The 144179-nt window shown below is 43.7% G+C and overlaps 1 long non-coding RNA gene across 1 annotated transcript; it reads right to left on the minus strand.

The window, feature by feature from the left end:
• Positions 1-20186: 20186 nt before the first annotated feature.
• LOC146805406 (uncharacterized) lies at positions 20187-89107 on the minus strand. Its single transcript, XR_014967457.1, has 3 exons — positions 88981-89107; positions 29843-29902; positions 20187-20975 (listed from the first exon to the last, which is right to left on the minus strand). It is a non-coding gene; the product is annotated as an uncharacterized LOC146805406 (long non-coding RNA).
• Between the last annotated feature and the right edge of the window lie 55072 nt (positions 89108-144179).

A 144179-nucleotide genomic window follows, 5' to 3' on the forward strand; every position in this document is an offset into this window, starting at 1 on the left:
ACTACGCACCAACACCAGCTCCGCTGTAACGAGGCGTCGTAGCACAACTGGGGGGCATTCGGCCGCCCGGTTGGGACCCCGATGATGAAGCATGACACCAACCAGGTTGGTGTGTGATGGGGTCTTTTAATAACACCTAATGGGCCCAAGCTCATGCTACAAACAGTGGCTCCTGATGAACTCCATAGAGCTATGACATAATGACTAGAGCGTATTGCAGTGAAGGCTGTTTTAGAATATTGAGTTCGCAGTTACACACAGATGAATAAAGAAGTGTAATACCAAGCTCCATATGTGGCATAGTCATTGGAGGGTACCCTGGCTGGGAAGACTCTACAATTGTGAGGCAAAAGAGATAATAGTTTACAAAGCTTTAGAAACTTTACCACTAATACACGTTATATGCTCTTTTTTTACTGCTTTGACAATATATTTAGTGTGTTCCATTCTAGTTACTGTATCTGAGTCTCTACCCCACATCATGCCTAAGTCTAATAGGGTCATTTATACCCTCGCAGGTGGTCCGCTGGCCTAGAAGGACAGTGGAGTTGGTGGCTTCTTCTTCCATAGTGGAGGACCACCCATCATATTTAGTGATCTCTATCTGCATGTTGGAGGTCTGTAAATCTTCAGCACAACCGTCACAGAGGTCGTTAGTTTGAAGGCTCAAGAGTTTGCTGACTGTACACCAAATCAAGAGTTTGTTCCTGAAATGCAAAAAGCAATGGTCATGACATGCAGAGAGTTTTCTCAATTTTCTCTCGGTCGTTGTTGGAATACCTTGCCTGGGACCGTCATGACTCACAGTCATATAGAAGTTGAGTACAGGAAAATCTAATAGTTGTCACCGCACTCTAAACTGGCAGCATGATTGTCAATCTGAATTGATTTGAGTCCAGCAATGAAAGGGCCATTCATCAGTGGAATCATGCCCATGCTTTCCAATAGAGTTTAGGAACTTCAAGTTTGGCAGGAAAGATGCACTACTGATTTGGGGCAGTTCTCCTGCTCTGCTAAACTCTAAATTAGGTCCTAATTGTTTGCCCCCAGTGCTCCCTGAGAGGTGATGCACAAAAATTAGAATCTTTTATCTTATTAATTAGTTTTCGTGTCATTTAATAGAAGATAATGATTCATTTAAAATACAAAAGCAATGACAGCAAGGAGAATACATTCAGCACTTCGCCATCAAAAGAAACCCACACGCTAATGCACCATCCCTTCCGAACTAAGCTATTCAAAAGATGGGACTAATTGCTAATCTACTCCAGAATTCCCCATGGATATGATCTCCAGCGACATGGAATACTGAAATGTCAATTTGAGGGACCATACATTTCTATTTGCTTCCAGGGGCAAACCCTGCCCAGATACATAGGTACCTCTAGAAGCATTCGTCTGTCCATAATATTAAGCCACTCCCCATCTACCAGTACGACTGTACTCCTCTAATTCTTGGAGATGTTGCTTTTAGTCAGTAGCAAAGACGTATTGCCTCTGATTACCATCAAAGCCTCAGCAAGAGCAAGGAGTGCATCCTGCACACCTGCACAATACATATGGTAAGCCCTTAAGAACTTCCATAAAGAAGCCCTGGATCACTTCACACCCACCCCAGAGCATACAAAAAACTGCTCCTTCTTTGCGTGTGCAGTCTAGTAAGTGCCCTGGTTTTATCTACCTGAGTTATTCACATTTGGTAATAGTAATTACATTGGATCAGACGCTGTTCGGCCAATTTGACCAACGTTCGCTGTACCATTTGGTGTCTCTTTGCTCATCTTCTGTAAACTACTGTAGAATCTATGGTCATGTGGACAAAGAGGTCTTGTTGCTTAAGCATTAGGGTATTCTTGGCCTTGGATACACTGTTATTAAGTAACCTGTACCATTTGAGGTTTGCCCTTAGAGTGCTCAATTTAGATATGCTTTAGGGTCACTGTGAATTCAATCAATGCATCGAAGAGCATGAATACTTGCAAATTTTAACTCAATCTCAGTACTAATCTCATCAAACAAATGATGTATTCACCTCCCCAGCCAACACTTCACCAAGTTTTGAGATTTCAGTCAGTTCTCATCATCCAAAACCAAATACAGCCCCTGCCCAATGTACCATTTAATCTCCAAAAGGGTGTCTAACTCTGCAATTTCCCTTCCAAACTTTCATCATTAGGTCATTGCTCCTACTAAAAATCATCACTCCAGTGGTAGGGGGAATGCCTGCTGGGATCCACTCAATTTACAGAACATTCATTCTTATTCCCAATAAAGAGCTGTGTCATCTTGCTGCTCAAACAGGCAGTCATTCACAAATATGAGGGTGCAGCCCAGAATTACAATTGAATATTACTCATCCTCTGTCTCCCCATATAGTAGCGTTTGTCAAAAGCAACCTTAAGTACCCCGTAAGAACACTGAAAAGTGTGCATTATTTCTATCATCCAGTGCCAAATCAGCGGCCCAAACATCTCTTCGTCCTCAGGGAACTATAACTTACCCTCCTTGTCATTCACTGCTAATTATTCCATATATTTCCTCACTCATGCCATCTTCTAGGACATCACTGATAATATCACTGCAACATTTGCAATGAAATTATTGAGGAGAAAACTGTGCATGACGGGGGCGCTAGTTACACAATTACTGCACAAGATATAGTTTCTTTAGATAACTATAACTGGTGAATTTCAGGGGTTTTATACATTTTAAATGTTAGGTTGTCCCTGAAATTTCACTTAACCATGACAATACTTAAACCTTTGGTTTTTCCTTGTTTTTTTTTTTTTATATTTTTATTTTGCCCAAGGGGTACAGTACAATAATAAACATGCAATTATTACTCGAGGATCACATTTTCCATCAAAATACAATATAAATTCATAATATCCTATACATTTTAAAAGCCAATAGAGCGGCAAATCATTTTTGTAATTAATGTCACAAGGGCCTCTTTTTTGAGTTATCAATCAACATTAATAAGATCCTAATTATTTTTAAAGGATAGCCCTATAAGACAGTGATTCAGCCTTATACAGGAGCATCCAGCGGTCCTATTTAAAATTTACACATCAGTATGAAATTAATATAAGTCAGCATCAGCTATCGTTCACAGCTTCCTTCCATCTATAAATAGGTTCCCATATGCGCCTCCCAAGTTTTTTCCCTCTCTTGCCCTTTCTTTCATAAATCCCTTTTTCCAAATTATATATGGCTAACAATTTAGCTAGCCATTGCTGAAAGGATGGGGCTGATTGATCCAGCCAGGCAGAGGCGATAATAATACGTAAGGCAACCATAACAAGGAACAGAAAATAATCAAATGAATTTTGCCTTCCACTCAATTTAATACCCAAGAGTATTAGAGCTGGATCTAGAATTACTTGTATATTCAGAGTTTGATCCATAAAATTCTTTATTGCTTTAATTAAATTTACCAGCAGGGGGCAGGTCAAGAACATATGAATTAGATCAGCTTCGGGGGCACCTGATTCCCTCCTGTCCACCCCACTGCACTATCCTGGTACAAAAAATAAATTGTTTTGAAATGCTGGGCCTGCAGTCCCGCTGAGCGTAAGATACTTTGACCCATTTCTAAAGACTCAGAAAAGCAATTCCTAGTTTTTTTTTTAAATGTAAAGTAATATTGTATGACCATACCTAAAGCCAACTCCTGATGCACATGTGCTTAAGTTGTGTATTGTCGGGGCTGGTTGCAAGTCATGTGGCCAACTCCCCTCAAACAGCCAACTCCACACTGCCTTCACCCATGAATGGCTCAGGGTTGCCTGCAAGGCTTGGCCTACATCCAGGTCCTGCATCCAAACCATCGTCATTCCCCCACTCCAAGCCACTTCATGCCACAGGGACTCCCATTTTAACTGGAGGGCATGGGCGTAACAAAAGCCCCCGCAGCCCCCGCAGTGCGGGGGCTCCCCGAGCACTAGGGGCCCCCGCAGCGCACTGAGGGCTCCTGGGGGTGGCAATCACAGATTGTCCACCCCGGGGAGCTTTGGGCGTTAGTACGGCCCAGGGGCGCGGGGGCAATTCCGATTGGCTGAGGCGGTAAGCGCGAGTCTGGAGAGTCTAGAACTCTCTGTGGCGCGCTTACCGCTTCGTGAGGCGAGGTAGGGGAAATCGTTTTTGGCCCTCCCTCCCTCAATATGATTCTCACAACAAATTTGCATGTATATATATAGATAATTTAAAAAAAAATAGATAAATAAATTTAAACAAAAAAAAATATATATATATATATATATATATATATATATATATATTACCTACTGGCGGTCGCCAGTAGGTAGTTATAGTTAGGACCACGTTTCCATAGGAAATCCGCAACATTCTATTTTGAATAACTTTGGCGCCGGTCGACGAATCCTCGCGAATTTTTCAAAATAGGTGGGGCGCTACGCTCCGCTCCTTCCCTGAAAGTTTCGGGGGGATTCGTCAAGCGGGGGCTGAGATAAAAGGGGGGTCCCAAAACGCGTTTTTCCCATGCATTTTTCCATAGGACCTTTAGACAGGGCTACAGCCCGAACGGCTGAACAGAATTACTAGAAATTTGGCAGAGAGGTAGTCCTCAGGTCAAGGATGTGCCTTTTGTAGGTTAGGTGTAAATCTGTTCAGTAGATTCTGAGAAAATAGCCTTTAAATCAATATATATATCTGAGCCAGCTTACGGTGCGCTTACGGTACGCTTACCGTACGCGTACGGTGGCGTGCGCGAGCACGATTCTGATTGGCTCTTAGATCTTAGTAAACATTCGAATCGGCCGAAACCAGGAAGCGGCGGCCGCCATTTCGTGTGTTTCACTCAGAAAAAAAAGAGTGATAACAAGAAAAGGGGGCAAGGAGGAGAGTTACAGACCCCCTAACATTTGTAAGGGGGTCAAAGAAGGACAGAAAAGTACAAAGAAAACATTTAATGATTTTAAAAAAAATCGCGGGGTACGCGTACGGTAAGCGTACGGTAAAAAAAAAGAAAGGAAATGCAGATTTAAGTGTTTAGATATTAGGGGCTCTAAAAAGAGCTGTTGTGTTTATGAAGTGATTTTTAAGTGGTACCTACAAGTAAGTACCGATGCAGAGTCTAAGGTTCAAGAGGAAGACTCTGTTCCCTTCATCATTGAAGTGCACACCATCTCCTCTATAAATGTCTTGCATGTCGTAACGCAAGTTGTTGTGGTAAATGGAACCCATACCATAGTCACGGAGGAAAGCAGAAACAGATTTGTTGACGTGCTTTCTTGCTTTGTCAATCTGTGGACAGAAATGATTGGACCAGTTCCATTTTTGCCTTTGGCATATGTTAGAAAACACAAAGGCAGTTTTAGGGAAAAGTGAAAACAGTTGTGCAAAGGTGTCCTTCATAAGCATTTCCAGACCTACCCCAGTCAAAGTGCCTAGGTCATTGCCACCACAGTGCACTATTATGAGGTCAGGGTGTTGGTTTTGCATGAAGGATTTCACCAATGGCATCAATTGGTGCCACTTTAACCCTCTCTGACCAATCCATTTAATGTCTACATTTGGCAAAGCAAGGTCTCTCACCATACCTGTTTTCTCTGCAAACTTTTCACTCCAGAAGACATAGCTGTGTCCTACAATCCACACTGTGAACATCTTCAAAGGAGATCTGGATGCACTCAGGAGGTGTATTTCAGTAGAATGGTAAAAAGAAATGAAAGAAAGTTTGGAAATGGAGGCATACATATTTTTTTTTAAAAAAAGAACTGATTGGCTGTTTCATACCATTCTACACTAAAAACTAGGCTGTATGTGTAAATTTATAGAAGCATGTTTTGTATTGGTACAGAAAAATGTGTTACCAAAGAACAGTACTATGGATTTGCTGTTAGGTTAGAAAAGTCAAGCACTCTTGCTCTGTGGAATTGAAACATTGTTTGGCGAACTTCTGACCTAACTCCACACAGCAGTGTTCCATGAGCTGTTGCTATGGTAGCAGGCAGAAGTAAAGTTGGGGGAAGGGTACTAGGCAGAAGTCAAGTTGGGGGAAGGGTACTTTTGGAAAAGGGTTGGTTTTCAACCAATAGAAATGTGTGATTACATTTGAAAAAAAGGGGGAAGCACTGAGATTTGAAATTAACATGTATATATGTGGAAAAAGAGAGGGAAAGTTTGCCATTATCTGGTTCTGCTGAGAGGAGAGAGGTGTAAAGAACAGAGATCCTGGCTCTGATAATCTGCTGTTTGAGTGCCACATTTCTTTCACAACTAACTAATTTTAAAGGTGAGTTTAGAGTTTGAGAGGGGATGTATATGGTAAATTAAGAAATGAATAATAGAAATGCAATTCTTTTTGTTGAAGTTGTGTTTATTATTTTCTGTTTTGGGAGAAATTTAAATGTGAGGAACATGTAAAATAATATGGACTATGTTTTCACGATAAATTAAGGTGTACTGGTATAAAAAAAGAATAGTTTAAGGGTTTGAGGTTGGACTCAGTAATGCAAATACATTCAGCATCACTAAGGCTGGTTGCCCTTGCTGGAGTGTAGGCAGTCATCCAGGTTACAAATGGTGCTGGTCTGAAAAAGCAGTTTGGACATGTGCTTTTTAAAAAATCTGAAAAGTGGATTCATAATGTGTCAGTCTGTAAAAGTGATTATCACTTGCCAAAAAAAAGAGCAGTAAGTGTGCTTTCAAATTGGCAAAGAAATTTCGTTTTGTGACTAATGTTGAAATTGATTTTTAAGCAACGTTTGCCTTTTGATTTAGCAAATTCCTATCTAATCTTCCTGAAACCTAAATTTTAGAGAGATTTGGCAACATCTGGACAAAACAATTTTACCATTTTATTGGATTACCATTTGGAATTTACAAATAAAAAGATTTAACAAATTATCATTTGGCCTAATGGAAAGGTAACCAATTGTAATGTGGAATTTTTCCATTTTTTAAGGAAACTTTGGAAAACCAAAAATTTAGAAAAAATCGGTAACATCTGCACAATTTAAATTTTGGAATGTTATTGGATTGCCATTGGAAATTTTTTCAAAAAATATTTTTAAAATTACTATTTGGCCATACGGAAAGGTAAACAATTCTATTGTGAACTTATTTAATTATTAATAAATCTTTCGGTAACCAAAATGTTACAGAGAATCGGTGAGATCTGTACAATTTAAACTTTAGATTTTTATGGGATTACCATTGGAAATTTAACCAAAAAAGAATTTTAAAATTACTATTTGGCCTAAAGGAAATGGAACCAGATGTATTGTAGAGTTATTTGAGATATATTATTGTGATTATACTTCTGAAACAAAAATATCAGACGGTATTTTAAAGAAATAAGTATTGATATTAGATGATATTTTTTAAGAATATTATGCATTTCTATAAAGTTATGTTTATGCAAAAAGAGATTGTGGGCTTTTTTAAAACAATCTTTGAGATTGTTAATTTTTTTTTTGCCCGCTGTTAAATGATGAATGCAATTGCTTTCACAATTTATAGTGAAATGCAATATATTCTGAAAACAGCAAAAAAAAGGCAAAAATATTTTTTGAAAAATATGTAAATATGTGTACTGTATTATAAAATGTTTTTTTAAATATTAATACTTTTTTCTTTTTTTTCAGATTGAGATAGAAAATTTTCGAAAACTAGAACCATTTTTAAAGCAATTAAAAAAAAAATTAAATGAATAAATATTTTTTTAGTGGGTATGGTAAGTCAATAATATCATGGTCCCTTTTTTCCACTTCTCTACAATCACATTTTCAGTTTTTAATTGTAGTCTCTCAAGGACCTTGTAATGTGATAATTAATTTTTAGTGGTTTTTTAAAAAAAAAAAAAAAAAATTACGCGTACGGTAAAAAATAAAAAAAGTTTTTAAAAACATATATAAAAAAAAGATGAAAGGTAAGGTTGACTCTTAAAAGAGCCGTTGTGTTCATGCAGGGACAGAGGAAAGAAAGATTGGGAATATTAGATGGTACGACAAGTGTGCTGATCTATTTTATTGTTCACTAGGGAAATACTGGTCTCCCTATAACTAATTAGATCATGACAAGTGGCGCACCGTACTTCAACCCTCGCAAACCGAGGGTTAATTTCCAGAGGACCAGAAAAAGGAGATGCTCCCCCCACAGATGAAGGGCTCACCTGACCTGCAGAAGAAGGACTCAGCACTGCAGATGATGGTCCAGGCTGAGCTGCTGTGGATGTGCTTGGTTGATTTACTGAAGGGTTACCTTCAGTAAGTCGAGCATGTGTCCTTCTGTGTACATCCTTAAGGTGTCTCATCATGGTGTGATTCCCAAAGGAATACTTCCTGTCGGGATTCCCTCTTGAAAGTACACGCTTACACAGCTTACAAGTCACTAAGGGTGCATTTACCTTTTGCTGGCCTTCTGGAAAAGAAAAATACTCCCATATGTAAGAGGTCTTTTGTTTCCTCGCTCTCTGCCTCAAGGTAGTGCTGCTAGCCTCACTCTCAGAAGAGCTCTGCTGTTCTGCCATCGTATCACAAAGACAACCCAGCTCCTTCTCCTAAGGGATCACAAGCAGAAATGAGGGGAATGGGTGTGGTGTAGGAGAGTTCTAGAACTGAAAGTAGTTTCAACCAATCAAAAGTTGTGTTTCATGATCACATGACCCACCGTACGCTTACGCTGCGCTTATGGTGCGCTTACGGCAAAAAGTACGCATGCGCGTAAAAAAGACACGCGCTCGCGCGCATGCGCAAAACAGGCACGCCCCTTCACTTCCGCGTAACGTGCGCGTGCAGCGTACGCGTTACGCGCTATGCGCGCGTGACGTGCATCTACGCAAATTGCGTAAATGAACGCAAACAGCGTAGAAATCTAACGTAATTACAGCAAGACGTGCGCTTACCGTACGCGCACGGTAAAAAAAAAAAAAAAAAAAAAATGTATTGCTAATAAATTTTACCTGTTTATTTTAAAAAAATTGTAAAATAAAAACATATTGTAGATTTTTTAAAATTTAACCATAGTCTTTAAAAAAGGATAGACAATTACAATAAAAATATGTAAAAAAAAAAGAAGAAAAAAAAAAAAATTAGCATTTAAAAAACCTTGCAAATTCACTGAAAAAAACATGGGTTTCACTCATGTTATAGTTAGGAATTAGCATTTAAAAAACCTTGCAAATTCACTGAAAAAACCATGGGTTTTACACACGTTATAGTTAGGAATTAGCATTTAAAAAACCTTAGAAATTCAATGAAAAAACCAAAGGTTTCACACATGGTATAGTTAGCTGGACATTTCACTCGTAAAAAACCATTGAAATTCCCCCGTTATAGTTAGTTCAGCTAACTATAACTCGCGCGCCCGCAATGCACTACTGATGACGTCACATATTACATCACTCATGACATGGTCAGTGACATCACTCATGACATCACTGATGACATCTCAAATGACATCACTGATGACATTATCCTTGTGACAGAGTGGTAGACCTCCTCTCACCCTAATATAACCTTTGATACACACATTTAAAAATAGAGACTGAAATTTTCAAAAAAATGGACATACCAATAACAGTTACAACAACCTATTCAGTAATTCTAAGATCCACATACACATCCACTCATCCACCAACAATCCTATACAGTCACTCATACATGTACTCACACATCATATGTACTCATACACCTAAACATCCTGTAACACAATGCCACTCATTCATAGAGTTACTCACACATAGTCACTCATGCTAATAAAGAATCAAACATCCATTTACTTGCATATACAGTTATACACACACCACCACACTTACTTTTACAGAAACTTACACATACTTAGTCTTTTAAACAATCACTTATAGAAACACATACTTATTCATACAGGAAGTCTACCAATCTCTCACTCTCACATATACTCACTTATAAACACCAATACTCACATATACTAGTTTAAAACATATGTAGTTACTCATAAAGACACTATTGAGACAGTCATTCACTCACTAACACACCCATACACACACTCATCCACCCATACGGTCCTGCACACATGCTGTCTTCAACACATACAAACAGTGAGTCACTCATTCATGCACCTATGCACTACGTAATAACCCCCACCGAACCATGAAGACACTCAGACACTCATACTGATACTCAAAAAACCAACTAATAACCTATATAGACACTCATGTAGCTACTCACCAACCCATGCAGCACTTATATACAAAGTGAGAGACTGATACAGGTATTTACACATTTAAACATTACTCACTTAGCCATGTATTCATAAAGATACACTTAATCAGTCAGTAATACAATCAATTTTTCAAAAACAAATCATCAATTTAGACACTTATATACTCATTTATTCTTCCATCGACCTTGAGATATACATATATTAAACATATTTAATTTTCAGAAAAACACACATTCACTGGATGATGTCATCAGTGATGTCATTTGAGATGTCATCAGTGATGTCATGAGTGATGTCACTGACCATGTCATGAGTGATGTAATATGTGACGTCATCAGTAGTGCATTGCGGGCGCGCGAGTTATAGTTAGCTGAACTAACTATAACGGGGGAATTTCAATGGTTTTTTACGAGTGAAATGTCCAGCTAACTATAACATGTGTGAAACCTTTGGTTTTTTCATTGAATATATATATATATATATGTTTACTGGGTGGTTGTCGCTTGGACAGGTGGCAGAGTTGGAGGAGATCAAGACATGCAGGAAGGGTTGGGGGCATTAGGAATAGCTTCGGACAGGGGGAAGCAAGGGAGCGAGGTTGGAGGCAAGAGGTAGGCAGGATATGTAGATAGGGGTTTGGGTAGGAGGTTTAGGCCGAACAATGTGGGGAATAGTTGCTTTGGGGTATTTTGTTTAGGGGCGGGGGGTGTTAGGCGGGGATATGTTGTTTGAAATATGATCTATATATGACCTGTATTTTAAGATATGTGTAGGATTGCCTGCCTGTCCAATAAAGCGGCCTTTTACCCCAAATTTGGGCTTTGGACGTGCTTATTGCCCAAAGTACACTCACTGTAAGGGTCCGTCTCTGGGACCTAGCTTTAAAGTTATGCTCATCGCTGTTGTTCACTCATTAATTATATGGTGCACGCTGCGCGTGCGCCCCAGCGCTGTCTTCAGCCTCAGGGTGGGGTCTAGGGTGGGGCAGAGCTGCGCTGGTGTGATTGAATTGTCATGCGCAGTTACTATAAACTACACGTGCCTGGGCCGATGGGTTCGCGTGGCTCATTGGAACCAAAGCAAAATGAATTGCCAGCTGCGGTCTTCTGCCTCCTGCGCTGGCGGGGCCTGCCACCGAAGCTGCTGGTCCCTCCATCTACTTTGCAGGGGGGCCCCCTCAAGTTTTGTTACACCACTTCTGAAGGGGGCAACCCCCCATACTTTTTGCCCTGGGGACCCCACAATCCACAACTATCTATTTGTTATATTTAGATTCCTTCTTCAATGCTCCAGTCTAACACCTTGCATTGGGCTTTTGAGGGAGTCGATACTTCTCCTGGGTTGAACATTTTCCCTTGAACATTTTCCCTTTTTGAACGTAGTGAGTGATTTATTTGCAGTCAAAAAGATTTTTCAGTGCCCTGTTACTTTTAATATAACTTCAAATGACCTCCACTTTGTTAGTGCTCCCTTTCATATATTAGGATGCATTTCAGACATTTGAGATTTGAGGGCAATCCTCACTTGCAATTTGTGCCAATAATTTTGGCCTAGTTGAGTAAACATCTAATGAATCTTACCTCTTTCCTTTTCAGAATGCAACTTTCTGAGAATACATATTTGGATTTTCTTAACAACCTGTGAAGGAAATGAATAGAACATGCTACACACACTTCTTTTCAAATTTACATTGAGCAGCAGGCTATCCTAAAGAGATTCCTCAAGCAGAAGAGGGCATCCAAAATACTCACATTTCTAGTAGCCACTCTAGGTGATTGAGTATCCCATCCAAGAAACTCTAAATAAGGTCCTCAGAGATCACTGGAAAAGGACAACTACAACTTTGTTTAGCACTAAATGTACTTTTTTGGTAATATGTGTAAAATATATCAGTTCAGGATAGTGAGGGAGTGTTTTATAATGTCAAGAAAAGTAGGGTAAAAGTGTGCAGAATTACCATGTAGACCTAATGAAAATAAATGTGTTTAAATGAAAAAATTGTAGTAGGCAACCATACTTATTCTCTATGCCTGAAAAGCTGAAATAACCTTGCTTAACCAGAAGCTGATATGACTAAAGAATGCTGAAATAACCTAAACTGTATATTTTTCTGACCTTCCCATAGACATGTTTTTCATAATGAAGCACAATTGAATACATCTTTTTAGCTAACACTGCAAATGTTTCTAGGTACACAAGAATCACTGTTAACAAATGAATAGGGATTTGTCATTTAGGGACTCATTGCAATGTCGGGCACCCGACAATCGGTCAGCGATTCAGACCTCAGTATTAGGATGCGACTGCCCAATGGGCGGTCAGAAACATCCATTTTATAATGGCAGCTTGTACGGTGGGTGGAAAAGTCCCGCCGCACAAGCACACTTTGCAAAATGAATGTTTTTAAACATCAGCCACACAGTGCAGGGATGTTTAGGGGGCCACCATGGGTGCCACCATGAGTGCCACCATGGTACCCCCCTAGGCCCCATAGTGGAGGATCAGGGGGTAGGGGGCTCTGCTAGGGGCCCCCCAAAATCATTTTCCGACAGCCTTTATATGTTGGGAAGGCTGACATGGAAAGGCTGTCGGAAAATAACATCATAATCCCGAAGGCGGAGATGAGGCTAGTTCCGCTGTCATTTAGGGATCATGAGCATTTCTGATGCTCTGGCGGACTCAAGGAGCCCATTGGAACAGCAGCGGATGGTCCCTAAGCCCGATGCCTCTGCCTGGCACATCATAATGCCGCGGGCGGACCGCAGGGGCAGATGTCGGGCAGACTGCAACCAACGGTCAGCCGGTTGCGGTACCCCGACATCATAATCAGCCCCAATGGGAGGTAATTAAGAAGTTAACATATGTAGATTCAGCATTTAAACTTGATCTTTATCTTTGTAACTGACTTGTATTTTCTTTTCAATTAACGGTTGTTGTCCAAAATGTTTTTTTTGTTAGACAGATGTTTCAACTTCTACATAGACTACTGTTAGCTAATAAAGAAATTTGCAATTTAGAAGGTTAGAAATGTAGTTTCACAGGTTGAAAAGTCCTCTTGAATGGGAGAATGATTCATAGAAATGTTTAGAAACAATAAAACATAGTTTCCAACTTTGAAATTGCTGTCTGGAGAATATTGCAGTCTTGATGAGAAGACGAGGTGTGATCCTGCTCCCATGAGAGCTGATTGGCGACACGGAAAAATGAACATGTTGCAAAAGACTGTGATGTCTATAATAGTGCATGTTCATAGAGCAGTGACTCTAATAAAGATTAATTACTAAAAGATTTGATTAATAAAACCTTGTAACTTGTACGAAACTCTCATTATTGACAAAAAATATAGATTATCAAATTGTGTTATAATTTATATGATACACAGCTCCTGGTCAATCTCAGCCAACGTTGAAGATTCATTGGCCTATTGAGAAGTAGAGATCCAGCTGGGATTTCTCCAATATATTTAAAAGAGATCCCCGCTCCATTAATAGGTATTTGCATACATTTTCAAAGTAGCTTTGGGAATCTATTTTGGTCTCAGTTAAAGTTATTTTTACTACTTTGGCCTTTTTTCCGAGATACCGGATGAGAAAACACTACAGCAAACCTTTCTTCACACTCACATTTTCACTTGTGTTAAACTAAAATTCAATGTGCTAACTTTGGTCAACCAATCTCAGGGCAATTGTCCTAAATCCAGATTCCTTGTCATGACTCTTTCTAGATTGCACACAATTAAATACAGACAATCATTTGTCAATGCCTTTTAAAAACATCTTTAGTTGCTGTTGTGTCAATTATTTTTCCAAATTCATTTTTTCCAATGCAAAAGACTTGCCTTAATTCTTCACCTTCTCAGCATCTCGAGTACATTACTCCTTTAGTTAATTTCTTTCGGTTTTATGGTCCATGAGGCACAGTTTATCAGACATTTCTCTTTATTATGTCTTTCTCGTGTACCTGAAAGGCAGCGAGAAAGAAAAGAACTAACAAATGTGACTTCAAAGTTTTATGATCTAAGTAAAAATAACGTGTCTGAAAAAAGAAGCAGAAGAACTTAGATTAACTACAGTCAAATAAGTTTCAAAGGAATTAACAAACGGATGACTGCATGTACATGTTTTGCATCCAGGAATACAGAATGAGTCGCTGACAAGTAATTTGTTGACTGGTTCCCCTTCAAACACTTTCGGTGATATATATGTTGGGATCTTTCACTTGTATGTTCAGATGAGTGTAGAAATAGTACTTAGGCGGGATGTTAGCAACAAATGGCGATATTTATTGCTAACCGAGTATAGCGCGATATTTTTTATCGCTGCTGATCGCCGGAATTTATCGCCACATTAGCGGCGCCGCTAACAGGCGATAGCTTCCCTTTCCGGCAGAAATGGACGGTGATAGATTTAGCGTGACGGCGATAAAAAGCCTGACGCTAACGTAAAAAAAGTGCCGATGTGCCAATTAGCGACGGAATCTGATCGCTAATTGGCACAGGCCTGCATTTCTCACGTTAGGCGTGAAAATGCACTACAAAAGGCCCTCCAAGCAGGAAAAAAAGAATTTATAAAATAGCAGAGGAGCCAGGGATGAAGCTAGGAGCAGTGCAGAGGCCACCAACAACCCTACAAATACCCAGGAGGACCAGCCAGAGCCCCATGTGAAGGCCAAGAGGAAGAGGAACCCCAAGTTTAGCCCACAGGAAAACCAGGTCCTGATTGCGGAGGTGACTGAACACCAACAAGTACTGTTTGTCACCTTCACAGTGACATTGTCAAGAAAAAAAGAAATTTGGCTGGACATTGTAGCCAAGGTGAATGCCGTCAGAGACAGGAGGAGGACAGTGGACGACTGCAAGAAGCGCTGGCATGATACAAAGCACAAGACCAAGGAGAAACTAGCAGGCAACCTGAAAGCAGCAATGCAGACTGGAGATGGGAGTCCAGCTCCACAGGAGGAGCTGGATAAGTTGGAGGAGCAGGTTTCCCGAGTCATCGGGTAGGAGGCGGTGGTTGGAGTTGCGGGCCAGGAAACTGATGACCGAGACTAGACAGAACAACAACAGGGTGAGTAAGAGCCAGGGACTTGAGGGGACGGGGGCGGATGGGTCCAATGGCACCCATGCACAATTAAATATCTTGCAGTGCATACACATAATTACTATGGATCATGTCCTGTATACCCTTGTACATGGTGGCACAGACACATATCACCCTACTCAAAGAATACATTGCAAGACACATTTCTCGGGCACACATACTTTGAAATGTGCACAGAAAACAAAGCACAATATAGTCCAAGATCACACTCAGACCACAAAATAAATACCACAGGAAATGGCAAAGTGGCACATTAACTTGAGATGCGGCAGGGTGGCAAAATGGCCCCCTAGCCTCATCACCATGTATATACAAATTGCCTGCACAAGTACTCATCTCTCTCTGACGCAAAATTGATGATGCACCGTGAATTTGACTGATCATGTGCACAAGTAGGCATGCCACCACTAATGTCAGCACACCTGCAACAATGTGCACGTGTGTCTAAGTTGTGTGCAGGAATGTACATGTGCAAATAGGTGGACTTTACTGCACATACACAACCTTGCACACAACTCAGACACACGTGCACAGTGTTGCAGGTGTGCTGACATTGGTGGTGGCATGCCTACTCGTGCACATGATCAGTCACCTGCACAGTGCATCATCATTTTGGCGAGAGATGTGTCCTTGTGCAGACAATTGGTATATGTGTGCTGATGCGGCAAGGGGGAAATCGTGACATCCTCATGCATCTCCAGCCAATGTGCACACTTGCCTGTTCATGAGATGCAGTCCTGTGTACACCAAGTGGGGAAGCATCTAGTGAGTTTGCATACCAGACACACATGCAATGTCACAACAAAGTGACCATGTAGGCCGCTGGATAAAAGATGCACATCCAAAAACGCACACAAACAGAAGACTAGACTCAAAGTGTGATGGAATACAATTTGCAGGGGGGTATGCCTACAACAGAACAGTACGTGGACAATGCAGATTGGAAATGTGTCACACAATTATGTACTGCATGCCTTGTATGTGTGACATACTCACAGAACCTAAATGTGCCTGTAAAGCAGTATGACAACCAAAGTATGACAACAAGCAAGGATAGCAAAGTTGCAACAGTTAAAGAGAAAGTCAGAAATGTCACCCTCAACCCGTAGGTCAAATTGCACTCCTCCACCCCCAAGTCTACACATCTGCCATAAAGAAAACAGCATTCCACATCAGTCCTGATGTGAGTTGCCCATCACCCCATCATGTGCAATTAAACTTAACTGCTTGTTAAGTCAACGGTGTCAGTGAACTATTTTGCAGTCAGGTAGTTATAACCCACAAGCTAAGCCAGCCATTGATAACCAGAACCAGGACAGCATCTATCATCCACGTCAGCAGCTTCGTGGCACATACACAAAGACACATCACCCTGCCATTTGCATCTCTTCTGAGGGTGGCAGTAACAAGGCCTGAGCACCATGAATAGGCATCATGAAATGCACATATATCAAGTCACAGACCACTTACACACCACACGTGGGTTCAACCTTGAGGGTAATGGGTGTTGACACTGTCAGTTTAGACAGCAGCAACAATAGAAACTCACTATGCACCGTACTCACAACGGGTAAGCCAACAGGAGGGCAGTAATCAATGCATGCAAGATAAAAAATGATGGACGACATTCACACAAGAACAATGACAATAAACAAAGCTACCTGGATGCACATGTGAACTACATAGTGCAGCACACGTTGAAATACCAAGTAGGCTCTCATTGCTAATGTGAACAAAGGGGGCCCTCCTCACACATAATTCATCTTGCACAAAACAACATGCACATGTGCCTTACCCAGCAAAGCTGCGTGTCCATGAGCCACACTGACAAGGCAAGTGACAGTGCATGATGAATAGCATGCCTGCATGCCCAACATCTTAACATGTTGCCGGCCACCTCCCTGAGGTGACTGAGTGTGGACCACATCATTAAAGTAACAGGTCACACTCTGACACATCTTTGTGTACATACAACCCCTGTCGTAAACAAGACATTTGATGACAAACAATGCACAAGTCTCCCAACTCTGACCAAGAGCCATATTCCACCCAGCTTGCGACATCTCAGCATTGTAAATGCACAGAAGTGAAAAGCTCACTGCCTAAAATGTATAATGGGCAGTAAAACTAAAGCTGCAGGTGCCACAATCACACAATGCAGTGCACACACACACAAATCTTAACTCATCATCATTGTCTAATATGTGGAAGAAACTGCATCACTCACACAAATGAACATAGAACACAACATGTGCCATTTGTGGGTACAAATACAACAAGCATTTTTGTCAAAGCTGTAAACTGTGAGATGACGATGTACAACAACAACATCACATTGGTTTTGTCCTCAAAATAATCACTAGCCCGCAACAAATAAGCATCTCCCAATAAACAGTCAGAATGTACACTGTCCTGCAGTCTGCTTGTAAACTCATACAATGCATGGTCATACATGAAACACACTGTTAATATTTATCTCCCCTATCAGATTGCAGAGGGAGAGACACCACCTCCTGGACAGCAGACTGGCCCAACCTTCACAGATGACAAGGACGATTACATCACCATTAATCAGGATGAACTGCAAATTCTGCTCAATTCACTCAGCAGCCCACCTCCAGTATAAGGGCAACCCAGCAGCATTGTGGCAACCCCACCCCTTGCACAACCAGCAGAAAGCACCTCCCACCACATCTGGCTCCCAGGACCTCGAGAACCCAAATCTGGCCTTCCAACGCCGTGTGCCAGAGGTCCAGCGGGAGATGGCTGATCAGGTGCGGGTGGGGTTTGAGATGCTGGCGGCCAAACTTGATGCAATACGTGGGTGTCTGAATCCCATCCGGGACCACATACAGAAGCTCACAGACACCCACCACCACCCACATGTGAGGCACATGACACATCAGAAGACGAAGATGAGGATGATAGCGCATTATTGCTAAGGAGAAAGCGGTAGCATACATTGACGCCAAAAGGGCTTTTTCTTCTTGATTCTGGGCTTAGGATCATGCCACGGAAGATCATCTTCCACTGTCTTCCACTGTCCCCCAAAACTCACCTTGGACATCCACATAGACTGCCAAATCATATTTTCCTTACCGATGACACTGCAATCAGTCTGCGGATTGAACTGTGCCTCTTCCCTTGGACCTGTTACCAACAAAGTACTCTGTCTGGCCTTCTAATGGGCATCCATGCAATATGTGGTTGTATGGCCAAGCACTGGTCCAGTCTTCATTCTGTTAATGTACATTAAAATCTTGATCTCAGACTGTTGTGTGTTGTCTATGACCAATCAAGTATAGAAGTCTGTAAAAAGTGTATGGACGATGAATCCACCAGAAGGTACCCCAAGGGAAATACGAGCAATGTACATGTTTTACCTGACACAGATATGCAGTGAGATGCCCGTGTATGTGTCAACTATCTGTGCCCTCATTGCAAAAGAAATGCAATCTAGCTATTTCACAACCTATACCCACGCCCAATACGGAATTTGGCATGTGTGCTAAAATGTCAAAGTTTGCTGCAGGCCACAAGTAGTGTTCCCCTTAACAATTGCAAACAATTTTCTCTTGGCATATCTACTCACACTCCACGTGGTGGACAAAGCCTGTTGTGATGGTGCACATTGCATGTCACATCCCAAGATGGTGCACACCATATTCACATTGATGAAGACACGTAAGGGCACATGTCTACCATACACATATGGAACCACAATGTCTGTGTCAGTGAAGTTGAGTTACCAATAGGGACTCACACCAAAGTGCAAGACATCAGTCAGCCCCTTCCTGTGGACAAACAATGCACAACAAATTGTTAACTCTCTCATGCTGTGATCACTGTGAGCGTATTGGGCAATGTGTCTAGGGATGTGTGGTGCACTGCACTTAGCATATAGTCAGATGCAAGGCCAACATTTCAAGGGGGGCATCACTATGAGACAATGCCAGGGGAACAGCTTGGACAAGTGGCTATGACACTGTCACTACAGGGAGCAATGCAACATTTACCCCCTTGTGTGCAGCAGAACAGTGTGCATGCAACAAAACGTTACCTGTGACAAAATCAATTTCTGACAAATTAAATAAGTCACGAAAGGCATTGATGAGAAGGGCAGTCAGTATACCTAACTGTACAACTCATAAATGCCATTTGTGAATAACATAAATTGTAAAGTCATTACTTACTCTCAGATTAATTATCTGAATCAGGATGACTGTTGTGCCATGTGCCGTACACAATGGACACTCAAATTTACTAAATCATACATGTGCCTGAGTTTGAGAGTCCATGCACAGGAACATATACATCAGTGGAAGCTGACACACTGGCAATACACAGAAAGTGTGCAAAGGTCTGTGCAATGTAGATGGACTCAGAGCCACAAGCATCTGATACGCAGGTGTGTGATGGAATCTGTGTTACCCTGCGCATACATCCATTTCAGTGATGGATAACATTAGCAAAATATCTCAATGCCATGTCCCTAGGTTCTGTTGTAAATGTTCAACAATGTGCTGTACAACTATGTGAGTCACACTTAAGATGAATAACGTGACATACAACAGTCCCTAGACTAGGCCATAAATACTACTTGCCACCCTGCCATCCTTGCAAGTTCACTGTGCTCACATCTAAGGTTTCCTGACACAATACATCATGCTAAGTCACATGTCATGACCAGACTTACACATTCCATGGATTGTACAGTGATGATATGAGTTACATACAAGCCAATATGCCACACTCCCCAACATCATCCCTGACAGAAGTGCAAGCAGAAATACAAATTTTTCCACTTTTATTTGAACAGTAAAACTAATTAACGACCCTAAACTAACACTGAGCACTAGAACTACAACTACAATCTAAACTAACTAGAACAATCTTACATACCTAAACTATCTACCCTAACTAATCCTAAACACACAACAACATATCTTAGACATCAACCCCCCTCCCACCCTTAGGCACACCACGAGACAGGACAAAGACATTTAAGCTATACATAAACTAACTACACATGTAACCTACACAAATATATATATTTTTTTGCATTTCATTTTTCAAAAAATACATCAACCCCCCACCCAATGGAAAAGGAAACTTATCCCCAAATACGGCATAATAGTAAAATGTCTAAAATCTACCTTAAAAGCTAACACTAACTATAACCTACGCTAAAACTACACTACCTAACAATTAAAAGAACTAACCTAACACTACTTAATAACAGATCTTAAAACATTGGGGGAAGGGAGAAGAGGGGGATGGGGTTCACCATCTCTAGGCATCATGGCAGTCCTAAGTAGTTTTTAAGGTCCGTTAAATGTCTGTTCATATTAGCCATTTCCCGCCTCATCTCTGCCAGGAACACATTGTTGTCATGAATCACCCTCCTGTCCCTAACTGTAAATGGCACCACCTGATCGCCCGGTGCAGGTGGGACTGTCCCTTGGTGGGGTGTGGCCGTAAGGGGATGTGACACCTGTTCAGGCTGGGACCCACCATTGACACCAGAGGGGCCTATGATGGGCTGTGTGCCAGTTGTCAAAATCTCGGGCACCGCCTTCCATGTTCCTTTCTTCAGTTCCTCCTGGTGCCTCTTGGCCATGTTGCAGTAACCCTTAGCCACCTTCTTTACGTGCTTGAAGCGGTCCTTCCTCACCTGGAAGGCATGTTGTTCCGCTGGCGTCATGTCGTCTGTAAAATATCAACAATGGAAATTTTCAGTCCTATAGACTATGTCAATGGTCTGCAATAACAGCTGTAATACAAGATCACTCAAACATGGGAGCCTACATTCCAGCGTAACTATGTGAAGTCAGAGAGTGACCTGGAAGACAAAATGTTGAAGCATGGCTCAGTGACTACATGCTAGGGAGACTGACATGACAGTGCATGGCATGGTACATGTACTGTCACAACCAAATGGGACTGACAGTGTCAAACGATGGTGCCATGACATACCCGGATTGAGGGTGACATGTACAAGCAATCAGAGGAGGGAGGCATTATCCCTCCATGTGTAGCACCACCCTCATCCTCTCCTGTGACACAGTGCTGTATGATATGTGCAATGCCCATGTGCAGGCCTGTGTGTCCCCCAGCAACTGTGTGCAGTTCATGAAGTTAGCGCCAACACAGGCACTCTTGCATAGGTGTCTGTGTGCTGGGGGCCTGGTAAATGTTTTGGAAGTTTACCCAACCTGCTCTGGAGCTATCCTGGGACAGCCCTACTCACACTTTCAACTATGCTGCATCATGCAGCACACATGTAAACCCGTTGTATGGATGAACGCAGAGTTATACATGATGCGCTGTCCCGCTCTCTCACACTACTACAGAATATCTGAAGTGCTGCCGCAGAGAGGGGGAAACATTGTTTCCTCCAAATTCTCAATCACTCATGCATGTCTTGTATCCGCTAAGTTCACTCCGTAGTGAATCAATAGAAGCATGCCTTTACAACGCTAAAAGTCACAATGCATTTCCCATTGTAACAGCACCCTTCAGTCTTGATGCTCATAGTGTGTTTAGGGGTAATGCTTTCTCACATATAGCGTTTGAGAGACGGAAAACGGAGCAGCGCGGAACCTGAAAGGTGTTTTTTTCATTTCCTGACCGGAGGGTTGGATCCGAAGCTCCGCGCTGGCAGAGAGGCAGAGAGGCGTCGACCATTTCCGAGTAGATTTTAGCAGCGGGGAAAGTGTCTAATAATTGACTTTGATTTCACCGGAGTTTGGCTCGTGCAGGTCAGACAAAGCCACAGAGCCACGGAGACAAAACGTATCAAAAATGGAGAAGAAATAATTACATCGCGTTATTCCAGCATATAGTAATAACAATTTGCTACAAACTATCCTTGCGTCAGGCAGAGCTTACGAATGTTGCTAAACTTCTTTGAGTTCAATCGGCGGTCTCCGCTGTGGCGTGCTACACTTTGTTTGTGCTGGGCACAGAGCAGCGTTTTTCCCGGCAGAGGTGGCTCACGGAAGAAAAAGAGGACGCCACTTCCACTTTCTATTGCCACACGCAGCAACAGAAAAACCGGCCCTGGGTCTGATTTGAACAACGTGGAGCAAGAGAACGAGGAGACCGAGATGGCAGAGGCAACACCACTGATCCCTGGTAAAACCATCACCAAACAGGGTAAGAACTCTAATAAGGGGGCTGCTGTTAAATCTAATGAAATACCCGGCATAAAAAGCTCTGTGTTACAAACTTTACCAGATCTATTTGAAAAGCATGCTGCAAAAAAGAAAATAACTGATAATGATAATCAAAGCACTGATATAACCGCAGCACAGTCTGCTAATCAATCATCTACAAGCGGTGATAATCAGAATAACTCTAATAATCCTTCTACTCTGATACCCATTCTGATACCGACCGACTCTTCGAGGAAGGGTATTATGGGATTTGCAGTTCCAGCTCCGGGTGGAGCTATCACCAATAGAGCATGCTCTCTTCCATCGCTGGTATTACTATCAAATGAAGCACCAAGCGAATCACGAAGTGTAAAAGAAACTACTGGGCATCAACATAATCAAGAGCTCCCCGAAAATTTTTTTTCACTATCAGAACTCTCATCCGATGAAGCGACGGGTCTTAATAAAGACTGGGCAGACTTTAGTGGTGAGAGCCTATCTTCTGAGGGTGAGATCAGTATGAGTCCTGATAATACTAATGCGGCAACCATTATAAAAAAGAATCGGAGGAAGAAGAGATCTTCTCGCATAATGAGCCAAGAGGCTGCTTCTAATTCACCAAACAATACGAATCCCCTATCTTCTAATTTAATATCCACCGCTTCTGTTGCCAATGATATTCCGGGGTCTAGCCATAATGCTATACCTGATCCTAGTCTACAGCAAGAGAACAACGAAGAGATTACACTGAAAACAATATTTGATACCATGATGTGTCATAGAGCAGAGAGCAAGGCCGAGAATCAACGCACGCAAATGACATGTGCCAAAGTCAAAAACGCAGTACGACGTGCAATCAAATTATGCTCAGAGACTGCTGATAGGGTCACTGAAGTAGAGGCCAGGATATCTGTACTAGAAGAAGAATGTATGGCTCAAAGACAAGAAGTGGGAGATTTCAAAGTACAAAAGGATGACCTATCTGACAAACTAGCTAGTTTGGAAAATCAGGCCCGTAGAAGCAACTTGCGTTTTTTGGGGATCCCTGAAAATAAAGAAGGAGGGGACCCGAGGAAGTTTATCATTAATTTACTAAACAATGCTTTTCCTGAAATTACTGATTGGGATTGGGCTCGGGAAATACAACAAGCACATAGATTCCCTTTCACAACAAGGAAACCACGACAAGGTCAAGAAAACTATCCTAGGGCCATTCTGGTGTCATTCAATAATTTCCTTGCCCGCGAAGTGATATTTGTAAACGCCAGACCAGATAAGAAAGCGGATGGTCTAGGTTGTCAGTTCTTTGTGCGACCAGACTACTGCCAAGCTACTGTGGCTCAACGATGGCAACTGAAGCAACTAATTCCTGATTTTCAGAAGAAAGAAGTAGCAGTATTTCTTCAAGGTCCTGCAAAACTAAAGACTATATACAAGGGCCAAACAAAATACTTTATTTCTATAATCAAAGCTAAGGCGTACTTGGAATCTCTTTGAATAAACAAGAAGATCTTCGATGTATAGTATGATAAATCTAGAACTTGAGCGTAATAATTATACTGTTTAATAATTATTTGAATGCAGGACCATTATGTTTCTCTATCTCTATACTCTCCTTTCTTCTTTTCTGAACTTTCTCCTTCTCTCGCTTTTCTTCTTCTTTTTTTTCTTTTCTTTTTTTTCTCTAGTAAGGACGCCACGGGTTAGGGACACGGCATCCATACGCTCCAGGAACTGAAAGTTCCTGTGCCTCATATAGTGGGGAGGGTGGGGGGAGGGGTTCTGGGAACAAGGGTGGGGGTGGGCAAGGGCAAGGGTTGGTGGTGGGGGTGTAAGGCAGAGGTGTTCAACACAGGGATGAATATAAGGCATTTAAATGATAACATTGAAGAGCAAATACTTGTGATGATGGTCGATAATTTTTTTCTATCACTTTTGATATGTATAAAAAGGTGAAAATATGTACTATTAATATCAATGGTCTTAATGATTTAAAGAAGATTGCTATGTTCCGAACAATGCTCCAAGTGCTGAATATTGATCTGCTATGTATACAGGAAACTCACATTTCATGGGATAAACGTTTTCTTCTGAATAATTTGGGATTGGAAGTTTTGATTACATCTAAGCAAATGGGTATCAAAAGAGGCGTTGCAATTTGTATGCGAAAGGGAATAGGGAAATGTTTAAAAACACTCTCTGATAAATGGGGCAGATGGGGACTGGCTGAGCTAAAAATTGGAAGCTGCAAATTTACCTTATGTTGTATTTATGGTCCCAATCTGGACGATGCCGAATTGTTTAACACTATGAATACAGAGCTATCCACTTGGACACAACCGATTATAGTCTGTGGAGACTTAAATATACATATGTCAGCCGACTGGAATATTAAATCAGAGAAGAGATATACGGGTCGAAAGGTTAAAACTTATAAAGCACTTAGAGACCTGGTACTAAGTAATGGGTTAACTGATGTCTGGAATAAATTTCATTATAATGACCCCGGATATACTTTTTTTTCTACTCCTTATCAAAAATTTGTCCGTTTAGACTACTTTTTTGTATCCTCAGTTTTTTTGGAGAAAATTCGTATTGAGATATTACCACAAGTCATTTCAGATCATAATCCTATAATTGCTGAGATGCAATTTTCTACTGATTGCCAAAACTCCACTAGATCCTGGTCATTTCAAAGAAATTTATTATTAAACGAAGAATACCTTCAATTTATGGTTAATATTACTAAAGATTACTTTCTAATAAACAACGATACTGCCTCTCCACAAGTAGTCTGGGACTCTTTCAAATCTATTGTACGGGGCGAGACAATCAGTTTTGCAAATTATAAGAGGAAAAAAAACCAAACAGATCTCAGGGATAGGTTAAACAAGATAAGGCAGGTCGAGCTGGAATTATCTACCGCATGTAAAAACAATGCTAATATAGAGGATGTACAAACACGACTAACCATTGAACGCTCAGGTCTTCGTACACATATTGCTGAAGAAGTAGCTGCAAAATTTAAACAATATAAAACGGAACGTTACGAATTTAGCGAACGTACGGGAAAAATTCTAGCACAGCGCTTACGACAAAAATCTTCTTTTAACGAAATACAATGTGTTAAAGATACAAATGGGGTCCTTCACGAAAGTAGGGAAGGAATATTAGAGGCATTTCAGGGCTTCTACAAGATGCTGTATAACGACTTTAACAATGAAACTGACAAGACTCTTAATCCCACAGATTATTTACAAAACATTAACCAACTTTCTTTGTGCACAGATGATATAGATTTATTTTCTAGGTCAATAAGCTGGGAAGAGATTGAAAGGGCTATTACGAGTCTTGCAGCTGGTAAAGCTATGGGGCCCGATCAGATTCCTCTTGAATTTTATCGGACATTTAGACTCTTGCTGAAACCAGAGTTGCTTAAAATTTTTAATGTAGCATTTCAAGACAAAGCTCCTGACTCCTGGTCCACAGCTACTATAGTTGTTTTTGTCAAAAAGAACAAGGATCCAAAGGAATTAGGCTCGTATCGTCCCATCTCCCTGATTACAGCTGATAGTAAGATTTATTCTAAAATTCTTGCAAATAGACTAAACGATGTTATGCCGGGTTTGGTTTCTAATATTCAACACGGGTTTATTAAACACAGGGACACTACAGATCACGTTAAACGTGTTATTGCACTGTTGGATTGGGCTCAAGCAAAGGAATCCCCAGTCGGAGTTATCCTACTCGATGCTGAAAAAGCGTTTGATAGAGTAGACTGGGGGTTCCTTTGGTCTGTACTAAAATGGAAGGGTTTTCCACCACAATTTATTAAAGCTATACAGTCACTTTATTCTAATGCAAAGGGTGTAATAAGATTAGGCACGGATATCTCTAGTCCATTTTCAATTACCAGGGGGACCAGGCAAGGGTGCCCCTGCTCTCCACTTTTATTTGCACTTTATCTAGAACCTTATTTGAATAGATTAATTATAGAACCCGGTATTCCACCTGTCCGACTCCATGAGATAGACCACAAAGTCTTAGCATACGCAGACGATGTGGCCATTGTAACCTCTGATTCTTCTTCCGCCTTACCTAAAATAATAGAAATTGCTAGTGAATTTGGTAAATTCTCTGGATACAAACTAAATATCTCAAAAACCCAAATTGTACATTCTAAAACTGGTACACCCACTGATATTCTACTAAATGATACTGCTACATACCTTGGTGTAACTATATCATCTAAAATAGATGACATTGTTGGACTAAATCTGGATCCTTTACTCATATCCACTAACAGAACCTTAGAAAGGATAAATAATCTACATTTATCTTTATTTGGACGGACCAATGTCATTAAGATGTTGATTTTTCCAAAATTTCTTTATTTTTTTCGCACCATTCCCCTATTTTTCTCTATGTCCCTTTTTAATAAAATAGATACGATGCTGTCCAGATTTTTATGGGGGTATCGCCGCTCAAGAAGATCTCTAAAATGGTGCACCTTACCGCAAGGGCGTGGTGGGTTGGGATTTCCGAATTTTAGAATGTACTATTGGGCTATAACTCTTAAAACAATTAAGGTTTTATTATTTTATGATCATGTCAGCGAAACCTTTATGTCACCATCCATTTTTGAAATGCTTATGGGTGCTCATGTGCGCCAATGTTTATTGATATTTACGGAGCCGAGTTATTACAAAAAAACAAAATTTAAGGTTCTTCTCTCTGCTTTTTTGGTTTGGAGACAAATTAATAAAGCTTTACGGATAATCTCAAAATATAATTTTTATACACCCATCTGTTGCAATATTTCATTATCTGGTATTTCTCAAGATATCTCCACGAATCGATTCCGTCTGGGACAGATTCATTCAATTGGGCAACTGTACCAAAATGGGGCTCTAATGTCCTTTTCCAAACTTCAAGATATATTGGGTCTCTCCAGAAACGAATTTTTTAAATACTTACAAATTCGTAGTTTTCTGGAAAAAAAAAACCTCTTATATAGTGACGCAATGGAGACCAATGTTGTTATGGAGAGCGGCAGGAGGGATAGTCGCATCGGTACAATCTATCAACTAATGGTCAACAGGCTGCATGATGATCTCGACCAACAAGCCCAGAAATGGGAAAGGAAACTGTGTATAGAAGGGATAGATCTGGCAAGGGCGTTTGAGATTAGTAATAAAACATTAATCAACAGTTCTCTTAAAAGTCAACATTACATGGCATCTCTAGATCTTTACTATACACCGGCAAAACTGGCCAAATGGAAAGCTACGAAAGGTATCAATTGTAGTCGTTGCGGAACTTTAGCAGCAGACTCATGTCATATGTTTTTTAGCTGTTCTGAACTAACTGTATATATAAATAGGATAGAAAAGTTTTTGACTAATTTGCTTAACACTAATATCAAGTTATGTCCATCTGTGATTATTTTTGGCTTATATGTTCCATCTGAGAGCTTATCTGCTGATCAAGAACATTTTCTTTTTATTGGAATGTCCATTTACCGTTTTTGTATTACCTCAAGATGGTTAGATGCTGATCCACCATCATTCGAGCAATGGTTGGGAAAGTTGTTAAATGTTTATAGAATGGATAAAGCAGTGTACAAATTGAAAGGACACAGAAAGAAGATATTTGCTAGGAAACTATGGTCTCCTATTGATAACTGGATTTAATCTAATAACGACCACATCTGTAAAAAGAGATATCTTATGTTTTCTATGTCTCACCGGTTTATTTTCTCTTCTTTTTCATTTATTTCTTACTTGGTTTTGTTAATAATGTATCAGCAATTATGCGAATGATTGTCATTGTTTAAAATGTTTTTCTCATCCTTGTATTTTGTATGCCTCTGCCACTGAAAATAAAAAAAAAAATAAAAAAAACAAAATATAGCGTTTGATAGCCCTGCATTGTAACATAAAAGGCACAGTAATGGAGGCAGAGCCAAACCATGTGTGGGAAATGCATGCAAAGTAATGACAACACTTGGGACAGAGGAGTTACCACACCTGGTCCTGAGTCAATCAAGGAATGTCCTCAAAGAGACAGCTTGTCGACACCATTACAGGGGACAAACTTGCCAAGGAGATTCATCAGGCCACCTTTGCTGTGTGTTTGGGGAACGTGCCATTGATATGCTTGGCTCAAAGTTAGACACTGCCACTTCGTTGAAGATGGCATGCAGCATACCTACAAATTCACAGTGCCAAACTGTGTCTGCGCACTTACAGACTGAAAAGCAATGCCTCCTTGTGCATCATCGGGCACACTTGCATATTCATCTCATGCAAGGATGTAGATGCATTCCATGTCATCTGATAGTCATCTGCAACCCCACTTACATGTCTCCTTTCCTATCAGTGTCCTGTGCAATCCACAGGCATGTGCTGTGGTGACAGTACCCATAGATCTAGGGGCATATTGACAAGGAAGTGGCGGAGATAGGCGTTAGCCTCCTTGGCTTAACGCCTCTTGCCGACAATTTGGAAACGCAAGTCTGCACCATATTACCAATGATGTGGTCCAGACTTGGTTCCCTCCGATGATGGCGGCAAGTCTCACAACTTAGCGGCTAGGCAGGCACACATGCACCAGAGTGCAAGGGTGTGTATGTGCAGGGGATGTTTTTTTCTGTACAGGAAGGTGCCCCTTCATGGCCATAACTAATCCTAGTTTACCATGTTGTAACTTTCATGTGTGCTGAGTTGTGCAGCACACAGGAAAGATACATTTTTGATTATTGTAGAGTTTTTCTGTATGCACAGGAAGGGCCACCATCCTGTACACATACAAACCATGTCATTTTGCTTACTCAATCTGTGCTGCACAAGGCAGCTCACATGTACAAAGAAAAAATGATGAGAAAGAAAGATTCATCCTAATTTAGCCAGAATATGAACAGGATCTCACTGTTGTTAAATTGTGCGCTGCCATCTATCAATGCCGCACTTGAACATAGGTGGCAGTGTCAAATATAGTGAGTGTTGCTGTGGAACGGCAACCGCAACACCCACTGCACTCCACTTGCACGCTAAACACAGTGTGAAAGTGTGCCTCATTACAAATGAAGCGTTATTACACATGAAGTGGATTAACGCTGGCTCGCTCATGATGCTAGACCCCTATTGACAACACCACTTCAATGAAAGTGAAGTTGTGTTGGCAATAGGGTCTCGATGATATGCACCATATTTACTAAGTTTATCACAGACTGGGGATGGGCAAGGTTACAACAGTGAAACCAGTGCATTGCTGATACTTCACTTACTTCAACAATACATCATCACAATGTAGGCAAGGGACATGTGATACGCACCCATACTGCATACTACAACGTTGATATTTTGACCCAGAAATCCATGACACTGCACTATATCAATATATTATGTCCAAACTCACTAGTGGTGTGTGGGTCCTTGAAGCTGTCGATGTCCCCCTGTGTGATTGGTGGCCGACCATCTGTGAGACAAGAAAAAATATATGTGTTGGTATCAGACGTTAAATCATGTGTCATATTCCTCATACCAATCATCACCATAACAGAAAATGCTACGTAACTGTAGAGTTGCGTTTCATGTTGGATACATGATTGTGTCCACTTTGACTGCCATTCACAAAAGAACAGTGAATGCTGAGTCAGGACAAACCAGACTGTAATGCTAGCTAACATGCACATGCTAGTAGTGTGAGACATCCACAAGGCACCATTACTACAAGCATCATGATGTTATACATCCTCTTTGTACAATTGCATTGCTGCCGTTCGCACAAAGCAGTTTCACAGAGCTTGTTTGTGTATAAAAATCTGGACATGTCCAATTTCCTTTGACCATTTGTTCCTAGTAAATACATTGTCACACATCAACTATGTTCACAGGGCAGTGTAGGTAACGTAACACAATTCATGAGGAAAGCATTTTAATACTACCTTTTGGCAAGCACACTGCTCACATGAACAGTTCCTTGGACAGTGCATGTACAGTCACCCCTGCCGTACACAAACAATATTCTGCATGCACACACTTTTTGTGCAGGTTTGCCAGCTATGGCACAACCGTGCTAAGTGTTGCTCCTGCGCAGTGGTTAACACATACTTGCACCCTATGCTTGTCAATATGATGCAGCGTTGAGTCTCGGATGTGCCAATGTTATGTGTGAGTGCATTACATCTCCCACCTCACTCAGCAACCTTTTTTCACTGTGACACCAGTGTCACACACGTCATTTATTTTAGTTTAAGCAATCACAATTAAATGTAGAGTTTGTACTTGCCACCCTGTATGCCAGTCATGACTCCCATGTAGTCCAAGAGGTCAGCTTCACAGGCCAGCAGATCCTGCCAGCGGTGCTTCCACTGGTGCACGGTGCGGTCCACTCCAAAGAACCGGAGCATCTGCACCCGCACACGCTTCCACTTCATCTTCTGCACACTGACATTGTATCCTTGAAGGATACGACCTCCCCTCTCCAACATCAATTTAAGGCAGAATTTTATCAGCCAGAGGAAGCCCCCCAATGCCCCCTCGGACATCCTGCCCTCCCTGCCCACACCCGGCATCTCCCTGCACACCTGAGAGCCCAGAGCAAAAAATTATAACCCTCTAATATATCCCCAAAAACTACTAAGAAAGTTAACTACCTCAGACAAACACCCGACAAATTTGAGTACAAGAGACAAAAAAAGACACAAAATAAGTACACATCACTTAACAGACACTATCAACAGTACACAGGACACAGCAACACTCTCAAAATCTCAACACTGCAGCACACACCACCAAACACCTCCAACACTCTCCACAATCGCTAGCAATGTGCTCATAAGAGAAAGTGAAAGTGCAAAACACTACTCCAGTAGACAGGAAGCAGGCAGACATCACTTCCTGTCTCAATGCAGCCTGTTTTTGAGAAAGCGGTCAAATCTGCACGCTAATAGGCTCATGAGTAATATTTAGCATTGTACAATGTGTTGAGCGATGTATTTTTCCATCGGGTGAGTAAAAAAAACATTGCGTTATCGTTATAGTGGCAAGAACTTCACGCTTACAGCAAATTCATACACAGATGTACAGTCTTAGAGCTAAATTCTTTTCAGACACATAAAACAACATGAAGTGCTTGATTAGCACACAAATGACTCCCTAAATATGATTTTTCACAACACATGACACCCTAAATTGCAACTTTCACCCCAGCTGGCACCATAATTGCATATTTCACAACAATAAATTCAATCAATCATGGGAATTGTAAGTGTGCTACTCACCCGTGGGGGTCACGAGGTGCTGGGGTGGTGGTGCACAGATCTGTTGGCCAAAGAGTAAGCTCTTCTGGGGCTTCATGAACGTGTTCATGGAGGGAGCGTGTCTGATGTCTGTCGGTAGCTTGGGCCAGGTCTTGGCTGCAATGTTACAGATGGATTTTCCGCATCCTCAGGCTCTGTGGATATGAGGGTTTTTGGCCAGTGATAGTTTTGTAAATTGTGGTTTTCTTTTGGGTATGTGTAAGTTGATTATGTAATTGAGGTATTTGTGTCCATTGTTGTGTAGGCATTTGTAGACATGAGATGAGGATGTTGGAGCTGAACGAGTCTGGCGGCGGTGTTCTGTATTGTCTGTAGTTTGCAGAGTATGGACTTGTAGTGCATTCACATAGTACAGTCTGCTGGTGATGGGTGCATGGGTGACTGTCTACCTTGACTCAGGGGGGATCCATTTGAAGGACTTCCAGAGGATGTGGAGTGTGTTGAAGCAGCTGTAGGTGACGGCGCTAACCTGCTGGTTCATGTTGAGTGATGAGTCTAGTATGATGCTGATGTTTTTTTGCGTGGTCTGTGGAAAGAGGTGGTCTTCTGAGGGCCGTGAGCAAACAGGTGTTGTCCCATGCTGAAGGGATAGTTACAAGGACGAGGTCTTCTGTCTTCTCAGGGTTGAGCTTCAAGCAGCTGTTGGTCATCCAGACTGCGCCATGTTGCATTACTTTCAGGAAGTTGATAGTGGCGGTGGAGTGGTCTTTGGTGAGTTAGAGGATGAACTGGGTGTTGTCAGCGTGGGATAGGATGTTGAGGCCGTGTTGTTGGGCGATGTCTGCGAGGGAGATACATGTATATTTTGAAGAGGCTCTGGCTCAGTGATGAGCCCTGTGTTACTCTACAGGTGAGAGTCGTGGGATCAGAGATGAAGTCTGGCAGTCTGCTCCTTTGCCTTCTTACGGTGGGGAATGATTGGATCCAGTCCAAGGCTGTACCTTGGATGCCTGCGTCATGTAGTTTGGTGACCAGTGTGCGGTAGGAGACGTGTTTGAAGGCTGCTGAAAGGTTGAGTAGTATGAGGTCTGCATAGTGTCCTTGGTCCAGGAGTGTGTTGATGTTGTCTGTGGCATCAAGTAGGGCGGTCTCAGTGCTGTGCTTGTTTCTGAATCCTGATTGTGATGGGTTGAGGATGGCGTTCTCTTTGATGAATCTTGTCTGTTCCCTGTTGACTGTTTTCTTGGTGACTTTGGCTGCAAAGGTGAGGAGTGAGATGGTCCGATAGCTCTTGAGGCTGGTGGGGTCAACTGTGTGCTTCTTGAGCAGGGCCATTACTTCTGCACGCTTCCATTTGTCTGTGCAGGTGGATGTTTTGAAGGTGGTGTTGATGTTGCATAGTGGTTTGTGTGCATTGGCAGATGCAGCTCTGTGGTAGTTGTGAGGGGTCCAGGGGTCTGTGTGGGCTGCAGAGTGGATGCCTTTCATGGTGTAGGTGGCGTCTTCATCCGTGCCTGGTGTCCATTTAGAGATGGTGGTCTGGTTGGTATCTTCGGGCTGCAGGTGGTCCGGCTGCCGCGTCCAGCGTGTGGTCCCGCAAATTGTCTTAGAGGTTTATGAAATTGAGGTCGAAGTGGGTTCAAAGGTGATTGAAGATGACACCCTAAAAAACATCTTTGACCACAATTCACGCCCATTTTTCATCTTTGACCACATTTCATGGTCATTTATCATCTTTGAACCCGTTTCATGCCCATTTTTCATCTTTGACCACATTTCACGCCCATTTTTCAACTTTGACCCCATTTCACTCCCTAAATTGCATAAATTAATGCTTTCATTACCACACCGACACACTCTATTGACTTTTTGCCCCAAATCGACAATTAGGATTTGTGCACAGAGGACAACCTATGACTTACACAACAGGACACACCAAATATTAGAGTTTGTTAGCACAATTTACACAATTAAAAGTGTACTTTGGCACATTTGACACACTGAAGAGCATCTCTTTACTGAGGAGACCTTCCCACCATTAACTGAATATTGTGATGTTCTTTGCAATCATTGTGCTACGTACTCTTTTCATAGTGATGTACTTATGCAGGACAGTAAAATGCAGACAGGGTATGTGTGTAGTGTATTTTTATTGACACAAACCGTGATTGGGGTCATTTTGCAGTGATATACATCTAATGGGGACTGTCACAATGTGACGTGCTCAGTTGAAGAAATTGTTTATTATTCGGTTCCTTCGGGCAGTTCCTGTTGCATTAACTGTGGTGTGTGCCACCTGCCTCATCTTCATCTTTATCCTGGTCATCGTCCGGTGCATCAGGCACTTTGATCCATGGAGCATTGGTGCGCACACATATATTGTGCAATACACAACATACGAGGAGGATTTTGTTCACCATTTCAGGGCTGTACAGCAGTCTGCCACCTGTGATGTCCAGGCTACGAAAACGTGACTTTAGCATGCCAAAAGTGCACTCCACAATGGACCGGATGAATCTGTGGGCCGCATTATACTGCCTCTGTGCCTGGGTGTTGGGGTTTCGGAGGGGTGTCATCATCCACGGGCATAGTGCATATCCTTGATCACCTGTAACATGTGATGGAGAGATGTGTTCATTATTGGTTATGCAGGCTGTGTTGTTAGTGTGGATGGTTTTGTGTTGTGTGATTTGTGCTATGTTGGACTTCATGTTAACTGTAGGAGAGTAGGATCTGCTTCACATGTTTACGCCCACTTTTTGCTGGTGTTTCACTGTTTTTTGACTTTAGTCTGGCTGGGATCCTGCTACTCGGGGGCCCAGCCTAGCTGCTTCCTCTCTAAAATGATTCCATGTACTTTAGGTACATTACAGATTGGATCTGAGGTGCCCTTGTAAGCCCCTAGTATATGGTATACTTTGTACCCAGGGCATAGGTACCCCAGAGGCCTACCAGGGGCTGAAGCATGTTTTATGCCACCCCTGGAATGCCACCTAAAATGACACCACAGGTCTGCTACTGCAGCCTGGGTATGGTGGTGCATGCACCCTTTACTTTGATATAGGTTACCTATATCACTATATATATACACACATATAAACCTGTAAGTCACTCCTATGGCAGGCCTTATCAGTCCTGAAGGCAGAGTGCTTGGTTCTTATGTGAGATGGTTCCCCTGCATGAGCAGAGCCCCTCTTCAGCATTCGGAGACCCTCCTCTGATGCTGTTTGTAGTACAGCCTGATCATATACTCTTAAATGCATTATAACCAAACGGTAAATACTACATTTGGACTGGCTGCACGGAAACATGTCATGTTTGGTGTCAAACACCTTTGAATCAAACCCCCACACCAGTAACTGGTGTGGGAGTATGACCCCACCCTTCTAGAGGGAGAGACATGACAGCACTGGTATACCCGGTAGAAACTTAATAAAGCCCTGGCATCACAAAATGGATGCTGCAGCCACAGATACGGGTTTGGCCTCCTGCTGCTGACCGAAACTCCGGCAGGGGAGGCCTGGAAAATAGCTTTCCTGTCACAGGGAGGTGTAACCACCTCCCAGACAGGCTTATGTGTATTGGGGCTTGGTGGGAGCACTCTCTGAGGGCTTTGAAGTCCTGCACTGGGGGCACATTTGGTGTCCCTGTGCATAGTCCAGCTCAAACCGGTTCAGGGGCTTCTAGCCCCTGCTCTGGTGTGAAACTGGACAAAGGAAATGGGTGTGGCCACCCCTCTTGCCAAACTCTCCCATAGGTGGGTCCACAGAGTATGTCCAACCCCTACCTTAGTATAAGTATGGGACCCCTGTCCTTAGGACTTTGGATTACCCTAGATGAAACTCTGAAGCTGAATCTTGGACCTTTGACGCTCTGCTCAAGATCAGAGGACTGAAGAAATCTCCCTTAGGGTCAAGGAGTGACTCCCCTGCTTGGCAGGCACCAACGAAGCAATTTGCCGGTCTGCATCATTGAAGCTCCTGCCAGACTCCGAAGTATTTGCAGGCCAGGAAGAGAATTTCCAGACATCTCAGAGACCGACCTGAGTTTCCAGCAAAGCTGAGACCCGCAGCCCTCATGAGTAGCGTGGAACCGGAACTCCTACTCACCGTGCACTTTTGCAAGTGCATTGACTTTTCAACGTCTCTTGAAGTCGTGCTTGGGCTGACTTGTAGCCCCCTCCTCAAGCACTAAATCTACTGAAGATTGTTGGCCTGGTCATTCCGAGTGACCCATGGGCTGTCGTTTTGTGTTTCGTCTTGAGGTCCCTTTGCAATCCCTGGTCCATTGACTGGTGGGTTCCTGAGGGGGTACCTTTGTATTTGCTTGGGCTTCCCTGGTTGCTCCAGATGTGCCCTGACTCCCAACCAAGTGGTGAGTCCCTCAGACATTGCTGGTCTGCACCGAAGCATCTTTCTTGTTTCTGTGTGGGTTGCTGTTGCCAAGGCTTGTTGTGTCCAATCCGGGCACCGATGCTGCAGCACTCGACATCCTTTGTGGGACTGCTTGAATCTAGCTCCTGGTTGTCCTCGAAACCTCCTGGTCCTCGTGGTTGAAGAGTCAAGCTTCACCTCCTTCACCTGAAATCACCCGACATCATGAGAATCTGCTCATCGCCTTCCTGGTCACTGGCAAGTGACCCAGACTCTGTCCCCTCTGCTTTCAGGTTCTTCTCATCTTCGATCCAGGCTTGGATCTCTTCGGACACTTCGCATCTTCACTGCACTGCAACAGCACTTCTTCGCCAGCTCTCATTGAAATCGACGACGCGACACGACACGACACCAAAAGACACCTATGCACCCGGCTTCCCTGGGTGAGGTAACATGAGTACTCCGGTGCTCCCGGGGGTGCTAGCCCTAGAACTTCCTAAGTCCAAAAGGGTTTGGTCCTGACTCATTTCTAAGTGTCCCTAATCTTTAAAAATCTAACCGCGACTTTCCCCATAGAAGCTAACGGGAGCTCGCGGCTGTGTTCACACACTGCACACGGCCCCTGTGGGTACCCTGTGTCACTACCTTGGGTGGTTCCTTGGGATCCCAGCGATTCTACAATCAATCAATCAATAAATCATGGCATTTGTAAAGTGTAATACATACCTGCGAGGGTCTCAAGGTGCTATGGGGGGCGGGGGGAGGGGGGAAGCTGCTACTGTTCGAAGAGCCAGGTCTTGAGCAGTCTTCTGAAGGTCAGAAGGTCTTCAGTCTGCCGCAGGTGGATGGGGAGGGTGTTCCATGTCTTGGCGGGGAGGTGGGAAAATAATCTGCCGCCAGTGGTCAATCTTCGGATGCCGGGGACGGTGGCGAGGGTGTGGTCTGCGGAGCGGAGCTGGCGGGTGGGGGTGTAGAGGCTGAGTCGGCTGTTGCGGTACGTTGGTCCGGTGTTGTGGAGTGCCTTGTGTGTGTGGGTGAAGAGTTTGAAGGTTATCCTCTTGTTGACAGGGAGCTAGTGTAGGTCTCTCAGGGGGGGTGTGATGTGGCTGTGGCGAGGAATGTCGAGGATCAGGCGTGCGGAGGCGTTCTAGTTGCGTTGAAGCCGTTTCAGGAGTTTGGCCGGGGCTCCTGCGTAGAGTGCATTTCCATAGTCCAGTCTACTGCTGACGAGGGCCTGGGTGACCGTCCTTCTTGTTTTGGTGGGGATCCACATGAAGATCCTGCAAAGCATGTGGAGGGTGTTGAAGCAGGAGGAGGAGACAGCGTAGACCTGCTTTGTCATGGAGAGGGTAGAGTCGAGGATCACCCCTAGGTTGCGTGCATGGTCAGTGGGTGTTGGGGGTGTTCCTAGTGCAGTCGGCCACCAGGAGTCGTCCTAGGCCGAGGGGGTGGATCCGAGGATGAGGACCTCCGTCTTGTCCGAGTTCAGCTTCAGTCAGCTGTTCCTCATGCAGTCGGCGACGGCCTTCATTCCTTCGTGGAGGTTGGTTTTGGCAGTGTGGGGGTCCTTGGTGAGGGAGAGGATTAGCTGGGTGTCGTCGGCGTAGGAGATGATGTTGAGGTCGCACCGTCGGACGATGTGGGCAAGTGGTGCCATATAGACGTTGATGATCTCGGTGGCTTCGGAGCGGAAGGGGGGAGGCAGACGCTCTGTGTTCTGCCGGAGTGGAAGGAGGAGGTCCAGTCCCGGGCTTTCTCTTGGATTCCGGAATCATAGAGGCGTGTTCGTAGTGTGCAGATGCAGACCGTGTCGAAAGCCGCTGACAGGTCCAGGAGGATGAGGGCCGCGGTTTCTCTGTTGTCTAGCAGGGTCCTGATGTCATCGGTGGCGGTGGTGAGGGCAGTTTTGGTGCTGTGGTTGCTGCAGAACCCGGACTTGGACGGGTCCAGGATGCTGTTCTCCTCGAGGAAGCTGGTCAGTTGTTTGTTGACAGCCTTTTTGATGATCTGCGCCGAGAACGGGAGCAGGGAGATGGGTCAGAAGTTCTTGAGGTCCTTTGGGTCCGCCTTGGGTTTCTTCTGTAAGGCGTTGATCCATGCGTGCTTCCAGCTCTCCGGGAAGGTTACTGTCTCGAAGGAGATGTTGATGGTTTTCCGGAGATGGGGTGCGATTGAACAGGCTCTAGGCCTTGTGTCTAGTTAACTTGTGGTTCTTATACCACTATTTGAGTATATGGTTTGGCTCGCCCCTAGGGCCTGACGTGTATTTGTGCTATTTTACTGTGATTATTGAAGTGTAACTTATGTGTTTTGACCTCTAGTCTCATAAAGAGACTAGGAGGGTGTGTTTAGTAATAAATACATATCTTTTATATATATATATACCTGGTGTGGATATCTTTCATTTAGTGTCTCAAGAGATTATAGACTGGTAAAACAAGCTGCTTTACATTCCTTCAAGACTTAGCCTGAAGGCTACTCTCCATAGCTACCACTAGTATAACTTTCAATAAAGGTTGTGTTTAACCTGTAACCAATAAGAGGTTGTTTGGACTGATACGAGGTGCACACTATAACTAGTGGACAGCTTATATCAGGCCAACTTCTCATATTGGTGTGCAGCGTGTGGGATTCCAGCTTGCTATTGTTTTACCAGATAATCTCAATTGAGTAACTAACTGAAAACCACTAAAGGTACCCTAGGTACATATAATACAAGCTTTAGAATACAGTAAGTTCTACCGAACTTAGAGTTGTGTGTTAAGGGATAGCACACCCTTTCTACAACTCAAGAGAGTTTAGTAGGCCACACTAAAGTAGGAAGTGCAATACACCACACCACACTAGTAATGTCTTCAAGGCCAGGAACCAGTAGGTCCTTGCCAGAAGCCAATGGGCTTCAAGATTCCCAGTATGATAGACTCCCATTCATGGAATTGAGGGCATTGTGTACAACTAGGAAACTCAAGACAGGCAAAAGTCCAACCACCCATCATCTCATAGAGGTACTCAGGCTGGATGACCTTAGCAGATATTTAGGATCTGAAGGGCTAGGCAGAGTGGGTGGGACAGCACCTGAGGAAAGGCCTAGGGGTGTAACTCCCCATGACCCGACCTCTGAGGCTTGCCAGGCAGATAACAATGATCTGGACGTAGAAAATCCAATTCTCCTAGACAGTGATGGAGAGGACCATAATGGACCCCTCTTTCTCCCTCCTGGGAGAGTTGGTGGTGGGCCAAGACGGTCAAGATCTCCCTCAGTGGAGTCTAACAATTCTAACTCATCTATAGGAACCTCAATCTCCTCTCATAGGAGGGAAACCTCTCTGGAGAGAAGGGAGAGACTGCTTAAGTATGAGGAAGCTCAGCTTGAAATCAGAAGGAAGCAGGTAGCCCTAGATAAGGAGGCCCTAGAGCTCTACAGAGCTGGAAAGCTAGAAAGAAGTTGGGACTAGAGTCCCATGGTGGTAGCAACATCCCTAGAGATAGGGAAAGGTCTCTTGTCCATAGAAACCTGAATAAGATTGTCCCTCCTTTCCAGAGTGGGGATGACATCCACAAATGGATAACTGCTTTGGAAAGGGCCAGAAAAGTATAAAGGGTTCTCCAGGAGCAGTGGGCAGCAATCTTATGGCTCTCCTTTGCATACAAAGGTAGAGATAAACTCCTCACTGTTAGAGAAGGAGTCAGATGATTACAACAGTCTGAAGAGTGCCTTAATTGATGGGTTTGGCCTAACCACTGAGCAATACAGTTTAAAGTTCAGGGATACCCAAAAGGCACAGACTAAGGACTGGGTAGACTTTGTAGATTGTGCTACTAAGGCTCTGGAAGGTTGGTTACTTGGCAGTAAAGTGCATGACTATCAAGGATTGTACAATTTGATTATGAGGGAGCAGATCCTTAATAATTGTCAGAATCAGCTGTTGCACCAGTACCTGGTAGACTCAGATCTGACCTCTCCCCAAGAATTGGGAAAGAAGGCAGACAAGTGGTTCAGAACCCGGGTGAGGCAGAAGGTACAGAACCAAAGTAGTGAACCCAAGAAGCAAGATCCTAAACACTCTGACAATGGTGGGGAGAAGGGTAAATACCAGAAGTCTTCACTAGGCCCCCAAAAATCTTCTTCAGGTGGGTATTCACAGTCTAACAAGGGAAAAGGCCAAAAGAAACCTTGGTGCAAAATCTGTAAACAGAAAACTCACTGGACCAGTGACTGCACCAAGTCCAAATAATCTACTCCAGCCACCATTGCCCCTAAGGCAACTGTTCCCCCTAGTACAGCTACACGAGGTGGTGTCAATGTCCAGAATCAGGGTGTAGTAGGGTTGACCCTGGGTTCTGAGATGGACTCTGGCCTAGTCAGAGTTCCAACTCGGGCTGTGTTAGTCTGTGATGGGGGCATGGATATGTCCCCCTTTGTGAGCCCCAGTAATCTGGGCATTTACAGACAACAGCCTTTAATAAATGGAGTAGAGGCTTGGGCATTCAGGGACACAGGAGAAAGTGTCACAATGGTGACACAAGATCTTGTGGATCCTGGGCAGATCATACTTGGTGAAATGTACCAAGTGACCAATGCTAGCAATGTCAGAACCGATCATTCTCTGTCAGTTGTTCACTTCTCCTGGAGAGGGGTAACTGGCCTTAAGAAGGTTGTGGTAAGTGCAGACCTACCAGTACAGTGCTTGCTTGGCAATGATCAAGAGACTTCAGCATGGGCTGAAGTGGAGCTCAGGACACATGCAGAAATGTTAGGGATCCCTACTCATGTCTTTGCTGTGACTAGGTCACAGGACAAAATGTCTAAAGCTGGTCGGGCCCTGGATTCTGGAATAATGGACCAGGTGCCTCCCAAGAGGAGGAGCAGTAGGGTTAAGGCAGTGCCTTCCCACCTGACTCAGAATGCTGATCAGTCTCCTCAGGGAGATGATCCTGAGTCTGAAGAAGGAACTTTCCCAATGGAGCTTGAACCTGACCAGGTTTAGTTCTTGGGGACAGGGGGCCCTTCCAGGTCTGATCTGAGACAGGAGCAGAAAACCTGCCCCTCTCTTGAACCCCTCAGAAAGCAAGCTGCTGATGAGGCTGCTGGGAATGCTAGTGTCACCCATAACGTTTATTGAGATGATGGACTCCTTTATTCAGAGTGTAGAGACCCCAAGCCTGGTGCATCCAGGAGGTTGGTTATACCTCTGAAGTTTAGGGGCTTCCTATTGACACTAGCCCATGATATTCCCCTAGCAGGACACCTGGGCCGGAACAAGACTTGGGACAGAATTGTCCCTCACTTTCACTGGCCCCACATGTCTGAAGACACTAAGGAGTTTTGTCGCTCCTGTGTAACCTGCCAAGCCAATGGCAAGGCTGGTGGAACCATAAAGGCCCCCCTGATACCTCTACCTGTGGTGGGGGTTTCCTTTGAGAGGGTGGGGATTAACATTGTTGGTCCCATGGATCCTCAGACAGCATCGGGCACAGATTTATACATACTGGCGGGGGTGGATCATGCCACCAGGTACCCAGAAGCAATTCCCCTAAGGACCACTACAGCACCTGTGGTGGTAAGAGATCTCTTGGGTGTGTTCTCAAGAGTAGGCTTTCCTAAGGAAGTAGTATCTGACAGGGAGCAAACTTCACGTCTAGTTACTTGACTGCTATGTGGAAGGAGTGTGGAGTGAACTACAAGTTCACCACACCCTATCACCCACAATGCAATGGGTTAGTTGAAAGGTTCAACAAAACCTTTAAGGGCATGATTAAAGGACTCCCAAAAAAGCTTAGATGAAGATGGGACATACTCTTGCCCTGCCTTTTATTTGCATAGAGGAAGGTGCCTCAAAAGGGGGTTGGGTACAGCCCTTTTGAACTTTTGTTTGGTCACCCTGTCAGGGGTCCATTGTGTCTGGTTAAGGAAGGATGGGAGTTACCTCTCAAGTTCCCCAAACAGGACATAGTGGACTATGCACGTGGTCTCCGCTCCAGGATGGCTGAGTATATGAAAAAGGCAACCAAAAACCTTGAGGCTAGCCAGGAATTACAAAAAGCCTGGCATGACCAAAAGGCTGTACTGATTGTCTACCAGCCAAGACTGAAAGTGTGGGTGTTGGAGCCTGTGGCCCCACCGAAGCCCTCCAGGACGATTGGAGTGGCCCCCATACAATTGTTGAACAGAAAGGGGAGGTTACCTACTTGGTAGACCTTGGAACCCCTAGGAGTCCCCACAGGGTACTTCATGTCAACAGACTTAAACCATATGTTGACAGGGCAGTCATGGGCTTGCTCGTGGCTACTGATGAAGGACAGGAGGAAGAGAGTGACCCACTCCCTGACCTGCTTTCTCAGGACCCTGATGATGGGTCAGTTGATGGTGTAGCCTTGGCAGGCAGCCTCACTGCCCAGCAGCAAACTAACTGCAGAAAACTTCTCAGCCAGTTCAGACATATTTTTTCTCTGACTCCAAGTCAGACCACCTGGTGCACTCATGAAGTGGACACTGGGGACAGTCTGCCTGTGAAGAATAAGATCTGCAGGCAACCTGACCATGTCAGGGACTGTATAAGGACAGAAGTCCAAAAGATGTTGGATTTGGGAGTTATTGAACCCTCAGTTAGCCTTGAGAGAGATGAGGTTTTGCGTAGACTAAAGGGGTCTCAATGCAGTCAATAGGACTGATTCCCATACCATCCCCAGGGCAGATGAGCTAATAGATACTTTGGCCTCAGCCAAGTTTCTAAGCACATTTGACCTGACAGCTGGCTACAGGCAGATCAGACTAGCTGATGAAGCAAAGCCAAAGACAGCATTTTCTACCCCTAGTGGGCACTGTGGTAATGCCCTTTGGTTTGAAGAATGCACCTGCCACTTTCCAAAGGTTGGTGAATCAAGTCTTTACAGGCCTGGAAGACTATAGTGCAACATATTTAGATGATATTGCTGTCTTTAGCTCCACCTGGGAGGATCACCTGGTCCACCTGAGGAATGTTTTGGAGGCCCTGCAAAAAGCAGTCCTAACTATCAAGGCTACTAATTGGCAGATAGGGCAGAGTCAGGTTGTGTACCTGGGTCACCCTGTAGGTGGAGGCCAGGTTCAACCATCGCAGAGCAAAATCCAGACCATAATGGACTGGATTGCCCCAACTACCCAGACTCAGGCGAGAGCCTTCTTAGGCCTGACTGGGTACTATAGAAGATTTGTCAAGGGGTATGGATCAATAGTGACACCCCTGAATGACTAAACTTCTAAGAACATGCCCAAAAAGGTTCAGTGGACAGCTAGCTGTCAAAAGGCATTTGATGACCTGAAGCATGACATGTGCACTGCTCCCATTCTGCAAAGTCCGGACTACTTCAAAAAGTTCATTGTCCAAACAGATGCATCTGATTAGGGGGTAGGGGCTGTACTGTCACAGTTGAATGATGAAGGTCAGGATCAACCAGCAGCTTTTATAAGCAGAAGGTTGACCCCAGAAAGAAACGTTGGTCACCATTGAGAGGGAGGCCTTTGCTGTGGTTTGGGCTCTGAAGAAGTTGAGGCCATCCTTATTTGGTACTCACTTCATTGTTCATACAGACCATAAGCCCCTCTTACGGCTAAAACAGATGAAGGATGAAAATCCCAAAATGCTTAGGTGGTCCATTTCCCTACAGGGGATGGACTGTGCAGTGGAACATAGACCTGGGAGTAACTATGCCAATGCAGATGGACTCTCCAGATATTTCAACTTAGAACATGAAGACTCAAATGGTCAAGGTTAGTTGAATGTCCCTGCGTTTGGGGGGGGGGGGTTGTGTAGGGGAGAAGGATATGCTTCACATGTTTACCCCCACTTTTTGCTGGTGTTTCACTGTTTTTCGACTTTAGTCTGACTGGGACCCTGCTATTCAGGGCCCCAGCTTAGCTGCTTCCTCTCTAAAATGATTCCATGTACTTTAGGTACATTACAGATTGGATCTGAGGTGCCCTTGTAAGCCCCTAGTATATGGTATACTATGTACCCAGGGCATAGGTACACCAGAGGCCTACCAGGGGCTGAAGCATGTATTATGACACCCCTGGAAAGCCATCCAAAATGACACCACAGGTCTGCTACTGCAGCCTGGGTAAGGTGGTGCATGCACCCCTTACTGTGATATAGGTTACCTATATCACTATATATATACACACATATAAACGTATAAGTCACTCCTATGGCAGGCCTTATCAATCCTGAAGGCAGAGTGCTTGGTTCTTATGTGAGAAGGTGCCCCTGCATGAGCAGAGCCCCTCTGCAGCGTTCGGAGACCCTTCTCTGATGCTGGTTGTAGTACAGCCTGACCATATACTTTTAAGTGCATTATAACCAAACGGTAAATGCTAACTTTGGACTGGCTGCACGGAAACATGTTGTGCTTGGTGTCACACACCTTGGAATCATACCCCCACACCAGTAACTGGTGTGGGAGTATGATCCCACCCTTCTAGACGGAGAAACATGACAGCACTGGTATAACCGGTAGAAACCTAATAGAGCCCTGGCATCACAAAATGGATGATACAGACACAGACACAGGTCTGGCCTCCTGCTGTTGACCGAAACTCCGGCAGGGGAGGCCTGGACAATAGGTTTCCTGTCACAGGGAGGTGTAACCACCTCCCAGACAGGCTTATGTGTATTGGGTCTGGGTGGAAGCACTCTCTGAGTGCTTTGAAGTCCTGCACTGGGGGCACATTTGGTGTCCCTGAGCATAGTCCAGCTCAAACCGGCTCAAAGGCTTCCAGCCCCTGCTCTGGCGCAAAACTGGACAAAGGAAATCGGTGTAGCCACCCCTCTTTCCAAACCTTCCTATAGGTGGGTCCACAGAGTATGTCCAACCCCCTACCTTAGTATAAGTATGGGACCCCTGTTCTTAGGACTTTGGATTACCCTGGACGAAACTCTGAAGCTGAATCCTGGACCTTCGGCGCTCTGCTCAAAAACAGAGGACTGAAGAAATCTCCCTTGGGGTCAAGGAGTGACTCCCCTGCTTGGCAGGCACCAAGGAAGCAATTTGCCGGTCTGCATCATCAAAGCTCCGGCCAGACTCTGAAGTATTTGCAGCCCAGGGAGAGGATTTCAAGACATCTCAGAGGCCGTCCCGCGTCCCCAGCAATGTCGAGACCCGCAGCCCTCGTGAGCAGTGTGGAACCGGAACTCCTGGTCACCGTGCACTTTTGCAAGTGCATTGACTTCTCGACATTTCTTGAAGTCGCGCTTGGGCTATCATGTAGCCCCCACCTCAAGCACTGAATCCAACAAAGATTGTTGACCTGGTCATTCCGAGTGACCCATGGGCTGCCATTTTGTTTTTCATCTTGAGGTCCCTTTGTGATCCCTGGTCTGTTGACTGGTGGGTCCCCGAGGGGGTAACTTTGTATTTCCTTGGGCTTCCCTGATTGCTCCAGATGTGCCCTGACTCCCAACCAAGTGGTGAGTCCCTCAGACCTTGCTGGTCTGCACTGAAACATCATTCTCCTTTCTGCATGGGATGCTGTTGCCAAGGCTTGTTGTATCCAATCCGGGCACTGATGCTGCAGCACTCGACATCCTTTGTGGGACAGCTCAAAACCAGCTCCTGGTTGTCCTCGATGCCTCCTGGTCCTTGTGGCTGAAGAGTCAAGCTTCACCTCCTTCACCTGAAATCACCGGACATCGGTGGACATCTGCTCATCGCCTTCCTGCTCACTGGCAAGTGACCCAGACTCTGTCCTCTCTGCGTGTAGGTTCTTCTCATCTTCGATCCAGGCTTGGATCTCTTTGGACACTTCGCATCTTCACAGCAGCAGCACTTCTTCGCCAGCTCCCATTAAAATCGACAACGCGACCCGACACCAAAAGACACCTATGCACATGGCTTCCCTGGGTGAGGTAACACGAGTACTCCGGTGCTCCAATGGGTGCTAGCCCTAGAACTTCCTAAGTCCAAAAGGGTTTGGTCCTGACTCATTTCTAAATGTCCCTAATCTTTAAAAATCTAACCGCAACTTTACCCATACAAGCTAACGGGAGCTCGCGGCTGTGTTCACACACTGCACACGGCCCCCGTGGGTACCCTGTATCACTACCTTGGGTGGTTCCTTGGGGTCCCAGCCATCATTCTACAGCCTCTAGGCCTTGTGTCTAGTTAAGTCGTGGTTCTTATACCACTATTTTAGTATATGGTTTGGCTCGCCCCTAGGGCCTGACGTGTATTTGTGCTATTTTACTGTAGAGTGGAGCATCAAAGACTAACCCAAGCTATAAAATTAAAATCTATGGAAAACATTAAGGTTGCTAGAGTTAATTACAAGAAAACTCATCTTAAAGCCAAACAAGAGTCAGATGAAAAACGATGGGAGGAACTCCTGTCGGCAAGCAGAGAGAAAAGGATTGAGAACTTTTGGCAGTTAGTGAAGTGGGGTAGTGTGGAGTACACTGTTAATTATGTAGCGCCAGATCAGTGGATTTCCCATTATCAAGCCCAATTCACTGCATCTACTAATAATAATACTCAAAGGCCATTTTTAAGGTCCGACAAAATTATAACTTTCGGCCCAGAAGAAGTTGGTAGGGCTCTGGATGCGATACCCAACGGACGAGCGCCAGGCCTGGATTGTATTCCGGCCGACCTGTTTAGGCACGACAGAGAAAACTGGCTAAAATACATTCATATAATTGCGAATGCAATTGCGCGTGAGGCTCCAATCCCAGAATCCTGGCGCAGTGCGGAAATCATACCAATCTACAAAAAGAGGGACCGCACTAGCCCGAGCAATTATAGGCCAATTAGCCTAATAGATTCACTGCAGAAAATTATGGCTAGGCTTGTGCTGAGTAGGACCCAATCCTGGATTAGTGAAAAAGATGTTTTATCCCCACTCCAGGCTGGTTTCCGCCAAAAAGTGAGCACCATAGAATAAGTTTTCAGGTTCACGATGATTTACTGGCGCTGGGTAATGAACGCGGAAGGTACCCTCTACGCGGCCTTCATCGACCTCAAATCCGCATTTGATTTGGTGCCACGCAACAAACTTTGGGGGGTACTAAACGATCTTTGGTTGCCAGCCGAACTTCTCGCACTAATTGTTAGGCTCCACGAGTCCAATTTTGCGCAGGTACGATGGGGGTCGCAGGGCAAGGTCACTGATAGGTTTGAAGTATCAAAAGGGGTCCGGCAAGGGTGTGTTTTGGCCCCTACACTTTTTTCTTTGTTCATTGATAGGGTTGTACAATATTTTTCGACACACCCAACCGATGCCCCCTCCCTTGCAGGTGAAAATATTCCGCTACTTATGTTTGCAGATGACACTCTCATCCTATCCAAGACGCAGACAGGGTTGCAGAGTGCATTGAATAGATTTGAGACTAACCCTGGGCGTAGTTCGCGAAGTAGCACTTCGCGAAGCTACGCAAAGTGCAGTTCGCACTACGCGAGCTACGCGTAGCACTTCGCGAACTGCGTAGTACCTTGTTCGCACTGTGCCAGATGTCGTTTTCAATGATTGCACAGTGCGGACAAGCAACCGGCACTGTGCAATCATTGAAAATGGCATCTTGCACAGTGCGAGCTGTAGTTTTCTGCTGCTCGAGTAGATTTTTACTGGAGCTGCAGCTTCTCAACGCGAACTGGTAGTTTCTCATCGCGAGCGGTCGCGAGCATATGCGACCACTCGCAATGAGAAACCTGACCTCCTCGCGTTGAGAATCTCACCGGGAGGTTTATTTTCCATGCTCGCGATCGCCAACTTGATGTTGCTGATCGCGAACAAGGAAAAAGTCTGGCCGGGATGTCATTTTGCTTGCTCGCGGTCGCCAACTTGACGTTGAGGACCGCGAGCAAGCAAAAAATGACCGCAGCACTACGCAACACTACGCTACGCGTGTTCGCACTGTGCTACGTGCAATCCGCGTAGTGCGAAGTAGCGCGAACTTCGTAAAACTACGCGAGCGTAGCGTAGTGCTTTGCCCAGGCTTATTTGAGACCTTCTGCAGAGACTATGAGTTGGTTGTCAATGTGGACAAAACAAAATACATGATTTTTCACAAACCTAAAACGGTCCAAGGAAAAGTACTCATGAATAAGGTTCAGTTGGAAAAATCTGATGTGTATACATATTTGGGAGTGACTCTGGGCAAAAATCTAAATTGGAAACCACAGATAGACCTGATGACTTTAAAGCATGTCCAATTAGCAGGTGCCCTATTAAAAGAACACAGATTGTCCAAAACAAAACCAGTAAGCCCTGCTCTAACAGTCTATAATGCCAAGGTCAGGGCTTCTATCCTTTATGGAGCGGAGCTCTGGGGTTTTGAAAACGTTTCCTCATTAACTGTGGCCCAGAACACGTTCATGAGAACCCTAACAGGCCTCCCCCAATCCACTCCCCTTAAACCCCTCTATCTTGATTTAGGCTGCAGAACTCTTGAGGATTTGGCACGATTTAGGCCCGTAGCTTACTGGAGAAGGATGTGGACCACCCCTGAGTTGATCCCTTATGCTGATGCATTGAAAGATGTAAAACAGGCTGATACATCGAGTAGTTTTCTATGGTTACAAAAAATAAAGATTACTTTGGTGGAGATGGGGTATAGACATTTGTGGGAGAACCCAGAAAGTAACTCATTTCCATCTAAAAATGTTCTCAAGGAAGCATACTGGGCCATGGTGAAACTGAAGTCCATGTCACGTACTTCCCTTTTTGGTGTTTTTATGGAACATAAACATGACACTAGGTTTGAATTTTATTGGGACCTAATACTAAAGCCCCTAGACAGAAAATTGTACCATCAACTAAGGGTCGGCACACTCCCGACAAAATCTTTTATGCAAAACTGGCACAGTCCACATACTATTAGATGTGAATCCTGCAATATGCAGGACGAAACTCTTGTTCACATCTTGTTTGTGTGTCCAGCTTACAAGCACCCCAGGAAAAAATGGCTTAGGCCTATTTGTGTTAGCATGGGCACAAGATCATGCTCTGATGCATATCGCATACTGAAAACTAACACACATGAATCCATCGTAGTGAGTACAGCCAAATGTTTGAGTTGGATGTGGGGGATTCGAGCAAAGTGCTTGAAGCAGGAAGGAACACTGAGGGACCTTGTATGTGTTGGATGAACGGTTATGCATATTTTATTGTAGTCCACCGGATTTATTATTCTGCATCATATGTAACTAGCCATCAAAGTGAACAGCATATGGACAATGTAGTACTTTAACCTGGAATTTACGAAATCGCTCAATCCTGAGATGTGGAACTGATTGCTGCTATAGAATAGTTTTATTGTTCTTAGAAAAATAATTTACAACTAGAATTTTAAGGTATTTTTATGACTTTTACGATATTAGTCTTTATATAAATGATACATATTTGCACAATTTTTTTTAAAGTGTTGTATTGTAATTATATGTGTCTTTTATGATTTTAAGAATCGAAATAAAGACTTGAATTGAATTGAATTGCTATTTTACTGTGATTATTGAAGTGTAACTTATGTGTTTTGACCTCTAGTCTCATAAAGAGACTAGGAGGGTGTTTTAGTAATAAATACATATATTATATATATATATATACCTGGTGTGGATATCTTTCATTTAGTGACTCAAGAGATTATAGACTGGTAAAACAAGCTGCTTTACATTCCTTCAAGACTTAGCCTGAAGGCTTCTCTCCATAGCTACCACTAGGATAGCTTTCAATAAAGGTTGTCTTTAACCTATAATCAATAAGGGGTTGTTTGAACTGATACAAGGTGCCCACTATAACTAGTGGACAGCATATATCAGGCCAACTTCTCACATCAACCATGTGTCACTTCTGACAGGTTACCGGCTTCAATACTAATAGTGTTGCCTCACAGCTGATCCTCCATCCCCCGAGCCATTTTGATTGTGTGCGCTGCGTGGTTGTATTACTGGCACACCTACTATGCTACAATGTTAAGGCCATCTGCGCATAACTGCAGACATCACACACACTAACAGGCACCCTGGCTCTCCTAGCGTCTAGCCATTGCACTCATCCTCCGTCCTCAACCTCAATAGCATGATAACTTTCAAATGGATATGGGGCACACCAGACATGGATCACGTTCATTTCTGATGCTGCCGTTGGCGCAAGACCTGCCCGATCGCACACCACAAGCTGTTTCATGTCCAGAGCTGCCACAAAGCAACACTAAGCAGCCCCCTCGCCAGCAGGGACCACTGAGGGCAAGAACGCTTCACCCACACCATCAACATCATCTGATGCCACGCCATCCACTCCATGGACTACATATGCATTCCTGAGTGGAGGCTCCAAATCACATACCACGACTACACACAATCCATTACAATATGTGAGATGTTTGCTGACATCAGTCTGTCCAAAATCTTCACCACAATGACCCACAAGGCAGGGCACACCTTTGACACCTGTGTAAACTTCGACTAGTTCGTCAAGCCCACTAAACCTACATGTAGTGACCACAAATGCGTACACTCCCTCATCGGTCAACCCCAAGCCACCCTAGACCACATGCAGACCCACACAAAGTTAGTGTAGCTCAGTCAACGAGGTGATGCTACACACCACCATCAACAGCAACACCCACAACACTGCGGTGGTCACCAATGTCGCTAGATCAGATTTTACTGACATATATCTCCAACTGCGCATACACACTTGCATCACTGCAACTGCAACATACAGTGTGCAAGAAATGCCACCTCGGTCACACACAAACTCAAAGATGACAGATGCATCTGCTGACACATGGAGAAGAACTGGTACAAGATTGAGGATACCATTAAACATCACCACCTAGAAGGACAGAAAGCTCATATTCTCCATCAACAATGCACCCACACACCAAACCTGGCTTCCAGGAGAGATTGCTGTCAGTTGCAACATGAATAACCACCAGCTGGGGGGTGCTATACACAGAGGAGACATGAGTCCTCATCCTCATAATGAAAGCATCAGCATGTGGTATCACCTGGTGGGCCGACAGCTTCAGCATCCCCCCCCTTGCCTAGGTACATAGGCACCGTATGTGACTCCTCCCTCTCCATGAACTAATCAGTCTACCCAGTGGCCTGCAGCTGCTTCAACTGCCTCTGCATCTTCCATGCAACCTTCAAATGGATCCCCCCATTGTCAGGTAAGACAGTCACCCACACAGTCATCGGCATCATGCTGGACTACGGAAACTCACTATATGCCCACATGGGCAGGTCTGTACTCAGCTTAGTCCCGACTGTCCAGCACAACCCCGACATACTGTGCCTAGTGTACATACTTTCATTATGGATCAAGTCCCTCCATCACACATACTTTGTTCCCACCTCTCCCCTCATTTGCAAATGAGTGGCGGAGGGGCTGAGCCTTTGGGGATGGTTAGTCTACATAGCTAGCCACTGTTCCCACAGTTCCTTGTGTTGTTGTGTCTGGTAAGTGGGCAAGTTGATTAACGTGTTGTATGAGAAATTATGACATGTACATTCTAACAATTGGGAGTTGCATGTATGTGCAGTTGAGGCGTGTGTTGTGTTAAGTTGGTACTTACCAACAAGCACTGCATTTCCGTATGTGCCATCCTTGAAGCGCTGGTTGATGAGGGACTGCCGGAAGATGTAGGAATCATGCACACTCCCAGGAAACTTGGCTATGACATTGGTGAACAGTCCCCAGTGGTCCACTATTGCCTGCACATTCATAGAATGCGTGTGCTTTCTGTTGCGGTATATGTGTGCACTGTCCGCAAGGGGCAGAAATAGGACATGTGTGCAGTCAATTGCCCCAAGACCTGCAGGAATCCGGCTATGGCATGGAAGCCTTGCTTGGTCGCAATCTGTTCCTGCACAGTGTTGGGGAAGTGAAGGTGCTGGGGTATCAGGCTGAGTATGCCATCCAAGACAGTAGGGAGGAAGATAGATTGAAAAGGCTGCCGGTGATACTCCGCCGACTCTGGCCGTTGTTGGTTGAAAGGTCCCAGAGGCCAACATGAGCAGCACAGCCAGCAGCTTTGTCTGCGGAGGAATGTTCGTTCTCCGCTGTGTTGGTGCCATCAGCCTGTGGGCTATCAGGTTCAGGATGTGTTGGATGGATGTCCATTTGAGCCTGTAGTGGGCAATGGCATCCTCTGGCGTTAGGTCTGTGAGGCTGAGATGTCTGCGCATGGCCCGCAGTCTTCTTCGGCACTGCCTCGTGGTGGTCCTGGGGGAGGTGGCAGTTGCGGTGGTGGTTGTTGCCTTCGTGGTGCTCCAAGCCGAATGAATAGTACCTCCATGGCGTCAGTGGCTCTTCATATGGGTCTCTGGGCTACTCTCCCTTATATGCCTCCCTTTTTCACAATTTTTAGACTAGCTTTCTTCTGGTCTTAAGTTCAAGCTGCCAAAGGGACTTAGCGTGACTTTTTTTATCGCTTCGCGGGTCCGGGCCATCATTGCTAATAGCGCAATGTGGTGTTAGCGACTTTTGTCGTGAAATTTTGAGAAGGAACGCCTACTTTGCATATCATTAGCGTAAATTATCGCTGGCATACGCGGCGATAGGAAAATCGGCCGCGATCGCCAGAAAGCTGTCGCTAACGCTTGCTAGTGACAGCTTGATGATAGGCCGATAAATTAATGTTGCGTTAGCGGCACAAAAGTGCCACTAAAACGGCGAAATATTGATTGATAATATGCCACCCAATTTATTTTGAAAATCGTACAAAATGTTCTTCTGATTGGGTGTGCATCTCATTTTGTATATGATTTTCTTAACTCTGACACAGCCCTGGGCAAAACTAACTAAACCGAAATTGTTCAAAGTTTTCTATACATGTGTATCACTTTGTTAATTCACTGACATCCCAATGTGTTTAACTTTTGTAACTACAACACATGCTGGTTCCATTTGCATCGTAATCTAGTGGTAAATCTGTACATTTTCTTGGTAAATCTGGCCCTTTGTAACTGCATAGCAGGGTGAAGTACGCCTAACTTTTCAGATAACTAATAGTTTTGTGTGAAATGCATTTTTTAAACATTTATGCCGCTAGAAGCATACCACCTAAAGGGTGATGGGTGTACTGTGACAATTTGTCTATGTAATTCGTAAAACAGTATTTCAAGCTAACAACAAGCATTTCTCACTTACACATACACAAAACTAGACCGTTTTAATTTACAGTCAAAGCAGCTTCTATTACGGTCCTCAAAGTGCGAAGCAAATTCACACCTCCGTGTCTGGCATCTCTCCTCAGCCCAAGTACGGTGCGACAATGTACTCCTGCTGGGCGGATAGGCTCAAACAACCAACATACGTTACGGATTCAATAAATGCTAAGAAAAAAAGGCTGCTAGTAAGGGGTTTTTATTCTCAGGCGCCCAGTGTCCTGAAAATAACCTGGCAGGTACATTTCATATCTTGCTATTTCCATATGTAGGCGGTCCAGAGACGTTCTTTGCACATTAAATTGATTTCGAAACGTGTGTGCAAATGCCTCACTGTCAGCTCTTCTCCAAAAAGATGTGCTCCTAGGGGGAAATGAGAAGGGATGAGAAATAGCTAGGAATAATAATGAAAAATGAAACTGGAAGCATTCGTGTACACCCGGGGGGCTGAGAGGAAATGATGTGAAATTTCTCGGGGCAACGGCTGATAAATTCAGCTGAGCTACTTCGGTCGCCAGCATCAAATTGTCCCACTGATTCAGTGACGGAGGGGCAGGGGCTTAGGTGAAATGCGAGTGCCTCTCGGTGCATTAGGCAGATTCGGAGTAAATTGCCTTTGACGCAGCTGCTTTGTGTTGGCGCAGGCCTGTTTCAAAGCCAGGCCGCCATATCTCATCAAAGGCCGAGCAGATGCACCCAGAGCGATTCCGACTTGTGCTACGCGTTACCAGCAGTCAACAAAGCCACACAGAGGCGGCCAGATGTGCAGGTATTAATTATTCACACAGCATGTCTAAAAGCTGTGCGCCTGTTCTTCACGTCTGGCACCGTAAAAAGCAACACGGTGCTAGGTCTAATATATGTGACAAAAGAAAGTGGCTTTAAAAAAAAAAAAATTGTGATTAATCTGGCAATGGACGCCCTTACTTGTAACTAATAATAAAGCAGCATTATTGTCGAGCCGGTGTGCTTTTACAGTTTTGAGACTATCTTTTCTGCAGAGCTGCCGACTTTGGAGCTGGGGAACCAGGTTCGAGCCTCAGCGTCGTCTCATCTTCTGGGAAAGTTACTTAGGGGCTTATTTATGAACTCTCGTGCCAGTTTTGCGCCGCCGTTGCGTCACTTTTCGTGAACATGCGACGGCGTAAAACATGCGCCACGTTGCAACATATATACAAGGTGATGGATCAAGGGAGATGCGTCACCTTGTAAAGCCCTGCGCTACATTAAACCTGCGTCGGGTATAATGTATGCAGGGTGGGCATTCCATCGCAACAAAACCCCATAGAAGTGTCGCAGTGAAATCTATGAGATATCACTACGACACTTCTATGCCGCCAATGCGTCAAAACCTTATGCCTGCCTCATGGCAGGCATAAGGGTGACGCAGGCTCTTTCACATGGGGCTCTTTCACATGAAAGGAACATTGCTGTTGTTGCGTCAGGCTTCCGACACAACTCCAGCGTTGCGCCACTTTTTGTGCCGATAGATACATCAGTAATACTGATGTACCTGTCATTCCTTGCGACATGTTGCGTCATACTGTAAATATGATGCATCATTGGTGTCGCAAGGAGGGCGCACTGAGAATCGTATCATCGCTGCTTTCACGGCATGATGCACCACTTCTCATAAATGAGGCCCTTAAGCTCCCCGTGCCTACCAAAAAATGAATGTGTCCTTGTGTAACGTAACTGGTGCTTATTAAAGCACTCCAATACCTTCGGGTCGAGTTCGCGCTATGTAAATCTGCAAAAAATGGGAATGCCGCCAAAATTCTTACTCGCCTACTGCAGAGCATGGACAATGCTGGAATGCTTTAGACATATGGCGGCACTTACACCACAGGCTATCGCTGCATCTGCTTTCAACTGGAGGCAAATAAATCCCATGAGGAAATAACTCCTCTGCGTCTCGTGGAAGCCTCTGCTTCCAGGAGCATCTAATAAAGGAGGCCTGAAGGCCTTCCTGAATCTGGGGAGGTTTGCTTTAATAATGGCACCTCTGGGAGATGTTTTTCTTTAACTGTAGGCCCTGTTGTAGAGGAACTGAATTAAACAAGTTTCAGTTGGCCCTTGGATTTATTTGCAACTGTTCAATTTGAATTACAATTCTACTGATCATAAGACCTCAATCCACCAAAATATGCGTGAGTCCAAACTCAGCAGATTTATGCCTATGACTTATGTTGGTTTATTCAAAACCATGAAAGAATACGCAGGAACATCTTTTAAAATACACATTCACACACGTACTCCTAGTCCCCTATGACACTCCTTGAGATTCTTATATGGCATACGTTCCACAAAAATATGTCAGAGGTAACAGTTCAAAGGCAAATGTATTTCTTGGAACTTTTTCTCCATATTAGGGAATCATGTTTCTTCATGAAGAAAACACTCCCCTTAGAAGCCAATACATTATTGGACATGTCTTTTCAATTCAGAATCTGGAAAGTGACTTACTCCTACCTTTAGAGGACCGTTTTTTCATATCCATTTCTTGGGCAGCAGCTGACCTGCGAATCGTTTAGCATGCACTTGAAAATATGGGTTATGGGAAGACCCCCACTGTCAAGACCTGTAAGCACCTGAGGAATCCTGCCCCTGGTTGTCAACTGCATTCTTCATGTGCTGCAGTGTTGGTTGTCAAGTTTCTTCCATCTGGCAAGGCAACCATTTGCAAAAGGAAGCAGCGTGGTCACAAATACAGCCATACCCCTTATTCTGAGGTCAAATGTTGGCCTGTTGTCCAAACCATCAAGAAAAAGCCATCTTGGGTGGGTCCTGTCTCTAAAGGGAGGTTCGCCCGTTCCCAACTTCCAAAGGGAGCCCGCTCCCATTCCCAAAATTGAGCAGCTGCAATTTCAGACAAATCCTGTCTATGTAGAGAGGGGCCCTCTGTTCCCAACTGCCAGTTATTGAGACACCCAGCCAGTGGTGGGATCTCTGTTTTGATGCTCCAGCGCTTTCTGGATTTTCATACATCTTCTACAGAGCAAATCTTTCAAGAAGAGACCGTACAAAGCTTTGTTTCACTCACACGAGGAGAGTGGTAATTTCATCTTTTAGTTTGGTATAGTGGACACATTAAGTTCAACTGGGGGGGCAGGCCATGCCCTATGATCTGACAATTTTGCACAATTTGAAGTTATGTTTTTTTGGGGATATCATTAGGATTTTGGACCCAAGTAACTTTTGTCAGAAATTTGTGTTAGAGACAATATTGAACTGCCTGAAGTTAAAACCTTATTTGAGATATCCTCTGGAATTTGAACCTGGACCACCCTTGTCAGCAATTAGTATTTACACTATCTTCAGTAGCTGGCCTAGGATAAACAATAACTGTATAACCAGCTGTGCTTCAGTGAAGGAAGTGGTTAGTTCTGAGCTGTGGTTGCAGCTTTATTATGACATCTGAATTTACCAGAGATAAATACATAGTGTTATTACAGAGTGCTCTCAGGTGGAACAAACGTTTGTTTATAGTATTGAAATATTTTTTTAAAATACATATTTTAACATTGAGGCACTAACTCTGTCCTTCCTCAACAGTCTCAGCTCAGAACGCTTTCTTCCTATTCCACCTCTTTTCCCCAAACCTTGCTCTAAGAACACAAGACATTCAATCTCATTGGTAGGCCTAGAAGTCTCAGAATCTGAGGAATTAGATTTTTCTTACCCTCATGCCAAGTACTATTCACATCTTCTCTGCCAAGTCAGGCACTAACCACGTGTCAACATTTTCAGGTTCTACATACTGGAGTTCCCTTCCTAACCATCTCCCCCTTCATCTTGTCATGGTTTGCCACTGTTCTTGATCATTGGCTCCTGCATCAAGATAAGGGTGGTGTAGGCTACCATTCTGTTCCAGTATAAGTATCCCAGTTGACTGACAGGTCATAGGAGTTCACCTCATTTTTATTGTTCAATGACATTTTATTGATTAGCAAGTTTAGTTGACTCAGACATTATTCCTGTTCACCTCATTTTGAATGACTAGCCTTTACTTCACACTTCCCTATGAACACTGACAGACTTTCCTTTCCTTTCCAAATTTAGAGATATCTGCTGGCCCAGTGGACATCTCTTGCCTTTACAGGAACAACCAGCACAGATGTTCCTGTAAATACATTGAAAATTTGGTGGACAGCTCTGTCAACATGACAGAGCTTTATGTCAAACTTTCAATTTGTTTCTTTTTTCAAAAAGAAAATTCAAAAGCGGAATTTTCTTTTTCTAAATAAATTTAAAAAAGCAATGACCTCCTACCTATAGGAGATATCTCTCTGAGCGTGGGGGGCATATAGCAGTTTTTACTGCCCATTGCCGCTAGATTTAGCCTGACTGACAATGAAAACTGGCCACGTGTTTGCCCACTATAAATAGTGTGAGCACATGGCCAAATCTCCAACGTCCCGAGTAGTGTCCACCATCTACATACTAAATTTGTCAGGAGGAACTTCATGATAATATGTCATTGATAGATTTGAGTGTCATCCTGGAGGAGTAATTAGAATTTATCAGCACATCAATAATTTTTATTTAATTTATATAACCACCCCTTTTAATGTTACATTTCTTTTTAATCATCTTTATTATATGGCAATTTATTTTTGATCTTAATATCTGTTTTGCCCCTTCACACCTTTCCTCGTGCTTTCCCTTCTGTGATGCAATGCGACAGTTTATTTTTCAAGGTTATATTTGTTTCTATTTTGTTGATTGCGAATATGTTCTGTGTACAGTGTGGAATTTGAAAATGTCATGGTTTATTTTCATTATACTCATTATTCCATTGTGCTATTACAACGTTGTATTGAAAGTAGGAAATCTGTTTTCCCTGGCCTTCAATGCAGGATCACCCCATTCACTTTGCCTTTTTCTCTCCATTTGTTTTGCTGAATTCGACTTTGTTGGCTTTAGGACTCTGTAGACTTTACCACTGCTAACAAATGCTAAAGTGGTTGTGCTCTAGTCTTTAAACATGGTAATGTTGGCTTACACCTGACTGACATGTTTAATTTGCTCATAAGTCCCGTGTAGAATGGTATACCATATACTTAAGGCTGGTAAAATAAATGCTACTAGTGGGCCTGCAGCACTTAAGTAGCCCCTAAAACATGTCCCAGGCCTGCTATTGCAGCTGAATGCAGTTTTAAACTGCCAGTTTGACTTGGCACTATAACCCACTTGCTAAGACTTAAACACACCTTTCAATCAATCAATCATATAATTTGTAAAGCGCACTACATACCCGGTAGGGTTTCAAGGCGCTGGGAGGGTGGGGGGTGGTGGTGCTGTTACTGGTCGAAGAGCCAGGTCTTGAGTTGTCTCCTGAAAGGCAGCAGGTCTTCGGTTTGTCGCAGGTCGAGGGGGAGGGTGTTCCAGGTCTTGGCGGCGTGATGGGAGAAGGATCTGCCTCTGGAAGTAGTTCTCCGGATGCGTGGGACCATGGCCAGGGCGTGGTCAGCGGAGCGGAGTTTCCTGTTGGGTACGTAGAAGGAGAGTCGACTGTTGTGATAGGCTGTGCCGGTTTTGTGGAGTGCCTTGTGTATGCGTGGATCAGGAGCTTGAAGGAGATTCTTTTGTCGACGGGGAGCCAGTGCAGGTTCCTCAGGTGGGCGGTGATGAGGTCGTGGCGCGGGACGTCGAGGGTCAGGCGTGCGGAGGCATTCTGGATTCTCTGTAGTCTGCTGATGAGCTTGGATGGGGCTCCGGCGTAGAGGGCGTTTCCGTAGTCAAGTCTGCTGCTGACTAGGGCCTGGGTGACTGTTTTCCTCGTGTTAGTCGGGATCCATCTGTAGATCTTGCGGAGCATGCGGAGGGTGTTGAAACAGGTGGAGGAGACTGCGTTGACTTGTTTGGTCATGGAGAGTTTCGAGTCGAGGATGACTCCCAGGTTGTGTGTGTGGTCGGTGGGGGTCCGGGGGGACCCCAGTGATGTGGGCCACCTAGAGTCATCCCATGCGGAGGGGTTGGATCCAAAGATGAGGATTTCCGTCTTGTCTGTGTTCAGTTTGAGGCGGCTGTCCTCCATCCAGTCGGCGACGGCCTTCATTCCCTGGTGGAGGTTGGATTTGGCGGGAAGGGGTCCTTTGTGAGGGAGAGGATCAGCTGAGTGTTGTCGGCATAGGAGATTATGTTGAGGTCGTGCTGTTGGGCGATGCGTGCTAGTGGTGCCAGGTAGACGTTGAATAGTGTCGGACTGAGGGAGGATTCTTGAGGGACGCCACAGATGATCTCCGAGGCCTCGGATCGGAACGGGGGGAGGCGGACTCTCTGAGTTCTGCCAGAGAGGAAGGAGGTGGTCCAGTCCAGGGCCTTGTTTCGGATCCCTGCGTCATGGAGGCGCGTGCGTAGTGTGCGGTGGCAGACGGTGTCAAAGGCGGCGGAGAGGTCCAGGAGGATGAGGGCCACCGTCTCGCCATTGTCTAGCAGGATCCTGATGTCGTCTGTGGCGGTGATGAGGGCGGTATCGATGCTGTGGTTGCTGCGGAATCCTGATTGGGACGGGTCTAGGATGTTGTAGTCTTTGAGGTGCCGGGTGAGCTGGGTGTTTACTATCTTCTCGATGACCTTTGCTGGGAATGGAAGCAAGGAGATGGGCCGGAAGTTCTTGAGGTCGCTCGGGTCCGCCTTGGGTTTCTTCAGTAGGGCGTATATCTCTGCATGCTTCCAGTTCTCAGGGAATGTGGCGGTCTCGAAGGAGAGGTTGATGATTTTGTGCAGGTGGGGTGCGATGGACTTGCTGGCTTTGTTGAAGATGTGGTGCGGGAGGGGGTCGGATGGGGAACTGGAGTGGATTGTTCCCATGGTCTTGATTGTGTCCTCAATGCTCACATCTACCCAGGTTGTCAGGGTGTCGTGGGCGGTGGGGTGCGGTGGGTTCGGTGCGGTGTGGTTGGCAAGGGTCGTCCGGGGTCTGAAGCTGTCATGGATGTCGGTGATTTTCCGGTGGAAGAAGGTGGCGAGGGAGTCGCACAGGGCTTGCGATGGTGGGATGTCGTTGGCGTTGGAGCTGGGGTTGGAGAGTTCCTTCACGATGGTGAAGAGCTCCTTGCTGCTGTGTGCGTTGTTGTCAAGTCGGTCTGTGAAGGAGGTTCTTTTGGTGGTCCTGATGAGGTGGTGGTAGTTGCGGATGGCGTCTTTGTAGGCAGTGCGGCTTTTATTACATATGCCACCCCTAAGGTAGGGCATAGGTAGCACATAGGTCAGGGTGCATTGTAATTAAATGGTTGGACATGTATGTTTACATTTGATATGTGTTGGTAGTAAAAAACTCCTGAATTCATTTTTCACTTTGTGAGGCCTACCTCTCCCTTAGGAAGACATTGGGTTGTCAAATTACATTTAGTAAGTGCTAACATTTGATTAGGTATAGATAAGACTTTCACATCTGGTGAATATGAAATTGTAATAAAAAATCCTGTTTAATGGTAAAGTCGAATTTTGAATTACAATTTTGAAAATGCCACTTTTCTAAAGTTTTTTTTGTATATAAGAAAGTATCTAGTTGCTTCAATCCATTCAAACAATTAAACAAATGACGAGCCAATGTCTATAATCCACAAGCTTGTGTGATTTATTCCACTTTTTTTTTTACTTTTTAGAAAATTTTTAGATGCATTTTTTTTAGATTTGGGGGTCTCTGGTTGGCATAGGTAGGTACCTGTGACAAATAGGGACCCTTGCGTCTAGTCAGGGTAAGGGGCTAAACTCTTAAAATAACCCCTGCTCACCCCCTTGGTAGCTTGGCACGAGCAGGCAGGCTTATCTCAGAGGCAGTGTGTAAAGCATTTGTGAACACATACAGTAATACAGTGACAACACTACAAATGGACACCACAGAGGTTGTATTATAAAAATAAGTATTTTTATATAGACTTAACACAAGACCAGATGACAAAAATCCACAATACTGTACTCAAAAATAGTCTCTTAAATGTTATAAAATAGCTCAGTTCTCTCAAGTTGTAAATGCAACACTTTACTCTCAATGTACCTTAGATGCGTAGCACAAAGAAAACAAAAGGGTTGCAGGGAAGGTGATGCATCGGTTCCTTACACGCAGGGGAGTGGATGCGTCGGTTCCTTACTGCTGCGCAGGGGAGTTGATGCTCGCTTTCTTACTGTGTGGGGAGTTGATGCGTCGGTTTCTTAATGCTCTCCGGTACGATGCGACACACTGTTACCTCGATGCGATACTCTTCTCCGGTGTGATGCTACAAAATGGCGTCTTGGTTGCGATGCGACAACGTTGGTGTGATGCGACACGCCTGACGGCGACTCGGTGGTCTTTGCAGCCGCGACAGACCCTGCGACGCGCTTTTCCGGTGATGCAACGATGTTGACAGCGGCAGCGGCAGCTCGCTTCCTCTGCGATGCGATGACAGTGGCTGCGCCTGCGATGTGCTTCTCGTTGTTGCGTCGCGCTTTCAGCTCCCAGAGACACGCAGTCTCTCAGAAAACCCAGCACAACAGCAGGCATTTCAGTTCCCAGCAAGGGAATTCAGGGGGGAGCTGGTTGGTGAAGTCTTGTATCCCTGAGACTTCAGGCAGGAGGCAAGCTCTAGTTCAAGCCCTTGGAGATTCCCTCTTCAAGTTGATAGAAAGCACACTCAGTCCTTTTCTCCTCTCTTTGGCAATGAAGCAACCACTGCAGGCCAACCCCCAAACACACAGCTCAGGGGTAGTCTCCTCCTTCAGCTTCCTGGTTCTTCTCCTCAGCAAAGGTTTGTCTTGATTTCCAGAAGTGATCTAAAGTTCTTGGGTCTGGGTCCCAATATCTATACTCCTTTTCCCTTTGTTCTCTGAAGGCAGAGAGGCTTTTGCCTTGTCCAAACCAGTTCTGGTCAGTCCTGGAGCACTTTGTTGACATGTCTCCTTCTTTCCTTTCACAGTGCAGGGCAGGGACATCAGACACACCACAGGAGGTGGAGCCAGCATTGTGGAGGGAAGGCCCAGCCCTATTCAGGTCCCAGGTGCAACTCCTCCCTCCCATCTAGATGCAGATCTCTCTATTCACCACTGGGCTGACCCACCCTGTCTCCTGGAATCACCCAGCCCTGTCACTTAAACTCCAGTCAAGGAATACACAACCTAGCAGAGGCAGGTATGGATGGTTAGACAAGAAAATGCCTACTTTCTAAAAGTGGCATTTTTAAACACAGAAGGAAAAAACAACTTCACTAAAAGATGTATGTTATCATTCTGAGTTCAGGCATACTAAACTCGAATTTCTACCTGTTCCCTGAGTCAGTTAGGATTATAAAATGTAATAACCAAACTGCCCATTCTGGCCTATGGAGAACAGGTAGCTTTGCAAGAGTGAAAAACGAAAATGGCTGTAATTCACTATTAGGACATGCCACACACACCAGGGCATGTCCTACCGTTTACCTACAATGCACCCTGCCCTTGGGCCTACCATAGGGGTGACTAATATGTATAAAAGGGAAGGTTTAGGGACTGGCAAGTGGGTGAACTTGCCCAGTCAGCATGGAAGTACCAGACTGCACACAAGCTCTGCAATGGCAGACCTGAGACACACTTTACAAGCTGCTCCGGTGGGTGGCACAATCAGTGCTGCAAGCCCACCAGAAGCATTGGTTACAAGCCCTGGGCACACGCAGTGCACTTTACTAGGGTCTGACAAGTAAACCAATCAAGCCAATCATGGAGTCACTAATCCATATATCAATTTACCATAGGAAGCACTTGCACTGTGGCACTGAACAGCAGTGGCACAGTGCCCAAAGTATCTATAACCAGCAAAAACACATGAGGCAACAGCAAAAAATGGAAGGGAGACCCACGCCAATGGTGCCAGGTCTAACACATTTCTATCATGTCATCATCAAGGACAACTCAAAATTCCAACAGTTTTTTAAACATTAAGATTTCACAAATACACATTAGACATAAAAAATGGTGCATAAATACGTAAAAAATGTACGCACGTTTTAAGAAAAAACATAGAGCACCAGTCCTTAACTGACAAATAACGATAACAGTTAGGCAGAAAATGACTAAAGTGTACAGACACCAAATGTGTGATATCTCCTGCCTGTGTGTGCAGCTCTGGGGCCATTTTTGATGTTTAATGTGTATTTATGAAATGTTAATGTCTAAAAAACTCTTTGATTTCGAGTTGTCCTTTATGATGACATGATAAAAATGCATCTAACATTTTTCTAAAAAGTAAAAAAGAAAAGTGGAATAAATCACACAAGCTTGTGGATTATAGACATCAGCTCGTCATTTGTTTAATTGTTTGAATGGATTAATGCAACTAGAAATTTTCTTGTATGCAACGTATTAGTGGTCACATCTAGTTTGCATATGGACCCAAGCCTTCAATAAGTTTTCAACCGTTGCCATTTGGTACCTGCAGCCTGCCCTAGCTCACTAGGCTATGTGTACTTGGCAGTTGGACTTTGTGAATTCCCCCCAGTCACACAATAGAGGGATTAGGAGTGTTTGATTGGGCCATCTGCTTAAAGGATGGGGGGTGGCAGAGCTGGGCACTGCCCTACTTGCAACCGAATAGGCTGTGCTCTGCCTTCATACAAGTGGCTTGTCACTATTGCATTGTCCCTGCAACCAGCTTGAAGCCACAGCAGGGAAGACAGGGAATTTTAAACACCTCAAAGAGTAACCTCTAGACACGTCTCCTGCTTCAAAATAGGGTCCTCAGGCCCACTGTTCAGTTTACTTTCTGGACCAGTGGAAGACTTTCTGAGGACTGCCTGCTGCTGTGGCCTGGTGTGTACTCTAAAAGACTGCTTTGCTGCACCGTTGAAGTAAGCTTTGACGCCTCAAGCCTACCGTGAACCCTCAGAGGCCCGCGCTGCTGTGCGAGCCCTGCTACATCACTTAAACCCAGGAATACCAGAGTGACTCTAAGGGCTGGTTTGCTGTCCTGCTGTTCAGAGCCTCAGGGACATACCAGGCTCCCACCATCTTGAACCCACACCTGGACCCAGCCTGAGTTAGTTATAACCCTGCAAGTGATACCCCTGCAGTCCTGGACCCTTGGTTGTGGTGCGATAGGTTGCCAGCTAGCCAAAATCCAAGAACTTGGGATTAGAACATTTTTGGCTAAAAACTGCTCTGAGAACCGAGAGGAGACTGGGGATCAACCTGCTCATTGATCTGACAAAGGTACATTATCAGTCGGCCTGACTTCATGGCTGCTCCCTTTACATTCTTCTACAGAGCAGCCACAAATCCTGTTCAGCGATCCTCCTCCAAAGAGGTATTCAGCCTCCTGGAACTCTTGTTGGCTACAGACGCTGGAGATTTTGAGTTAAAAAAAAGAGAGTAAGTTCAAACATAGAAATCTTCACTGCAACGTTGTCCATTGGCTCCTCGACGCCCCTCATCGCTCCTCGACACTCCTGCCTCAGACACTGCCTACAGCCTTATCCCACTGAACTTTACCTTCTCATAAAATTTTCTTCAAAATGTCTTTTAAGACCGAAGGTAAGCACCAACCGGGCCAAATCCACTTCTTGTATCCAATACGCACTCCATCGTGGTTGGCCATATTTTCCAAACATTCGCAAAGATATAAATTGTAGTGGTGCGTGGTAAACTCCACTCCGCCACTTCAGTTTGCAGAGTTTTGTTTACGCCTCATTCTTCTAGGAGCGCGAAGATCAGCAAAAACTCTCCAACCAGCGCGTGACAGAATTTATCACCACCCCGTCTATTCTCACCCCTCTGCTCACAGAGCAGTCTAGTATCCGCTCAGTACCGCTGCAGTGTCAGCCCCCGTGTTTCTGTTTCCCACCCGCAGTGCAAAATGAGGAGCCACAGGAAACGCTGGAAGTCTGTCCTGCTCCTGTTTGACAGCAAATGGGGAACACAGAGTTGAATTCCCACAGCACCTGGGTCTGCAACCTCGGCTGGCTGTGGATCTCACTTGGAAAGAGAGAGTAGTGGGCAAGGGTGGAGGGCTGACAGGAACCGGAGTCAGGTCCCAGTGGACAGTTAACACTGGAAGAGTCTGGGAGGAGAAAGGAACCAGCACTTGAGGAACATGCTGCTGCTGCAAGAAAGCCGGACAGGTCCCCAGACTACATCTGGTACTGGGTGTGCTGCCTCTGCACAGCCTGCTGTCTGACACCCTAGGTGAGTCCATCCATGGTCTGGTGACAGTGGGCCATGGGAGTGAAGTATATTTATTGTAGCTGGAGCAAAGTGTGGATAGAGCATGAAGTGCTGCAAAGTGCTAATGGGCATACTGTGTTAGTGGTATCCGGATAACATGAGCCGTAGCACAAAAAAAGCCAGACTTAATAAATTGCCAAGGATAAAACACTTCAAAGTTCTGCTGGGGCCTTGAAGCGGTCAGTGAGGAGGGCTTTCACCCATAGGCCGGGACCCCTTTACTAAGGGACGGCAGGAGAAGTGAAGTTTTCAGTAGTAGGCCAGGACCCTTGGGCAGCAGGAGCTTGTTGACTGACATGACAAGCAAGTGAACTTGCAACCGTCTGCCTGTGTCGGTCCATGAACATTTTTGATGGCTCTATGCCTGGATTGCAGCCTACAGCAGGGTACCAGCAGCTGAGTCATGTGGTGTCAGAGGGGACATGGAGGTGTTGTGGGCAGAGTACAGAGGAAGGGATTTAAAGCTTCATGCTCACAGCCAGTGGGGGCCACCAATCGTGAGAGAACTGGGCATGCTTCCCAGGTGCTCCCAAAGCAGAACCAAGAACAACTGGCAAGCCAGATTGTTTTATACTGCTGCATCCTCAAGTTAGATGAGTGCACTGACTTATTGATGCTGCTGAGGGCAAGCAAGATAGTATTAGCCGAGATCGATATCCCCATACTGCGGCTCCAGCGCTCAGCTAGTCTAGTGCAATCGTCTTCCTTATAGGTGCAGAGACTTTTATATCCTATACTAATCAATGATTTTTCATTTATTTCATACAAGCATTTCCATTTATCAGAATCCGAAACATTTGTCAGCTTCATACTGCGTATGAAGTAGTCTCGGATCTGGTATCATTTAAATCGCATGCTTGCTGATAAATTGTATTCAGTCTTTCAAATATGATAAACCCATTATATATATAATCATATAGATCCCCTAGGTATTTGATCCCAGAACTAGCCCATCATTTTCCCTCTGCATCATGAAAAATCTCTGGTAGACCCGGATTACCCTACAAGGGGAGTTTGACATGATAGAACAGTGTGTTGCATTTAGACAGTATAGCACACCAAATATTTACACTATCATGTGCGGTCTTAAATTTGACCCGCTTGTAACAGTTCGGGTCATTAGTTCTGAATAGAACCATATTATAATCTTCACCTAACATAAATCTATAGAAAAAAGTATTGCTCGTGGGATTTATTAAACTACGGAGACGGCCCAGAAAAGCTCCCAGAAGTATAATTTAAAATCTGGGAAATCCAGCCCCCCCCCTAGTTGAATGGAAGCTTTAATAAGTCAATAGCTCTACGCGCCTTCTTATAGCCCCAGATAAAACCACTCCAAACTCCATCTAGGCACTTGAAAAAGGAAGTATTCCATTATAGAGGGATGGACTGAAACAGATATAGGAATTTGGGCAAGATTTTCATTTTGATTATATTTATTCGTCCACTGATACCTATAGGCACCTTGTGCCATTTTTTGAGTGATTTAGCTGTTTCTTTCAAAAGTACCTCGTAGTTTAATGCAACTATCTTATCCATTTTAGCCAATATTCTAATCCCTAAATAGGTAGCAACACTGCAAACTCCTTGAACTGGGGCTGGGGATTTATAATTGAGCAAGACTTGAGTTTTATTAGTGTTAAGTCTATAACCCGATATTGCACTGAATTTCTTTGCCTCCTCGACTATCCCCTTCAGTGCTTCCTCAACATCAGTCGAGTAAACTGCAATATTGTCTGCATACGCCGTGACTTTGAGGCTTTTCAACCCAGATATAAAGGGCTTAATCCGAGGTTGATTTTGCAAGGCCAAAATAAATGGCTCTATTGACAGCGCAAACAATAACGGAGATAGAGGGCACCCCTGATGGGTGCCACGAGAAATTGAAAAGGTAGGGGATTATAATCCCGCATATATTAATTTAGCGCTAGGGTGATGATAGAAGGATTTGACCCATTGCAGAAACTTGCCTTTAATACCAAATGCAATTAATGTGGCCCAGAGAAAGTCCCACCCCACTCGGTCGAAAGCTTCTTTGGCATCCAATAAGATCATACCATGTGGGGTCGCCTTTGTCTTTGCAACATCAAATGCTGTTATGGCCATATTCACATGAGCCGTAGTGTCCCTCCCTGAGATAAATCCATGTTGTTGAGGAGACACCAGACCAGGCATTATCGGAGCAAGACGAGTCGCCAAAATTTTAGCAAAAATGTTTGCGTCGGTATTTATAAGTGATATTGGTCTATATGACCCGCATTCCTCTGGTGTTTTTTTTTTTTTTTAAAGAAAACAATCTGTGTGACATTCCACGAGTCAGGAACATTTCCTCCTGCTCCGATAGATCTAATCAGCTGGATGAGAAGTGGAAGTAGTTCATCCATGCAGAGTTTATATAGTTTCAGGGAAGTAGAATCTTCCCATGATGCTTTACCCGAAGGCATGGCAGCTATCGCTAGTTTGAATTCTTCATTCGTAATATCAGCTGTCAATGAATCAGATATTTCATCACCCATATTTTTCATTGGATTGATCTGCAGGTACCTATTTATGTCAGCCAATTCCGATCGATTCTCCGGAGTACACAATTTTTTATAATAATCAGCGAATTGCCTTAGTATCTGGTTTGGGTGCTCATAAACCACATTATTAGGCCCTTTAATCAGCTTTATAAGGGTCTTGGCCTTATCATCTGCCACCTTGAATGCCAAGAGCTTCCCTATTTTTTCGCCGTTTTCATATTGAGATACCCAATATTTTTTTAGTTTAGCTACGCTTTTTTCCCTAAATGTCTTTTTCAGTGCGGATTTTAAGTCAATTAAAATATATCCTAAATCTTCTGCATTTGGGACACCCCTTAACAATGCCTCGCCTGTTGATTCTCAGCCGTAAGAATATTTGTGATAGTCTCTTCTGTTTCTTTCTTACGCTCACCATTCTGTCTCCAAATGTATTGCTGGGAGAATCCTCTAATACTAGCCTTACATGAGTCCCATACTACAGTGGGTGCAGCAGAGTCATTATTAATTTCTAGGAATTCTTTCAGGTGTCTCTTAATCTGAACTACTAAGTTTTCATCTAGAAGTAGATATCTAGGGAACGAGAAGGACCTAGGTCTCCTTCTCTTCCCTGACATTTTGAATGACAAAAGAATGGAATTATGGTCAGGAGTGACCCTTGGGCATATCTCCATTATACTTGATTCTAAGACTTTATCTGACACCCAAGCCATGTCTATCCGGGAGCATAGTTTATGTGCAGCCGAGTAATAAGTATAACCAGCTATATTTGGGTATAATACCCGCCAAGCATCCCTGATAGCATGTAATCGGCCAAGCTCTTTGATCGCGACCCGTGTCTTTCGCATTCTCTGAAAAGCACACCGTCTAGTGATATCTATCTCATAGTTCATAATGCAGTTACAATCACCCATTACCATCCTCTCCCCATCCCAGTTTAGCAATTCCATAGTTAACCAGTCTACAACTGAAGGGTCATCGATATTCGGGCCATATATTACACAGAAAACATATTTGCTGCCTTCTATTACTATCTGTACTATAGCCCATCTGCCAACTTTGTCTGTTAGTGATTTTCCGGCATCGGCTCTGAATCGTTTATGTTTTAGAATAGCGACCCCTCGAGTTGAGAAGCTTTGATCAGAGCTGGCAGCTACCTCATATCCCAGTTGTTTTAATAAGCCTCGATCTTTATAAGAAATATGCGTTTCCGTTAACAGCACTAGCTGTGGATTATACATCCTCAGTTCTACGGCGACAAGCCGTCTTTTGTTCCCACTATTCAAACCTGCCACATTCCAGCTAAACACTTCACTAACTCCATCTTACTAATAATAATAATCCTCTTTTTTCTTTCTTATTGATTAATGCTGTAATGGTCCTGACCTTTGTCCCCTTATTTCTTGATGACCTCATGTTGTTTTTTTGTGGTTTTTTTTGTCCTCCCCATGAACCCTCCCCCTCCCCTGATCTCCCAATCCCAACCCGCCCCCCACCCTGTTTCTAGAAGGAGGAATCATCCTCTTCTATCAGCTGCCGTTGGAGTGGCAGCCATCTAGGATTCAGCCACGCCCCTGGCTCCCGAGCTAGGACACCTCCCTGCTTATATCAGCCATAGAGTGATTAAGCGTAGATAGGAGAAAACAGCCAGAAGAAAGAGAGAGAAAAGAGACATCTACGTCTGGCCTGCACCCTCCCTTTGCCTTTTCTGCATCATTTCATTCACATCTGACTTGAAAGAAAGAAGTAAGTCTGTCCCCTTCTCATGATCTTCAGGCGAGCAGGCTCCTGCAAGAAGACTTGAGCCCCCATTTCCTTCAGTGGATCGATTAGCTGTCTCAGTTGCCATCTCCTGTCCATTGTGGCTTTGCAGAAATCTGTTCGGAAAAATATAGAGACAGAGTCCGCTGCTATCGGATATCTAGGACCAGCTTTTAGTGAGACCGCTTGTCGCAACAAAAAGTTGCCAAAGTAGAGCAGAAATGGCCTTGGATGCAGAGAATCCTACCAGCGTTGTACAATTGGGAGTCTATGGGCCCTCTGGAACTGGCAGTCCCAGTTCCAATCCCCCAGATCAGGGAAGGCCTTCTGCATAATCTGAACTATATAGGCTCTGGGGTCCGCCCCCTCCTGGCCTTCAGATATTCCAAATAGCTTGAGGTTCTGTCTCCTTTGTCTGTTTTTGAGGTCTTCAAGTTTGGATTGCATGTTCCTAAGTTGTACTTCGTGCTGTGCAACCAAGCTAACAGTTCTGGATGTAGTCTCTTCTGTACAGACAACTCTCTACTGGAGCTCTGTCAGTTCTTCCGTCACAGATCCGACTTTCTCCGTTACCTTCTTCAGTGTTTGCAGAATATTTCCATTGTCAGCTCTAACTTGAGCAAAAAGCTCTCTTGTTTCTTCCCTCTGATCCTTCAGACCCTGCAAGATCATAGAGAGTATAGCGGCTTCATTGCCCTGAGTCCCACTATTCTGAAGATTCTCTTCTGAGTGAGATATATAGGAAAGTGGAGGCACTGAAGGTAGTATTAAAGGTAGGGAGAGAGGAGGATCAGGGCCAGGAGCTGGAGATGTCTCACCACTGCCATTTTTGCAAGATCCACCGAATCCGCCCTGTCCAACAGATACCCTTGTCAAATTTGGCGCTATTTCAGACGACAGGCAGCCCAAGCCTTTGGCTACCACTGTGCCGCTATGCCCACCTTCTGACCCTCCATCAGTGAATCCCACATCCAAGAGTCTAGCAATCACCTTTTTAATTCCACCTTTAGCCTGCACCCATTTCCTCATGGGGCTATTATTCAAGACTTCTTTAGCCTGTATCTTCTTACCTTTTACAGAACCTGTATTAGCTATATTTGTCATCTTCTTCAGATCTCTCACATTTTTAGCCTTGAGATCTTTCTTTAAAGGAGCTGCAGCAGCCACTATTTTTTTTTGTTGCCTCTCTTCGGGGCCGTTGATCCCTCGCTAGATTTCCGAGATGCTGTTCCTGGCCCCCATTGGAGGTATTTGGACTATTGACCTCTCTGCCAGAGAGGGCAGAGCCCTCGAGTTCATCCGTGGACATGTCAGCGCATTGTAATCCTAGAGTATTATCAGGTACTTCTAAATTTCTGGCACCTATGCCTTTATCGCCGCATGCTTCATTTCTGTAAATACCTGAGGCCCCAATCTCAGTCTCAGCCCCTTTATCCTCTGCCTCCATCTTCGTTGATCCCATGAGTGCGTTATCTATGTTCTCTAAGCTCTGAGCCTCCACAAAAAAAAGACTGCTGTAGCTGATCAGAGGTCGCGGGGCTCTCAGCACAGAGTCAGCGCAACATTGTTGCTTGTTAGCGATGGCATTTATTATAGTGTCAGCTAATTAATTTTCTCCAAGAGACTGTGTAGCAATATCTGCAAGCTCTGTCAATTTCTTAGACTGTAGGTATTGAAGTACCGGCTTGCCCAGTTTCATGTTTGATTTTTGAGCATATGCAGCTGCCGTAGTTTCCGCGGCTTCCAGCCCGTCCACTGGTTCCACCACCCTCTCTGTCCTCTCCACCTGGGAGTCTACCGGGGCCCCCGCCACATCTAATCTCGGACTAGTGGCCCCGCTCACCACTAAGCTTACCGGCTGGCGGCTCGTCCCGCGTCTTCCTCGGGCCGTGCTTTTCAATGGGGCCATGTCTACAGCAGAGGCGATATGCGGTCCTGCTTAGTGACTGAGTCCCAGGGATCCCAAGCCTTCACACAGTAGTTTTACTGCCTGCACAACTGTGGACAGCAAAGCATGTATTTGCTCCCGCCTGGTGGGAGAATTTTTAAATCTCCTGTCAAACAGGAGCAAACATACAAGTCTGGTCCCAGCTGACTGGAGCTTTAAACATGCTCCAATAAGCTGGGAACAGACTTGTTTTCTGTTTCCCTGCCCACACTCCTCCATACAGCGAAACAGAACAGATATTGCTCCTGCCTGGAGGGAGCAAGCATAAATAGCTGCTCCCTCCAGGCGGGAGATATGCCAGCTTCCGCACAATGTGGGAAACAGGCTGGATCCTGGAGTTTCGTCCATAGTTCCCTGGTGGACACTGGGGCACCCGCCTACATGTTAGACATGCCTCAGGTAATGGGGTCCTTGAGGCAAAAATAGACTTTCGGAGGGGTCCACGGTGCACCTTTCCCCGTTACAATAACATGTCACCTCAGGGGATGGGGTCCCAGGGGCCTAATATGGCTCAGGGGGGAGGGATTCATGCTCCCTCCACTTTGTTATTTATTTAGTCACAGGTGATGCGCTCCCTGGGGCCTAATAACTCTCAGGGATGCATGCCCCCTCCCCTTAAAATTTGGCCCAGGGTCATGGATTCCCCGGGGTCCAAGAAGTCTTGGGGAGAGGGGACCCATGCCTTGTTTCACAGTATTTGGTCCCAAGGGATTAGGTCCCCAGGCCCTGAAAGCCAACTGTTCACCCTAAAGGTTGTGTGCAATATGGGGTCGGCAGCCTGCTGGGAAGTTTGCCACTGGGCTAGGCTGCTAGCCAGGACCCACGGCCAACCCAACACATACCCAAAAGCTGTGCACAGCATAGGGTTTGCTGCCTCCTGATGGCTGCCTGTTGGGATTTGGATGCAGGGCATAGTTCAGGCAAGTCCTAGCTGACAACCACATGCTGGGACATGATAAAAGGCTGTGAGCAGTGTGAGGTTGGCTGCCTGAGGGAGTGTTGCCAACCCCCTGCCATGCAGAGCTGAAGGCCGTGCGAGCATTGGGTTGGCTTTCTGCAGGGGATTGGATGCAGTGGCTGACTGCAGGCAAGGCCCTGTGGCCAACCACCCGGTGTGCACATCTGAAGGCTGTGCTCAGTGGGGGGTTGGCTTTCCGCAGGTTAATAAAATATCACTCTACGTTGAAAAAAACCTTAGAAATTCACTAGAAAAAACAAACATTATTGTAATGTTGTACTTAGGTGAATATGTCAGTGACAACATTAACGTTATGATCTCATATTCACCAGTTATAGTTGGCAGAGCTAACTATAACCTGCGTCCCCACCATGCACTTCTTATGGCCTCACATATTACATCACTCATGACCTGTTCAATGACATAATTTATGCCATCACTGATGACATCTCAAATCACATCATTATTACTAATTGGATTTTTCTTGGTTTCTTTTTTCTTCTTTTTTTCTTTTAATCAACTGCCACTAGTTTGTTTATTTTTTGAAAGCCAGATGACTCTGTCTTCCTGAATGGAGTGCTAGTTGCTTCCTTGGGGTTGCGTATGGGTCCATGCCCATGCAGCCTGGTTGGATCTAGTACTCCTGGCATTCTGGTCCACTGCTGGTGAAGGAACTGACTTCTTTATCTAACTCCCTGCTGTTGACAGTGTGAGCAGGAGGAACTGGGCAGTCTCACTTGCCTGCTGTCTAAGACACTAGTACTGGAGCAAAGCCACCCTCATCAGCCCACCTGGTGTTCCACAGGGCACCTACTCTCCCCAGGCAAGAGTCTTTAGTTTCGGACATGATACTCACAAGAGAAATTGTTTCCCCAGGTGTTCTACCATTGAAAGGAATGAACATGATGGCACTCTGATCCATCACAATCTCTTTGGACACTGACCCTCCCCATGGAGTTTACTTATGATAATGCAGATGAGGTATTATTATATTTATCCCAGCACCCTCAGGGACTTGTTGGGTAGCTTAACCCAGCAAATTGGCAAACAAAGGCTGTTTTCTCAGGCCTAATGCATGGATGTGCAGTGTTGTTTTGTTTATGCCCCTGGCTCTGTCTTGCAGTCACCAAGAGTGTTAGTGTTATGCCTCTTGGACCATAGTTTTTTGCAATTCCTTTTAGTTCAATTGTTTAACTGCTGTCACTCAGCTCAGAGAGACCTACCTCAGGGCCTACCTTCATGTATATTTAGCTCCTCAGAGAGGTTTTTAAGACTCTTTAGCAAATGGGAAAATAGCCCAATATAATGTGCATACTTCATCAATAATTAAGGTCAAATCTATTTTATAATCCTTAAAGATCCATAGCATTTTAAGATCCAGCCTCTACATAGAACATAATTGTAATAAAAAAAACATAACCTGATAAAATAAACTGCCACATTGCATTGCAGAAGGGGAGGCAAGGAGGATAAGGGGAATGGGCTAGAACAGATTTCAAGCTCACAAAGAAATTGTCATATACCAATAATGATGGATGGGGGTAGGGACCCTAGGAAAAAATATGGCATGAGGCTGAGGCCAACATGGATGTGCTCACAATCCCCTCCCCACCTACTGCACATTATCATCGCTTTACGGCAGCAGAGCAATCTCTGGAAGATGCGGAGCTGCTACATTTGTGCACTGACACCGAGTGCCACCTCTGATGCTCTGACTCCATTTACTGTGTAGTGGCTGAACAGTTACACAGCAGTGGCTGAACAGCTGAGTGGCTCACGTGCTCTCTCTCCCTGTTTGCTGGGGGACTGCTGCCTGCTGGACGGTGCTGCCTTGCTTGCCCAGCTGCCTCTCCCTGTTTTGCCTGAGGGCCGCTGCCCACTGATTTCTGATTCTTGACTTCTCACTCTAGCAGTAAGGGGCCGCTGCCTCCAAGTGTGAGGTTGTTAGTCGGCTCTTTCCGGCAGTCTTTCATGATTCTGATGATGCTGCCTAGTCTATCTTGTGGGGAGAAGCTGCTGCTGCCATGAGAAAAAAAAAGAGAATTAATTCAGCTATGTTACCCTTTTCACTGGTCTTTTATGACAGCCATGTTGTTCCCTGGTCACTACCAAATACCTATTCCTCGAACTGCCTATATCTGAGTGATTTGAGTGGTTTGCATGGCTCCTTCAAAATCTATGAGGGCAATGGTAAGTTACAGAGGATGCTGCAGTCGTGCTCCCCCAGCTGGACTTCACAGGGGTAGCCCATATCAGAAGAAGTACAGATCACCGCTGCAGCAGTGATATCTCAACTAAAATTGCCCCCCCCTTTGCTTGAATTTTTTGCCAACAGCCCTGCTTCTACAATCGTCGCTAGTACTGCTACTCCTGGGACTACTGCTACATTTGGGATCACCTGTGCATCGGGGGCCTCTCCTATCAGCAACGTTCTGGATCTTACCACCCCCATCGCGATTCAGGTAAAGAATGGTTTTATGGAGGGGAAAGAAGGTCGTCTTCCCTCGCTGCTTTACTCCCAACCTGAGCCTGCAATCCCACTGTCTGTATACAGCAAGTAACCCTAGCCGGACAATCTGCAAAACTCTGAACACTGTGGCTAACTTAACAGGTGTGGGTGCTACATATCAAGAGGCCTCTTATAATGGATACTGCTGTATATCGAAGTTTAAATTATGTGATAATTCTGTAGGGGCGTTGACACCCCCTTTCTGAACTCAGCTGATACTGTCGACAATGCTGAAGATGCTGAGGGGAACTGCGTTGGTCCTCCCGAAAACTGCAATGTAGATATAGTCAATGGATCAGGATAATAATGCGTCTGGCTCCTCGGAGCCCTCGCTCTCTTCCATCTGATCCAAATTCAGTGTGTGGAAAATTCTAATCTTTATGCAGAGGTTAGAGCTGATAGTTCACCACTACGAAATATGATTATCGATCTAACTGGAAAAGTGATGACCCTCTCCTCTCAGCTTATACACCTTCAGCAGATGGTGGGCGACATGGGTGAAGCTACGGCCTTCACATCACTTTTCGTTAAGGAACATAATAACCGGATTCTGACTATACAATCTAAGCTAGAAGATCTTGAAAATCACCAAAGAAGATGCAACCTTCGGATTCTGGGGATGTCAGAGGGCATGAAAGGCAGTTACACTCATTAGTTTAAGGTCCATCTGTTTCAGAAGGCTTTCCCTGATTTGGCATACTGGGACTGAGATTGTCACATCCAACATGCATATAGACTTCCTTTGGTATTGGGGTCCAAGTTTGACAGCTCAGAGACCAGACTACACCCTATTCTAATCTGCATTGGAAACTTTCTGCATCGACAGGCTAGCTATCTCAAAACCCGTCCCTTCGCCATGGATACAGTTGACTCCATCTCTTTTTTTGTTCACTCTATTTTGTAAATTAACCATGGATCACAGATGGAGACTCAAGCAACTGACTTACCCGATTAAGGCCTCTGGTATCCAGGTGATTCTTCAAGAACCTGCACACCTTAAAGCCCAAAGAGATGGGAAAACAAGGTCCTGCTCCACTGAAAATTAAGCTAAGGATATTTTTTCAGCTGCAGCAGAAATGAGATCAGTGAGAGGTAATTGAGGGAAGACTTGTGTATATACAGCTCTAAATGTAAATATCTGGTAGATCATTCTGATCTACTCTTGGATATCGTCTCACAATTTCCAGTTCATTCTCTACTCTTTTCAGAAGGGGGATTTTATCGTTTTTATCACAGAGATTATATTATCTTAGCCTTTCCTACTTTTCTTTCTTTTTATCCAATGCATTAGTAGGTGGTGTGGGGAGGTGTTGTAGAGCATGGGTGGTGTTCCTGTTTCCTGAAAGCCAGGGTGTGGGGATGATTTTTTCCCTTTTTTTGAGGTGGGGAGGAATCCAAGGAGAGATATAGGTGAGAGGTCTGGGCAGGTCTATGGGGGCTTTTTTTTGCAAGTTTTATTAAGGATGATTGTGGAGTTGGTATTAGCTATAAAACATGGGAAGAATTAAGGTGATTGTTAGCTTCTAAATTTCTTGAAATTCTTAAACATCTGAACAGTACTGATTGGCCTTCTATGTGGAGATGGTGCAGGAGAAGAGAGTGGGACACATTAATTATAATCTCAGTTTGGGGGGAGTACTAGGTTCACACTGTCTCTGGGTTTTTATTCACTGTGATGACACAGCTTAAAGTTATGTGCTGGAATGTTGCTGACCGAAATTGTGCACTGAAGCGACGACTGGTCAAGAATGAAGTTGTAGCCTGCAAACCCCTCATCTTATGCTTTACTGAAACTCATATAGCCCAGAAAGATTGGGCATTTTTACAGCAACTAGGCAAAATAAATATTGTATGTACTACACAACAAGTCTCGATATGTGGGGTTGCGATATTAAGCTTTTGGAGATTAGATCTTAAAATTATCCAGACCACATCTGACTCACAGGGCAGGTGGGCTATCGTTCAGGTTACGTTTAATTCTAATACCTATACTATTCGTACAGTCTATGGACCTAATAGGGATTAACTGGAGATATTTTATTTGTTGAATTGTGAGTTGTCTAGTAGGACTGACGAGATGTTACTATTAGATGACTTTAATTGCATTATGAGTTGCATGCAGCATAAAACAAATTGGGTTGCAATTTCACATATGAATGACACTATTCAGACTATCAAGAAGCTAGCCAGAGTACATGTGCTTGTTGCCCTTTGGAGAATCTTACTTTCATCTATTCCTGGCTCTAGGTACTCTTCCGCTCCTCATGGCCATTACTCAATGATTGATATGATCTTTACTGCTCAGGGACTAATTAATAAATCTTAAATTTGTGCTTTCTCCAAAGATCACTTCCGATCATAATCCCTTATTATTAACACTTAGCACAGGGGACCCTATACATGAACTGCGAAGATGAACCTTTCCTAGATCATTATTGCTGGATTCTGAATGAACACTGCTTTTATTGCCTTAAATATTGGCTCTGCTGCCCCACATGTTGTTTTGGATACTTTAAAAGCATATGCCCAGGGGGTTACTGTGCATTGAATTATCCAACCGAATAAAGATTGAAAGGCCAAAATACAGTCTGCATATTCGGGATTACAGAGGTGGGAGCAGAGGCACTCCCAGGCACTCCTGGAAAACATCCCTAATGAATCTAAGATCAGGGCTTAGCTGATAAAGTACGGGTGTACACTATATTTACAAAATGAAGTATGTGTGCACATGCATCACATATAGTAGCCTTGTGTCAGAATGTAGCTGCACCACAACCGGCTGTGCAATGGCCAAATTAAAATATGCAATGTAGGCGTTCCCGTGTTGAAACTTGCATAAAACTGGCACTGTTATGCTTGAGGGTTTTCTCAAAAATGCTGCATCATTGGCACGCGACGCGCTGAGGCTGAAATGCATCAAACTGCCTTTGCATCGGTAACCCGGGGTAGAAAATGGCACATTGGCTGTGTTATATTAAGATAAGGCAGACAGAACAGTGTGGCAAGCTTACCTACACCATGGAGGTGCTCATTTTGGAGCTGGGAGTTGCTAAGAGATGACCACCTACCCCCCGCCCCCTCTCACCACCACGAAGGCTGCGCAGGAGAAGGGACTGCATTTATCAGCGGCGGACTACCCTAATTGATCTCTGAGAGGATAAGGTCATCACATATTACCAGCTCTGGAGAGAGTCCATTTTCCATTCGCTACACCAGATAGTGCCAAGATTCCCGCCACCAACTCCCAGGTTCATCAACATCCCTCCACAGGTCTAGCGAATGTCTGTCCTCCACATGCTGACATCTCGCTCATTCCAGATTACGACAGCCAGAGTGGCTGGAATCATCCAGCCATCTTTCTTTGGCTTCCTACCCTCTGACCTGGATGACATCACTCGCCTAACACCCCACACTCTCCTCTTCCCCAAAACACTAAAACTGCAGGTGGAGACCAATCAAGTGTTCTATGCCATCGCTAGTTTTCCACATGTGTTGGGAGTCATGGATGATACACATGTGCAACTAGTTCCCCCTGCAGCAACGTCCCATCTCTTCAGGAACAAGAAGCACATATACCCATCAATGTCCAGGCCATCGTGGTCCATCAGGGCATTTTCACCAACATGCTGGCCAAATAACCTTAGAGTATGCATGATACATGCTTCTTAAAGCACTCCATCAGAATGGCAGATATGGGAATGGACTACTTGTAGGTAGTCATCAACAATAATAGATCCCTCTTGTAAAACACACACGTATTGTCACACCAATATACTCACCTATTTATTGGGAAACACTCGTAGATTTATCTTCCACATCACTACCTTTACATTAAATAAATCCTCAATATATAAAAAATATACTCAGTACAATGATATGCCCTTAATTAATCTAAAATCTCATCAACATTAGTATTTTAAAACATTGTTCACAGTATACAGATCATCATATCATCTAAAAACACAACCCACTCTACTTGTATCAGAACAATATTGGTCCTTTTCTATTTTCGTGTATTAACAAGATTTCATGATTCATGTAAGGAGAAGCATTCCATTACTAATTATCCCTTGACAATACAAAGCAGAAAATATCACAATATATCAATATAAACTAAAATTATATATCACAAATGATATATCACAAGTTGTCTCAGGAGCAGGAAGCATATGTACTCCATCAATGTCCAGGATATGGTTGACCATCGGGGGATGTTCACCAACGTCCTGGCCAAATACCCCGGGAGTATGCATGACGCATGCTTCTTCAGGCACTCCATCATAAACAAAGGCTTCCACAATGGCTGATGTGCGAATAGCCTACTTCTAGGTAGGAAAATGTCAAGTACCTAACAAACCCACTAACAGTCAGAAATGGATGACCGAATACCCATCTCTATGTCTGTTAAAGCAGATCAAGCCATAAGAATGAGGGGTGTGCCGCACACATGCACCATGCACCTGGCCACATGTGTCAAGCAAACTCCCAACTCACACATGTCAAGACGCCTAAAGCCACTTTGCGTGCCTTTGAATGGTTTTTAGTAGCTGTTTTTAGCAAGTAGTATTCTAGCATAGGTTAGGATAGGTAATAGCATAGGGATATGTTAGTGCAGTTTCAGTGATTTTATAGATTTTAATAGTTAAGTTATTAAGTGGGTGGAGTGTTAATGTTAAGTATATCTAAAAATAAGTATACCAAAAACATAAAAAATATAAAAATACAAAAATATATTTGTTTAGGTTTTAACGATGCTTGCACTTGTCAGACCTGAGCCTGTGATGGAACCAGTAGCACATTAATTAAGAGATGTTGAGAAGTGTGGTTTGTATGTACACATCAATCATGGTCAAGTTTGTCCTATCTGCAAGTCATACAATTTGCTGGCTAATTTTTGTGTTTTTATTTACATGTGAGCCAAGAAACAAAGAGCAAGTGGCAGTCCATGCAGCAACAACCCCAACATAGAAATCAAACCATAGGATGTCCAGACAGAGTCTGTGGGGGATACATGTCATATGACATGTTAAGGAGAGGAGTGTTGCAGTGAGCAGAAGCTGAAAATTGCCATTAGGGAAGTGAAGTGAAGACAAGGCTGGGTAAAGCTGTTATGTATATTTATTAGGTCAAACAGAGAGCCGTCCCTGGAGAGACCAAGGCATAGAAAGCAACTGACAACCTTCAGAACATTCAACACCAGAAACCTCTCAACACTCTAGATGACATATGAGAGTTCCGACAGTCATCTACTTACATGACATCACCACACTTCCCCCCTTTAAATAAAACAACTCTTAAGAAAACATGTTTATAAAAGGAGAACTGAGAAAAGCAAATATTAAGAGTTAAACATAGTCTCGTAGATGTCGAGGTCTAGAACAAAACCTAGTGCTTTTCCTAACACCATCCCCTCCTGAAACATTAGGATTACATTCACTAGTTTTGGAAGCAAAAGATGGATCCTTTGCAATACGAGAAGTGCTCCACCAGTTACCATTCGACAACTTAACAGCATTTTTTCGTACATCAATGATTTGTTGTGACTCAAGAAATTTAGAAAAACCTTTTCTCACTGACACTGGATTTTTGACTCTAACCCAGTCTCCAACGCACAGTGTGTGAGGTTCTTTTCTAGTTGAAGATTGACAAGATTTAGAACAAACTTCACTTGAAGTTTTCCACGCAGAATCCCATAAGCATTTCATGTCACTGCCCTGATGAAAAGATTTAACCATCCAAAAAAGGTACACCTGACAAGATGCTTTCCTGCCTCTCATCAGTTCAAACGGTGACAAGTTGGTTGCAACATGAGGTGAAGTGCGATATGACCAAACAAGATCCTTAATAGCTTGAAAAATACAAACTTTAGATCTGAATGCTGCTTGTACGCATTTCACTACAACCCTATTGAACCTCTCTGTTTTCCCATTACTTTGCGGGTGATATAGAGGAGTTCTGATGTGTTTTATGCCACAGGAACGCAAAAACGAAGTCATTTCATGTGACACAAATTGCACCCCATTGTCAGTGAGAATTTCTTCTGGATACCCTTCTCTGGTGAAAATGGTATTCAAGCAGTTAATAACACTCTTTGAATTTGGTACAGAAATTGGTTCAACTTCCACCCATCTAGATAGATGGTCAATAATAACCAAAAAATATCTTGAGCTGGAAGGGAGAACATGAAATGGACCAAGAAAGTCCATACCAATTTTTTGCCATGCCCTACCAGGAGGAAGAACAGGAGATTCAATGGTACCTTCAAGTATTAACACTTTGTCACTAGTATTGCAACGTGAACAATTGTTTACCATGTTATCAATTTGAGAGTCCATTCTGGGCCACCAGAAATCACTTCTAACTTTCCTTTTTGTAATGGTCGAACCTAGATGACCAGAATGCGCTGCTAGAATAATCTTTTCACGATAGAGACCAGGAGGAATAAGTTTATCACCCCTGACTATTTTACCATTTTCCACTGAAAGTTCATTGTTAACCTTCCAGAATATTTGTAGTTCAGGTGACAAACATTTCTCTTTTGGCCAACCCTTCTTTATTAAAGATGCAACTTCCTTGAGGATAGGATCCTTGTCAATTTGCGTGATCCAATCCTCCTCTGCAAAAGATAAATTGTCCTGACCAATGAGTGCTACAAAACACTCCTCGACTTCACTTTCCCACTCTTGATCATCAAAATCTGAAATAGGAAGTCTCGACAAACAGTCTGCTCTGCAATTTTTCCCTCCAGGAATGTATTCCACAGAAAAACTATATTCAATAAGTTTCGTGGACAAGCGTGCTATACGTGCAGTAGTGCGTTTGACATTTTTTCCAGAAAGAATGTCAACAAGAGGGCGATGGTCAGTTTTCAAGATGAAAGATCTACCCCATACATATGGTTTGAACTTCTCCACACTCCAAACACAAGCTAAGAGTTCTTTCTCAATTACAGAATACTTCCGTTCGACCGGACGTAGAGTCCTGGACGCAAATCCGACTGTGTATTCCTTACCATTAGCATATTGCGAGAGAACAGCTCCTAGACCATACTCAGAAGCATCAACAGTAATGACAGTTTGATTTCCTTCTATGAACGCTTGTAGAGCTGGCGCTTGGACTATATGGTTTTTGATAGTTTGAAAACCATTTTGACATTCATCAGACCACACATAGATTGCTCCTTTCTTAAGCAGTGCTCTAAAACATTCTGTGGTCTTGGCAAAGTCTTTCATAAACTTAGAATAAAACTCACAAAGACCTAAAAATGACATTAGTTGTTCTTTGTTCTCAGGAGGAGGAGCATCTACTATACTTTTTATAAGGCCAGGTCTGGGTTTGATGCCATGTTCAGAGATTATGTGGCCTAAATACTCAATCTCCCTCACTTTGAAAATGCATTTACTCTATTGCAGAGTCACACCTCTATTCGTTAAGACATTGAACACTTGATCAATGACGGCATCATGTTCAGCTTCATTTCGAGTAAAAATGAGAATATCGTCTTGAAATACTACTACATTTGGATTATGTTTGAACATTTCAGTCATTAATCTTTGAAAAACGGCTGCAGCCGATGCAAGACCAAAGGGGAGACGACAAAACTGAAAGACTCCATCTGGAGTCACAAAAGCCGTGAGATGTCGGGACTTAGGATGTAATTCAACTTGATGGTAAGCAGCTTTAAGATCAAGTTTTGTGAACCAGGAAGAGAATCCTACTTTTGTGATAAGATCTTCGATACGCGGAAGAGGAAAGTTGTCAACCCAAATGGCTTCATTAAGGCTTCTCAAATCAACACACATTCTCAAGTCCCCAGATCTCTTTTTGGCTAAAACAATGGGAGAAAGCCAAAGTGTGCACTCGACTTTCTCTATTATGCCTTGTTCACACAAAGATTGTAAATGCTTAGAGAGATCACTTCTAATACTCAAAGGAACATTGCGAAGTTTATGTTTAATTGGTATGGTGCCTTCTTTGATCTTGATGAAATGTTGATAATCGGTAATCTTACCCAAACGATCTTCAAAGATCTTTGCATATTTATTTTCCCAAGAGGAAACTAAGTAGGTATCTGATGTAGAGCTAATATTCTTTACAAGATTACTACGATCTTGATGATCAATGAATACAGGATTTGGCAGACCAGGTTTGATGGTAAGACCAAATTCCGCTTGATGTATAAGACCAAGAACATTTATTCCTCGTTTAGCTACATACACTTTACCATTGATGATTATGTTGAAAACACTGATTTGTGCCCAAAAATAACCTAATAGGTCAATCCTGCTACCCTCAAAAGCTACTGTAAGAATGTCAGGGGGTAATAGACTTTTGTTGAACCAAAACTTAAGATACTTATCTTGTGACACTATGGTAATGCGTGCACCCGTGTCAACAAGAAGTTGAATCTGATTACTATCAATGAGAACTTCAACTTCTGGATCAGGAATATGTTTCGTAACACAATTTTCTGAACAATTCTTGACTACAACAAGATATTCCTGATTGGTAACATTCTCATTGAATTGACCGTCAGAGTCATCAAGCACACATTCAGAATCCTCTAGTATACATCTTACATTGCCTCTTTTACCACCCATACAAACATTTCCAAAATGCCCCATTTTGCCACATTTACTACATTGTCGGTTAATAGCAGGACAATTTTTGAAGGAAGAAACATGTGTGGATGACCCACACCTATAGCAACTTATTTTATAATTAAATTGTCTGTTAGGCATAAATGTTTTTCCACCTCTGTTTGGCATAAAGTTTCTTCCACCCCTAAATGTGGAGGGTCTTCTCATAGAATTCAAAGGAGGAGGAAAAGGTTTAGAATTGACGGCGCCAGAAATAGTAGAATTCGATAATGCAGATTCAAGTTGTTTTGCATCTTCCATAGATCTTTCAATGCTCTTGGCAATATCTATCGCTTCATCAAGAGTGGGATCTTTGCAGGTGAGTAATCTTTGTTGTACTTTTTTACAGTGACAGCGAGCAACAAGTTGATCCCTTACAAGTTGAGATGTAAAATTGTCAAACTCACATTTCGCAGCAAGAACTTTTAACGCAGTAATAAAAGTGTTTATGCTTTCATTTGGTTTCTGCACTCTTGTGAAAAAATTGTACCTATGTACAACAATATTCTTTGTTTTAGCAAAGTATTTATCCAATTGCATTACTGCTATTTCAAACTCGTCAGGATCTTGGTCATCAGATGCTTCAAAGTCAGGTAAATGATCAAAGACGTTTTGACCTTCAACTCCTAAATGGTAGTACATTAAGTTTTTTTTTCTTTCGGGCCTGAATCTCTGTCCATCTATTGCGCCAAGATATGCTTTGAAAGATCTCAACCATAATTTCCATTCAAGCGGAGGTTCTCCAGGTTCTTGTAAAAATGGTGCAGGAGGAGTGACACTCTGCATGTCAATAAAAGTGCTTGAGAAAAAAAAAAATTGAATGAAATAAATGAGAAAAAAAAAATAAAAAATTAAAAGAGATTTTGAAGTGTAAGAATGAATGGAGAATGAATGGTGCTAAGAATGAAACAGAATGTGCGCTTTTTTTTTAGGATGTAAAAATAAAGAGTTAAAAGATTCCACAAGATGGCAGTGTAAGCTTAGATTATAGATACCAAACTGTATTTGCCAATGCTGAGAAAAAAATAAAATAAAATTATGATGACATGTAGAAGCAGTGTATAGAAGTTGCAAGTAATCCTTTGTGCAAAAGCTGTGTGTGTCAGCGAAATTGTAGAAATTGTAGACACACAAGGATTACATGGAACCAGGACAAACAAAAGCTGAGCGTGCCAGCGAATTTATTATTATTGTAAACTGACACGCAGAAGCTGAGCGCATCAGCGCAATATAATATTGAAACTGTCCTTTTGATGAATTTACTCCGTAAATGCTGTGCGCGTCAGCGCGTCTTTCAGTTGCTCTTCTTCTTTTTTTTTTTATTGAAAATGAAACTGACACTCCAATGCTGTGCGCGTCAGCGCGAAACGAGCAAAGCAACTTTACAGCGTACTCTGCGCACCACTGGAAAGAAAAAAAAATTACGTTCCTGGTTGACGTGTACTACGTCACAAAGCTTGCTCACGATGCAGAGAAACAATGGCGGATTCACCAGCCGGAGAATGCAGGATCACGCGCTTGAAAGCTGGAGCGTGAAGATGGCTCGAGCGAGGTACAGCTTGACTGTTGAGCTCAGGTTTGACCGTAATAGTAAATATATTTCAAGCCTCTATTTATACTTCATTACAGTGTGAGCGCCGAAGCGTGCAGGTCCCGGTGTGAGCGCCGAAGTGTGTGGATTCCGGGAAGAAAGTTAAAATTAAAACCCAGGCTTGAGTTATAGAAGGGCACGGCTCTCTGTGTCCGCATCAAAAGAACAATCCAAATGCGCAAATGCCTTGATCATTAGAGAAGATTAAAAAAAAATGTACTCACTGTTGATTTGAAGACAGAAAGTCCATTGAAAACAGTGAGAAAGGCAGTACCTTGGCAAACCGAATTCTTATCAAGGTAATCTTGCATCAAATCTTGTAGTGTATAAATTGATTGTAGTTCCAAATCCCATCTTCTGTCGCCATTGAAGTGAAGACAAGGCTGGGTAAAGCTGTTATGTATATTTATTAGGTCAAACAGAGAGCCGTCCCTGGAGAGACCAAGGCATAGAAAGCAACTGACAACCTTCAGAACATTCAACACCAGAAACCTCTCAACACTCTAGATGACATATGAGAGTTCCGACAGTCATCTACTTACATGACATCACCACAGGAAGTAAGGTAGCATTGAAAGTCCACAAATGGCTAGGATCACCAGGTGGGAAATCACATAGAAGACAGTACAAGTTGACAAATAGACTGGCATGATCATACGCAGAGGTAAAATGAGAAACTAGCCATGTGCCACAGACAATTGTTACCAGGCAGTTCTTCTTTGGAAAGTGTTGCAGTCCACATCTTTGTCCTCTGATGTGCGTGGTGCCTCCCCTGAGGAGGTGTTCTCTATGCTAAAGGCAATGGAGGCACACACACATCAGGGGCTGGAGATGTGGATCCTTTGTCCCCAGCAGCAATTGTCTGTGCCATCAAGGAAGGCAGCACAGGGTTAGAAAGGGCCTCATGGCTTGCTAGCTGGCAACAACTGCAAAAACAACAGTTGATGGACAGAATGCCGAACAATGTCATACATTTACCCCAGTACAGATATCTGGGTCTAAATCCATCGTTTTTTTGCTCACCATGCCATTCCAGTTTGAACCCAGCCTTATGCAAATCAGTCTTGACCCTGTGCCTCATGGGAACAGTCAAACCTGAACTGCCAAGCCAGGTCCTCCCTGGACAGGAAAAAAGCATCCTAGGACCGGTTTCGGGGTTTCACTCCTCTTCAGCCGGGATAGCTTGATTCCAGTGGCATGGAGAGAACGGGACCCACGTCTGGGCATAGCCGTCCCACTTGGGGTGACAAATGCAACAAGCATTTACAATGCAACGGTCTCGGCATTGTTAAAGTTAGAGCTATTGGCATTGCTCATGACATTATTTTTGTTTATGTTTTTGTTTTTAAAACATTTAATAGGCGGCAGGGTGGGATGTAGTATGGTGTATAGTAATCTTCTGGATGTCCTTTAGTGGCGAGTAGTCTGGAAACAGAGTATATAGTGTGGCTGTTCAAAAAGAGGCAGGCAAGGTGCAGAGTAGACTTCTGTAGTACTTTCAGCTTTCTTATCAACTGTGCACTGATCACTGACACCCTATATTAGCAGATGAAATTGTGGCATGCTCCAGACTAGAGAAGAAATGCAAACCACCTGGACTGTTTCCTCAATTGAATTTTATGTTGGTGTTTGCCCATAACTTTGCTGTGCGCGTGGTTTCAGATTGTGGGCTGCGTGCAAGTCACTAACAAAAGCTTTATTTTATGTACAACTCTTACTTCCTGTAAGAAACATACGTGAAGACATTTTTTGGGGCTGAGGAAACACATGCAGGGCAGACACCAGTCATGTGACGTATTTGACTAGGCAATTACCCCTTTTTGCAAGTCTACACTCAATCACAGCACAGAATGACTAGCAATGTCTAAGGCAGGAACTTTGTACATATTTACCTACTGAAATGTTATTGAGCTGCTGTGTTTCTTCCAACGGGTAATCGAGTCCCTCACACAGCCTATGTTGACCAACTAGTTACAGCATAGGTAGGTTTGCTTTTCCATACATTTATAGCGGTCTGGCATAACCTATTTGTGTATGGACTGCGCACAAAGCAACAAGCGTCAGCAGTGGCAAAATGTTAAACGAAACTTAAGACACGTTATTGTGGGGCCGTAATTTATTTCCTCCAACATCCATGTGGCAGATCTAAGCACGATCTGGAATAGATTGATAAGTGTGTAATAGATACAACAGGGGGACCACAGACCCCCCTCGAGTTCTCAAGAAAACGGGAGACTCAATATCGTGCATTACTGAAGAGGTACTCAAATATCAGACAGCTTGTAAGGGTTGATGTAGCAGAACTCGGGGTTTTCAACACTACACTGAAAACGTTTATTGTACACGTTAACTGTTTGCATTGCTTGCAGTGTACTGCAAGGTCCACTTAAAATGCAACTCCGGCTGTATCTTAAACTGTTTGTGACATTAGCCAGAGATGCAGCTATCACTGGACTGGCCTCCTCGTTACCAGCCACATTTCTCAGCTCAGTGTGCGCACACATCATGAAAGCACAAACTGACTCTCAATGGCGCCTTCGCACTCAAGAGGCTCACTTCGGAGATTGTACACCATCCTAAACGGATGCTTTATAAAAATGTAAAGCTTGCGGCAAAAAAACAGGAAAACCGTGAGGTACTGTGGTTTTATGGATATTCCCCTTTCATTCACGATCACCGCGATGGTAACAATCCTAACTTTTCTTATTAATGTTCAGAACAGCGCTGGTTTTAAATGAGATGACGTGTGCAATGGTTTTTAATAACGAGGCACAATACAACCGTGGTGCTGTAAAGGACAGGTAACAGCAGACTTAAGACTTCATAGCACTTTACTTCTCGGGCGGTACTTTATGACAGTCAAATACCGTGGATCGTTCAGCATACACTTCAAGATTTGACGTGCACCTCATCTACACCCGACTCCATTTTAAATCGTATTAAAATCGTGGATGGTAACCTTGTAATAGGTTTACGGTGTTCCTGTCGCTGAACTTGTCTTTCATACACGTTTTTCAAGTTTAAAGCTGTAAATGGTGTGTAACTTTACATTTTAAGATCTGAAACGCACTTTAAATTCTCCTCGGCATCCTTATGCAGTTTGGGAGGACTGCTAACGTGTAAGGGGGCCTGTGATTTGTTCCACCTCAGCCAATTCTAGTGTGCCGCTCAGAATTCCGAAGCTCGGATTGGCTGCGGTGTATTTACATGCCTCTGTCCGTGCAGTCGTCCGAAAGCGTGTCCTTTGCCGCCGCTCAGATTAAAGTGACCTGGCAGCCTGAGTTGGCTGTGTCCATTTCTATCCCATGAGGAGTGTTGATTACGCATATGCTAGGCTTGGCAGCTGCCGCATGTTCTTTAAGGGTACAAAGGAAAAGGAAGGGGAGCGGGAAGTAGGGCTTCCCGAACAACGGGAGGAAGGGGCCGTCGCAAGTAGACAGACAGCAGAGGCAGCAGTTACACGAGGAAGATAGCTCAAAAGGACACACTTTTGTAAAGTTCTGCAACAAACAAAGAAGTAGCACCTATAAACAAGTCAGAGCAACACGCATCGCGCAAAAGTGAAACCGCAATGCAAAAGTATACAGACGGCTCACTTTGCTAAAGCCGAATGGAAAGAGAAAAGCAAATCAATGACCGGTGGCAGACGAGACAAACAAACAAGGAAAATACCTTAGAAATAACGCACAACTGCAAAACAAGATCCTCACAGCCAGAGAACAATCGTCACAGCTAGAGAACAGCAAAACAATGGCGGATGGAAGCTCCGAAACTTTTTCGGATTCGGGGGCGTGTTCCTGCTGTTCTAAAAGGGCGTGGCTAAAAAGTGGAAAGAACAGCAAGGAACACGCCCCCGAATCTGAAAAAGACGGAGCCTATTTGGAGGGACGGCTCTCTCCTCCAATGGCGGGCCTCCGTTTAGGAAGCCAGCCAATGGAGGAGAGGCAAAAAGAGAGGCGGGCTAAGGAGCCACTCTAGGAAACATTAAATCTCGACTTCCAGTTCTGCCTTCGGCAGACCGGTAGTCCTCGACCTAAAAACAACAGTTGATGGACAGAATGCAGAACAATTACATACATTCACCCCAGTACAGAGATCTGGGCCTAAATCCATCATTTTTTTGCTCACCATGCCATTCAAGTTTGAACCCAGACATATGCAAATCATTCTTCACCCTGTGCCTCATGGGAACAGTCCAGCCCGCACTGCCAAGCCAGGTCCTCCCTGGACTGGAAACAAGCATCCTAGGAGCGGTTTCGGGGTTTCACCCCTCTTCAGCCAGGATAGCTTGATTCCAGTGGCATGGAGAGAATGGGACACACGTCTGGGCATACCCGTCCCTCTCGGGGTGACAAATGCAAAAACAACATTTGATGGACTGAATGCAGAACAATGTCATACATTCACCCCAGTACAGAGATCTGGGCCTAAATCCATCGTTTTTTTGCTCACCATGCCATTCCAGTTTTAACCCAGCCATATGCAAATCAGTCTTGACCCTGTGCCTCATGGGAACAGTCCAGCCTGAACTGCCAAGCCAGGTCCTCCCTGGACAGGAAACAAGCATCCTAGGACCGGTTTCAGGGTTTCACCCCTCTTCAGCCAGGATAGCTTGATTCCAGTGGCATTGAGAGCAGGGGACACACGTCTGGGCATAGCCGTCCCGCTCGGGGTGACAAATGCAAAAACAACAGTTGATGGACAGAATGCAGAACAATGTCATACATTCACCCCAGTACAGAGATCTGGGCCTAAATCCTTCATTTCGTTGCTCACCATGCCATTCCAGTTTGAACCCAGCCATATGCAAATCATTCTTGACCCTGTGCCTCATGGGAACAGTCCAGCCCGAACTACCAGACCAGGTCTTCCCTGGACCGGCAATAGGCACCCTGGGACCAGTTTTGGGGTTTCACCCCTCATCAACCCAGCTAGCTTGACTCTGGTGGCATGGAGAGTACAAGACCCACATCTGGGCATACCTGTCCCTTTCGGGGTGACAAATGCAAAAAGAACAATTGATGGACAGAATGCAGAACAATGTCATACATTCACCCCAGTACAGAGATCTGGGCCTAAATCCATTGTTTTTTTTGCTCACCATGCCATTCCATTTTTAACCCAGCCATATGCAAATCTGTCTTGACCCTGTGCCTCATGGGAACAATCCAGCCCGAGCTGCCAAGCCAGGTCCTCCCTGGACTGGAAACAAGCATCCTAGGACCGGTTTCGGGGTTTCACCCCTCTTCAGCCAGGATAGCTTGATTCCAGTGTTATGGAGAGCACGGGACCCACGTCTGGGCATACCCCTCCGCACTCAGGGTGACCAATGCAAAAACAACAGTTGATGGACAGAATGCAAAACAATGTCATACATTCACCCCAGTACAGAGATCTGGGCCTAAATCCATCATTTCATTGCTCACCATGCCATTCCAGTTTTAACCCAGCCATATGCAAATCATTCTTGACCCGGTGCCTCATGGGAACAGTCCAGCCCAAACTGCCAAGCCAGGTCTTCCCTGGACTCGAAACAAGCATCCTAGGAAAGATTGCGGGGTTTCACCACTCTTCAGCCAGGATAGATTGATCCCAGTGGCATGGAGAGCACGGGACCCACGTCTGGGCATAGCCGTCCCACTCGTGACAAATTCAAAAACAACAGTTGATGGACAGAATGCAGAACAATGTCATACATTCACCCCAGTACAGATATCTGGGCCTAAATCCATCATTTTATTGCTCCCCATACCATTCCACTTTTGAACCCGGCCATATGCAAATCAGTCTTCACCCTGCTCCCCAGCCCGAACTACCAGACCAGGTCTTCCCTGGACCGGAAATAGGCACCCTGGGACCAGTTTCTGGGTTTCACCCCTCATCAGCCCAGCTAGCTTGACTCTGGTGGCATGGAGAGTACAAGACCCACATCTGGGCATACCTGTCCCTTTCAGGGTGACACATGCAAAAAGAACAATTGATGAACAGAATGTTGCACAATGTCAAACATTCACCCCAGTACAGAGATATGGGCCTAAATTAATCGCTTTTTTACTCCCCATGCCATTCCAGTTTAAACCCAGCCTCATGCAAATCAGTCTTGACTCTGCTCCCTATGGGATCAATCCAGTCAGAAAGCCACTTATTCAGTATCAGAAATTGAAAAGGGGCTATATTTGAATTGTGAACCAGAATTCACTGAAGAAGAAGTAATTGAAGCAGCACATAGCCAATGACTGTTTAAAGCACCAGGACCAGATAGAATTCCTTCAGATTTCTTCCCAAAAAATATATCACATTGGGTCTCAGTCACCATTTAAAAAAAAGGATCTCCCTCAGGGAAATCTGTCCATTTTCATAGTAGAACAGGGAAGGGAAAATCTATGGTAAGCTACTTCTTAATTGCATACAAGACTTGGTTGAAAAAGATCAGATTATATCCAATTTCCAGGTGGCCTTCAGGAAAGCAGTGCTCACTTTGCCACTGGATTCAAGCTAGCCTGGCTGATGACGGCTGATTAGCCAGAAACAGGTCCCAGGATGCTTGTTTCCGGTCCAGGGAAGACATGGCTTGGCAGTTCGGGCTGGACTGTTCCCATGAGGCACAGGGTCAGACTGATTTGCATATGGCCATGTCTGAACTCGGGTGGGGGATTGAGATAAAGAATGATGATGGATTAAACCCAGATCAACTGACTGGGAGTGAGTGCTGGCAATGTTCAACACTCCGTCCATCATCCCCTTTGGTTTTGCTTTGCATGGCAACAACATCGCAGTGTAAGGCAGCTATTGTTGCTATGTAGGAGTCCTGATTATGCCTCATAGATTCAAGGATGGTGCGGATAGCCCTCAGCTGGTTGTCTATCTCACTGGTGGCACTTCAGCAGGGGGGCCGTTGTTCATGCCACTGCCTCATGACACCAGTGATGTCTGCCAGGGACTGAGCCAATCCATGGAGCAGAGTGTAGGGGCCTCTTATAGTCTCTGAGGTGTCCTTCTAGGGACTGAGGCACCTATGGACTCCCTTTAGGGTGCCTGCCACAGTCTCCATCCCTGCCCATACCTTATCTACCAGCTGCCACTGGACTCTTACCGCACGCTGCTGGAATTCAACTTGAGGTCCTCGGAGTTCATGGCTGGGCTTGGGCTGGAAGATGGGGTTAGTCTGGTAGTAAACGGATCCTCTGGAGACCTTGCGGTGCTGTAGGTCATCCCATGATAGTAGATGGGGTATCAATGGATGCCAGTATTTTCTGGAGATGTCTTGGTTCAGGCTGTTATCCTCATCAGGCTCCTCATCCAGGGCAGGCACCTGGTCAGGAGGTATTGTTTCATCCTCTGCAATGTAAAATATATATGTTAATAGTGATTTATGTTAGATGTTGACATGAGTCATCAGGTTGGCATACAAACATTTTTCGAATTCACTTTCTGTTCAACATTAATGCACAGAACATATGTTATACATAGGAATTGAGGCCAAGTTGCACTGTAGAAGCCTTTCAATGACAGTACCTCTGCTTGGTTCACACAACCACTGTGCGGCATGGGTGCCTTTTCATGACATGCACACATGGTAACACAGTGACACAGTTGGCTGGGCCTGCCATGCCTGCACAGGTGACTTGAGGTAAGGTCCACATCTGCCTGGGTGATTAGCTAACTTTCTCATGCAGGTTATACTGATTGTGCTTTGATCTATTGACACTACTACTGTGCACATTACACTAAGTCCCGAAGATCCCTGCATTCCCTGTGGCCAGTTCTCAGCCCACATATCCTATGAAGGTGATGTGATGTTGATCATGTATTGGATTTGATCCTGTAGTCTAACTTTCACACAGTATACCACAGCCCTCCTCCTTGTTGTTCTGTCTTGCAAGCACATTGTCCATTAATGTAGCCAAGAGATCAGTTTTCACACTCATCCACACACCTCTACACAAATGAACACCCTTGCTACACTACAGGAATGTGGGAGGGCATGTACTTACCATGGGTTTCCTATTTGTGTATACTCATGTGATTTAATTTTACACACAGTTGGCTTTATAGTTATGGACAGTGGGCACTGTGTACCGACTTAGAGGGGATGGCCACAGTCAAACTAGGTAGATTAAGAGCACTGACACTCATCCCATTTGATAATTGCCAGAGGTGTGTTTTTGCTGAGTATCACACATCATTAGACTTAGGCACATTCACTTGTACATGTGCATTCCTCTTCTGGCAATCCTTATTTGGGAACAGGGACTCAATTTACCGGCACGTATGATGGGACCCAGATAGTACATTGACTCTCATGTGCCTACAACACCATCAATTTGCAGGAGCATATTCAATGGACTGTCATGGTGCCTGTGTTTGGGAACTTGCACACAGTGCAATGGAGCACAGAGACTAAGCTTGCTGTGCTGCACAGCATGACATTTGTGCCCCTTGTTGCCACTTAACCTGTAGGTGTTGTGGAGAAGTGTGGCTCGGGGGTTAGAGGCGGCAGACCCGGAAGCTGAGATCGGTCCTGGACCAGGGTTCAATTCCCCGCCTCGGCGGGTCTTGGGCTAAAAAAAATTCCACGGACTCGATAATTCTCGCCCCGGTGCCTCCTCGACTCACGGGTTCACACTCTGCGACTCTGGGCAATAGCTTGCTTAATCTCCACAACGGCCCCTCGCGGTGGGATGCCTGACTTTCACCTTGTGGATACCCTGCTATCTCACAGGGGAATACCAGGACGGGTTCCCTAAGCAAGCGCCGGGAAACCCACTGTGGGTAGCTGTGCGCTATATAAGCTCAACTACATCTACATTTACATTTACTCGTAGCCAGCACTGTCCTGTCCAGGAACTCCTGCCAGTAACTCTGCTGGGAAACAGCTGCTGCCCGCTCATCCAAGGCATCTAACTTCTCCTGGGGTGCGGGTCCTCCTCATCCAGTCTGCATGGCTACCTTCAGGTTGTCGGCCAGTTTCTCATTCATCCTGCGCTTATAGTCATGCCAGCGTTTCTTGCAGTCAGTGACTGTGATCTTTACTTGTCTCACCCTGTTGATCTTGGCCACTATGGATGTGATAAAGATGTAATTCTCCTCCTCACTGAAATTGCACTTCCTCTTCTTGTTCCCTCGGGGACTCTGTCTGGACATCCTGCTGTTCTCTGCTCCAAGCCTGCCTTGTGTGAGGTGAGCAGTTTTTGTAAATGAGGTCCTGAGTCTCTCTACTATGTTGGTACCTGTCAGCCCAATCTTGGCTAGCTCACAGTGCTTCACCTCAACTCCTAACCTTCCCAAAGTAACAGGTGATTTTGACAACCTCAAACATGACCCGTTAGTCCTCAAGGGGAACTGTGGAAACCAATTCTTCCCTTTCTTTACTCACTTACTCACTCATGGATGCCTGTAGTAAACAGAAGGAAGACACGAGGAAAGTTTACAATACAGTTATTGAAACTATCATAGTCCATTATGAAGCAGATGTGCTGCGTTCATTAGGCAGATGCAACTAAACAAGGTAATTAGGATTACTAACAGACTGTATAGGACAAATTTCCTAAACATGGCAAATTATGTATCTGTCTAGTTCAGGGATATATTTGTGAGCTCTGGGATTGGCCTAGAACCTCATTCCTGGAGTATGCAGTTAGGTGGTTCACATCATGAGTGTAAACTTAGTTCATTAAGGGCTACATGCCAGGCACTGCTGTTATTCCAGAATAGTCATCTGTACCAGAATTCTCCTCCCTAGCCCCCAAGGGGACGGGACACAGTTTATATTACAACACTTTTGTGCTGTGCTGGAGATGCAGCTATGTGACTGTGTTATGTCTAGACTATAGAAACTGTTGCTGAATGAGCAGAAAAAGCAGTGCACTGTGACCCTGATTTACGATGCCGGTCAGATGAGCATCTGACCGACATCGTAGCTGAAACGGACCACCCGACAAGGAGTTTGCTGTCCCACTTCCACTATTATAATGTGACCGCCTTCATTGCGGTTGGAAAGTGTATTTTTATTATTGCGGCTTGTGCTGCAGCCCACAGCATAAGCCGCAATTATAAGAATACACTTTTAAAACATCCATGCACTGTGTGGCAGACATCATGCGATGCCCACCACACGATGCATGGATGTTTGGGCCTCATACCTGAGACCACAGGGGCCGGGTATGAGTCATTTTGTCATTTTGTGACAGCCTTCCCATGTCAAAAAGGCCAAAATGGAAAGGCTATGGGAAATGGACATCATAATCCAATGGCACAATTTGGGGATTATCTGTCCCACCGACGTCCTGTCGGGCACCTTGAGCCCGTCGGAAGTTCAGCGGAATTCCCTCAGGAGTTTTCCTCCGACCACCAGTATCATAATACGGCGGTCGGATGGAAACATATGATGTCGGGTGGAAAGCCTCCGATGAGCTGTTGAATGCCTTTCTGTCCAACATCATAATCAGGCCCTATGTTGTTAAGTATTACCAGCAACTTTGTAGAAATGTGTAGACTAAATCCCAAGAAGATCTCCTGAATACCGAACAACATATATTGCATGCCCTCAAAAATACGGTCACAAAAACAAATGTGTTATAGGTGCCTGTGCAAAGCAAGCAGAGGGAGCATTAAAATGCAAAAGTGAGTTAGAACCAACATGGGTACAGAAGGAAATCACTACACACCCTCCGTGGTCATTAAAGCAATTCAGCTACTAATAAAGTAATAGAAACACAAGTCAAGCAAATTCAATACAATACTGTCATCGATAATAATAAAAACAAGCATTTACAATGCAATAGGTCTCGCATTTGCAAAAGTTAGAGCTATTGACATTGTAAATGACAAACCTTTTATTTACGTGTTGGTTTTAAAAACAGATAAATAAATGGCATTGTCAATTACAATGCCAATAGCTTAATCTTTCGCAAATGCGAGACCTATTGCATTTGCAATGCAATAGGTCTCGTATTTACGCCAGTTTTAGCTATTGACATTGCAAAAAACAATGCGTTGTATTTATGTTTCAAAAACCAAAGCATAAATAGGCATTGTCATTTACAATGCCAATAGCTCAAACTCGCGTAAATGCGAGACCTGTTGCATTGCAAATGCTTGTTACAGCAGGGCATAAACAGCAACAAATTGTCGAACCCCAGCCATTTTGGAAGCTACCAACACAAGGGTGTCTGATTTCTGGCGAGTTCTAAAACAATTACAGCCCATTTGCTATGGCCCTTTGATATCCCCAACCTCCCCAGGAGGCGTCAAAGGTTCCTACATTTCTGGAAGTGCAACCATAATACGTTTGTTCCACCACTACTAGACACAGCCCCCCCTTACCTAAAGAAGGTAGCCTCCCCTGACCCCCCAACCACCCAAACAAATCTATAAAAACGTATCTATAAAAACTTTTGTTTAAAAAAAGATAACACACTAACCATGTGCCTCCATCTGAAAGGATACCTCCCTGCAACCCCTTGCTTCCATTTGTCCACCAATGCAATCTATGCACTTTAATCCCGTTTCAGACGAGTACACGCACCAGACGGATGGCAGAAACCCTGACCTCCAAGTGATAACACGGACAACTATTATAGTCAAATAATGTAAGATGCTGCTTCTTGGTAGGCTGCCTGGAGCATCTTACACTGCAGAATACAAACAGGAAAGGCATGTGTGCACCAGACAGTGGTATATAATAAAAAATGCTAATTAGGGAATGGGCTATAGAAGTGCACTCCCTTCCTTCCGAGTAGGAAGGTGACGGTGCATTAACACTGGTATAATGCCGTAATACTTCACAAGTAAATGCAGTTACAAGTTAGATTAGTTTTTTACCGAGCGAAATTCCACACAGTATTTTATTTTTTATAGGGATTAATGATAGGAGGTAAATGTGACAGATGGCCTGTGGGCGGGTCGGGCATCTGGCAGGACTAGATGGGAAAGGAAGCTGCTTTGTGGGTAAGTATTACATACTCCCCCTGTGCTGGTATGGGGTGAGGCAGGGTCCAGTAAACAGAGCAGGGCTGCATTGTATAACAAGTTTGTAAAGTTATAAAAATTTTGAAGTTACATGAACTGTTGTGCGGTTAAGTGTAGTTAAATGTAGCAGCACGATCTGAAAATACAGCAGTTTAAAGGAAGGCATATGGGACAAATTGTATTTGGGGCTAAAATCAGCATTTTGCAATGGGAGGGGCAAGAGAGTCATGACTTCGCAGGGTTTGGAGTACTTGTGGGGAAAGCAATGCTAGCAGGAGCTATAACCCCTGTATGAAATGTCAGCAGAGGGGAAAGACGGATTATGGAGGTGGGGGTGCAGCAATGGGAGTTTAGCGCCCCTGGGGGCTGACGCAGCAGAGGATATGGGAGGCTCCATTTCCAGGGGGGGCCCCGGTGCCTGGAGCAGGGAGGGGTGCTGCGAGGCTCTGCCTCCCCTCACTTCTAGGCTCAGCTGCTGCAGGAAGTGTGTGGGGCTGAAAGTGACACTGCAGTGAATAGTGCCTGATCTGTTTAAGTCTGCAAAAAAAATTTATATTATACTTTTTTTTATCATTGAGCTGATTAAAAATAATAAACACCACAGTTTTCTACAGAGCGAACTTGACCTGACGGTATTGGGCCTCTTTACATGAGCAGCAGTTACATTACACAAAGGCAAATTAATTTTTGGGGTACAAGGAGAATTATATGATGTCAAGCAGACACCGAGACTGGAACTTAGCTTGCCAGGATTTAACTCATCACACTACATCCTTTCTTACATTTAAAGAGTAGAAACGTTGGGAAATATAGCAATTAGAACTCAGTGGGGGAATAGTGTGCTTTTCATTCATATATTTACACTGCAGCAAACAATACGGGTGACAAATCACAGCTTTTAGGAAAACATGTTGCCTTACTTTAATTGCTGGACCATCCAATACAATTGACAGATTTTGGTTGTAATAGAGGAAGCTCCGCACTTCAGGTGTTCCTACTATCCTGCCACAAGACCGAGTAGGTGAAGCCCGCTAACTGCGTAACAAGTCCATAACCAAAACACACGTGACAAAAAAGAGGAAGGGCCCGTCATCGCTCATGAAAAGGGAGAGAGAGTGCCTTAATTGTGCTGTGTAACTTAAACAAAACACTTCACCTCTTTCCTGAGCCTCTGCACGAACCCTGCTGCTAGAGCTGCAACAAGAAACGGTGTATAATGCGAGTTGTATCAATGGTAGGCAACAATTCTATAAACGCACAAACGTGCGGTATTAATGTAAATGCACACTCACTGGCCTTGCTTGCCCTCCATCTCTTCTAGTGAGGCACAAATAACGGGAATACAGCAAAACACCACAATCAAGTCAAACCACGTGCGGCGGCATTGGCAACAGCAATATTGAGAACAGGGCACAGACTTTGCTGTGTGATGCCCATTCTGGCGGCTGTGTTAATAGCCGAGGGACTGCTCCATCCTGGTTTAGGGCCACCTCGCAGCAAGTAATCGCATTTCTCATTCTTAGCATAACTAAAGATGAACGTGTGTTACAGCGGACTTCTGAACTATGCCGTCTCAGCTGCGGCGCCTCTGTCTCCCAAGTTAACAAACGCTAGCAGCTCGCAGGCACATCTCATGTTCACGGCGTGCAATAATGCGTGATGTTGTGTGTATTTCTTTTAATTGAGCTGCAGACGCGTCCTGGTCAGGCTGCTGGAACCTAGTCCGCCCCTGGCTGCAATCATCCACAAAATACATGCAAGGGCTGCTTTCTTGGCATGATCGTTAAGACTTGCCTGCATCAGGTTTTGGAGCAAATGTTGAAGGCGCTTACTGACCGCTCGTACAAACGGCCGCCATTGTCCTGTCTGCACTTGGAAAGTGAAAGTCGGCATGGCGCGCTGATTGTAAGCTAGCACGTCGTTGTGCCAATAAAGAAAACAAACACGCGCATCCATGACCGCCACAAGCTGCGAGAGGGGGGCGGGAACAAAGGGAACTGGAACACGGCCAATGGGTGGGGGGCGGGAACAGGAAACTAAAAAGCAAAAGGTACACTGATCTCGCTACGAAACAAACAAGTGGGATTACAATCAACACAATTCCTGTCTCGTGAGTCATTGTGGTTACATCAAAGCTTGGCGAGCAGCAGTGACTATAAACTAGCGGCAGCAGATGAAGTGATTCGCCCACAATCACGGAACATTACGTTAAAGCCAACACTTCCAAACTCGGCAGCTGGTGGTGGAAAATAAACAAGGAAGTAGTCCCTAAATGAGTAGATAACCCCAAGCAGCGGAACTAAACTGTAGTTGGTCGATGCTGGTTCCTGCAAAACGGAAGAAAAACGGAAGTGACATTTCGGACCACCAGCCAATCAATGTGATACATAAAAAGAGCAATGCCAGATTTAACCAATGGCAAGCGAAAATACAAATATAAAAACAATGGGTGGAGTTTCACCCAACATACTAATTACTTGATGCCTCGGAGAGGCAGCGCATGCGCTGTCCTTTGCGAGACCTAAAAATAGGACAAATTAGAATAATATTAGACTTTAGAAAATGGGAACCAAATTAACTCGAACCGGAGGCCAGGGTATCTTCAAGACAGTCATTGTTTATTAAAACCAGAATGGATTTAACTTTTGCAGATGATGATTCCTCAATAGCCCCATACAGAAACTCCAAAGAACAGATATGATCCTCATTATCAGCCAATGCTGCGGAAGTATCTTCTGGTGCTACATCCATGTTATTAAAGTCAGAGTTCAAAAGTCTAGGGACCAAAGCAGCCATTTCCCTAGAAAGGACTTTCTCATTGAAGGCATCGTGAATCAACTGCAAGTTGATGTGACAGTTCTGAAAATGGGTTGTTATCGCACTCATCAATCAATCAAGGTCCATAGGAACAGTCAATTGAATTGCAATACAAACATCGAGTGCACTTTCCAAGGGATACCAGAGGCAATGAAGCAGGGGTTGCAAGCAGGTAAATCAGGCACGTCTGAAGGACAACAACCATTCAGTGTTCAGTTCCTGGAGCAGTGGGACTTCTAAGAATCTTACCATGCACTCACTGCACAGTTGGACTGGTGGTAACTTCATGATCATTGGGCTTTGAAACAAATCATCCATTGTGGACCAGCAAAAATAGAACCAAAATGCCACAAATGAGGAATAAAGCCAAGCGAATATCTAATAAAACACTTGAAAATAGAGACTGTATAAAGGTCAGTATTACTATATAGAGTTTCTGGAAGGTACTGACCAAGCGAGTTCTAATTGCTTTAAAAAAGTGTGCTATACCAGCAGTATTGGATGCATAAAAATGTGATGCACAAGCTCCCCAAAAAGCTGTGTGAGGTTGGTGCTTGAAAGTGATTGTATTTCGCTCGATGTCCTTGCAACCTGTAGTTAAAAGGTTTCTTGGTCACATGTTAATACCTCATCTTTTTTAAACAATAAGGCTTTGAGTCTGCTTAGCTCATTAAAATCTGCCTTCGAAGTCGGAATGGAAGGCGAAATGGAAACATCTGAAACCTTGTGCGTTGGAGGAAAAAACATGCTATTCCAGAAAGTCACTATCTATGATACAGAAAGGACATAAGGAACACCAACTCTCATCCCACAACAATCTTGGTTGTTTAACATTAAATAACTTCCATTGGAAAGGACAAGAAATTGGGGAAGAATTGAAGGGATTGGTTTTCCTTTTAGGAAACAAGCCAAATTACATGCAGTAGTGTTACATGCTCAGTGAATGGGAACATGTTTACAAACAAGTGAGTGGCTGACAGAAATGTTGCATTCATTTCCAGTAAGGAATACTTCTCTGTCCGATCAGTCACATCAGTAAGCATATGAAAGTGATCACAATACGTGAATAAAGCTCCTTCTCACCAGTTAATGTTTTCCTACCTGAAAATGTTTCATACAAGCTGTAAACTGGATTGTTGGATTTAACAAAGATATTACCCCATGAATTAACCGTCCTGCAGAAGGTGATTCAGCTATTGTGAAAGAGAGTTTTTCTAGCATCTCAATATGTAACATTGTTTATATGTCAGGTCAAATGGCAAGAATAGGTGTGTAGAATTTAAATAACACCAAGGCACTCAACCAGATTTCAACATCTGAAGTGTCCAACTAAATTGCATAATAGTTCTAAGCTTACTTTGCCCATGGTATAATGAAGAGAAGACATATCAGTTTACATAATATCGATAACAGATGACAATGTTATTCAAGCTGTAAATGAGAGAAGACAATGTATTAGTACTAAAATCCACAACAGCAAGTACTTTATCAAAATTATCTTGAACAATTTGTCTTAAACGTGCAGCCACTTCTATTTGTGACAATTTCCAAATTTCGTTTTAAGTGGCATAAATATATCTTTTAGAATGCGAAGGCTTAGGACAGTGTGGAATGTTCCAACCATTGTGGGCACAATTTCCCTACCGAATAGGTGGGGACTATCCCTGAGTGTTGAGATTGGAAATAGCAAGGGTCTGGTCTGCTTGTCTTAAACCCCAGTGTGGAATTAAAAAAACAATCATTTGTGTCCACTGCCCACAATAACCACCCATTTGGACCAGAAAGTGTGGAGTTAAACATATAATTCTGCACTATACTATTGAGTTATTTTTCAATGTAATTGGATAAATGTTGCCAATCGTCAAATCAAGCAATTGTAGGAATATTAGGCGAATTCATGCAGCCTCTTAGTGCTAATTGTGTGACAAACAAATCTGTATATATGAGTTTGGTTTGTAGCAGTATATATGTTTTTTGGTGGTGAGGGGACAAGTTTAAAATAGAAAGACTTTGGGTCTGATGAATCATGGCCAGAAAAATATGTGAATTTAACCCTATATTTTGCTGTAATCTCTTCCACAGGAGTTGGACAACGATCTCTTTATGTGTAATTAAAAAGTGTGCGTTGGACACTAGCTCCATGTAAATAGTGAAATGTGTAATGCTGATAACAAAACATTTCACCATAATTAGCAGTATTACTTTCACAATCTGTATATTATTCCAGCTCCAAGAGCATGGAGATAACAGTGTAAACATCCCAATCATGAGAATAACTCAAGTACAATAACATCACCCATGGAGACCTGAAATACATAAGGAATCTGCATACTTTTTGTAAGACCGAAAATTTCATAGGGGACCTTATTCAAAGCAATTCGATCAGTTACGTGGGACAGCTGTAATGGTCACAAGGGACAAGTCTCTTTTCAGATCTTGTGAAGATAAGTGAGGCGTTAACACCTCATCCACCAGTTCTGGAAGATAATGGCCATTTATTAGCAAGAAGAAATCAGTCCCAAATTAAATCCAAAAAAACTGAAAAACCAAGGAAAGCGTTACCCAAACATAGATCCAAGGAGGGTCCAGATAAATGCATTTGAGCCATGAACAGAAAACACAAGCCCATGTTGCCCATTTTCCCCATTTAGGCAAAGTTTCTAGAATGGTGAAACTATCAAAAGAGTCGGATGAAACATCATCTGTACCCAGATAATAAACTGAACTAGTTTGTTGAAAAACAGGAGCCACAGGTGTAATATGAGAACTAGTAGATTCCACGAGGGGTGTATCCTTATAAACTACATCATCTGCAGGAGACTCAGTTGTAAGTGCAGTACTCACTTCTGTAGTATTGCTGGCATTTGTAGTGGGAGCAGGAATTAATAGAAGTACATTCACCATCCCGTCAGCTGGGAAGAAACAGCTTTGAGGTTGACCACAAGTTGTAGAGGAATTTCCTGTATGGTAGTGAGAGGAGTTAGGGAACTACCATTAAGTGCTCAGGCCTACTGTGATGATCAATGGAGACAAAACAATTGGCTTTTCAACCAGCTAGCGGCGGCAGTTTGAAGGTTTTTGTACCTTAAACGCACAGGACTGGCACCGGTGCACGTTATGATGGGCCAAATTCTTTCCTCACCGCAATCTTCTCACGAACGATATCTGACTTGTCCTTGATTCCGGCAGAGGTCAGCATCTTCAAGTGTTTGCTTGCCTGGCTATTGCAGAAGCTTTGTAAATCCTATAACCCAGCAGAATGATCATTTATGTCAAAGGGCATGGCTACCACCACGATGTCTGGACCATCAAGTTCTGGAACATACATTTTGGTGCCGAAGAGGACCTTGTATGAGGTCTAGCCACCAAGAAATCATTTGGGGTGATTAATTGATCTCTGTGCCCCTATGACCAATCCTGAAGCTGCTCTCACGCATGAGAGCAGCGTCAGGATTGGCCTGAGCACCCTCAATTTGTGCTCCAGGACAGACTGTGTGTCTGTGCCTGCTCGGTCCAACCCAGCTGCGTTGCTGGGTTGGAGAGAGCTTTCTCTGCACATTATGGTTTGGCCGGCCTCAGACGGCTGGCCAAACCATCATGCACAGTGATGGGAGTGCACTACCATCCCCCTCAGGGCCTGTCACTACCAGGTCCCACCCCCCCAAAGACTCAGCAGGAAAGGAAAATAAGACAAGTGTAATTTTATTTGCCCTTTCCTGCATTTTCGGGGGGGGGGGGTGTTGATGCCCCTCTGCAATAGCTGGAGCTGCCCCTGAAGTGGGATCAATTTGAACACTCCATCCATGTGTGGCAATCAGTATTTGTTCAGTGGATACAAAACGCATTTCCACATTGGAATATAAATGTGATTTATATGCAATCAGCACTGTTTCACCTTCACTAAAGATGCGATACATACAGCTAATGGCACCTACAACTATACAGATGACCAGGTTTTTGTTGTTTACATGTGTATACAAGTGTTGTGTAGCAAGGGAGTCAGAGTGTAATTATCTTAGTATGTTGGTATGACCTGATGTCCAATGTAAGTTGGTAAAGTCAGGATGAATTAATTCATATAATAGTTTAATGCATTGTGAATAATCTCGGCTATAAATTCTGCCAAAATTTAGAATTCCTAGTAAACATTCCAGGTTTTTAAGTGTATTAGATGAGCGTAGCTGAGCACACTTCTCTAGGAAGTGTGGGTCAAGGCTCTTACCCTGACGGGTACTTTTGTATTAAAAAAACAGGGCACTTATAAATGCTATATAAGATTTCTAAAAGTTGAATTTGTAGCCATATTCAGCAAATCCCAATATTATGTGATCCACCCTGGCTAAATGTGTATTTAATTTATCATCTGTAAGGTAGATGTATTCTATGTAGGACAATGCGTCTGGGTCAATATAATTTAGAATTGACACAATGCATGGAGCAAACAGTTAAGGACTGCTCTTATACCTCGTGGGGAGTCGGCAAAGGCGACATTGAGAGCATAGCGCAGAGAAAGCAGTCCAATCCCTGCTTTCAGATGCTATATTTTGGCAGAAAAATCTAAGGTTCCTTTATATTTCTTACGGACAATATTATTAATAAGTTCCATACTATGCGTATTTTGGAACGCAAATGGGCTTGTATAACTGTTTAAATGTCTGCAGTCTATGACTCTACTGTATGGGCCCGATTCACAAAGGTAACCTGAGATGAAATTCACAAAGAGCATTTACGAGTAGTAAAGTTAGACCTTTGTCTCAGTTTTGGTCTCAGTTAAACTTAAGACCAAAACTTAAATTTAACTGAGCCAAAAGTCTAATTTTACCACTCATAAATGCCCTTTGTGAATACCGAAAGTTGTAAAGTTAGACATTCGTCTCAGTTTACCTTTGCAAATCGGGCCCTAAAAGTGGTCTGGTTTCATCACTGGACAAAGAGAGTTATTCATCTGGGAGATACAGGTTTCAATCAAACCCTAGTATTCCAATTGGGAGAGAATTTGTCTCACAGGTGCCTTAGCATCATGTTTAATAGGGTATTGTGGTTGCACTTGCCTACCGAACCTTATGGGTAGGATATGATAAGGAGAGTCCTTATCCTAGCTGCCATGATTGTGGTATAAAGCAGGGGATTATGCAAGAGACCATTCAGATGATTGTGCTTGTTGGACTTCATCAGGGACAAGCCCAGAAAAAGAGGGTATTACTATATCCTCACCTTGTGGGTATGTGTGTACAAACTCCTTGGGCCACTCGACCTCTGCTAAGAGAATGTCATATGATAATGTTACATTTTCCCAGAATTTGACTCGAATGGTGTGCTGTATGTCACTCTCAATTTGGAAATCTAATTCATATTACCTATCTGGAGGGCCAGCTTTCGGATCTGGGGTTTCAACTGTAAAGTATTTATAATTGCTTTTGCCATCAGAAACTCCAGGTGATTCTGGTGCACTATAGTGATCTCTGCCACGGAGAGTTACAGCCCACCTCCTGTTCAGGAGGAGAATTCTCAGTGTTAGTGGCATACTTTGCGGTTAGAGCCATAACTTTCTTTTTCTGAAATTGGGGTATAAACTTAGGACGTTTCTCTTCCTTCCTAATCTTTATGTCAGACAAGAGCTGTGAAACTAACTCCTGGTTCTGCTTGGCTTGTCCTTGTCAGAACCAGTTTTACCAAAACACGGTTTAATTGGTCTGGCTTCCAAAATATTGCTTCCTATAGAGGTTTACACCTCAGCAATACTTATAGGTAGCTCACGTTCCTCATCAACTGGTGTGACTTGTGGGAGCCATTGGCCCCAAAGATGCTACTTCACCCTTAATGTTTGCTGGAATCATTGAGGAGACCACTGGAAAATTTCCCATTAATTTCATCCCTAAGTCCAGGGCAGATGCTGCCCCATATTCATTTTGTATCTGTTTCAACACCTCCAGCAAGACTGGCATAGATATAGTACCATGCACAGGAGTATACACTGCAGCAAATATTGTACCCCAAGTGGTGCAATCACCCATCTCTAGACCTCAAGGGGACAGGGAACAGTGCATTTTATAATACTATTGTGTCTTTGCTGGGAATGCAGCTGTGTGACCGTGTTATGTCTAGATGTTAGGGACTATTGCTGAACGAGCAGAAAAAGCCATACAACATATTTTTATGTATTCCCAGCAACTTTTTACAAATGTGTAGACAAAATCCCAAGAGGAGTCCCTGCATAACAAACATCATGTACAGTGTGTTCTCAAAAATACTATCACAAAAACAAATGTGTTATAGTTGGCTATGCAAAGCGAGTAGAGGCAGCCTAAAAACACAAAACTAAGGGAGAACCAAAGTGGTTCCAGAAGGGAAATCACTACACTAACACTCTTGGAATACGAGCTGGAATGGTTTTATTCAACTTAGAAAAGGCATTCGCTGGAGTCACGTATTTGGCTAACTTTGCAGACTATGGGCATTGGAAACCAATTTGTAAGACAAAGTCAGTATTTATTTTGGAGCCCAATGTCTAGTACAGTCCCAGCAGGGTCCATTTCCTCTTTATTCAGGATTACTCGCTGAACCAGACAGGGGTGTCCATTATGTCCACTTGTACTCCCTCTCTAGCTGGAACCTTATCTAAGGCATATAGCACAGAATGCCGGGATTGTACCAGTCTCAATATATAGCCACAACATCAAAATAAGTGCATATGAGCCTGACGTGGCTGTATATTCATCCAACACCTTTCATTCTATCAAGCTAATTACAATAGAAGCTGAGAGATTTTGGTATTTCTCTGGCTATTGTCTTAACATTTCTAAAACTCAAATAATCGTCAATTTCTCAACACCCATGAACTGTATATGGTCTCAGTTGCTATTTATTTAGGAATTACGGTTACTTCTTCAGTCAATCGCATTATTGAGTTAAAATTTGAAGAATTGCTTTGTCAATGTGTGGCTTAGATGCAGGTTTGGAATAGGCTGCCAATAAGCATTATTGGTTGGTGTAATATTGTGAAAATGAATATTTTGTCCAGATTTCGAAATATTTTTCGTTTTATTCCCCTACGGGTTCCTGACTCCTTTTTTCAAAATTTGGAGAGGGCGGTGGACAGCTTCTTGTGAGGACGTAAAACGGCAAGACTGTCTATTTATTTGCTGAAACTTTATCCTCGTAACGGTGGCTGAGCACTACTGGATTTTAAGAGTTATTAATGTGGGCTGCTTTTGGATCTCGTCTTTGATGTCTTCTGGTCCTTTGTCAGCCCGGTTGTAATTCTTTTCCTTATCAGATTATTTTGAGGAAGGATTGGAAGTTCTCATTGACTAGAATAACTGATCCCAACTACTTTAAGCGGATACTCCACAATCTGGTTATTGATGTCCATAGAATCTGGACTCAAATCTACTCTGCTTTTAGATTCCCACGTTTGCACTATTATACACCACTCTGGCGGAATCCATCTTTACCAGCTATTTTTCATGATCTGATCGCCAATCATGGTTTACCAGAGGACTTAGAATGGCTGGCCAGTTATTTGATCGTAAAGATTTTGTTCTTTTCTGATCTGCGAACTGTGTATGACTTGCCACATAATACTTTCAAGTCAGGTACTTGACTACTTTTAACATAATGCTTGATTACTCTGGGCTTCTTTCATACCTATATGATACAGGTCGTAGATTAACTATTTGTGAATTTTATCATATATCTATTGGATATAAGGAGGGCAATCTTGGCTGATTGGCAAGCAACTGAAGCCTTAGAAAGGGAATGGAGGTACAGGAGTCTGATGTAGGATGCATTTGAAACTCCAACCATTCAAGACCCCATCGGGCATATTTACAAGTCCCTATCGCCACCACAATGTCACTTTTAGTGACATTGTAGTGGCGTTAGGGGCTTCGCCTTATTTACAAGGCAGCGTTAAGCCCCTTAACGTGGCTTAACACTGACTTGTAAATAAGGCACCCTTTCATGCTGTACTTAGCGTGAAATGGGAGGGCAATGGGTGTTGCGGTGGGCGTTCCACCGCAACACTCATTGATTTTAATGCTGCCCCCTATTTACAAGGGAGGCAGAAATAGGAGGCAGCGCCAAAATTAAGACCAGTGAAAACCTAGGCCTTAACCTGGCGAAATGAGGAGGAATACCACATTTTTGCGGTTTCCATGTGTGCTGCGTTGTGAAGCACACATAGAAACAGCAAAATGTCATTGACTGTTTATGTGCAGAAAGGTGTCCCTTAATGCACATAAACAATCATTTAAAAAAAATTACGTTTTGCAATTTCTATGTGTGCTGCATTAAGCCAGGAGGGCTAAAGCAGCACTCCATCACTTCTTAGTAAATATGCCCCTATGTATTTTGTATTGCACTTCAGAAAATATATGTAAATGGAAAATGATTCAATGGGGAATGTGTGCAAGAACAGTTGCCCTCAATGTGGGCTATCTGCTGCAGATATTGTTCACCTGCTCATATCTTTGCCAGTTGTCCACATCTTACTTTAATTTGGGACAACATTGCTGGTTCTATATTCCAGTTATTAAAATGTGATCTACAGCATAACATTAAGGACATAATTTTGGTCTTTAAGCGTGGTGTCGAAAGGCATATCTTTGCGATTGTCTCTATAGCAGTCGTCACTATGTAACTATGTATGGCGAGAAATTGGAGCTATGTTAATACCCCCTACTGTACATCATTAGCTAGCACTTTTGAGTCAGATATATGAGGCGGAGGTAGCAATCCCCCAACAATGGGGAAAAAAAGAGAATATAATCATTAACTAGCTATTGGGCCCTGCTCCTAAATTTATCCTCTTTATTTGACTGTATGTCATTGTCTGACCCCTCTGACTCATCTTAGTTTTGGGATTTACTTATTTATTATTATTGTATTATCCCCTCCACCCGGTTGCCCTCTTCCTGGTTTTTCTTTTGCTTCCTTTCTGAGCATTTTTGTTCTTGGTTATCTGCTTCTGTATCATGTATTATTTTATTTCCTGCTCAAATCCGCATTTGTATTTATTTAACTACTTGAATTATTTCCAAATAAACAAAAAAAGAAAAGAAATTAACAATTGTCGATACAAAATAAATTCAGTTATAAAAATGGTGGTTCCATATATTAATTTATTATTAAAGACGCACTAACAAACACTCACTCACATTTAACCCCTCTAAGAATTTGATTCTGAAGATTGATAATATACTGTGCTTAAAGTCTTCCTAGTTGGGTCATCCTGTCTACTCCTTCTGGGTGGCATTCAACTCTAATAATGACATAATATCACAAACATAAATGATTACTGCTCTGGTATCTTCAAAATTGTCTGGCTATTGGGAAGGCTTTATTATGATTTCCTTAAGCCTTTATGGGTTTGATAATCCTATTGGGCAGGGATAGGGGTACTGTCGCCTTAGTGTTTACTTCTGGTCTATACCAGAGCATGCATGATTTAGTCTGAAGTACAAGATATGTTCCTTGATTTTCTGCCCATCCCATAAGGAACCTTATAATGTTTTCTGATGAGACATACTTAAATGCCTTGCAGCCTTCAGTAGATAAGCAAAATTTCTACCACTAAGAAGTTTTTTACATTCAGAATTTATGTGACCCCATACCAAATGATTTTTCAAAAATGTAGCTTTAAGATAGGTTACCAGTGGTTTGCTACTTCATTCAACAACAGTGACTGTATTACTTTTCAAAATGCACTAATGTTTGTTTAAGATCCTCTTAACACTACTCAGCTGATGATTGTGTGTAGTGATGAATCTCCTGCTGCTGGAAACAGCAACTTCTTTACCTTTTACCCCAAATAACACTTCATTTTAAGTTATACCCTGTAACCCTTTCACCACTTTTTCTCAACACCTTCTCAGGATATCTTCTTTCCTTAAACTTGAGTCAGGTGAATCAATCACTTTAACATAAACATAACTTCACTTTAACATAAATCATTGAAATACACCCTCTTTACGAATATACAAACTACCAATTTGGAGCTTCAAAACTAGTTCAACCACACTAACTCAGTGAGGCTGACACCTTTGCACATTTTACTCAACTTCTTAAGTTATTCATTAAAGGGCAGCAATCAAACAGATTTTTTGGCATAAACGGTAGCCAAAAATGACAGATCACTGACAGAATATCGGAAACAGAAATATCACGTGGAGATAATATTCTGTCAAAAATATCGAGGACCAAAATATCAAGACAGTAAGTGCAAATAGGTAAGCATAGATTTACTATTCTTAACTCTACATATACGTACCATGAAGCTATATATATTAAGGTACATAAATGTTGAGATATATATAGTAACACTTTGCTCACCTATTGAAACTTACTTTCGCAATATTTTTGTCCTATTGTCATGATATTTTGTCCCACGATATTTATGTTTCCGATATTATGTCTAAACACCCAATGACTTTAGTATTTGTTTGTTATATTCTGTATTGGTAAAAAGAACATTTTTAATTTCTCCGGACAAAAAATGTATGGATTCAGGCTATGAACTAGTGTGACGGCCATCTTAGAACTCTAGGCGCTTATCTGAAAGAACTTTTCATTCCAGTGGCAGAAAGTGTGTCTCGCTCAGTTTGAAGACTCAATTGAGCAATGACTAGTCTTTGAAATCTTCTTGTTGTTGGAGCTTTGCTTGGACTTAGAAACCTTCTTAAAGTACAGTATTTTTCAAGATTGACATTTTTGAATCAAAGTTATGTTTTAGTTTGCGTTGAAAATGTAATTCCTTCTAAAGACTTTGAAGCACAGATTTGATGTGGTTTCTGAATGTATTTTGAACTGCATTTGATAATATTGAAGGTAGTAGAAGGATTAGTTTGCATGCACATATCATTACGATCAGAGGAGTTAGACCTTAGACCAAGGCCATTGGAATTATGCAACAATGAAGGACCAACAAATGCAGAAGGATCCACTAAATTATGCAGCACTAAAAAGAAAACTATGCAGCAGAAAGCGGCACATTTTTTGATATTATATTCTGTAATCAATTTGTCATTTTCACATATGTTAACACTTTCTGTGGAAAGGTTTATTAGTAGCAGTTTAACATCCAGACCAGATGCAGCAATAAGCATATTTTGCGAGGGCCCTTCCGTTGCATTGCATCTCATGTAGCTGCATATTTTTTGCAATTTTTGATCAGTTTGAGTAAGAAACGATTATATTTGTTAAAATCTGCACATTTTTCAGCAGATGCTTCTTTATATGTCAAATTTGGCATATTAGTAATTGTTTAGATCTCAGACTTGATTAGGAATTACTTTTAGACTTTCTATTATGGAAATCTAGCACAATTATACATATCAGCCAGTACTTGATTTGGTCTCAGATCCCTCACACTTTCTACTTTTCATTGTCTGCAAATGTGCGTGTTATATAGGTAGGAATGTGTGACAAATTGTGTTGTAAGTAAAGGGGAGGTGACCCCTCTTCAAGTAACAGCCAAATTCCCCATCAGGGTGAACCACAAAAAGTTCTAAATTAACCAGTGTTTGATCCACTGTTAGCTTGGCACAAAAGCAGTGAGGCTTAACTTAGAGGTAATGTGTAAAATATTGATGCAGCATACAAACAGTAATAAAGTGAAAATACAACACAAGAAAAAACCACAACCATTGTAAAAAAATAGTAATTTTTAATAAATTACTTGATCTAAAAACAACAAAAATCTAATCAGTGGAGACGGAGTTATGATTTTTTCTTTTTAGGAAAAACTAGCGTGTAAAAGCTCAAAGCGCTAACCACAGACATTTAGTCACCCATGATCGAGACAAAGTAAAAAAAAAAAGCCGACTACGAAAGAGTGTCAGTCAGATACAAAGAGTGGATTAGGCCCGGTCAGTGCTTACCTTAGGGCTTAGGAGAGATTTTGAGGAAAAAGTTCAGCGATGCAAGGCTGCAGGCAGTGTCAGAGGAGAAGGCATCATCGTCCGGGAGCGACTGGATGAAGTAGTGGTGAAGATTTCTATGTTCAGACTTAGGGGCATATTACGAGGAAGTGGCAGAGTGCAGCATTAGCAATCTTGTCTTGACGCCGTGTTCCACAACTTCCAAAACGCAGGGCCGTACCGTATTTACAAGGAGACGGTGCAGCCCTGCCTTCCCCCCTGTGCTGGCACTAATTTTAGCTGCCTGGCGCCAGCGTAGACACCTGCATTGTAGGAGAAGATTGTATATGTGCAGGAAGGTGTCCCTTCCTGCACATAAACATTCTGAGATGGTATTTTGACAATTCTATGTGTGCTGCTTAATGTAGCACACATAGAAATTGCAAAACATATCTTTTTTAACAATTGTGTATGTGCTGGAAGGGTCACCTTCCTGCACATAAACAGTCAATGCCTTTTGCTCTTTGTATGAGTGCTGCACAACACAGCACATATTGAAACAGCAAAAACTAGGAGAAATGAAACATTTCCCCTCATTGCGCCTGTTTAAGACCAGGTTTTCCCTGGTCTTAAGTATAACGTTAAAGGGGGCCTTATTCACAAGGCGGCAGTAAGCCTTGTTAAGTGGCTTAACGCTGCCTTGTGAATAAGGCGAAGCTCCTATTGCCACCACAACATCACAAAAAGTGACGTTGTGGTGGCAATAGCGGCTTGTGACAGTCTTTTTTTTTGGAAGATTGTGGGAGCCTTTTACATATCTGATGCGCTGAACATGAGACCAGCAAACTAGTCCTTGGAGTCACCCTGATAGTCCTGGATGTAAGTAATGAAGCAGGGCTGAAACAACAGAACAGGCCTCTGAGGGTTCAAGGCAGGCTACAGGCAGCATAGCAGTCCTTCTAGATTCAGCATATCAGTCTTGTGGTGTACACAGCAGGCCTCTGCAGCAGGCAGTACTCTGCAAGTCTTTCCACACGTCTAGACAGTGAACTGAAGAGTGGGTCTCAGGGTCCCCTTTTTATACATCATGTCTTCTTTGAAGTACAAGTTTCTAGAGAATTCCCTTTGCAGTGCTTGAACTTTCCTGACTCCCCTGCCCTGGCTCCCAGACAGCTGCATGAACAATAAAGGAGTAACTAGTCCTTTCTGTGAAGGCAGAGCTCAGTCTATTCAATTGCAAGCGGGACCGTGCCCAGATCCCTCCCCTCATCCTGCCAGTTGATGCACCATCAGGCACATCTAATGCCTCTATTGTGGGGCTGTCTGAGCCGAATAAACATAGTCCAACTACACCCATTTGTGTGAAGTAGGAGATGCTGCTGCCACCATATAGCTTGGGGCAGGAAAATGGGAACTTTCTAAAAGTGGCATTATCAAAATTGTAACTTAATATCGAACTTTACCATTAAGAGGATTTTTTAAAATAATTTCTCAGACACCAAACATGAAATGCTTACCAGCTCCCAATCAAAAGCTAGAGCTTTTTAAATGTAAAAAGGCAATCCAATATTTTTCTATGGGATAGGTAGCATATACAGTATTGAAAAACAAATGCAAGAGTTTTTTGCCACCAGGACATGTAAAACATGAACGTGCATACCCTACCTTTTAATTACAATGCTTACTTCCCTATGGGCTACCTAGGGCCTTCCTTAGGGGTGGCATATGCAATTTCAAACTGTATTCAGGCTACAGTGTCAGACCTGGGACATGTTTTAAGGGGCTATTTGAGTGGGTGGCACAATAAGAGCTGCAGGATCACTAGTAGCATTTAATATACAGGCCCTGGGTAAAATGCATACCACTCTACAAGGGCCATATAAGTACATTACCAATGGAAATCAGGTGTAAGACAATTTAACCATGTTTAAAGAAGAGCGCACAAGCACTTTAGTACTGATTAACAGAGGCAAAGTGCACAGAGTCTGAAGGGCAACAAAAATGAATTCAGCAAGATTAGGAGAAGTTAAGGCAAAAGGTTTGGGGGAAGACCACCCTATGGCTGACAGGTCTACCAGGATGAATAGGCATAATTCCTGGTCTCAAAACCTTACCACTCCCTCATAGAAAATATAGGAATTTCCTTACAGTTCCCTTGCTCTCCAGAGAGGTACTGATAAAGAATAATATTTTAGGAGCTGAGAACAGCAATAACCTCCCTGACCACTCCTCTTACCTTCCCACCTGCAGTGCTAACCCTTGCTAGAGATGAAGGGGATGTATAAATGAATAAGAGAGTTTGGAAGGAGTAGAGTGGCCATTGAATTGCCCATCCATGCTGTAGCGTCTTCCCCAGTGTGGCAATGACTACGCCACACTCAGAGCTAAGTTTTACATGTCTTTATCATCTGCATTTAACCGTGAACTCAACATTCGAAACCAGCCCTCAATGCATTCCACTCTATCACGTACGTCACAGTTTTATGGAGTACTTCAGAAGCCAAAAGGGTTCCATCATCTCTAACTCACAAGACACTACATCTGTATAAAATGGAGCAGCAGATGTTCTTCCCCGCATCTGACATGCAAGCACTCGAAGTCCTTTCCTAAAGATAAAGTTCTTTCCACACCATCTTTGGTCAGCATATGTTTTCATCTTTTGTTTGTTAACCAACTATTTTTCATGATTTGCTTTCTTATCTCTCTTTCTCTGATTGGTCTATTGAGGCAACTTGGTGTTCATTGCTCTCCCAAACTTCAATCTCACCGGACTTTCACTTGTGGCAGAGTGGGGTATTGAACAATAAGCTCTCAGGGTAGAATCCAATACAGTTTTCAAATATAGCTTCTTAAGATTAGCACACTGTACTGTTTTCTTTAGTGTTTTCATATATCTCTCAGCATGTTCATTGGCCTACGGCCACAAAGATGTTCTCTTTTGATGCTTTATATTCAAATGCTCCAAGAAATCTTTAAACTCTCAACTGTTGAGAGGCTGGTCATTGTTAGACTTCACTATGGCTGGAATGCCCCATGTCGCAATCATGCCATCTAATCTTTCAATCACTCATTCTTGTGTAGTAGAATACTCATCCATAATCACCAGCAGGCGATGCCTATTGTAGAGTGGACCAAAGAAGTCTATGGCTATTCTCTCCCATACATGGTTTGGGAGTTATGACATGCTAAAGGTGTGGTGAGTAGTTTTTCTAGAAAGGCAGTTGCATAGATGACAGGCCTTTAATATTCCTTTTCAATCCTGTCATCAAGATAAGGGAACCAGACATGGTCTTGTAGAACTCATTTTGTGGCAGCGATACCACAATGTCCTTCATGGGCTACTTCAAAGATTTTCTCTCTCAGACTCTCTGGAATCAAAATTCTCAACCATCATAGGATAACTCCTTTCTGAGTTGTAGACTGTTCATCCATGCCACTTTTGTATTTTTGATATTCACCATCAATGGTAAATAGTCGAGGGTGTTGGTTCCATGACTGATGTGTAATTATATCCTTCAGCTTAAACATGTCACTATCATGGCTCGTGACAGTGATAATCGGGTCTAAGATAATAGCAGCTGGTCTGTTTGATTTTAGAGGGAGTACCCTGACCTTGTATAATTACTCTGGAAAATTAGTCAGCAGGGTTCTTAGCTTTTCCTGTATGATGCACAATGGTGTTATTATACTCTTTGAAGCGCAGTTCCCATTGTTCAATATGAGGAGTTATTTTGGTCTTTGGATTGCCATATATAGTCAGTAAAGTTTGATGATCTGTTACTAGTGTAAAAGGCTTTCTGTACACAAAGACATGAAAATGTTCACAAGCCCATACCACAGCTAAGCTTTCTTTTTCAGGCTGTGAGTAAGCACATTCTGTTTGAAACAAACTTCTACTTGCATATGCCACAATATGCCTTTGAACATTCAAGTATCCACTGTGCTGTATGAAGCTTAGGATTGAAGTACACTATTTATTTAGCATTCTCAATGGCTTGTTTAATTCTTTTGAAGCTTTTCTCACATTCATGTGACCAACAAAATCAATCATTCTTTTTTGTTCAGTCTCTCAACAGAGTGCTTACAGTGGCACAGTCTTGAAAGTATCTGTAACAGTATCAGGCCATGCCAAGAAATTAATGCACCATAGAAACATCTTGTCGTGGATCACTATTTTACAACATTTGTATTTTAGCAGGATCTGATGTCATTCCACCATCAGAAAAGATATGGCCAAATAATTTTTTCTTTGTATTATGGAACTCACACTTGTCTACATTCAAAGTCAAACCTGCTTCAGCAAGCAAAGGACATACTTATGTAGGAGCTTGATCATGTTCTATTTGTGTAGCTCTGAAAAACAATATGTCATCACTTTAATTGAACGCATTCATGATAGGCTGTGTGATACGTCAAATGGCGTCTTGAAACAGTTCAGCTGTGGATGACACACTAAAACTTAGAGACAGATTATGAGTTTGGCAGACAGGGCTACTCCGTCACAAACATGACGGATATCCGTCCACCAAAGTACAGTTCCATTATATCCTATGGAAGTTGTGATAATGTTTGTGATGGTGTTTCCCATCCGCCAAACACATGATCAGGCCCTTAGTCTTTTGTATGGAAACAGACCAACTTGTGTAGAAAAGTTTGCAATATATCTGCAGGTTTCTTCAAGTTGTAACTGATGATAACCTTTACTTATATCAAGGCGAGAGAAGACCTTTGCACCATTTAATTGAGTCAGCAATATGTGGACCTGGATGCCATTCTCATTCAATTGAATTGTTTACCCGATGCAGGTCAACGCATATGCGTACAGTTCCTTCACTGTACTTTTTAGGCATTACCACTATGGGAAGACCCATGGCGTTGGACCAGTTGAACGCTCAATAATGATATGCTTAAGTAATGCTTTGAGTTCTTTTTCCACAGGTTCTTGCAAATGAAAAGCACTTTGTCTATTTCTCTGAGCAACAGGACAGAAGTCCTCATTAATATGCAACTTTATGTCCATAGTCTTAAGTTTTCCCAAATCATGAAAAAATGAAGGGTACTGACTTAATATTTTGCGATGAGCATTTATGTTGTAATTCACAGAGGTCAGACCCATATTGATGAATACAAGCCCCAGCTAGGCCCGCAAGAGACAAGGGTTCGCTCTTCTGTAACGAAATCTATAAGGAAGTTGGCACGGAAACTGCAAAGTACAAAAACAACGTTTATTAACCCTTAAGGGTGGTCCTACAATCCACACAACACTCTTCAGTATTGCAAGGAGTAGCACAAAGAACTTGCATACACAGTCCCCCTTTTATACACAGCAAAGGGGCTCATGAGTGGGTGGATACCACAGAGTTGAAGAACATTACCATTTAGGGTCATTCTCGATACCGAATCAATACATGGGCGGAGCTAACACACTCCTTGGGTCCGCGAAAACACATGGTCAAGCAAAGCTAATTATAACAGATGTGGTCAAGTCTGGGCATGCGCCAGACGGACAAGGGAGAGCTATTTATAACCTGTTGCTAGGCAGATTACAAGAGCAACTAACACAGAAGTCGGACTCTCCTCGTGGTGAACACATGGCAGCATGTCAATACAAAATGGAGTCCGGACTTCGGCCAACATAATGGGGAAAGCACGATAAAAGGGAAACACTAATGTTTTCAGTAAATGCTTAATCACATTCTGCCTTAATTTACAACAGACGACCCTTTCAGCATTTACTGAAGACATCTGGCTTCCAAGAATAATCATCGTATATGTCAATTATCATCATTCCTTTAACCTCTTTAGCTAGACCCTTCTGGCGGGCAACATCGGCAATAGCTTTCTTATCTGGAATGGAGAATGAAATGCATGCAGAACAGCACAATGGTCCACATTGAATACACATACAGAGAAAGAACAGAATTGCTATAATAATGCAGAGACCAGTTAAGACCTTCCATCCCCAGGCAGTAACCAATGCCCAAAACCATCCAGAAAAGGACCAAGTGCCGTTTTCCGTGTGGATTTCAGCTGCTATTTTATGCAGCTTATTAATGGCGTTATAAACGGATGGCGTATGATCAGGAATGAACACACAGCAGCTACTTCCAATAATTTTACAGGCTCCTCCTCGATCAGCTAGCATTACATCCAATACCATACGGTTCTGCAATGCAACAATTCTGGTAATCTGTAATTCTTCCGTAAGATTCCCAAGAGCAGCAGCAGTCTGATTAGTCACAGCTTCTACCACTCTTGTTAATCTTCGGATCTTCCTACTATTCAAAGCGGCTCCAACAAAGAAAAACAATCCTAAATTAAAATCAATATACTGTTGCAAACTGGTATCTGTTTGATCCACCTCGTCAATGGATAGAGTACGTTTATATCTATTTACAGTCACATTATTCAACAGTTTTAAATCCTTATGATATGACGCAGGTGCTAAAAATACAGGAGGTAATAGGAATGATACATAGCATACCCCAGACCACCCAGCCGGCAAACGGTAATAACCTTTATTTCCACATACAAAGTAGGTATTATGGGATGCTAGGAAGGTGCTGTTATTTAACCCATCAATGTTTAACACAGTTATACAATCACTGACACCAACAGGGATAAAACCCACACTCTGGACACACAGGTCCGCTTGGGCTTGTGCTACTTGGATTACAAATTTATCCTTCCCCACAGTGTCTCTGGTGTTCGTGAAGATATAGGGGATGGATTCATTGTCCGGTCGGTATTCTTCCCATTCCCAAATTGTCCCATTCGCTTGTGGATATCCATTCTTGTCCTGATGGCATTCTTTATTAAGTCTGAAAAGCAATCGTCCCACTGTCGGTTTTCGAGTGGCAAACAACAGAGTGTACCATGCTCTACAGGAGCCATTGTGAGAGAAAGGAAGTGGTATGAATGGCGTACCTCCTTTCTTCTGATGGGCTGGCATCATCCCACATATCCAACAGTTCGTAGCGTTTGTAGCAACGTGGGTGTGATGCAGCATCTGAATGAAAGTGTTATTCAAATAGGATTGCCGATGCTTCAACTCTTGGTATGGCAATGTGTAAAAATAGTGCTCCGCAGGCACTGGAGTCGTCAATACAAGTGTCTCCCGGGCAGGAGTTGCCTCCTCCACAAACCATGTGGTTATACCAACGATGGCTACTGTTAGCATGAACCCCAACGCACAAAGAATTCCCTTCTTCTCCATGTCAAAGGAAACAATACCCTGATATCTTCCTGAAACTAAAAGTCTGTCAGAACTCTTCCCCTTGGGCAGCGGTTGATTTCTTCACCAGCGGGCCAAGACGGGTGTCGCTACACTAATGCAGGGCTGATCCCCCCCCCTTGCCTCATTGGCTCTCCGTTTCACTAACCCAAGGGCCGTTCTGACAGTATGTCCCGGTACTGGAAACCTCACTTCCTTGGTCGCAGATGATATCGCCTTCCTCCAGAAGTCGTATGGTCCGGAAAAAGCTCCTCAGTATCGTTTGGCTCTGCAGCACGGCCTGTTTCTGCTGCTAGGATGTCTCGTTGATCGGTCAGCACGGCAGACTCCACCAATCCGGGCGGTACCTTTCGACAGTGCAAGGAATGGATCCAATTCTTCCTGTTCGAGACTCGCACTGCCGTCCTCGTTGCAAGAAGGACTTGCTCAGGTCCGACCCATCTCGGCTCCAAACTGTTCGTTCTGTCGAAGACCTTCAGCATGACATGATCCCCAGGCCGGAGACCATGTCCTTCACCGGTAGACCGATCAGGGAGCGCCTCTCGGACCTGTTGATGAATGGAAACCAAGTTATCCGTTAACTGTGCCAGATAATCACTCATCATCACACAAGGTACATCATACACAGCCTTAGGCCTTGGTGGACCCCAAATATTCATTGGGCGTCCAAATACAATCTCATAGGGTGTAAGGCCGGTTCGAGAGTGTGGCACCGACCTAATTGACAATAACGCCAGTGGCAAGGCGTCTGGCCAAGTCAAAGATGTCGAAGCTTGAATTTTGGCAATCTTAAGCTTCAGTGTACCATTATACTTCTCGACTAGTCCTGCAGACTGAGGGTGGAACACGGCGTGGAACTTCTGGGTGATGCCTAGGCCCTTCAAGACATACTTTATAACATCTGCTACAAAGTGAGGGCCATTATCACTCCACAGAAGTCTACAGACGCCGTATCGGGGGAAAAACTCTTTCAGCAATAGCTTCGCTGTAGTCATTGCAGTATTGTCTTTCGCAGGGTACGCCTCAACCCATTTACTGAAGGCGCAAACCACTACTAGAACATACTTCAAATTGTTACAGCGCTCAAGCTGAATGTAATCCATCTGCAGAACCTCAAAGGGTGCAGTGGGTGTCGCAAATCCTCCTGCTGGAGTTCGCGTGCCTTTCCCTGGGTTATACTTCAGACAGATCATACAGGTCTGCACCACCCTCTTTGCCGTGCTAGCAATCTCTGGATGCTCCCAGACTTGGGTAAGCAATTTCACAATTGCGGAAGCTCCAACATGTGCTAGCCCATGTGCCATCTGGACCATAGGTTGTACAAAAGCCGTGGGTAACTTCCATCTATCCATCTGCTTATTTCTCCAGCAACCCTCGTCATCCAGTTCTCCTTCGCTAACCCATTGTTCCCGCTCTTTGTCAGAAGCGGTCTTTTGTATTTCTCGCACTTGCTCCTTCGCATCATGCCATCTCTCCACCTGTGACTTCACTACATACATGGCAGTAGTACCGGGCTGCATCGCAGTCTCCCGTGCTACTCGATCCGCTAATGCATTTCCTTCTCCAACCTTATCAACTACTTTCCTATGGGCACTACACTTAACAATGGCAATTTTCTTTGGGTATGTCAATGCAGTTAAAAGGTTGTGGACTAACTCCCCATGCATTATCTGCACCCCATGTGACGTTAGAAACCCTCTCTCCTTCCAGAGTAGGCCGAAATCGTGCGCTACTCCGAAGGCATAGCGGCTGTCTGTGTAAACATTCACACACAATCCTATACTGAGCTCACACGCTCGTGTTAACGCTATTAGTTCCGCTGCTTGAGCTGATTTCTGTGGTATGCGTGCTGTCTCCACTATCGTCTGTAACGTGGTAATTGCATACGCTGCTGAAGTCGTACCGTCTGGTAGCTTCAGGCATGATCCATCCACCCACAACTCTCCATCTACATCTGAAAAGGGCGTATCCTGGAGATCAATACGACCCTTTGTTTGTTCCTCAGTCACAAGAATACAATCATGCGCTTTCTGTGCCTCAGGCTGGGTCTCGGGGTATGGCAGCAATGTGGCCGGGTTTAATGTCACGCACCTTTTTAACGTAATGTGAGGAGCTAAAAGCGTCAACTCATATCCCGTTAAACGGGCACTGGTCAAATGCTGCGTCTTTGTTTGATTAAGCAGGGCATCAACAGCGTGGGGAACTAACACCAACAGTTTATGGGATAACACAATTCCTTCACTTTGGCGTATTGACACAGCTGTCGCCGCAACCGAGCGAAAACACCCTGGCAATGCCCGGGCGACAGGATCAAGTACAGCCGAAAAGTATGCACAAGGGCGCTGCTTATCGCCGTGCATCTGCACTAAGACTGATAATGCACATCCATCTTTCTCATGCACATACAACGAAAAGGGTTTTGCATAATCAGGGGTCCCTAACACTGGTGCTGAACAAAGGGCCTGTCTCAATTGCTGAAAAGCAGCGTCACACTCATCTGACCAGGGGATCGGGATGGGCGTGTCTTTTGTCAAGAGAGCTAGTAATGGCTTAGCTATGTGTGAAAACCCCAATATCCACTGTCTACAAAAAGAAACAAGACCCAAAAATGCACGCACATCCTTCTGCGTGGATGGCCTTGGTGTGTCCAAAATTACTTGGATACGATCTGGTGTGAGTGCACGCCCCTCCTTAGACAAAAGGTGACCCAAATAAGTCACCTTTGGTCTACAGAATTGCAATTTCTTCCTAGAGACCTTATGATTGTGGGATGCTAAAAAGGAAAGTAAGGCTATCGTACTTTTCTCACACAACTCCAGGGTGTCAGCCGCCAACAGGATGTCATCAACATATTGAATGAGGGCGACCCCCTCGAGTAAGGCAAAGGAATCCAACTGTCGCTTCAAAGCCTGACTATAAATACTAGGGCTTTCTGTGTAGCCCTGGGGAATTCTACAAAAACGATAAGATCTATTGTTTAATGTGAACCCAAAAAGAAATCGGCTATCAGGGTGAATGGGAATAGAAAAGAAGGCATTTTTCAAATCAATCACTGAGAACACGGTCGCCGTAGGCGGGACCAAGGTAAGCAACGTCGTGATATCGGAAACCACCGGATACTGAGGTATCACGATCTTGTTCACCTCCCTCAAATCAATTATGAACCGATAGACCTTTGCATCCGTGTCCTTTTTCAGAATAGGGAGAATCGGACTGTTACAGATATTATAGGGAACTTCTTCCACTACTCCTACTGCGATCAAATCTTGCACAATCTGTAGGAGAGCCTCCTCGCCCTCCTGGGAAATACGATACTGTGGGAGGCGCGGTAGTACCGCCCCCTCCTGGACACTAATGTGGACCGGAGGAATCACCATTTGTCCGACATCTGTGTCCGATGTTGCCCATAAAGTTTGGGGGAGGGTAGCCAACAACGCATCCTCTGAGATCGTACACATCCGCCCAGATCGGGGGTAGTTGTCATTTAAAATCACCCTCACACCCTCAGGGGAACAGCGAATTGTAGCCCTAAAATGCTTTAACATATCAAGGCCCATAATGTTATCCGGTGTGTACGGAGCAAGCAGAAACGGACAAGGCGCAGAAAAACAATCAACTTTAAATGCAAGGGGCTGTGAAAGAGGGCTTCGGGAAAGTGTACCGTCAAACCCTACCGATGTAACTATCGAGCCGGATGGGGGAGCCCCCGGAACCAAGTACCTAGACAATGCACTACGTGTCGCTCCTGTATCCACTAGGAACTGATCAGTAGAACCTAAAACCTCAGCCGATACATAAGGACCCGTCTGATCGACCGGCACCTCAACTGATTCGGACCCCCATCCAACGCATTCCTATGCATGATGAGAATCGTGATATCCCGATCGATCGCTGTCCGATACATGATACTGGTGCTGGCGATCGAAAACATTTGAGCTATCTCGGTGCTGTCCGGCAGTATCGAAACGGACATTATCGTTGGAATTCCCTCTAAAGTTCGAGAAGCCCCCTCTACCTCTCGGCCCACCCGGAGTGTGCCCCTGACGCGAAGCACGCAACGCTGGGCAATCCCTGGCCCAATGGCCCAACTGCTTGCAATACGCACACTGGTTCCTATTCAAATCAGATCGGCCCGAAGGGGGACCATAAGATCCGCCCCTTCCTCTATTATTATTACCCCGGCGGGGCGGGCCATATACTTGTGCTAACATCACTTTGGTTTTAAGATCTTTCGATTTCTTCTCCTCCTGGCCCTTCGCCTCGTGCTCCTGACGCTCATAATACTGGGCAATGGTCAGAAGGGCCGTCGGTGTCGCGGAGGACCAAGAACTCTCACTCGCTTTTAACCGGGCCGCAACTGCCGGCAGCAGATTAGCCACATATTTGTCCGCGAAAAGGTGGCGGCCCGTGTCGTCAGTAAGCGACTGGCCACTAAAATCATGGAACGTTTCCTCAAAACGCGTAAAGAAGTCCGCGACTGACTCGTCAACTTTCTGTTTACATGCTGCTAACATATTCCAGTCAATCTTTTTAGGGGGGATAATCGTCTTCAACTTAGCCACAATAGCCGCAGGGAGATCTAAAATATTCTGGGGTGGTTTCTGTGCGGGCTTCCGTTCCCTATCCTCATCCTCAAGGTCAGACCACCGGGCCTTGAAGGCAACCGCATCATCTACCTTCCGGACAGAGCGCCACGTATCCGGCGGTAGGATAAGGCCAAAGAACAGGTCTATATCCGCCAAGGTCATAATGCAAGAATTCAAGGCCCCCTCGACTTCTTCATAGAAGGCCGCTGGATTCTTGCGGGGGTCAGGCAGCGCATTCTTTAATGCCATAACATCGGCCCTATGCCATGGAGTATAAACCCAATTATATACAAAATATCCCCTTGCATCGGCGGAGTTAACATCCGAGCTAGTCCCCGCTCCCTTAGGAGGAACATACAAAGGCGCCGCCTCTCGCATAGGTTTAGCATGCACTATGTCATCCTTATCTGACTGGGAGGCGGATGGGTGGCCCCCTGCTGCAGACGAATCCGACTGCTTCTCCTCCTCCGCTTGTTGACGTGCTTTCTCTCTAAGGGCCAGTACCTCGTCCCGCAAAGCGAACAGCCGCCGAGCCGCCTCAGAAGCCTTAGGGGGAGAAAAAACACCATTACGTAATGCCCCGGCATCCGAAGACACGTCGTCAGGCTCAAGAACACTAGAATATTTTCGGAAAGCTGCAATTACTTCTTCTGAAAAATGAGACAGAAAATACACCCTCTCTCTATCTTGCCACGACCCCCAAGCATGGAACAACTCATCCATAGACATCTTGCCCTTAAGTGCACGGAGGGAAAGTTTCCGGAGCTCAGCCATATGCTCGGCCGATAACATGGACCGTGTGTCGACCTTACCCGGAGCCGGGCCAGAATCTTGCGGCCGTGGAGCAGATGCGCCAACATAAGGGGGCGGAGAGCGATCTAGTAAATAAAAATCGTCATCAGGATTATTAAGGACAGGATAAAGCGGCTGACGAACAACATATTGACCCGAAACTTGTAGCCTACGCTCTTTCTCTTGTCTGTCCGTTTGCTCTTTGTCCTCCCGACGCTTCGCTTCCTGCGCTCGCATATGATCATTCTTTCGCTGCTCCTTATCAAACAGCGCTTTCTCACGTTTCTCTCGCTCACGCACTTCCTTCACCCATAATCGCACACACTCAAACATATCCTGTCGAGCACGTCGCTTACACATACACTGTTCCACATACTCAATCTTACGTATATCAAACGATCCATACAAAGGCCATCGCAACTCAGGATCCTTCCTAGTATATTTCCTCCATAACGTGCTGTACATTATGGAAGAAAGACCATGCTTCACGTACATATCCCTATTAGGAGTCCCCTCTGGGGGAGCTGGAGCAGATTCCTCGAGGTTCAACCGGTTCCCAAGACAGCAGCACCACTTACGAAGTGCGCTAAAAGCAGGCATGCTAGGAATAATGCAAAATATGCAGTATTATCAAGAAAAATGGCACTTAATCGTTGCGCCGTTCAAAGTTTACACAGCTCCGGAGAAATTTCTCCACATTACCTGCCTATATGTGTTGCAACGCATATATTTTCACAAAGACAAATTCAAAATATGACTAGTCACCATCAATCAAACTCAAATAGCCAGACCAGGCTTCAAAACTCGGAGCAAGTACCGTACAACGGTTCTTACCAATCAAGAGTCCAGGTTCCAACTGCCAAGCTCCACAATCGCCCAAACGGCTCTCACGGCAGGACCGACAGAAGAGGTCTCAGTCGATGACCGGCGCCACCCAGATGGTCAGCTCGGAAGGGAAGGAAGAAAAACCTCGGGATGCCAAGGCTAAGACGCCGTTGGCAGTGATCACGTCCCTGGCCAAACTCCTCACCTTCGTCGCGACCAGTCCTTCGAGCATCCGAGTCGCCGATGAGCCCCACGTGACGGGCGCCAATTGATGAATACAAGCCCCAGCTAGGCCCGCAAGAGACAAGGGTTCGCTCTTCTGTAACGAAATCTATAAGGAAGTTGGCACGGAAACTGCAAAGTACAAAAACAACGTTTATTAACCCTTAAGGGTGGTCCTACAATCCACACAACACTCTTCAGTATTGCAAGGAGTAGCACAAAGAACTTGCATACACAGTCCCCCTTTTATACACAGCAAAGGGGCTCATGAGTGGGTGGATACCACAGAGTTGAAGAACATTACCATTTAGGGTCATTCTCGATACCGAATCAATACATGGGCGGAGCTAACACACTCCTTGGGTCCGCGAAAACACATGGTCAAGCAAAGCTAATTATAACAGATGTGGTCAAGTCTGGGCATGCGCCAGACGGACAAGGGAGAGCTATTTATAACCTGTTGCTAGGCAGATTACAAGAGCAACTAACACAGAAGTCGGACTCTCCTCGTGGTGAACACATGGCAGCATGTCAATACAAAATGGAGTCCGGACTTCGGCCAACATAATGGGGAAAGCACGATAAAAGGGAAACACTAATGTTTTCAGTAAATGCTTAATCACATTCTGCCTTAATTTACAACAATATCAGCAGATGTGTTGAAACTGAGCAGACGGGCATTTGATGCAGTGCCCTGAAGAACATGGATGGGTGTTTGTACCTTTGTTTCCTTGGGTTTTATTGTCCCTACAAACAAAATTTGACTTTTTGAGGGTGTTGATGCAGCCCAAGCATATTCTTTGGCTGTTGATGGATTAAGTTGCGGCAATGGAGATAGTTAATTGTATTTCTCCTCAGGCATAATGTTTATTGATGAACCACTGTTGATGATGAAAGGTATAGAACATCCATTTTCTTTTAGTGCAATCTTTAGACAATGTTTGAATGACTTTGATGCTTTGGCATGTCAAACGCTTCGTGATGGACATTTTCCTTCACAACCAGCCAAACCAACATGCACATGCTTTTCTGAGGTAAACATCGACATAGCACAATTATTTTCATCACTTTCACTCGATACTGATGCAGACAAACTGTATGACAATGATTTAAATGATGACAGACTTTGTTCAGTGTCGAGGTTGCCACTTGACCTTGTAGGTGTGCACCAAACGTGGCTTCTGGAACGTTCTGGTAGCCATTTTCTCTTTGCGCGGTGACGCACTTATTTTTTCCTTCACTTTGAAAACTGTCATAAAATGGTTCTACTTCCCACAGCCTTTGCATATCTATACAAGAGAGAGACATTTACCTTCATGTGGAAACAAAAATCCACATCTGAAACACATCTTCTTTTTGCAGACTTTACTTTGTGTACTTCATTCTTTTGTTTTGGCTCAAGTTTCATGCTCATGACGGATTTGTTCTGGGCACCTCAGGCCTCCGTGTCAGCAGCTTGTCTAGCAACACGTTCTACAGCTATGGCAGCCATTATCACTCGCTCCAGACTAAGAGTTTCTGTTAGAAATGGAGGTCTCTAGTTGGCAAGGGTTTGCACCTTTGTCCAAATAGGGACCCTTCTTCCTAGTTAGGATGAGAGAGTTACACTCCTAAAATAACCCCTGCTCACCCCTTGGTAGTTTGGCACGAGCAGTCAGGCTTATCTTAGAGGCAGTGTGTAAAGCATTTGCACATAACCAACAGTAATACAGTGTAAGCAGTACAAAAGGACACCACACCAGTTTAGAAAAATATCCAATATATACTTAAGACAAGACCAAAAATGATAAAAATCCACAATACAGTACTTAGAAATCTTCAGTTATCAAAATATGCTTCAAAAACAGTTCCTTGATTTTGATAGCTCCATCCGGGACTATCACGGCGTCATGAACAAAGAAATCCAAACAGTTCTGGCTGACCGCGGTGTCACGGGCCAGCTACGGTGTCAGGAAGACCTGCAAACAGTACCTTTTAGAAATGCAGGATGTTGGCGACCTCTTGTTGAGCTTCAGAAAGCACAGCGTCCACAGGTGTCAGTGCCTTTGAAGTCAAATGCATTGCAGATTGAACTACTCTCTGTTGAAGTCAGGAGCACTGGTGTCTTCAGGTGTGTGGTGCTGCGATGCGAAGTGCAGCAGTGCAGCGTGCAGGGCCCTAAGGTCGCGGTGCGAGCAGCGGCTTGGTGGCGGCATCAGATGGCGTCATCGGTGATACCAGGTTCGCTGTGTGAAGTGAATGCAGAGCTCGTCACGGTGCTGGCAGGTCGCGGTGCAAGCAGTGGCGTCGTCGTTGCTGAAGCGCTGCCATCGGCTAACGAACTGGAGTCGATGGTGCTGGCAACGGTAGGCCAAGCCTGCAGTGCGGGATGAGGGCGGTGCGTCATGTAACTTTACGAGTGGTGCCCTCGAACCACGGTGCAAGCAGCAGCGTAGAATTTGGCGTGGAGCGGCATCGTCGGGGATACCAAGGGGTCTTCGTGAAGTGAGGTGGTGCAGAGTGCGGTGCCCACAGGTCACGAGGTGCGAGCAGCGGTTCGGTGGTGGCATCAGCAGGAGTTGTCGGTAAGACCAGGGTCACCGTGCAGCGGTGCCCTCTGTGGGGCCTTCAAGACACGGAGTCGGCAGCGGCGTCATCGACGGCATCGGTTTGCTTTTTCTTCTGTTGCAGCACAAAATAAACAGTCCCCAGTGCTGAGGGTAGAAGTGCTTGAAGTCTTTGTTGTTCCTGAGACTTACTGAACAAGGGGCAAGCTCTACCTCAAGCCCTTGGAGAAACTCACAAAAGTAGATTGCAGAAAGTTCACTACAGTCCTTTCACTGCCCAAGACAGAAGCAGCCACTCCAGGCCAACACAGCAAAGCACACAGCCAAGTGGTAGTTTTTCCTCACAGCTTCTCCAGCTCTTCTACTTGGCAGTCTTTTTGGTCAAAAGAGTTCTAAAGTTCAGGGGTCTGGGCCCAATATTTATATTCCAAATTCCTTTGATCTCTAAGGCAGAGAGTGTATGTGCCCAGCCAAAACCAGTTCTGCCTTCTCTGGTGTTGCTTCCTGGCAGGAGGTGGAGACGGCATAGTCAGAGGCAGACCAGGCCCATTCAGGTGCAAGGAAATCACCTTCCCCTAATCTAAATGCAGCCCAGGTCTATCCTGACCCACCTAGACTATCCGCAGGCACTCCTGCTCCCAGCCCCTGCCATCCAAAACCCAGACAGTCGACCCACAAACCCAGCTTAGGCATACTGGATGATTAGGCAAGAAAATACCTACTTTCTAAAAGTGGTATTTTCAAACCCAGAATGTAAAAATCACCTTCACTAAAAGATGCATCTTTAGATTCGGAGTTCAGGCATACTAAACTTCATTTTCATACCTAGTTCCCTGGGCCAGTTATGTTTATAAGATGTTATAAACAAACACGGTCCTATGGGAAACAGGTAGCCTTGCAATAGTGCAAAACGAAATTGGCAGTAATTCACTATCAGGACATGCCACACACGCCAGGGCATGTCCTACCTTTCACATACACTGCACCCTGCCCACAGGGTTCCCTTGTGTCTACCTTAGGGGTGATTGACATGTAAGAAAAGGGAAGGTTAGGGCCTGGCAAGTGGGTGCACTTGCCCAGTCGACATTGCAGTACCAGACTGCCCACAGGCTCTGCAATGGCAGGCCGGAGTTACATTCAGAGGCTGTTTGGGTGGGTGGGTGTCACAATCCAGTGCTGCAGCCCACCAACAGCATTTGATTTACAGGCCCTTGCACACTCATTGCACTTTACTAGGACTGACACATAAATCAAACAGGCCAATAATGGAAACACCAATCCACAACACATTTTACCACAGGAGCACTTGTACTTTACCACTGATCAGCAGTGAGAAAAGAGCGCAGAAACACTAAGCCAGCACAAACAGGGTCAAAACCGGGAGGTCAGAAAGCAAAAACTCAGGAGAAACACACCGAAAGATGCCAAGTCTAACAGTTTCTCTCAGCATTCGTCATTTGAATGAATCTGTCAAGCATGCGTTATAACTCTTAGATGCAGAGCTTCTTCATCATTGAATTAATTGAACTTACAATATCTGAAGAGTGTGTCTAGTCTCTCCACAAATTCATCAATGGTTTCACCAACTTTCTGGCATATTTGGTTGAATATATATTGTTAATAATTAATAATCAACATTTGACATTGGACTATACTTGAGAATCAACACTACTTTCATCTGACGATATGTGATAATCTTTTTGTTATGTCTCTTCAAATGCATCAATGAAATTATCAAATGTCTCTATTCAAGCAGCCAATCTACAACCAATATTTTGCTTTTTAGTGAGTAAGTAATCTCTTTAATGCGTGATTAATTAAAACCTTTGCAAGCAGTTACAACATATGTATAAAAAGCAAAACAACATGATTTGTAATATTAGTTAAATGCGTTTAAAAATTGCCATGTTTCCATAAAATTACAAGAAGAGTAAAAGCTGGCATACAGTACAGCCAATAAGGTGCATAGGGTGGCGTGAAAAGTGCAAATATTTTTGGAGTATAAACTCCTGAGAGTTCCTTGGCAATGCTGGTTCCTTTAAAGTTAGTGTAAAGGGTTTTGATCTAAATTGCATTGGAGTCTGTAAGTGGGCATCCAAAAGTTCATTGTTGACAGTTGCAAACTGCAGTCCGTCGTGTCATTTGCTCGCCCAGTTCATTGCACCCCTTGCCAGGTAATTCCCATGTTAGTGATCAGCTAGTTCCTAGGCCCACGTTGCTGAGCCTGGGATGACGCAATAGATTTGAGGGTTTTATGTCACCGTTACTGGCCCACAACCCAAGAGTGGCTGCTTAAGAACACAAAGGAACAGCAGTGATAGACAAAATTACCAGGGACAATCTCTTTTAAACAGGGTTGTCATAAATACCTCAGAGGACGGTGGTCTTAAATTGATGACCAGTTTGTTAGAGTACTTCCGGGGATAGCTTTGCTTTTGCTGCACTCATAAACCGAACAAGGGTGCAGGCCAACTGAACGTCCCTACCCTCGAAGCAAGCCTTTACCGCCTGCCTACATGTTCGTATCTGGATTTCGGACAGGCGCGGATTTAACAGTTGTCTTCGTTCCACTTCCAAGCCCTTGCAAATGCATTGTAGATGTAGAACATTCTAATTGACGTCTCCGCATAATCTGCAATGAGTTGTTGTATCTGTGCGTTTCCATGGTGGAAGGTGACACTTTGCAGGTAAAATTCCCAACCACAGAAGCAAGAATCTTTGTTTTGTGATTTCTCGAGAAGCCTGTTCCTAGGTATGGTTGTGGTTTGCCCCTCGCATAGCACTGAATTACAAACCAACCGTGGGCCCTCCTACTGAGTGCTGCTTTGTCTTCTTCAAGGGTACAATCTTTACTGATTTATTCACCAGGTCCTTGAAACTTTTATGGGACATACTGGTTTCCCATAGGTCCTGTGAAGCAAGCAGCCTTATTGCTGATTGAAGGGAACCCATGGCCGGGCTATCTTTTTTCCTAGCAATTTCCTTCCACAAGTGTGAGTTCAGTATGCCTGGCTCGGCTCCCTTTATTTTGTACTAGCACTTGACATAGGCACCCTTCCGTGATATTTGCTACTTTTGGAGGCCGAACTCTAGCCTTATTTGTGCTGGCGAAGTGAACTGCGGGAGATTGAATATTATTCTCATGGCCTTGGAGACCGCATTATCCAAAGTAACCTCGTCTCTCCCACTCATTGATTAACTGTTGTAAGTGATCGTAGGTAAAAGCCTTGCTCGGAGCACTTCTAGTAAAGGAAGAAGATTGGGGCTGGTTAATTTATGCTTGATATTTTTTAATGCAACTGCCAATATGGTCTCTCTGCCTTTGATGGCTGCTTTCTGTTTGAGGAACGAGCCGTTCCTGTCATAAATTACTCCCAGATACTTATATTACTCAACCATCTCCAGCAACCGGACCCCCAACGTCCATCGGGGTTGGAGTTTGGTGTTCCATTGGTTTAGTACCAGAACTTAGAATTTTTCAAGGTTTATACTTAACCCGTTCTTGTCTGCAAAGTTGCTTGTGGTGTTTATCAGATGCTGCAGGCCGACTGGAGTTCGACTGATGAGTATCAGGTCGTTGGCATACAGTAGGTTTGAAAGAGTTAAGCCCCCCAGATTCGGGGCATAATGGTTACAGTTGTCCAGCTCTTTAGTGAGGTCGGAGATGAAGAGGTTGAACAGGGTCGGGGCAAGGACACAGCTCTGCTTCAGCCCTTTGGTAGTTGTTATTCTCCTTGACAAACAATCCCCTGCTCCCACTTTAATTTGGACCCATGTTTCGGAGTGAAGTAAAATTAACTGGTTCAGGAGGTTTGTGGCTATTCCCCACCTCAAAAGATTTGACCAAAGTATCCCCCGTCAATACTATCGAAAGCTTTTTATAGTCGATAAAGCAGACAAATAGTGGCTTGTTGATATTTTTAGTAGCATCTATCAAGAGCGAAAGAGCAAGAATATTTGTTGTTGTCCCCATGCTTTTATGAAAGTCAGTTTGGTTGATGGAAATTAAGGCTTACTCCTGTGCCCACTCCGTAAGTTCGTTCAGTAGGAGGCATGCGTAGTATTTGGCTTCGATATCTATTAATGCAATGAGCCTATAGTTCTTTGGGTCAGTCATGCTGCCTTTTTTATGGATCGGTGAAATAATTGATCCCTTTCAAGAATCAGGAATTCTTTCGGCTTCCAAAATATTATTATAGAGGGGTAGTAGCGCTTCAGCCCAATAATTCGGATCCTGCTTGTATATGATTGGTGGTATGCCGTTGGGCCCTGGCGCTCCCTCCTTTCGGCTTTTCGAGATTCTATTCACAAGCTGTTTGTTTGAGAAGAAGGGAATGAGTTCCGATCCTCGGTGTTTGGGAAGCTGCCGGTCGCATTGGCACATCGACGTGGCTTGTTTGATTTCACCAACTTCGTTGTTGAAGTGGTGCTGTATGTACTTTACCCAAATATCCTCCGTTATGTGCGAATTTATTCCCGGAGCTGTTGGGTTCTCTATTTATTGCTTATCTATATATTGCTTATTGAAAACATTACACATTGGGCCTCATTAATGAGATTTTGGCGTAGGGCAGCGCCACAGGCCTTTCTGCTGTGCTGTCCTACAGCACAAGAATAAGGCAGGAATGCGCTGTATCTATCAGATACAGTGTATTCCTGTCCTTTTCTCCTGTGTCGGCATACAATGGGCTGCCGTGCGCCAACCCAGGCACCTTTGCATCATGGTGCCAGCGTTGCGGGGATGATTATTTGTGTGCAGGAAGGTTACCCTTCCTGCACAAAGACAATCACAAGAGACTTTTTCCTCTTTCTATGTGTGCTGCAGAATGTGTGCTGGGACTGTGTCAAAAAGCCATGGATGTTGCTGGGAATGCTCCCAGTAACACCAATTGCATGCCCCTTTAACACAGAAAATGCATTGAAGGGATCAATATTTACGAGTCAGCATTAATGCTTAATAAGCGGCTTAGTGTTGCCTCGTAAATATGGAGCAGGCTCCTGCGTCACGGAATGTCACGAAAAGTATTATATTTTGTTGAATAAGATTTTATGTCATGCTCTTTTTATTGTTCCAACAATGTCTTATTCAGATATTGTAATTAATTATTTCTTGTATTTCTCTTATGTTTTTTTTTAAATTGAAATAAAGACTGGGAGGTTGATTGATTGATCGATGTACTCCAGTCATGCATCTATAGATCCTTGAATCTAGCCATCTATGGACCAAGGTGAGCTAGTAGCTCTCTAAATAACAATTTGTCTCTGCTTGTCTGAACTATTTAATCCTGAACGGCCTATTAGAAGGTGCATACTGCAAAAACATAAGGCATAACACAAATTTCAATACACACATAGTAACATTAATTAACTAATTCCCTCAAAATAGTTAAAAGTGAAAAGAGAAGCTATCATAAAATGAATTAAATGGATTGTTTTGAAGGTTTAGGGATCAAGGGGCATACATTTCAAGGTTTTGTGTCACCCTTTGCACCACACATGGGTTAGCATAAGGGTTACGCAAAACCTAGATGAGATTTACCAAGCCATGCAAGGCCACCTTGAGTGGCCCTGTGCAGCTTGGCAACTCTGAAGTAACTCAAGGCAGTGCAAGTTGTTGGCTTGCGTGACTCTGCCCCAAGAAGGCGTTCCATGAGTGGAGCGTAGGTGTTCCCATGCATCTACCCATGTATTCTGAAGCATTCCCATATTTACCACTATTGGTAGACCTGGGAATGCATCAGAATGCAACACCTCCTCAGGGGAGGTGTAAGGATGAGAAATGTCTCTATTTCTCCTACCTTTTTCCTCTTTCTACAAGTGCTGCATTCTGTAGCACAAGCAGAATGATGAAAACACCTTAGAGGATTGTTTTTTGGTATTTGCACAGGAAGGCGTCCCCTCCTGCACAAAAACAATGCTGCTTGTCATGCTGGCACTCTTGCACCATGGTGCACAAGTGCCTGCATTGATGCTAGGCAGCAGTGTGTGCACCAGTGCTGGCAGAGAACAGTAATATGCCATACTTGATAGCTATAGCACATTCTTACCCTCTATTTCATGCAGCGCCATAAGGTGTCTTGCTTTGTTGCATGAAATGTTGATAAATATGTCTCCACATACTTTTTAAAAGGGTCTATTAAAGTCTGGGAGAGAGGAAGACTATTCTGAATGTCTTCAAAGTGCTTCAGGGGGGATTGCAGAAGTATTATTTACGTGATATTCCATCCCACAAGGATCATTGACACATATAAAGTCATACACTTAACCAAATGAGGGGCTGTGGATACATCCTCCCAACTCAATCTTATATCATTAAGGTATATCAAACTGATGCAAACTGTGGAGAAGTGTGACTCAATGGTTAGAGCGGCAGACCCTGAAGCAGAATTCTGGCCCGGGACCAGAGTTCAATCCCCCGCCTCGGTGGGTCTTGGATTCAATTTCCTCGTACCTGATAATTCTCGCCTCGGTGCCTATTCTAATCAGAGGTCCCACGCTGCAACTCTGGGCAATAGCTTGCTTAATCTCCACAACGGCCCCAGCAGCGCTGGGATGCCTGGCTTCCCCATGGGGGTGCCCAGGAGTGGACATTTCACAGGGAAAGGCCAGGAAGGGTTCCTCAGCAGTATGAGTAAAAGCGCCAAGAGACCCCCCTTTGGGGCTGGCAGAGCGCTATACAAGTACATACACATTTACTATAGAATGGTGTGAGATGTTCTAGACTATTGTGGAAAGAGCCCTTCACCCAATCTTTTAGTGGCATGTTTCATCATGGATCTCATTCTGATATACTCATAACTAGGATGGGCTCTTTCTCAATGGAGGGAGCATTTTTATAATGCTTGATTGCAGGGAGAGTTAAAGATGGTTAAGAATACTCCAAGCCCATCACAGTATCCTTTAGTTTTCAGTACCTCTGCTATGGATAAAAACAGAATTGAGTGGATGAAGCTGTATTTTATTTATGCACCCATCATGCTTGTCGACACACTTCAACCATATAATTATTATACCCTATGGCTCCATTGGTTTCGTCAGAGCTCACTGTTAGTCCCTAACAATCAATAGTACTAGTCTTTTCGTAAAAGTCTGAAATAGGGTAAAGGTAAGAGGATAACATGCTGACTTGCTTATGTGGTTTGGTACATAAAAATGGTATTGCCTGTAGGTAGGAGATACAATCAACATATATTAATGCAGTCACAACACAGTGTAGGCACTGGTGTAGTTGTCCAGTAGACAAGAAGGTGCCCAATAAGACAAGGGATACAATATGTAACACACTAGCTTTAAAAACACCACACTTGGGGCCTTATTCACAAACTGCGCTTTGTAGTACGTTTTGTAGTACTACAAAGCTTACTACAACAAATAAGTTTTACCTATACTTATGTGTGCAGAGTTCTCTGCTCTATCTGCAGATTCTCCGCACACATAAGTATAGGTTTTAGTAGTAAATGATGGAGGAAAATGGAGGAGTGTGTGAGGAAAGGGGCAGACTTGCTTCTAAAGGGGGATGGGATTAGGGAGGAGCAAGAGGGTTTTAGGAAGAACCAGGGAGGGGGTTAGAGAGGGACATCATCCACCCTTACTTGAGTAAGCCATTGGCTTTACTCTGGAGGTTGAGACATGTAACTTACACTTTTGTAATAGGTTTACACTCAGGGCTTGTTAATACTGACTGAACTCCAAAGCGTAAACTTACACTTACTCAAAAGTACAAGTTACCGTGTGAATCATTCTCATAGTTTGAAAATTAATTCGTATATGTTGGTGCATTTTACACCTCATGTATACTATCCTGCTCCTACCCAGGAAAACCAGGAATATAAAATGTAACAGACTACACATAAAAACATGTATAAGCAAGTAGCTATATGAGACATACTGCACAGCAAGCCAAAATGATAATGTTCGTGTCACACACGCTTTGGCTCTCACCCTAACCCTACACGTACCAGGCCAAATGGATAAACAACACTTTTCATTTTATATTGCAATGTTTTTGTAGTATGGCAGGGAAATAACAATCAGGCAATTGAATTCATAGATGGGATCAATGGCCATAATAGTTACCTCTATTTTCACACATTCCATCAACAACTGAGAAATTGTCATTCTGGGTCATTTTTCTTATATAAGTAAAAAGGTTAATCAGCTGGCAAGGGGATTCGGCAACAAATATGTCTATCCATACATTTTCATTTTATAGGGAAAAAACTGTAATCCCATGTGATTTTAACTTCTTTCAATATTTAGTGAATATCTTCCTAAAAATGATCACCTCCTAGTTTTCCTGCAGGTACACTTACACTACGACCCATAAGATTAAATCCTGTTTCTTCTCTAAGGAACATTGCAACCTTCGAAGCATTGTGGGCAAAAAGTGCTTCACAGTTCATCCATTCCATTGGTAGAACAAAGGTAAAGCTAACACTCAGGTGTAAATGTCTGAATTAAGCATTCCACATATGGTAAGTTCAAGACTCTTTTAAGTTAAAAAGTTTATCTCTGAAAAAGATATCCTTCCCTTGAGAAAGGTTTCATCTAACTCTGATCCTGCAGGACAAAAAAGAGTTCTTCCCCTTGGATTCATGAGGAAGAATGTCAGAAAGAGGGAGACACAAACTCAAACACTCTGCAGTAGCACTATTACTTTGTATCTTTCTTGGCTTTTTGTAATCTTTTTTTCAAAACTTATGATTACATATGTTTTAGACAGTGATTTTAACTCTCCGTTTTACACTGAGACAAAATGAGCTACCAAAGGCATAATGTCATAGATCAACTCATTTTTAGTTTTGATATGTTAGAGAAAATGCTGTAGTAAATAGTCTACTGACAGTTGCCATGATGTCATTTAAGTAAGAAAGATGTAAGGTGCATAGTTTAGGAGAAGCCTCTTCAGTCAAGGCACCGGTAGTGCTGCTAATGTAAGTAGTAATATAGAAAGAGAACAATTTAAACTTAAATGTGATGGTTACTGTAAAAATGAACAGGACCAGACCAATATTAAACAGGGAAGTTCAGCACATTCATAGCCAAACAAGAAATTAGACTCCTATCGGCACTCAATTCCTGTTAACAATCTTTTGCAAAAGAAAGAAAAACAGCATTGCAGTGGTATGCCTGGAACTTTGCCAGGGTTGGTTTCTCCATTAGGGCTTTTGTGCTACGCCCCTCTGAAATTCCTACATGTTTACTTCTAAAATATGTAAATAAATCAATTTATTAAGGGATACGATATTATCTTTAAACAAATCGATGTATTGAAGTCTGGCCTGGGCATCCTGTTCTAGGCTGCAGACCACACCTCACTCTGAAGCAGTAGACGGAAGCAAGGCAGGAAATCAACTTTCTGGATTGTGATGCATGATGCAGGGCTTGCCTTTCTAAAGCCCTTTATTGCCATTGTAATCTATGGTGGTATCCACTGTAGGCCAGTGACACTGTCAGCGTCATGGTTTTAGGCTTCAGAGGCTGCATCCTGGCAGGACGCCAGACGATTGTCATCCACAGGCATAGATCCTACCCTTCCCCATTCGTCACAGGGTAGGACTGTTTGCAAGCACTTGTAATGGTAAGTGTTACAATGCTTATCTTATGTTATGTATATTGTGCTGAGACCCCTGGTCATGTTATCCACCCCCACTGTGAAACCAAAGGCCCTGTCTGCAGGTAGCTGGCCCCTTTAGAAGTGAAGCTGCTGCATTGTGTCCCCCACATAATTGATCCATAAGACTAGCAGGGCTTTTGTTCCCTTGCAAAGATGAACCAAATTTCTAAGTCAAGTGCAAAGGGAGAAATATGAGCTCATAGCACGGACAGTTAAGTGCTATATGGAGTTAAAACTGACCCTATCTTCATGTCGTTAACATTAATGCCAAAAACATAGCATGATTTATAAACAACGATTGTTAAGAAAGTTAAGGTAATGCATGTCAGCGATTTAGTTCTTTTATTACACATTTTTTACTTAATCTTGCATTCCCCAAGAGTGTTACCTATTTCATCATTTGTGTATCTGTATTTTTTTCATGCATCTTGTTATTCTTGTATAGTGCAGACTTCGAGTCATGCCAGGTGTTTATGAGGGGCTATGATTGAGAGCTCTGGCGCTGAAGCTGAAGACAAAGCAATGTGCTTGTCACTGGGCTGGCCTCTCTGCAGAGCACATAGAAAAACGGTCATGTGTTCCAGTTGCATTTGACATTCTGTGTAAATGTTTGTGAAGGGGGTACACACATCAAAATATTCCTAATTCGAAAGAAAAAGAAAAAAAAGTGCTTAAAATGTGAGTGAGTGCAGTGTATGTTTGGGGGTGGTGCAGTGCAGGAGATATGAGGAAGTACATTCGGGGGAGAGTGAAAACAGGGTGCTGAAGAAGAAAGAGACGAGGCTTCAAATGTGCAGATGGATGACATGAGCAGAGAAAAAGGGCATGTATATCCCATATAAAGCGCACATAACTGAAGGCCAATGATCCTTCCACAGGCCTCAACAATATTTAATTCACAGTCTCACAATTTCAGAATTAAAACATTTCCAATGTTAATTATTTACAACAAATCATTGTTGTTGCTCATTTATCTTAAACGACTAATAACCATTTGATAACGCCAATAGTACTGGCAGGTTTAAAGTTTAAGTCAGTGATGTTATATTTATGGATGCAATAACATCTGAGAGAGAAACCAAAATACCAGTTGGATGGCACACTATGGGAATCGCATAATTTATTTTACATGTTCTCTTTTAGAGAGCCCTTGCTTTTTTATCCCACTTAAAGACCTGTCTGCGCATATTTCTATGCGACTGATTGCAGCTAGCAGCTGTGGGTGCTTCGCGAAGCCTGGTAAGAACATTTTCTTCCAAAGCCGATGATGCATGCAGTGCAAGAAACTGGGCAAGCACAGACTTTAAAATGCCTCAAGTTGTAGCTCAGTATAATTTGCACATTACAGTAACTGTTGTACATATTAATACAGTAAGATATGGGACAGTTTTCGATGTGTCTAATATTTCAAGACTATGCATTTACACTGCTTTATACACTTTGCATTTTCGCTAAATTCATTTATTTTGAAATTCACCGTTTGCCAGTCTTTTAAAAAACAATTCTCAGGAAGAGGACCCCTACCCAAACCAATGTTTGTAAGCTTGGTCGCTTCGTTCACTCCAACATACCCAACTTCTGCACCTTACCACTTTCAAATGTCACTAGCCGCCACTGGTCTTTGAATATATAGACATCTAAAACAATGAGAAAACAATACAGAATATTTGCTGACATGAATGAACTGGTATGGACTGTCAAGAGAGATGAGAGATAGAAAGGTGGCACTGCATTATATGTGAGGAGAGGTTTAATAAAGAGCTCTAAGTAGGAAGACGTGTTTAATGTATTCATTAGAAGAAAGAGTACGCATAAAAGTAATTTTCACTGATTTTACTAGTGCTCTTAATTTGAACAATGTGGGAGTTACATTAGCACTCCCATTTAAACCTTTAAAGCAATCTACTCCTAGAAAAATGCATCAGTTTGTCTTTTCAACCTCTAGATGCTCCCTTCATTTCCAAGAACAAAATAATGGATTTCAAATTAAATTTGTAATTGAAAATATAACATGTCACCTAGAGGCAAGGTCACAGCTCTTATTTTAAAAGAAATCGAAATTTATATACTGAAAACGAATTGAAATTGGTTGCAATTATTGGACTCTGAAAATAAGTCATCATGTTCTACAGCAGTAGCACTTCTGTCCTATTCTCCAAGAAGAATTCAATGTTCTCCTTAAAGATCCACTGCTAACTATGACCTTCACTTAAATGAAAATGTTATATAATTAATTTAGGTACCGACCTTTGAGTACAAATCATATTCATATTATCATTTGTTTTAAATGTATTTTCTCACACAAATAAAATGTTTTACATTAAAAGTAAACTAGGATTGCGAAAGATGTGCATAATTTATGCTAGCATAATAATGCAAATTCTCCAAAAAACCTATGCAAAATTGGGTGTAATTTCGGGAAATACAGCTCTCTGCATCTAGTGCCCAAAATTACTTAAGGATGCATTTCATGTTAAAAAGTGGGGCAAAACTGCATGACGAACGATGTAAGTGTGTGGCAATTTTGATTAGTGGAGCACTGTGGAATCCATCCTGCTCTTGCCTAGCTGTACCCTCGTGTTCCACTGACCATTCCTTTCCATCATATCCATTCCAGTCCATATCTCCAATGTTTCCAACTTTTCACTTTTTATCTACTGTCCCTGTGCCTTTATTTGTTGTTTTTTCCTGTCTGCCTGCTTTGGCATTGACAACTCCTTCCATCCCCCATCATGACAGTTCAGGCTGGACTGTTTCTATTGGGGCAGGACCAAAACTGATTTGCATAAGGCGGGTCACTGTCTGGAATGGCAGAGTTGGTGAAAAATGATGGTCTGTAATACAGTCCAGAGTGATCACCAGTGGGGGAGATTAATAGAAGTTTTCCTTCCAACATTTTGTTTTTGCAGGAAATGCTCTATGGGTCCGATTACGAAATTTGGAGTTATGGGGTGAGTAGTACACCACCGCCACGCCCCCATTGTGCCCCGCATGGCCGAGACTCTCCACCACCCACCTGCCAACTTGCGACTTTTAAGTGGTCTGGTGGGCAGGTGGCTTGGCGGTCCAAGGGTGGTGCCTTTTTCAAAGACAGCGGTGCCTTTGAAAAAGGCACAGAAATGGGAATGCCTCACAAGGTTCCTGCACGGCATGGACTCGAAAGTCCATGCCATGCAGTAACTGTTGTGCATGCACAGAGGGGAGTACATGTTATGCCCTCCCAGTGTGCATCCACTAGCGTAGCAGGCACAGGGGGCCCTGTAGCTTCCTCTCTTTCACGGTGTACACAGAGGAGGAACCTCCATGACACCATCGGTGGAGAGGAAACTCCTAATGTGCTTGGCGGGACAGTAGCGGTACCGCAAAGCATATTGTGCACCCTGACCACCATGACACCTCGGGGGAACAGCGGTTCCCTGGCGGCGGTTTGACCACTCAACTCGTAATGGGGCAGTCGGACGTGCGGTGGAGGCTGGACCGCTATCGCTGCGTCCGACTCACAATTAGGGCCTATGTGTGACGGGTATACCCAGACAAAGATCCAGTGCCCATTGTGCCATAGAACTCAAGCTATTCGTCACTGATGAGAAATAAGTAGGATGAAACTGGTATAGGGTCTCATATGATACCATCTAGAAGGGACCTGGCCTGGCAGTTCAGGCTCAACTGTCCTATTGGAGCAGGACCACAACAAATTTGTGAAGATTGGTCTCTGTTTAGAATAGCAAAGTAGGGTAAAATTGCCTGTGGCTGAGATTAATTCAAGCATTCTAAAATCACTTGCTTGCTGATTTGGCTGTACCTCCCAGCCCCATTTCCTCTCCATTTATGGCAGAGGCAGGCATTGGGCCATCTGTTGGGCCATCTGTTGACAGCATGCACAGCAAGGGGTGCAGCTTTCCCAATAGGAAGATGTGCCTCCCATGGGTCACATGCACCCACCAGCAGATGATGAACCACTGAGCTGACTTTTATTCTTTGCAGGTAGTATTACAGCGGTAAGTTTAAGTGAGTTCATATAGCTTTGAATTGTTTCCTATTTGATTTTTGAAACCCTTCAAAGTGATACTTTGACTTGCACAATTTGCAGATTTGTTAGTTGTTTAAGTTGTGCAAATACTTTGGTTGGTAGTGATACTACTATATACTACCATATAAGTGTGTTTTATTTTATTTTAGAGCCTGCCTAAGTCACACTGAAGAGGAGGTGGGCCAGGACCAACAGCCACCTGAGAAGGGGAGCAACGGGGGTCAAGCCGCTGAGTGGTAAGTCAATTTCCTTTCTCAATGTTTGCTGTGTTTGTTAAGGTATCCTTTGCTTGAATTTAAGTATGGTCCCCAAGTCACTTTAAATCACCCACCAACTTATGGTTTGGTCCATGCTCTCAAATTAATGGGCAGCAGAGGTGTGTTGCCCAGGGCCCACTGCCTACTTCCATACCTACTTCCATGCATCCTGTCCTGTCCTAGCAAATGTCACAATTCTCCTGCAACTTCTTCCTAGATTAATATCCCTCTTATGCCATCTTTTCACTGGCCTGCCTTCCACCTTCAATTAACCATGTGACCCAATCACTCCATAACCAAATCTAAACCTAGCCCAAGGCCTGACATTTTGGACCTTGCCTATTATCCACTTTTTCTCCAACCCAGGAACAAATACATTCTGTGTATTGTAGTGTAACCAATTATGGAGTAGGTTGTGGTGCAGAGCAGTGGGGCTTGTGTAGGTACTCAGGAGAAGGGAAAGAGCAGGGTCACTGAAATGAATATCATTGGTATACCTTATGTGCCAATATTTGTCCAAACAAAAATCCTGATGCACCTTCAGGTTACCTCAATTAATGTTGCATGAAATATATTTATAAAGTGACATCATAGTTAGGTGAAAATGTCAATCACAACTTTACATAAAAAAACTGTGATATTTACCAGTTATAATTTACTGAGTTACATATACCTTGTGCCCCTATCATGCTCAGCATATGACCTCATGTAATACATGACTCATGACAAGTTCATTGACATCATTGATGACACCACTGATGACATTTCAAATGAGAAACACCTGCTGTTCAAAGTATTCTGTAAACTAGTACAACAATTCAGATATACCTACAGATATCTCAGTAAACTATAGCTGGTGAAGTTTTAATTGGCATTTTCACACTACTATGAAGTTATATTAACCTTAGTTATTTTCAGTTAATTTCTTGTTTTTTTGTAATGTAAAGTAAGATCTTATTACAAATAATAAGTCCACAAGTCTCTTGGTATGAGAAACCAACTTGCCCATTGTAGCACTTTATTCTCTCAGGATAGTGAGACAGAGCAGTTCAAGGCCTACTCCGGGGAGGTGGTGTGGACAAGTATTCTCCATTTGCTGACACACAACACGAACACTCAATAAATTATTGTTCAGTCTGTATTTTTTCACTAAAAACGAAAGGTATGTTTATTACACACATACACTGCTTAATAATACACATTAAGATATAAATATGTACATCTAGTACATGTCAATACCTTTAGTGACACTTTAAAATCACATCTGACACTTAGTTCACGTCTCTAAGACTAACAACCTCCCACCTGTACTAGATGAAACATCACAAAATAATGGGTGCCATTTTATAAAAGGCAAACCTACTTGCTTTTTGAAGGTGTCTTCACACACACACACACACATACACGCACCCACACACATACACACATACACATATATATTTATATACATTCACTGAAAAAGCCATTGGTTTCAGGAACGTTATAGTTAGTTGGACATTTCACTCATACACAACCATAGAAATTCCGGCGTTATCGTTAGTTCAGCTAACTATAACTCGCGCCTCTGCAATGCATTGCTGATGAAATCACATATTACATAATTCATGACATGGTCAGTGACCTCACTGATGCCATCTCAAATGACATCACTGATGAATTCATCCAGTGACTGTGTGTTTCTATCAAGTTTAAATATGTCTTATATATATATGCCAACGTGTATAAAAGAATGAGTGGGTGAATAAGTGTCTGGATGGACGATATAGCAGGTGTGTAACTGACTGCATAAGTGAGTGACTAAATGTGTTGTACTGAATGCATGGGTTAGTGACTAAACTGTGTGAATGTCTGTATCAGTCTGTTGTTCTGTAAGCTGCTGCATGGGTTGGTGAATACCTACATGAGTGTGTATATGGGTTATTGATTGGTTGCCAAAGTATTTGTATGAGTGTCTGACTGTGTGTGTTTGGGTGGGTGGGAGGTGTGTGGCTCTGTACATAGTTAAGTGAGTGGTCGATTTACTGGGTGTATGGGTTCAAGAGTGCATGTGGAAATAGCTGTATGGGTGGGTGAGTGTGTATATGGGTGTGTTGGTGTGTGAATGGATGTCTCAGTGGT

Source organism: Triturus cristatus, chromosome 8, assembly GCF_964204655.1.
Source record: "Triturus cristatus chromosome 8, aTriCri1.1, whole genome shotgun sequence".
NCBI lineage: Eukaryota > Metazoa > Chordata > Amphibia > Caudata > Salamandridae > Triturus > Triturus cristatus.